At 37.7% G+C, this 144179-nt stretch overlaps 3 protein-coding genes and 1 long non-coding RNA gene across 13 annotated transcripts; all 4 read right to left on the reverse strand.

Moving 5' to 3' along the window:
• Positions 1-13931: 13931 nt before the first annotated feature.
• LOC142521183 (protein COFACTOR ASSEMBLY OF COMPLEX C SUBUNIT B CCB4, chloroplastic-like) lies at positions 13932-98436 on the reverse strand. 7 transcript variants are annotated; one of them, XR_012814092.1, is made up of 9 exons: positions 98263-98426; positions 98008-98177; positions 97199-97298; positions 97013-97086; positions 95725-95909; positions 95568-95638; positions 94963-95046; positions 94605-94754; positions 13932-14304 (listed from the first exon to the last, which is right to left on the reverse strand). XR_012814092.1 is itself a non-coding variant. In XM_075624411.1 (8 exons), the coding sequence occupies exons 1-8, from the start codon at positions 98362-98364 to the stop codon at positions 94665-94667; spliced, it is 840 nt and encodes a 279-aa protein (XP_075480526.1). In that variant the 5' UTR covers positions 98365-98426; the 3' UTR covers positions 94222-94664. The 7 variants fall into 7 exon arrangements, 3 of the variants coding, with proteins under 3 accessions (XP_075480526.1, XP_075480524.1, XP_075480525.1); XR_012814094.1 differs by having other exon boundaries at positions 14189-14292; XR_012814095.1 differs by lacking the exon at positions 13932-14304 and adding an exon at positions 94235-94493.
• On the reverse strand, positions 34531-39550 carry LOC142520315 (uncharacterized). The gene is made up of 6 exons (XM_075623317.1): positions 39492-39550; positions 38479-38677; positions 36535-36793; positions 36284-36447; positions 35833-36217; positions 34531-34751 (listed from the first exon to the last, which is right to left on the reverse strand). The coding sequence occupies exons 1-6, from the start codon at positions 39548-39550 to the stop codon at positions 34531-34533; spliced, it is 1287 nt and encodes a 428-aa protein (XP_075479432.1).
• A 2023-nt stretch (positions 98437-100459) lies between the features above and the next one.
• LOC142521349 (uncharacterized) lies at positions 100460-112638 on the reverse strand. 3 transcript variants are annotated; one of them, XR_012814136.1, is made up of 3 exons: positions 112463-112638; positions 112139-112296; positions 100460-100657 (listed from the first exon to the last, which is right to left on the reverse strand). It is a non-coding gene; the product is annotated as an uncharacterized LOC142521349 (long non-coding RNA). The 3 variants fall into 3 exon arrangements; XR_012814137.1 differs by lacking the exon at positions 100460-100657 and adding an exon at positions 108641-108948; XR_012814138.1 differs by lacking the exon at positions 100460-100657 and adding an exon at positions 111285-111620.
• An 18922-nt stretch (positions 112639-131560) lies between these two features.
• LOC142520051 (serine/threonine-protein phosphatase PP2A-2 catalytic subunit-like) lies at positions 131561-134736 on the reverse strand. 2 transcript variants are annotated; one of them, XM_075623006.1, is made up of 6 exons: positions 134095-134723; positions 133269-133383; positions 132660-132768; positions 132494-132571; positions 132029-132220; positions 131561-131938 (listed from the first exon to the last, which is right to left on the reverse strand). In XM_075623006.1, exons 1-6 carry the CDS (start codon positions 134345-134347, stop codon positions 131765-131767), a joined length of 921 nt encoding a protein of 306 aa, XP_075479121.1. In that variant the 5' UTR covers positions 134348-134723; the 3' UTR covers positions 131561-131764. The 2 variants fall into 2 exon arrangements, with proteins under 2 accessions (XP_075479121.1, XP_075479122.1); XM_075623007.1 differs by lacking the exons at positions 131561-131938; positions 132029-132220 and adding an exon at positions 132300-132377 and having other exon boundaries at positions 132473-132571; positions 134095-134736.
• Positions 134737-144179: the final 9443 nt, after the last annotated feature.

A 144179-nucleotide genomic window follows, 5' to 3' on the forward strand; every position in this document is an offset into this window, starting at 1 on the left:
CTCTCAGACGGCCATTGATAACTGTTAATGGTCATCTGTTCAAGCAAATCATATGCTTGATCAAGTGATTTGGCAAATATCGTGCCACCAGCTGCTGCATCCACAGTGCTTCTTGTTTGTCCATTCAAACCATTGTAAAACAATTCAATCTGTACCCAATCTTCAAAACCATGGTTTGGACACCTCCTCAACAACTTCTTATACCGTTCCCATGCCTCATATAATTGCTCAAAGTAAGTATGCCTAAAAGTACTTATCTCAATCTTCAACTGTACAGACTTCGCAGGTGGAAAATATTAACAAGGAACTTGGTTGCTAACTCCTGCCATGTAGTGATACTCCCCAAAGGAAGCGATTGGAGCCATCCTCTTGCTTGGTCGCTAAGAGAAAAAGGAAACAAGCGCAATCGAATTACATCATCAGAAACACCATTTATTTTTACCGTGTCAGTGATTTCAAGGAATGTTCTGAGATGTAGATGAGGATCTGCAGTATCGGCTTCCCCAAACTGGTTCTGTTGAACCATGTTTATCAATGCGGGCTTGAGCTCAAAGTTGTTTGCATTAATAGTCCCTCGTGCTATGCCCGAATAATGAGCATTTAGTACCGGCCTAAAATGATCTCTGATGGGTATTGCAGGGGGTCGATTTTCGTTATCTCTGTTGTCAGCCATTGCTTGAATCGCTTCTCTACTTGCCTTTCTCAATCTTCTTGTGGTTCTTTCGATCTCGGGATCAAAGATAAGCAAGTCAAAATTTTGCGATCTTCGCATGCACTATCAAACAAAGATAAGAAAAAAATCAATGTTTAATGTAATACAATAAAAGCAGCTCTACATTAAAATCTAAACTAATTGGTAACAATACTAATATAATTTTAAATTAAACATTCCCCGGCAACGGCGCCAAAAACTTGTTGCGTGTTTTCTTAATTGCTCGCAAGCGCACGACGTCAAGTTATATTAAAATGTATTTTTGAGTACAAGTGTCGATCCCACGAGGAGTATGTATATAAATGTATATTAGTGCTTGTGATTAAAATAGTGTCGACTTTATTTATAAAAATCAATTATAAGATTTGGTTGCAAGAATAACTAAATTGAAAATGGATTTAAATGTAACACCAAATTGTAACAAATAACAATGGAATAAAAGAACTAGAGGTCCGATTTCACGCAACTATCTACCATGTGTAATTTCTTGCAGCTATGTTATAAAAATCCTTCTTATTCATTAGCCAAGAATCCTATAATTATCTATTCCCTTTCCCGAGTGTTAAGTAGATATTAGTTATCTAAAAATGGATTACAACGTTCCCATCAACAGTCTACAAATAAATAACACATCAAGCACTAGATTCTCTATGGGCTTCGATTGCATTATAGGCCCTCCCGAACTCTATAAATACCATTGATTTATTTTTTCCATTTCTTGTTTATAATTTCCTCTTTCGAGTGATAAATTGTAAACATATAAATCATTCAAATTATGGCCAATAAATTGACAGCATTAAGATTAGAACAATACAAATGAACAATATGAAGAACTTAAATAGCTTAGTTCATAGATTCTAACACATGGTTTCTAGTTTTGTTCCATCTTTCCTCTTAAAATAAAAATTAGTTCATAATAACACAAGCAAAACAACAAAACATGGTTCTAAAACAAGACATAACAAATAAAAAATAAAAGAAAGAAGAACTTAGAACAAGAGTTTGAAGTGCTGATTCCGTCCCCGGAGTTGTGCAAAAGATTTCCCAAAAACTTGATGAACTTGATCTTCAATCTTCTAGCAGCAGCCTCCACTCTTCCCTTGGCTCCCCAATACCCCAGATAGTAAGTAAATGATGTATTTTATAGTCCCAGACAAGCCTCAATCCGCAGCACACCAAAATCTTGGACTTCCATGCGCAGCACACCAAAATACAGATTTTTCGGATTCTGTCGTGCAAGGACCGCGGGCGCGGTTAAGAAGTCATCGCGGGTGCCGTGCTTCTACTGGTGTGTGAGCGCGGGTGCGCTATGATTTCTAGCGCGGGTGCGGTGCTTTACCGCGGGTGCGGTGTATGTATAAGCGCGGGTGCACTGTAGCTTCTGTATTTTTGCATCTTTTGTACTTTCCAATTCATCATTTAATACTCCAAACTCTCATTAAAAGCTTCCAAACTACAACAATTAAAACAACAACAAATCGCATAAAACCTGCTCAAGAATCACAAAATTCCAAGTTAAATGCTTCAACCAAAATATTTTTACTCATTCAACTTGCATATATTTTAAAGGCTTTAAAAACGTTTAATCAGTTTCTACGAAGGATTATTTCGAGTGTCTTCCGTTTGGTTTGAAAACCAAACTCGATTTAATTCATCGGTTTTCAATATTTCAAGAACTGAGCTATTGTAGCTTAACGATGATCCCCCTAATCGATCATGTCATAATTTGATCTAGATATTTTCATGCTAAAAAACATAAATCATGCATAATACGATTTGTATAGTGCAAAAATGAAGCTTAGAAGCATGATTTTGTGTTTAGAACGCTCGAATAAATCATTGATTAGGTTGCAAAGTGGAACGAACGGGCGACGAACCATTTTTAGAAAATTTTCATCCTATTAAATCATTTTATCGAGCCTTAAAAATATTTAACGAAAAATATTTTGTAAGGTACAAAGTGCGATAATGTAATCCAACAGCAAACAAATCTAAGAAAATGAAAAATGACTAATTAAATCATATTAATTGAATGAATTAAATTTTATAGGCATGTTTACATATTTAAAATATGGTTTTCAACTAGAATGCATACAATTGTGTTTTTAAAGGTTATTTGAGACGCGATGAAGGAACAGAGACCGGAGACCGTAAAGGGCAAATATTTTATTAAATGATTATTTTTAATTATTTAATATATGGTATATTTTATATGAGAATTTCAAAAATAAGGCTTTTTTGATATGTTTTTACGCGTCGAGTCGTATTTTAAACCGGTGATCGATTTTTGATGAAAAAATATACTTTTTGGGAACTCGGAAACTATCCTAAATGAAATAATTTTCCACATTCTAATGGGTCCAATGGGCCTATCTATTATACCTAGGTTATTGGGCCTAGACTCCTACCCAATTGTTTATATCAAATTTGGATCTCCTAAACCCTATTTCTAGACCATATCTAATGCCTACAAGCTCCAAAGACTCCTAGGGTTTTTCCATCAGCATACACGGTCAATCACACACACAATTTTAAAGATCATTAACGTGAATTTCAAGAGAAACTTCAGCAAGGTCTTCTTCCCCGTCTCTCCACCAACGTCTTTCGCGTCAAGGATTGTTTTCCGTGCGTGAAACACGCAAAGGCATGCCTTAATCTTCATTCACTCATCGCTCATACCATATTATGTGTATTTAACATGACTGCATTAAAAATATGATATATGTTCTTATATTTTCGTTTTCATGGCTTATACATAGAAAAGCATGGTTTTTCTTGCACAAATCTTCATGTTAATGATGCACAAATGGGCTGACATGGTGGGGACATTAAAAGAGACATATTTCAGTAGGTTTAAAAGCTCCTAGGTGTCGGCTAAAGGTTGGAACAAGTGAGGATAAGGACTGCATGTTTATTTGGTTTTAAAAAAGCTAGGGTTTCGGTTTTGGGGTTATGGAAAGGTGCGGCTCATGTCCAAGGGTTCTAAGGGGGTCTAGTCATGGTCCTAGATTTGTTAAGGGCAGGCTGGTGCGAAGGCTAGGGCTGTGGATGCTAAGGGTGGTCTTGCGCATCTTGTAAGCTACGAGTTTGCGGTTGTGCTTGAATGGCTAGGTAGGGCTGGTCCATTATCTTGTTAAGGGATCGAGTATGGTCCTAGGAAGGCTACATAGGGTCTGGTTGGGTCAGTCAAGAGCTAGGGTCGAAGGGTTTGAATATGGCTTAGGGCTAGGGTTTTCGAACAACAGCAAGGAAAAATTTATTAGGTTGTCTACGATTTTCCGAGGGTTCTAAATGGCTTGATTTGTGTTTCATAGGGTAAATTTAGGTGTTATTAAGCTATGGTTAAAGTTTGGTAAAGTTTGATTAATTTTCGAATTGATTTGGGTTAAAACCGGGACATTGGTTCAAGTTTTAAAAAAAATTGAAAAATTAGTCGAAGAACTTAAGTTACGTCTAAGAAATGTTTATGGGTGTATTTTAAGGTGTTATGGCAAGTTTGGATGGATTTGGGTTGTCGTTTTAAGGTCCAAGGGTAAATTGGGAAAGCTATGGTTTCAGGGACAAAACGGTCATTTTACACCTGAAAACAGTTAGACGTCCTGGCACTGCCCTGAATACTGTAATGAATGTTAAAATATTATGAGATTTTATGATGAAAAACAATAATGCTAAAAGATGTGTTGCATGCTTGGTTTAAAGGAAAAATAATATATATGCATAAATTTTTATAAGTGATGAATATAATGAAAGGTTGAAGGAGGTGACCTGATTGTGACTAATACGAAAGGATATGATGATATGATTATATGTAAGGCCAAGGCTCAGTTGACGGTTGAGAGTGTCGCTGATGTCCCCGCCGCCTGGTACCATGGTTAAACGTAGATGGATCCATCGACCAAAAAATGAAACGAAAGTCACAATTAATGATCTGAATTCAATAAAAGAGACACATATACTGTAATAGCCACGCTTGGTGATCGGTACGGTTTAAGATTTCGTATGATTATTGACTATTTGGTTAAGTTTAAGTATAGTTTTGATGTTCAGAGTTGTGATTTATGGTTTATAGTATTGTTGGTTATACTTGATATGTGGTTTTATTGTAGCGTCGTTGTGGTTTAATTCATGGTAATTCGTATGTTGAGATGATCGGTATGAGGCCAATTGCAGTTGTTAGATAAGACATAGAGGTTCAACTTTCATGTTGAGAGTGTTGCCGAATTATGAGGTTAAGAGACGTTGCGATTCGATTTTAGATGCAAAGCTTGTTGTTGGCTTCAGGGAGACTGCACCCGCGGTGATTGGGCAGAGGCGGCACCGCACCCGCGGTAAGAACTCAGCGCACCTGCGGTCCATACTTCCGTATTTTTGGATGTTTTCCAATAAGCTGAGCGCACCCGCGGTCAGTTTTTTAGCGCACCTGCGGTCGACGATTTCAGATTTTCGGTGGTTGTCCAGTACGCTCAGCGCACCCGCGGTGATGAAGCTAGCGCACCCGCGGTGCATGTACAGTAAAAGCGTGTTTTCGGTTTTAAGTGGTTAAATACATGAGTTGGTTCACTTTTCTCTCATTTCTCTCCTCACTCTCGATTTCTTAGCTCTAGGGAAAGCTAGGGTTCCATTTCCTTTCATTTGGTGCCTTTGATTCAAGCTTTTTGTTGGGTTTTGAAGTTAGAACAAGGTTATTTTGGGTTCAAGAAGCTAAGGTAAGCTTGTTGTTTTGTTTATTCTTGGATTTTGGTGTTGGGGAAATCATGGGTTTGTTGATGGTGTTGGTTTTATGGATTTAATGGTATGGTTGTCTGATTATTGGGTTATTGATGGTGCAATAAATGGTTTATTGTTGTAGGTTTTGTACCAAGAGATTAGAATCAAGCTTCTTGTTGGTTGTAAGTGGAATTCACTTCTTTGTGCTCACATGATAATATATGTATGGTGTTTCAATGGTTTTAACATGTTATTCCCTTCCATTTGATTCTTGCTATGTATTAATAAACTTTGTTGTATATTAGAGGCATTTTATGTCTCAATTATGTCGAAGAGTATACAAAAGAAAAGAGTATGCAAAGTGTTTGGTTTAATGCCTAAAAGAGAGTTCAAATGATTTATTGGATTGATAGATACATAGTCAGAGATTGCATGCAATTAGTTGATCAACGACCATAGGCTTATATCCCAACAGAGTATCGATTTATATCGATGTGATATAGGTACAGAGACAGAGATACTATTTAGATATCAATCGATCAGAGAAAAGAGAAATATCATCGTTATTGTTATTCATGTTATGATATTTATGTTTCAGAGTTGATGGTATTTAATGGTTTCAAAGCCATGTTTTACAGAGTATGATATATATCCATTGTTATGTAAGAGTTCCACTTGCTGAGTTTTATACTCATTTCAGTTATTCATGTGATGCAGATAAGAGTGACGGGCCAGGACGTTGATTGGAGCCGAGGTCATATGCATAGAAGAGGGAAGGAAGAAGGCTATTTTGCTAGCATTTTGGACGTGATCACAAAAATGATATTTTGTATTTTGTTGCATCATTTTATTGATCATGTATATACTTTTGATTATATATTGAAATGTATTTTAAATCCTTCTTTCTTTTAAAAAAATTTTAAATTCCGCTGCTATTTTATTAAAACCGGTCAAGGGTGTTACATTTGGTGGTATCAGAGCCAGGTTCTTCGGACCAATGCATATGACTTCGTCTACTTTCAATAGTTCGGGTATGTCTTCTTCTTCATCTATTTGTTGTTATCAGTTGATATGTATTATGTGAGCACATTGTAGGATCTAATGCCTCCTAAGATGAAAGCTTCAGAGGGTGAGGATAGCTCCTCATCGAGAGTTTTCGACGAGTTCGGCAAGTTATTGAAAGAGCAAGCCAAGGTCCATAGTGAGCAGATCCAACAGTTGCTCCGTTTGCAAGGTACAGGTCAAGGTAGAGGCCAAGGGAGAGGCCAAGTGGCTCAAGCAGTTGGAACTGATGGGATATTTACTGCTTTCAAGAGGATGGATCCGCCTGAGTTTGCAGGAAGCACTGATCCATTGGTGGCCTTAGAGTGGATTAAAGCACTTGAGGCGATATTTGATCATCTTAACTATGAAGACAAGGATAGAATTGGTTGTGCAGTATTCATGTTAGTCAAAGCTGCACGTATTTGGTGGAATGCTACCAAGGTAGGTGTTGATGTTCCGGCATTGAAGTGGCAAGATTTCACGGATCTGTTCTACGACAAGTATTTCCCAGATGGACATAGAGCTCGGAAGGTGACTGAGTTTTTAGAGATTCGTCAAGGAGGTATGAATGTTGATGAGTACATTTTGAAGTTCGAGGAGGGCTGTCTGTTTGCCCCATATATTGCCACCAATGACAAAGACAAGGGTGCTCATTTCATTAGAGGACTTCGTGCAGAGATCAGAAGGGACATCAATTTGTTTAAAGCGATGACATTTAAAGAGATTGTGGCTAAAGCCTTGTTAGCTGAGCAAGATGAGAAAGATATTGCAAGAGAGAGACAGGCGAGGCAACAGGATATTGCTCAAAGAGGTCAAGGTTCGAGCCAAAGAGGGAAAGGCAGTTTCAAGGGGAAAGGCAAGCTAGAGCTGAGTTCTAAAGCACAGACAGTTCCATTTGATCCGGAGAAGCCGTTGTGTCCCAAGTGCAGTAGGCATCATAAGGGAGAGTGCATATTTGGTACTCATACTTGTTACCGATGTGGTACTGCAGGCCATATTGCCAAGGACTGTCCGAGAGGCTCGAGTAAAGAGAAGGTGCAGGGTCGCATCTTTACCATGACGAAGGAAGGTATAAACCATGATTCTTCTGTGATCTCTAGCACTATTTTAATTTCAGGCAGAGTAGCTACGACATTAATTGATACAGGTGCTACTCATTCTTTGATGTCTGAACTATTTTTGAGATCTTTGGGTTTAGTTCCTTCTGTTCTTCCCCTCCAGTTTAATGTTGTATTGCCTTTTGGGGATGTGTTGTGTCCGACATCTATTGTGTATGCGTGCTCTGTTCAAATTGATGGGCGGGTGGTTTTTGCCGATTTGATTGTTATTCCGATGGTTGCGTTTGATATTATACTTGGTATGGATTGGCTATCAACCTATCGTGCAGTGATTGATTGCGTTTCTAAGACGATGAAATTTGCAGATGATGGAAATAAGGAAGGTATGCTCGCCAGTGCAGGTACTTTGCTGGTCCTTCCTTTTATTTCGTGTCTTGAGGCTAAGAAGTTGTTGTTTAGAGGTTGTGATGGGTTTTTGGCTTCGATTGTTGATGTGGATAGAATGGTTAAGTTGAATATTGATGATATTGATGTTGTGAGAGAATTTCCTGAGGTATTTGAGGATGATGTGTCGGGTTTACCGCCGTACAGAGATGTAGAGTTTGTGATTGATCTAGTTCCGGGTACGGTTCCTATTTCTAAGGCTCCGTACAGAATGGCCCCGACAGAGATGAAAGAGTTGAAGACTCAGTTGCAGGATCTATTGGATAAAGGTTTTATTCGGCCGAGTTCTTCGCCTTGGGGAGCTCCGGTTCTTTTCATCAAGAAGAAAGATGGGTCTTTGCGGGTTTGCATTGATTACAGAGAAATCAACAAAGTGACGATTAAGAATAAATATCCATTGCCGCGAATAGACGATCTTTTTGACCAACTGCAGGGAGCTACAGTGTTTTCGAAGATTGATTTGCAATCTGGCTATTATCAGTTGAAAGTTAGGGAGTCTGATATCCCTAAGATGGCGTTCCGGACCAGGTACGGTCATTATGAATTTCTTGTTATGTCATTCGGCCTGTCTAATGCTCCTTCAGTCTTCATGGATCTTATGAACCGGGTGTTCAAACCGTATTTGGATAGCTTTGTCATTGTTTTTATCGATGACATTTTGATTTATTCCAAGACCAGAGAGTTTCATGCAGAGCACCTCAGAGTTGTTCTTCAGTTGTTGAGAGAGAAGAGGTTGTATGCTAAGTTGAAGAAATGTGAGTTCTGGTTGGAGCAGATTTCTTTCTTAGGCCATGTTGTCTCGAAGGATGGTATAGCTGTTGATCTAGTGAAAATCGAGGGATTCATAAATGGCCTATTCCTACCACTGTATCAGAGGTACGCAGTTTTCTTGGTTTGGCGGGTTATTATCGTCGTTTTATTGCAGAATTTTCCAAGATTGCCCTGCCGTTAACCAATTTGACGAGGAAGACTGTGAAGTTTGAGTGGACCAATGAATGCCAAAGTGGATTTCAAGAGTTGAAAGATAAGTTGACGTCAGCTCCTGTACTTGCATTGCCCAGTGGTTCAGAGGACTTTGTTGTTTATACCGATGCGTCGAAGAAGGGTCTCGGTGCAGTGCTGATTCAACGTGGAAAGGTTATAGCCTATGCTTCTCGTCAATTGAAAGACTATGAGAAGAATTATCCTATGCATGATCTGGAACTGGCAGCTGTGGTATTCGCCCTGAAAATCTGGAGACACTATTTATATGGCGAAAAGTGTGAAATTTTCACGGACCACAAGAGTTTGAAGTATTTGTTTTCTCAGAAAGAACTCAATATGCGTCAGAGACGGTGGTTAGAGCTTGTCAAAGACTATGATGTGACGATTAGTTATCACCAAGGGAAAGCGAATGTTGTAGCAGATGCATTGAGCCGTAAGTCGAGTTCTTCTTTGAGTGCTATGATTCAGCAGCCGTTGTTGTTAGACTTGCAACGAGAGGAGATAACTTTGGTAGTCCCAGGAACCATTGCTTGCTTTTCAGCGTTGGTCATTCGGGCTACATTGACGGACAGAATCCGTAGAGAGCAGGCCATTGATGTACAGTTGACAGAGATGAGAGCCAGAGCAGAGGAGATAGGTAATTAAGAGTTTGGGATGAATGGAGATGGTTTGATGACACTCAGAGGCCGTATATGTATTCCTGCTGGTGATGATATTCGGCGAGACGTCTTAACAGAGGCATATACCGAGCCATATTCGATACATCCAGGTAGTACCAAGATGTATCAGGATCTTCGTAGACTCTATTGGTGGCCAGGTATAAGAAGAATATTGCCATGTTTATTTCTCAGTGCCTAACTTGTCAGCAGGTGAAAATCGAACATCAGAAACCTGCTGGGACATTGCTATCATTGCCGATTCCTCAACGGAAATGGGAGCATATTACGATGGACTTCGTGACTGGCCTTCCCAGAACGCAGAAAGGTTTTAACTCTATTTGGGTTATTGTTGATCGGTTGACCAAGTCAGCGCATTTTCTTCCAGTCAAGACGACGTATTCCATGAACCAGTATGCCGAAGAGTATATAGCAGAGATTGTTAGACTTCATGGTGTTCCTGTGTCGATCGTGTCTGATCGTGACCCTAGATTTACTTCAGAGTTTTGGAAGAGTTTGCACAGATCCTTGGGTACACGGTTAGCCTTCAATACAGCATATCACCCCCAGAGTGACGATCAATCAGAGAGAGTTATTCAGATTTTAGAGGATATGCTCAGAGCTTGTACTATCGACTATTCTGGTAGCTGGGATTCCAAATTGCCTCTTGTTGAGTTCACGTACAATAATAGCTACCACGCGACGATTGGCATGGCACCGTATGAAGCACTTTATGGCAAAAAGTGTAGATCTCCCTTGTATTGGGATGAGATTGGTGAGAGAAAGATGTTGGGTCCAGAATTGGTCCAACAGACAGCTGATGTTGTTGCTGTTATTAGAGAGAGGATGAAGACAGCACAGTCAAGACAGAAGAGTTATGCTGATGTGAGACAAAGGCCGTTGCAGTTTGAGGTTGGTGATCACGTGTTTTTGAAGATTGCACCTCCTAAAGGTGTGATGTGGTTTGGTAAGAAGGGAAAGTTGAGTCCGAGATTTATAGGCCCATTTGAGATTTTGGACAGAGTTGGTGATCGAGCTTACAGGTTAGCCCTACCGCCAGATCTTGACAGAGTTCATAATGTTTTTCATGTCTCCATGCTCAGGAAGTATATTGCGAATCCTTTCCATGTTCTTCGTCACGAGCCATTGGATTGGACGCCGAATTTAACGTACCAAGAGATTCCAGTCCAGATTCTGGATCGCAAAGTTAAAGTGTTGAGGAACAAAGAGATCGGCATTGTTAAAGTCCTTTGGAGGAATCATTTGATTGAAGAAGCCACGTGGGAACCAGATGATGAAATGAAAGAGAAGTATCCTGAGTTGTTTGCACAGTGACGTCAATTTCGAGGACGAAATTCCTTTAAGGAGGGGAGATTGTAATAGCCAAGCTTGGTGATCGGTACGATTTAAGATTTCGTATGATTATTGACTATTTGGTTAAGTTTAAGTATAGTTTTGATGTTCAGAGTTGTGATTTATGGTTTATAGTATTGTTGGTTATACTTGATTGGGCAGAGGCGGCACCGCACCCGCGGTGATTGGGCAGAGGCGGCACCGCACCCACGGTAAGAACTCAGCGCACCTGCGGTCCATGCTTCCGGATTTTTGGATGTTTTCCAGTAAGCTGAGCGCACCCGCGGTCAGTTTTGTAACGCACCTGCGGTCGACAGTTTCAGATTTTCGGTGGTTGTCGAGTACGCTCAGCGCACCCGCGGTGATGAAGCTAGCGCACCCGCGGCGCATGTATAGTAAAAGCGTGTTTTCGGTTTTAAATGGTTAAATACATGAGTTGGTTCACTTTTCTCTCATTTCTCTCCTCACTCTCGATTTCTTAGCCCTAGGGAAAGCTAGGGTTCCATTTCCTTTCATTTGGTGCCTTTGATTCAAGCTTTTTGTTGGGTTTTGAAGTTAGAACAAGGTTATTTTTGGTTCAAGAAGCTAAGGTAAGCTTGTGATTTTGTTTATTCTTGGATTTTGGTGTTGGGGAAATCATGGGTTTGTTGATGGTGTTGGTTTTATGGATTTAATGGTATGGTTGTCTGATTATTGGGTTATTGATGGTGCAATACATGGTTTATTGTTGTAGGTTTTGTACCAAGAGATTAGAATCAAGCTTCTTGTTAGTTGTAAGTGGAATTCATTTCCTTGTGCTCACATGATAATATATGTATGGTTTTTCAATGGTCTTAACATGTTATTCCCTTCCATTTGATTCATGCTATGTATTAATACACTTTGTTGTATATTAGAGGCATTTTATGTCTGAATTATGTCAAAGGGAATACAAAAAAAAATAGTATGCAAAGTGTTTGGTTTAATGCCTAAAAGAGAGTTCAAATGATTTATTGGATTGATAGATACATAGTCAGAGATTGCATGCAATTAGTTGATCAACGACCATAGGCTTATATCCCAACAGAGTATCGATTTATATCGATGGGATATAGGTACAGAGACAGAGATACTATTTAGATATCAATCGATCAGAGAAAAGAGAAATACCATCGTTATTGTTATTCATGTTATGATATTTATGTTTCAGAGTTGATGGTATTTAATGGTTTCAAAGCCATGTTTTACAGAGTATGATATATATCCATTGTTATGTAAGAGTTCTACTTGCTGAGTTTTATACTCATTTCAGTTATTCATGTGATGCCGATAAGAGTGACGGGCCAGGACGTTGATTGGAGCCGAAGTCATATGCATAGAAGAGGGAAGGAAGAAGGCTATTTTGCTAGCATTTTGGACATGATCACAAAAATGATATTTTGTATTTTGTTGCTTCATTTTATTGATCATGTATATACTTTTGATTATATATTGAAATGTATTTTAAATCCTTCTTTCTTTTAAGAAAATTTTAAATTCCGCTGCTATTTTATTAAAACTGGTCAAGGTGTTACATATACGTATATGATGAAAGGAAAAATGTTATGATGAAAGGAAAAAAGTTTAAAGTTTATGCATATTCGTGAAAAGTTATTTTATTAAAAGAATCTTTCACTGTTGCTTGTGAATGTATATGTATTACTTGTTATCATGGTTAAGATTTGCTAAATCAATATATTCACTATGTGTGGATGATGCAGGTGAGCATGATTTTGTTGATGATGGAGGACTTAATAGTTGAACTAGCTAGTCTGATGTGCACATAACCCGAGGACCTTTGCTAGTTTTCCGCATTAGTATGGTTTTAAAGATTTTTTGACTATTATGCTTTTGAGTGATTTTTGAGAGAATTTAAGATATTTACGCTACATTTGAAAAATGTTAGCTTTAGATTTGATTTGAAGATTTTACGTTTTGCACTGGGTTCTTGTGAATTTTCAAATAATAGGTTGGTTGATTTATTTTAAATGGTGCAAAAATATATTTATATGCATAGTATAATTCGGCCGATGCTTGAAAGTATTTTAAAAAGATAAAAAAAATCTAGTATATTTTAAAGTAAAACGAGTAGTAGACGTTTCAATTTTCATATTCGTCGTCTCCGGTCTTCTTTTCCTGGACTAATATCGAATATCTGGACAGAATCCTTAATGTTACGAAATCGTGCAATTTAAGCATTTAATCATATAAAATAATTTAAGCATTTAAAATCAATTAAATAAAATAAATGAGAAATTTATTAAATAATTTGGATACATACGGTTTACATGGACTGAATTTTTGGACGTTACATAACCTTGGAAAGAAAACACAAACGGCTTATTCTGTGTCTTTATAAGTGCTACGGCAAAGTTCTTCCAGAACCACTATATTATTTTGAGCTTGATTTTTAAATTGACAGTGGTGCACACATATTCAATGTTTCGTGCTTCATTCCTTATGGGAGGAAAGTGAAGTTCTAGGTAGATAACCATCCACAGTATCGAAAGGAGTTCGATTGTATCGGAGTTGAAGACAAGTGGTGCTCGTCAAAATAAATCTTTTCAATTTGTTCATTATCAAGAAGTCATCAGAAAAAAGAGAGTTTTAATTTGATTAAGTCCTTGTATGATTGTAACATTTTATTTTTTCGATGAATTTGTTTGATATTTGGATATGGTCGTAGAAATAGGTCTTTTGATCGAACTACGTTAAAATCATAATGTTTTATTGTTCTTTATTTTATTGTAATAACCATTTATAAAGAACAAGTCAGTAATACTGCAAAATAATCATTTTCGTAATGAATAAAATGATAGCATGTTATATGTTGAAATTAATTTTAATCAACAGAAATACAATGAATACAAGTTGGTAAAAGAACTAAAAAAATACAAATTAGTGAACTAAGACGGTAAATAATCAACAACGAGATATGATAAAAAAATTATTCCTATTTATGTTCACTGCTTCAACCCCAGCATGAGGTGCATACTTTTTTCAATATATAAAAACTGCAAATTCACAAGGCACCATAAGGCCAAGATATTCCATTTTCTCGATCATTTCTCATCACGAGACATTAGTATTCAGGTAAATCTCATAGCTTTATATTTCAAACAAGAATGTTCGTTGGATATGCAACTCGGGTATTCACAGTTGCATCAACTAGAAAATCTAGAAGTTTTGTTGATTCATCGAACTAGAAAATCTAGAAGTTTTGTTGATTCATCGAGCCATTCTTGGTTATCGCCACACGTCCCTTATCGGGCAGAAATAACATCCTCGTCCAGACTGCTGAGCAGAGGCTGATAACCTGAAAATATTTCTAAAATTCCACATTTCCCATAACATTCCCTAGATTCACAGAGAATATGGAATGCTAAAACGTTATTGCTATATTATTTTATTGCAAACCTATAATCAAGATCCAACTGTAACCAGTAACCACAAACAGAGCACCATTGAAACAGCAGTGGACTAAATCTAAACCTACACACTAAGATGGGATGACTTGCTATATTGGACAATTAGTCGGCTACAATGCCACGCCCCGTGACTGAGGCGTCAGTGACATCGGGCATTGTTTAACAATATTCATGAAAAGAATAATTCTCGTAGCAAACAGCCAAAAACCAGTCTTTGTGATAATAAATATTGTCTTTACAACGACAACAGAATAAAATTACATCAATAATGCGAAAGAGAAATACAAAAGAACTTCAAAGTCTTGATCCTAGATTTCTTGATACAATCACCCGCCCCAGAATATTCCCTGCTCTTCATCATTCAATTGTTCCTCAGTCTTATCTGGGGAGAGATGTAAGGGATGAGTACTTCGAGAAACACCCAGCAAGTGGGGGACGATCGATTACCACAAAATACATATAATGATAATTTAAAAGCATATTTTAACAGATTTTCAAAACGTAGTATATTGACATTAGCATATCAGAACAGAATCATAATCGAAATCCCCACGAAAAACGCTTATTTTGAACTAAGATTATCAGACACTTCAGAATAGAACAAATCAAAACAAACGAAAACATTGTTATTCACCTCGTTATTCATGGTCAAATTCTCCCCTATATGTTAGTCCTCTATGTTGTGAGGCCAGAACACAGTTTTATACCCACTGATGGGGGCCAGACAGAACACAATTTTATACCCACTGATGGGGGCCAGAGAGAATTTACAATCTTCGTTTCATATCCAAATCGAATCATAAGAGTGTATTACAAAATCAGATTCATCAGACAATACTTATCAGAATTGAGAGAAGACTCAGCAGAATCAAAGAACATCGAAAACAGAGGAAACATATTGTACATCGATCGAGATTTTTATCAAAATGAATAGCAATTTTTAAAAGAGTTAGACACACAAACAAGCATGTCATAATATACTTACACAAATTTTAACTTACAAAGGAATGAATCGCAAAAACCCACTTACTGTAATTTTGAAGGGCTGGTTCGAAACTTGCTGATATTTAGGCGAATGGTAGCCGATCTTGAACAGGAACCTAACGACGACGTGGACAGAAAATCACAGCACTGAAGAGCCGGAACAACTCCTCTTTCTTCCTCCTAGGTTGCGTCGACCGAGAGGTAAATGGGAAGGGAGAGGACCGAATTTTTTGTAGGCTTTTTGGGTGTGTTTTTCTTCAGCATGTGATGTGCTATTTATAGATGGAAGAATGACCTTTCACTTGCCTCCTATGCAGCCGAAAATGTCCCTCGCATTGCCCAAGGTTGATTGTAGAGGGCCGTATTTCGTATTTGAAAATTTGCGGAATTATTTAAAATTTTCTCTTTAAATAAATAACATGCCTCATTCATAAAAATAAATGATAAAAAGATTTAACGTTAAAGTAACAGCGGAAGAAATTATCGTTTTCAAAACAACAACTTAAAATAATTCAACATGATGAAAATGAGTTTTGAGCATAAAAAGATAAATAAACTGAAGCATGAGGTCCTCGGGTTCCTACTACTGCTGACCCAAGCTAGCTCACTGGTCCCCGCCCTCCGTCCTGACCTCATCAGTACCTACAACAATCAAGTCTAGTGAGTCTAAAGACTCAGCATGCATATATCGTGAATAACAAGTAATATATCATAAAATTTCGTGTAAAGTAAAAATATCGTATCGTAAGGCGAAAGGGCGGGGGGGGAGGGGAAATCATGTCATGAGTAATTATAAATACGTGCATATCTGAAAATCATACGTAAAAGCTTTGCTCGATAGAGCTCTGTCATAACATATCATATCGTAATTTTCTGTAGAGATAATGTTTCTACGCAAGTGGCCCATAACATAACATAACATAACATGCACGTCTGATCAGATTAAACAACTGTATACTGGGCGGTAGAGATCATCACAGCCCTTGGACTGGATATCCGTACCCATACATAATCGTAAACCGGTCGTAAGTCACCGGGTGAAGCAATCTCATAAGCGTAAGGTGGCCACAAGACATATTGCATATATCTCAAAAATAAACATTTTATATTTTATGCACGTAATATAATTATAACCATGTTTTTACCGAATGAGTTGGATCGTTCCCAGGCTCGCTGCGACCTAATTCTAACATGAGTAACATGCAAATAATCTTAACTTGACCAACACTTCATAATCGAACTAAAACGAGACAATTACGCCCAACAAACTTAGTATTCAACCATGGCTTCGTACCAACCCGAACCAATATTGAACCATCGTTTAGCCATGATTAAAATACACCAAAAATACTGGAAAACATGACCCTAAGGCTGTAATACACGAAAAATGTGAATGGAGGCCAAAATCGTAAAACGCTCTTTCGAGAGTCACTTTGGCACATTGCACCGTAAATTCTCGTACGACTTCTAAACTTAACCAAATCACAAACGGCCAAAAACATGACCTTCCTAACTCATTGAGGTACTGTCCACTCCAAGGCCATAGGATAAAAGGCAAACAAGAACTCAAACACCACCTCTGAACCGAAGCCATGCTGCTGTCCAATGCGCGATGGCAGCAGCTGCGCTTGCTGTGTTCGTTTACGAGAATAAGGATCAATGGGGCTTGAACCACCGATCAGAGCCTCTTCCCAACATCCTAAGGTGTGGCTTGAACCATGGCTAAGGGCCATAGGCCAACCACAATCCAAGCAAACACCTAAGACAACCGAATCTTGAAACCAAGAACACCAAACAAAATTCTGTACAATGCGATGGTGTGGATTGCTTGCTGTCTTGTGTCGTTCCAGTGGCCATATGATCGACCATGGCTCGATCTAGACATCATGAGATATTGTATGAACCATGGCTAAGGGCTAAAAGCCAATCAAGATCCATCCAACACCCAAAATTCGAAACTCACTCACACAAAATCAGAAAAGAGAAACCGAGGGGCACTTGCATGTTTTGGTTTAAAAATCGATGGGACCATGAACCAAGCCTTGAAGGGCCACCTTGGTCATGCCCTAGACATGCTAAGGAAGGGTCCTAACCATGGTTAGAGGCCTTAGACCAACCATGATTCGAACCCTCGCCTTAGACAAACAAGAATCGAGAATCGAGACTCAAACTCGCAACTATGGAAGAAGCTGCTGTCAAGTCTCTATCCAGCGTGCATGGGGCTTGAACTGATGGACCAACATGATCCTAACACACCCTAGTACGTGCCTAGATGCAGCCTTGAGTGCCTGGAACCGAGCCAATCCCTGAAATCACAAAAACAAGACAACCCGTGAAGCATGAAGGAAGTGGCCGAAAAATCTGTGCAGGTTTTTCGAAGAAGTTGCTGTCCTATTTCGGTTTTGCCATAAAATCATGATCATGTAATGTTTTAAAATATTTATATGACTTGATTGAAGAGCAAAGAACAATATAAACATGCCTGAAAATTTTTTTTCGAAAGAAATAAATCAATATGACGAACACGGCGCGGCGGAGACGGGGTTTTCTTTTCTTGCTTTTCTCTCTTATTTTCTTGATGCAACTCACGATTTCTTGCTGGTATTCTCTCTGAAATTTCGAATGAGAAGGTGGGGGAGACAGCCAGGGAATGAAGGGGAAGGTTCCCAATTAAATGGGGAGGTAGAAAGGCAATTCAAATCTTCCTATCCTTGGTTCTATGGGAGATAAGAAAATGATATGATATAATGATGGATTGAGGGGTGATTTGGTGGGTGATGGCCGATTTTCTTCATCAAAATGAAGGCAAGAATATTGCTTAATTAATAATTATTGGTGATTTAAAAGTGAGGGATTATCATACCAAGAAAGGATAAGGAAGGGATCAAGAATGGAGAGTTGCCAAGCATGATTAAATCCTATAAGAGGTGGCCGAAATTTTACAAATAAATGGAGGTAAAAAATATTGCTTAATTATTTAATTTTAACTCCTTAAAGTTTTTAAACACTTATTATGTATTTTAGTGAATTAATAAATTAAGTTAGGATAGCAATTTTCTTGCATGCATGGCTAGGTCTTAAAATAACTTACATGTTAAGTTACAATTTCTTAGATAGAATAGGCCTACATTAATTTATCCACATTGGTTACACATTTTAATTTAGGCTTTTAAATTAATTATTGGACATAAAAGAACTTATTTACTACTTAACTCCAATTAAATTAATCCTTAAACATTCTTTTACCTTAAAATAAATTATTCCTTTGATTTAATTAAATTTAGGAATATTTTCTTATTATTAAATTTTATCTCAATACTCCAACTTCAGTCCGGCCTCGCGTAATTAACCGAAAAGATAAAACTACACTTCTGTGATTTAAAATAAATGATCATGACTTAACAAAGTCTAAAATAAATTAAACACTCATGCATGTATGAAAATCATTTTAATTTAAATAATAGTAATTATGCATGGCTTATGCGTAGTCTGATTTATCGGGTTCAACAACTCTCCCCCCTTAAAAGAAAATTTCGTCCTCGAAATTAAAACTCACCGAATAACTCCGGATACTGACTCCTCATTTCAGGCTCAGATTCCCACGTGGCTTCCTCCTCCGAATGATTAAGCCATTTGACCTTCACTAGCTTCGCCAGTTTGTTCCGAAGCTTCTTCTCCTTGCTGTCTAAGATTTGCACTGGTCTCTCTTCATAAGACAGGTTCGGAGTGAGCTGCAACGGTTCAAAGTTCAAGACATGCGAAGGATTCGCCATATACTTCCTCAGCATAGAGACGTGGAACACATTGTGTAATCCGGCCAGATTCGGCGGAAGAGCAACACGATAGGCTAACGTCCCAACCCTGTCGAGGATCTCAAACGGTCCGATGAATCTCGGACTAAGCTTTCCTTGCTTCCCGAACCGCATGACACCTTTCATAGGTGCTATCTTCACAAAAACATAGTCGCCAACGGCAAACTCTAGATCTCTCCTTCTCTGATCCGCATAAATCTTCTGTCGACTCTGAGCAGTCCTCAACCTATCACGGATCTTGACTACTACATCGGCAGTCTGCTGAATAATCTCCGGACCCAATTCTGCTCTTTCCCATTCTTCATTCCAGTGAATAGGCGATCTGCACTTACGACCGTACAGTGTTTCATAAGAAGCCATACCTATAGACGACTAAAAACTGTTGTTATAGGTGAACTCTACCAATGGCAACTTCGACTCCCAACTCCCTGAGAAATCGATGACACATGCACGGAGAAGATCCTCCAAAATCTGGATAACTCTCTCCGACTTCCCATCTGTCTGTGGGTGGAAAGCTGTGCTAAACAACAACTTCGTACCCATAGCCGAATGCAAATTCTTCCAAAATGAGGAAGTGAATCTAGGATCTCGGTCAGACACTATAGAAAGGGGAATACCATGAAGTCTGACTATCTCTCGGATATACAACTCTGCATACTGAATCATGGTGAAAGTCGTCTTAATAGGCAAGAAGTGCGCTGATTTGGTAAGACGATCAACAATCACCCAGATAGCATTTGATCCTCTGACTGACTTCGGCAAACCGACAACGAAGTCCTTGGTAACATTCTCCCACTTCCACTCGGGAATAGGAAGTGGCTTGAGCATACCTGCTGGTCTCTGATGCTCCGCTTTCACTAGCTGGCACGTCAAACACTCGGATACGAAACGTCTGATATCCTTCTTCATCCCGGGCCACCAATACAACAACTGCAGATCTTTGTACATCTTCGTACTCCCCGGATGAATAGAGTACGGCGACATGTGGGCCTTGGATAAAATATCTACTCGAATAGAATCACTGCCAGGAACCCACATTCTGTCTCGATATCTCACAATGCCGTCGCTAACTGTATACAAAATACTGTCCTTGGCCTCATCTCTCTGCTTCCACTTTGCCAACTGCTCATCTGCTGACTGTCCACTGCGAATACGGTCTAGAAAAGAAGACTGGATCGTCAGAGTAGATAGACGGGGAACTCTACCTCGAGGATATGTCTCTAGATCAAACCTCTGCATATCAAACTGAAGGGGTCTCGGAATCGTCATATGAGCCATCACTGCGAATTTCCTGCTCAGTGCATCCGCAACTACATTAGCTTTGCCCGGGTGGTAGCTAATGTCACAGTCATAGTCCTTCACTAGCTCCAACCAACGCCTCTGACGCATATTCAGCTCTTTCTGCGTAAAGAAGTACTTGAGGCTCTTATGGTCGGTAAAGATCTGGCACTTCTCTCCATACAAATAATGCCTCCAGATCTTCAAGGCAAATACTACGGCTGCCAACTCTAGATCGTGGGTAGGGTAATTCTTCTCATGGATTTTCAACTGACGAGAAGCATATGCTATCACCTTCCCATGCTGCATCAACACTGCGCCTAAATTGAGCTTCGAAGCATCGGTATACAAAACAAAGTCTCCGGGCCCTGACGACATGGCCATTACTAGTGCTGAGATAAGAGCTTGCTTCAAAGTATCGAAGCTCTTCTGACACTCATCGTTCCACACAAATTTCGTATTCCTCTTAGTCAACGATGAGAGTGGAACTGCGATATAGGAGAATCCATGAATAAACTTCCGATAATATCCTGCTAGCCCAAGGAAACTACGGATCTCTGATGCATTCTGCGGCACAACCCAATCTCTGACTGCTGCAACTTTCGCTGGGTCTACCTCAATACCGCTGCTAGAAACAATGTGGCCTAAGAACGCCACCTTCTGTAACCAGAACTCGCACTTACTGAACTTTGCGAATAACTTGTGCTTCTGTAAGGTCTGCAAAACTGCGGTCAGATGTCTGCTGTGCTCCAAGATCAAGCAAGGCTTTTTTTAACTTGAGTTCTTGATAAACATGATATGAAAGTAAATTCACATTAACTCCAAGATCAAGCAAGGCTTTTTTAATCATTTATTCTCCAATAATACATGAAATAGTAGGACAACCAGGGTCTTTGTATTTCAAAGTATTATTATTTTGAATGATTGCACTTACTTGTTGGGCTAAAAATGATTTCTTTTTCACATTCAATTTTCTTTTCACAGTGCACAAGTCTTTCAAAAATTTGGCATACGATGGTACCTGCTTTATTGCATCTAAAAAGAAATATTAACTTTTACTTGTTTAAAAATATCATATAGATCAGAATTCAAATTTGATTTTTTTGTATTTTTCAATGCATGAGGGAATGGTGGTGATACTTTCTGTTGAACCTCCTCTTCGCAAGTTATGGGTTACACTTTCTTGCCCTCTCTAGAGTTGATTTATCATCATCTTCATAAGGTTCCAGAATGGATTTTTCCACAACCTTACCACTTCGAAGGGTAATAACAGATTTTACATGATCCATCGATTGAGTTCCAGAAGTTCCAGTTTGTGAATGATGATCATTGGGATTAGCCTGTGGTTGTGAAGGAAATTTACCTTTTTCTAAAAATTAAGTGCAGATCCAAATTTAGCAAGAGTAACTTTCAAATCTGTCATGGTTTGAGCATTTTGAGTATTTATATACTCTTGATTCGCAATGAAAAAATAAAATGTTACATATCTTCCAAATTCCTTTTAGGTGGAGGAACATAAGGTGCATAATTTTGAAAATTTTGTTGATTTTGAAAATATGGTTGTGAAAATTGTGTAGCGTTATCATTCTTCCAACTAAAATTTGGATGATTTCGCCAACCTGGATTGTAACTTTGAGAAAATGGTTCAAAATTTGGTCTTTTGAAATTGTTCAAAACATTGGCTTGTTCATGCAGACATTCTTTAAAAGAGGGGCGTAGTGGGACAATCTTTTGTAGAATTATCACTTGTATCACAGATGTGACGCACAATTTCTTGAACAGATTTTAATTGACCATTCTTTTTAAATTCAAGTGCCTCAAATTTTCTTGCCAAAGAGGTAAATCTGTCTTGGAGATCATGTTCATCCTTGAGGGTGTACATACCTCCACCAGATGTGGGAGATTGAATCTTGTTTGATTGTTCAATTGTACCTATAGTGTCCCAATTTTGAGCATTTTCAGCTAATGAATCGAGATAATTGCATCGTTTGGATCTTTATCTTCAAATGTTCCATTACACATAAATTCAACCATTTGCCTATCTTTAGGTGATAAGCCTTTATAAAATTGAGAAACAACTCTCCAAATTTCAAAAACATGATGTGGACAAAGATTAAGCAATTCTTTACATCTATCCCGACACTGATAAAATGTTTCTCCTTGTTTTCGAGTGAAAGTGATGATTTGCCTTTTGAAAGAATTTGTTCTATGAGATGGAAAAAACTTTTTCAAAAATTGGTTTTGCAATTCATCTTAAGTTCGAATGGATCCCGATCTAAGATTATGTAGCCAATTTTTAGCTTTATCATTTAAAGAAAAAGGAAAAAGCTTAAGTCGAATAGTGTTCATGCTATAATTTAGATTACTGTATGTGTTGCACACTTCTTCAAGCTCTCGTAAATGCATGTATGGATTTTTAGAATCTAAGCCATGAAAGTTAGGTAAAAGTTGGATAATACAAGGCATAAAATTGAAATGAGATGCATCCGAGGGAATAACTAGACATGAAGGTGCACTAGTGCATGTAGGATTCATGTGATCTCTAAGTGTTCTTCATCTATCATGATCATGTTGAGATTGAATTTCATCTACATTTTCTTGGATGGGTTCTTTCGCCATGTTTTGTGAAAATAAAGGATTATTTCGAATGAGTCGATCCCTAAGTGTACATGACCAAGTGCTCGCGCAAATTCAAAAGAAAAAAGAAGAAAAGCACACAAAATCAATAAAAATTCAAAGAAAGAAAAATAAACTACAAACAAAAATAAATAGACTTGAAATTAAATTATACTTCCCCAGCAACGGCATCAAAAACTTGATGCGACTTTGATTTTTGCACTCCCATTATCCTTTTGTTTTGTGCTTTTTTCTTTTAATTGTTTTAATCTTTAATTGGTAATTTTTAATTGTTCGAATTTTAATTCAAGTAGTTGAGATTGGAAGATCCACTCTTTGGTATTTTAATAAAGTTAACATTAATCATCATTATTGAAATCCACTTAATAAAATGGTTCCAGTATATTAAATAATCATATTTATATTATGTTATATATTATTATTTTATAAATATATAATATATACCAAAACTTATAAATGTTTTCAATTATATATATACTTTTGTAAACACTAAATCAAGGTTTCCAATTTAAATGGTTGGTAAAACCAAACAAAAATTTAAATGGTACCAAGAAATTAATATTATGATATATTCATGTATAATAAATCAAGACATCCACTTTAAATGGTTGGTAATATCAAACTAACATTTAAATAATTTCAAGAATTTAGTGTAACATATATCAACTAAAAAATAAAACTCACTGATAAGTAGGGTATAATAACGCTTAAAAAAATAAATATAACATAAACAATAAATAATGATTAAATAATATAAAAGATAGATTATTACCTTTTAATAACTTTATTATCATACCAAGAGTTTCACCTTTTCATCTCAACTTTGGGAAGTTAGCTACTCATTATTCAAAGTGTAAAACTTTGAATATGAGATTAACATGCTAAATATATTTAAATGAAGAAATAAAGGAAAAACAAAGAGAGAAATATTATGAACTCAAAAGTTTGTTTATAAAATGAGGGATATCTCAATACATTACAATGCACTCCTATTTATAGCCAAATTTGGGGAGACAACCACAAATAAAATATTATTTTGTACACATAAGTCTTCATTGGTGTTTCAAGAAATTATGTCATCATATATATCATTTTTGAAAATCTTCCTATCCGAGTTTGCTTTTGCACATAAAAATTAAACATGTAGATAATTGAGTTGTTTGAAATGTGGTAATTTTTTTAACCATTTGACCAAGTAATTTTAGAGATATGGTCAAAATTCTAGAGTATGGTAAAATTGCCACTCCTTTGGTAACTTTATTCGTTGCTTAATTTGATCTCATTTTTAAGAATATTTTTATCTCATGCTTGCCACCAATATTTTTGATATTAAAACCAAATTTCTACAGGTCCAAGAATCATCTCAATCTCATTTGCAAAGCCAATGTTATTCTTGTTTTATCGAACCTGTAAAAATAGTAAAAACTTATAATTGCACAACAGATTATATTTTATACAATTTATTATAAAACATATAATATTTAAGCATTTAATAAAACAAAAACTATAAATTTATATTAAAAATATTTAATTAATGTACTATTTTTTTGTTTATCAGGCACTGTACCAATTTCTAAGCCACCCTATCGTCTAGCACCTGCCGAGATGAAAGAGCTAAAAGATCAAATTCAAGAGTTGTTGGACCAGGGTTTTATTCACCCTAGTTATTCTCTGTGGGGCGCATTGGTATTGTTTGTGAAGAAGAAAGATGGTAGTATGCGACTCTGTATAGATTATCGAGAGCTGAATAGAGTCACCATCAAGAATAAGTATCCCTTTCCGAGAATTGAAGACTTATTTGATCAATTACAAGGAGCATCAATATTCTAGAAGATACATCTTTGTTTGGGATACCACCAATTAAAAGTGAAAGAGTCTGATGTTCATAAGACAACATTTAGAACTCGATATGGGCATTATGAGTTCCTGGTCATGCCATTTGGGTTGACCAATGCGCCAGCGATTTTCATGGATCTCATGAATCGCGTATTTCAGCTGTATCTGAATCAATTTGTTATAGTCTTCATCGATGACATTTTGATCTATTCGAGTAAGGAAGATAGAATAGAAGCTGCATATTCCAGTAGGAACAAGCAGTCCAACTGAGGAGTTCAACCAAGCTACTGCTGTTGTTCCGCTGGACCAGTTGGAGTGGAATCAGTTTTGGAACCAACTGCTAAATACACAGTTCCTCAACCAATTTCTAAAGAAGCTCAACCTTCCTCATCCACTGCCATCATTGTTCTACCAGTTTATGAAAAAGAAGCTCCGATCACCACATACACAAATGAAGAACTATCTTTAGCCAGCATGGATGAGCTCCTGCAATCAGTTACTACGGATATTTAACAATAGTACGAGGAAGAGCAGGCCACCGAAGAACTTATTGTTGAACACGCTTTTGAGGCGGTAACGGAACCAGTGGCTGTAGCTGAGATTATCTCAGTAGAAGTTTAGTTGGGAACTGAACAAATAACTGCTGATGAAGGAGCTTTAATATTTTTTAACTTTTATCTTGAAATGTTTGTACGAACCTGTACTTACCTCTTTCAAAATTAATGAAAAGTTCATTCTTATTTATGTACAAATCTTTACATTTCAGAAGAATTATTTTATCTACACGTGAGTTCAGAAAATTTGTCAATTAATTCAGACAATCAATTTTTCAGATAATTAATTCAAAAAATCTTAACCAGATAAACATTTCATAACTCTAATTTTTTTCAATCATTGAAAAGGAGGAAATTTTGGAAATTATAAGTTTCAGAGTTTGACAAACCAAATCACTAACAGAACTGAAGACCCGAACTAAATAGCAACTGAACTGAAAGGACATAACAGATCTCAGAACTGAAGGACACTTATTGGACTGAAATGGACCAAGTAGAACTGAAGTAAATAAACTAAAGTTCTTAAAAGTATTAATAAGTCTCAAAACTGACGAATCGGAGATTGAAAAACAGAAAAACAGAAAACCAGAACTTAAAATATTATTCGCATAATTTATATAGCTAAACTGAAATGATAAAACAGAACTGATAGAAAAACGTTCAAATTGAAAAGATATAATTTAGAACTCATATAGACCAGCTGAACTGATCAGTCGACCAGTTTGACTCCTGATCAGTTAGTCATGTCATCAATTTCAATTTGAATCTCAGCAGACAAACTGACACTCTGTACCAAAGCAGAACATACGAAGCATAACAATATGATACTTCGTACATATGTCAGAAAAAAGATGTCTACATGGACTAAAGGAAAACTCAAAGGATACCATTAATTAATTCATTCAATGTGACCGTTGAAATCGAATACTGTAAATAACTGAGCAGTTCAATTGTGAAAAGGTTAACATTCTTACAAAAAACAATTACACGACTAATCAGTTATCAAGTCAGTTGCGATGCATTTTCAAGTTCATATTCGGTTTGCAAATCACAATCTCAAGCTCACAACTCGTTGATATATTTGTAGCATTCAGACTACTTATTTGAGCTATTCAGTTATCAACTGATAAGTGTAAGAAAAGCTAAGAGTTGCAGTTTGGCATCGTTTAAGTCCAAAACCGAAGTGGATTATTACATTCATTGTAATTAATCATAGTCTTTTAGTAAATACGTGCCCTTGAAATAGAAGGGGTGACATAGGAGCATTTGAAGTCTCTAAACATCCATAAAAATCTTTGTGTGCATTATTCTTGTTCATTCAGTTATCACAATACCCAAACCAAAATATTCAAATCTATCCTTCAGTTTATTTCCGTACATTTTAGTTAACTGATCAATATAGATATACAAGATTTCAGTATCAATTCCTCAAAAAACTGATTCATATTTGAAAAAAAGTTCTGAAATTTAAAATATTTTTTCAACCCCCCCTTCTAAGCACTTTATCTACATTAACTGATCCTAACGAAGTAAAATCTACTACTAATAGCAATATCACTTGTAAAATTATTAAAACACAATTTTTATTAAGAGAATGGACAAAACGTCCACAAGCATCCTCTTTGAAGCAAGCTTTTCCTATCGAAATAAATACATTAGATAAGATACGTTCTAACTTAAGGCCAAAAATTTTGAAAGCCCAATGTGTGCTCACTGATTGATCAAAATCTGCTACCCAAACACAAGATGTTAAAAATGATGAAGAAGACATAGACAAAACTGATGGAAAATTCGGAAAACTATGGGAGGAAACGTGAGTGATTGATCAACGCTACTCCTAAAGCTAAGTATGTAAAGGTAAGCGAACTACATGAGCTTTGATTCCTATACATCAAAAGATATAGTTATACTATATAATTATAACTACATAAGTTCTTTTTATATATATTTTTTGATGTATGTGATATACCTTGAAAACTTAAATACTGCCATAATAGTTCATGAAACAGTGCGTTTTGTGCTTTGGCCACCCCAGCATGCCCAACACTGCTTGGAAAACGCAAAGATGACAAAAAATAATTACATTTCCTTGTCAAAATCTTAGGCCGAATATATCGTCATTGGAAGTTCATGTACACAACTACTATGGATGAAGCAAATTCTTGAGGATTATGGTATTGTACAAGATGCTTTGATTGTATATTGTGACAACTACTATGGATGAAGCATTTATAACTCAGCATATAAATCTTAAAGCAGTAAAACTCACAGACTTGAGGTGTGAGTTCTCGAGCTTCTCGGAGTTAGCAGTAACACAACCCTTTGGGATCCTTGGCTTTGATACCAACTGAAACGTCCCTTACTTTTAACTTTAAAATTTAAATAAATACTAAGGTTTTTTTAATAAATATTTTATTCTAACTTCAAAACCATCCAACATAAGAACCGATGATTTAAAAACTCAAATGTATAAAATTCCATAAATCGTCAACAAAAAAATCGTACGTCAATTTTTTTAAAATAATCCAAAACTAAACTTTAAAATAAAGCATAAAATCTTTAAATAAACACTTCCCAAAATCTTTACTTAAAAAATTTAAATCTTGAGCTAATCTGGAAAATAAAAATCCCTCGGGAGTGTATAGTTGGACCCGATCCACTCAATTGTCGGCGCCTCCCTCAAACTAATCTTTGCCTGCGACCATCCAAACCTTGTAAGTTTAATGTCTCAGCATGTTTTAACCATACATAACAAATAATATATATACATGCACATTAAGCTATAAAATAAATCTTTTAATAAAATAAGCTGGCGTAAAAATTCGTAGTCATATGTCATATCATAAATTACTAAATTGTAAAGCTTTTCATCATCGTATATCATTTTTCGGTGAAGTTTGATCCTTGCAAGTGACTATCATATATCATATCATCATGGTCGACTAATTAGTCTAGCTATACCAAGTACCTGGGGACGGGGCGGCAGCAACTCTCGTCACTGGATCGTGGCCAAATAGGGAACTACTATCTTCGGGCTCTTTCTGGGGTCTTTTCTCGTAAATGGTCCCCCTCCGGGGTATTTTCCCTCATGATATCCCTATTATATCTTTGGTGTCACAGTCAATTCATATCCTTTAAAGTATTTTTATTTTCCTTTTATTTATAAAATATCGCGTCCTTCAAAAATAGCGAAAAATCATACAGCCTTTGTATATATCATAAAAAATTATATGTTCATCATAAGCATTTTAAAATATCATTTAACATGTATTATAATTCTTCGGGACACTGCCAGATCTTTCGAACTACCTGGGACGTAAAATGACCATTATACCCTTGGACCTTGAACTTCCCAATTTGGCCTTTTTCTTACTTTTTCTTGACTCGAACCTATCCCATAGCACAATATAATCTTATTTTTTACTTCTGATATTTTTCTTACACGTAAATCCGAGCCTTCCAATTTATTGACTTAATGGCTAAACCGTGAAGCGTTTTAAACACGAAATAATTCCAAATTTAATATTTTATTCTCATATTTTAAACATTAAATCTTCATCCCTAAAATACCCCTGTGAACCACGAATCAACCCCCGTGGATCACGGTTCGAGCCCATTATTTTTTCCAAGCCATTTTCTAACCCTAACCCTCTTCGTAAGCCACGGTTTCCCAATTACCCGAGCCACATTCGAGCCACCTTTATCCAGACCTTGACCAGACCCTAGCCTACCTTCCTGGATAACCCTGGACCCCTCTGCACCAGCCACCAGCCCCCCTCGCGCAGCTCGCATCCTAGCTCACCTGCACGCACTAGGGTGTCTAGCGTTTGCGGCGCGCACTTCGAACCCACGGGGCGAGCCACTCTCCTACACTTTCTAGCCCCTGGACGCAGCCCTTGCATGGTCATGACCGTGCCACCCTGAGCCGATCCACTATGACCCAAGAAAACACTAGTTTCATCCTCCCTTAGCCTTGCATTTCCAACCCTCGTTTCGTACCTAAAAGACTTCATTCCCATCCCTTAAGCATACTCTAATGGCAGCGTACCCTTTGGAATCTATAACATGACTTATATGATCTTAGAATCGTCATAACTTTGAAAAACATACATCTAATCGTTAAATAATTTGTTGGAACATTTCATATTTGCAATCTTTATTTTGATGTTAAAAAAACTTGTTATTGTGTTTCTAACATATTTACTCAAGTGTGAAGTTATTAAAACAAGAAGCAAGCTGAAACTGAATTCTGCACAAACTGAATTTCTGGCAAGCTTCGGTATTTTGATGATATCTCTCAATTGGATGATTCAAATGACAATCCGCCAACTAGAATTATCAGAAAACTCAATTTGAAACACGTCGTATTTCACGTCGGTTGGGAAAATTCGAATATTATCAAGGTCTAACTGATCGCTCAATTACCGAACGGATTGCACGAAAACAGCAATCAGTTAGGAATGAGCAGTTGTGGTATTTTGGTCATATCTCTCAGCTCGGATATTAGAATGAAGTGATTCAGTATGTGTTGGAAAGAGAAGACGATGATCTACAAATCATCTACAGAAGTCAAAGTCTGAATAGATGCTGATAAATGACGATGAAGCTACTGGTTCTGCACAAATTGAAATCAGCTAGGCTGGTTTAATCTGACCAACTAAACTGAAACTGAACCAGACCAACTGAAGACTAGCTGAACTGAACCAGCTAAACTGAACCAAACCAGTTGAACTGAACCAGACCAGCTGAAACTGAACCGAACCAATTGAACTGAACCAGACCAGTTGAACTGAACCAGACCTGAACTGAACTGAACTGAACCAGCAGCTGACCAACTGGACTGAACGACCAGCTGAGTTGACTGGAGTTGACCATTTGACCAGTTTAAGCCCAGCAAGACGAATTTGACCGTTGCAATTTCAGAAACAATAGAGAAACTTTCCAAACGGTCATATTCTTGTGTCTAACGTATATATCATTGTTGGGGCCTATAACTACAACATCTTGAAGATCAAACAAGAGCTTTTGAAGGAGATTCAAAGCATGGCAGTTAGCATGAATAAATCAGCTAGTTTAGAGCACAAGCCCTTGTGTGAGGATACATTTGAGATGTACACTATAAAGGATAAATTCCTCATACACAATCACTCACACATATAGAAGAGAGTTGAACTTCAAATATTAGTTGAGTGAGTCTTGCACAATGACAATAAACTTGTGTATGTCGTCTTTGCATATGAGACTGTGGCGTGTTTTCTTAATTGCTCGCAAGCGCCTGACGTCAAGTTATAGTAAAATATATTTTTGAGTACAAGTGTCGATCCCACGAGGAGTATGTATATAAATGTATATTAGTGCTTGTGATTAAAATATTCTCGACTTTAAAAATCAATTAAAAGATTTGGTTGCAAGAATAACTAAATTGAAAATGGATTTAAATGTAGCACCAAATTGTAAAAAATAACAATGGAATAAAAGATCTAGAGGTCCGATTTCACGGAACTGTCCACCATGTATAATTTCTTGTAGCTATGTTATAAAATTACTTCTTATTCATTAGCCAAGAATCCTATAATTATCTACTCCCTCTCCCGAGTGTTAAGTAGATATTAGTTATCTAAAAATTGATTGCAACGTTCCCATCAACAGTCTACAAATAAATAACACATCAAGAACTAAATTCTCTATGGGCTTCGATAGCATTATAGGCTTTCCCGAATTCTATAAATACCATTGATGTATTTTCCTCATTTCTTGTTTATAATTTCCTCTTCCGAGTGATAAATTGTAAACATATAAATCATTCAAATTATAGCCAATAAATTGAAATCATTAAGATTAGAACAATACAAATGAACAATATGAAGAACTTAAATAGCTTAGTTCATAGATTCTAACACATGGTTTCTAGTTTTGTTCCATCTTTTCTCTAGAAATAAAAATTAGTTCATAATAACACTAGAAATATAACAAAACTTGGTTCTCAAACAATACATATCAAATGAAAAATAAAAGAAAGAAGAACTTAGAACAAGAGTTTGAAGTGCTGATTCCGTCCCCGGAGTTGTGCAAAAGATTTCCCAAAAACTTGATGAACTTAAGTCTTCAATCTCCTAGCAGCAGCCTCCACTCTTCTCTTGGCTCCCCAATACCCCAGATAGTAAGTAAATGATGTATTTTATAGTCCCGGACAAGCCTCGATCCGCAGCACACCAAAATCTTGGACTTCCATGCGCAGCACACCAAAATATAGATTTTTCGGATTCTGTCGTGCAAGGACCGCGGGTGCGGTTAAGAAGTCATCGCGGGTGCCGTGCTTCTACTGGTGTGTGAGCGCGGGTGCGCTATGATTTCTAGCGCGGGTGTGGTGCATTAACGTGGGTGCGGTGTATGTATAAGCGCGGGTGCGCTGTAGCTTCTGTATTTTTGCATCTTTTGTACTTTCCAATTCAACATTTTAATACTCCAAACTCTCGTCAAAAGCTTCCAAACTACAACATCAAAAACAACAACAAATCGCATAAAACCTGCTAAAAATAACAAAATTCCAAGTTAAATACAAGTAATAAAAGTGCAATAAATTGCACTTATCAAACTCCCCCAAACTTAGGATTTTGCTAGTCCCAAGCAAAATAAAACAACACAAACAATTAAGTCATGAAATATTTTTAAAAGAACTTGGCCTCAAGATATTTTAACTAACTCTTCATGCATTCAGAAGTCAAATCAATCCAACCAATTTTTCATCCGGATATAATCATGCAATCGGTTAATTTTCTTAACTTCTAATATCTTCAACTCATGTTTCAAAACATTCTCAACCGATTTCAATTTTTACAAACACAAATCAAGAGGTCTTTTTCGGTAAAATTGGGTTCAAAGTAATATTCACTCAAGAAAGGAGTACCCAATAAATATTTGATGCAATGAGGTGTGTGTAAAGTTGATCAAGATTCGTACTCAATGGAAGTGTTTATCGATTGTCCATGGGCTTGATCCTCCCAATCCCTCTCCACTAGTATATTGGACAACTATGACTTGGTCAATAGGATTTGCAATATTTGTAATGTTAGGCCTTGGCTTATGGCTACAAATGAAGATTAGGAATTCAAATAAGGGAGTAAGTTGAATTTTTATCTCTTTTGCATACTCCACTTTTTCTTTTATCTCCAAATTTTTTTTCATCTCTTTTTCTCCCCTTTTTCTCCAACTTCTTCAATCAAATATCATTCATTTTTTTTCTTTTCTTTTGTAAGAGAATTTCAATTTCTTTAATCCTTTGAATTCTTACTCCCTTGAAAAGGTAGGAAATTAATGTATAAGATATTCAAAGGGGTGGTAAATGTCGAATGGGGGTCTTTTACACATATTCACGTGTGCCATTCGAATTCATATAAGCTACAAAGAGGTGACAAATGATAAATTATTTTTATTTAGTGGCTTGAAAGGCTCAATCGATCCAAAAAATCACCTAAATCATTCCTAAATCATAGTTTGTTCGTATTTCGCCTCGAGTGTTGTTTGGATAGTTCTAGACAAAATCTCAATTCACCAACACAAAGTAGAATCGAATCATCATGAAAAATGGTGTCTCAATGCATCAACCAAATACACATATATTCAAAAGAAAAGTGCTTGGCTTTCAAGAAATTTCAAGAACACAATTATTTTCTCATATAGGCTCATGAGGGCTTCAAATGAATATTTATGAACAATATAAATAGGCCCAAATAAAATCAAATATTGCCTCAATCATATATGTGTTTGCAAAAATTTATTTCAATGTCAAATGAAAATCACAGAGTTGTTTAGAAATTATAAGTCTCTAACTTACCAAATCTCATGACTTTTCTCTAAATTTTTCAAATTGATTGATGAACATGAATGAAATACATGACCTTTCTTCTCAATACACAAATTTTGTTCATCATTGGCCATTTCAAAAATTTTCATGACTATGACACTACAAACACACAAGCAAATAACTCAAAAATAAATAAAACACTCAAATAAAACTAAATTAATAATTGAACACACAAAATAAAATAAATAACATCTCTCCCAAACTAAAATATGTGCATCACCCTCGATGTAAATGATCATGAAAGTTAGATGAATACACATACCTCGGGCAACGACCGTCAGTGGTCATTGCCATCCTCATCATCTGCGCCTTCTTGTGGTGGGTAGTACTCCGGCGGATAGTATGCGGGTGGCAACTGTGGAGGTTGTGGAAATGGATTATCAGATGTGGAAGCTGATGGAAATTGTTAAGCCATGACGGACGTGAAATCTATCATATAGCCCATGAATGTATCGGTCCTAAACCGAAACTCGTCCATGTCTTGGCGTTGATGGCGCATCTCTTCTTCCAAATGGGTTAATCGATCTCGCACATTTCTTGGTTGTGTTTGTGTTTGTTGTTGTGGGGCCTGAGCACGGGCACATCTTTCTGCAGCTCTTCTATTGAATTCTCTCTGAGCTTGACGTGCATCATGTTGATCAGATGTCAGTGACCAATGGAATTTTTTGATTTTAACAATTCTTCATTTGCTACCCAAGTCACTCCCGCGTTCTGGCATAGGTCTGTGATAAGAGAAAGGTGGAGGAGTCCACTAGGAGAGTTACCTTTTGCATAATCTAACATCGAGCTCTGAAGCAATTGACCTAAATCAATTGTCTTTCCCGTTATGATGCAAAAAATCAGGATTGCCCTATCCTTGATGACGGTGGTAGTATGGTCAGTAGGCTTAATCCTAGCCGAAATGAAAGAATACCAATCTTTGGCAACATTTTTCATATCAGGTTTGGCTAGGCTTAAATGCACATCTTCTCTCATTCGCCACTCTACCATCTTTCCTCTCACCAAAACTTTCAATTGATCATGCTTAACCTTAAGGTTAGCATAAAATTCTCGTACCAACGAAAGGATCGCATCCTGTGGTGGCTTGCCAAACTCCTCCCAATGCCTAGCGGTAAGCATTAATCCGATCTCGGTTCGTAGGAAGCTCAGGTCAAATCCCCTCTATTTCACAACGCTCTTGTTCAGAATTTTATCATAATTTTCCTTCGCCTTCTCGTCCCAGAACTTGTGTGCATCATAATTCGTAGATGAGGATGCACCCTTGGATTGTTTTTTTCTTGGAGGCATTTTGTAAAACACTTTCAAAGCACCAACTTCCCCTTCAATCCAATTCACTAAACTTGATGATTCTTTCAGTCCCCCAAACTTATTAATCACAATAACTACACCTCAACAATATACACACCAATCCAATCAACAATGTCAAGAATGTACTCCACTAAAATTTAATTTTCTTGCATAGCCAATAGCACCAATAATTTCGAATTTCAAAGCAAATGTAGTATGGATTTGCTCACCTTGAGTGTTGAAATGTTTCTTGGAAGAACAAAATCGAAGCTCCAATCAATCCTTGGCGTAAAATTTTTGAGCCCCCTTTCAAACCCTAGGTTTGATGTTGATTTTGTGGAATGAAGATGGATATTGGATGGAATGAGTGAAGTTATGTAGGTGTGGAGTGGGAAATGTGTGCTTGGATGAACAAAATTTGTGTGTGGAATGTGTTTTGTAAGAAGGTATTTTGAATTGAAGGAGAATTTTTGAGAAGTGTTCTTCGTTGATGTTAAATTTCTGCCCCTTTCTGTTTTTAAAATCATCGACCGCGGGTGCGGTGTAGCTACTGAAAATTTTTGAATTTTCTACCTTCAGCTACCGTGGGTGCGGTAAATATTCTACCGCAGGTGCGGTGTTGGTTCTGGAAACATATCGCGGGTGCACTACAAACTAGACCGCGGGTGCGCTTTGCCTACTGGAAATTTTCAGTTTTCATTCAGCAAACACTGCGGGTGCACTCAATAAAATAATGCGGGTGCGGTATATTTCCAGCGCGGGTGCACTCTTTGCAATTATTTTCTCCTCTAATTTTTAGTCCTAAAAAACACAATTGGGAATCATAAGATTTGGGGGGAATACAAGAACATACTAAACCAAAAATACACAACCAAAAATAAGAATACAAGAGTAGAAGCAAAAGCGAAAACGAAATGCAATAAAGAAACAAAAATTTGGGTTGCCTCCCAATAAGCGTTTGGTTTAACGTCGTCATCTCGACTACCACCAGTCTACATCAAGTTGATCCGCCCAAAGAAATGTTGTCACGATGTCATACTTCAGTCCCATAATAATGCTTGATCTGTTGTCCATTTACTTTAAACGTTCTTCCATCATTGCACTTTAGCTCAATGGCTCCATATGGTTGGAGTGATTCTATTGTAAATGGACCCGACCATCTTGATTTTAGCTTACCAGGAAATAGTTTGAGGCGTGAATTGAACGACAGTACTTGTTGTCCGGGCTCGAAATTTCTGTGCAAGATATGGTTGTCGTGCCACTTCTTGGTCTTCTCCTTATAGATCTTTGCGTTCTCATAAGCCTCATTTCTGAACTCCTCCATCTCATTCAATTGCAATAGCCGCTGCTCACCAGATGCTTTCATATCAAAGTTGAGCTTTTTCACGGCCCAAAAAGCTCTGTGTTCCAATTCCAGTGGTAAGTGACAGGCCTTACCAAAGACCAACCTATAGGGTGACATCCCAATAGGTGTCTTGTATGCAGTTCTGTACGCCCATAAAGCATCATCCAACTTCAGTGCCCAATCGTTCCGGTTTGTCTTCACCGTTTTCTCCAATATCTGCTTAATCTCTCAATTGGATACTTCGGCTTGTCCATTTGTTTGTGGGTGGTATGATAGGGTCACCTTATGCTTCACATCATATTTAGCCAAAAGTGAGTTAAAGATTTTATTACAAAAATGTGTACTTTCATCACTAATTATGGCTCTTGGTGTCCCAAATCTTGTGAAGATGTTCCTGTGAACAAACTTAGCAACCACTCGAGCATCATTAGTATTGGTGGCAATTGCTTCCATCCATTTTGACACATAATCCACAGCAAGCAAAATATAAGATTGACCAAAAGAAGATGGGAATGGTCCCATGAAGTCAATACCCAAAACATCAAAAAGTTCAACTTCCAAAATATTGGTCAATGGGAACTCATGGCCTCTAGAAATATTGCCAACCCTTTGGCATCTGTCACATGACTTGGCTAAGGTATAACTATCTTTGAACAAAGTAGGCCAATAAAAACCAGACTGTAATACCTTTGCTGCTGTTCTTGATGCTCCAAAGTGGCCGCCATATGGTGAAGAGTGGCATTGTTCAAGAATAACTTTCGCTTCTTCCTCCGCTACGCATCTTCTAACCATCTGATCAGCACATATCTTGAAGACGTATGGATCATTCCATAGGTAAAACTTTGCATCGTGAAAGAATTTCTTCTTTTGGTAATAACTCAAATCTGGAGGGAGAGTACCACAAGGCAAGAAATTAGCTATATCAGCAAACCAAGGGAGTATAGAATTTACCTCAAACAGCTGTTCATCTGGGAATGCTTCTTTTATGGTTCCTTCATCTATTTTATCTTCAAGTTCGAGCCGTGACAAGTGGTCAGCCACTTGATTTTCACACCCCTTCCTATCCTTCACTTCAAAATCAAACTCTTTGAGCAATAAAATCCACCTTATCAAGCGTGGTTTTGCATCCTTCTTGGCAAATAGGTATCGAATAGCTGCATGGTCAGTGAAAACAATTACCTTTGTGCTGACCAAGTAGGGTCTAAACTTGTCAAATGCAAACACTACTGCAAGCATCTCCTTTTCAGTAGTTGTGTAATTTTGCTGTGCAGCATCCATGGTTCGACTTGCATTGTAGATTGATCTAGAAAATTTATCACGCCTTTGGCCCAACACCGCACATACTGCATAATCACTAGCATCGCACATAAACTCGAATGGCTCCTTCCAATCTGGTACTATCATGATTGGTGCTGTCACCAATGCCTTCTTGATCTTCTCAAATGGCTGCAGACAATCATCATCAAAAATAAAAGTGGATTCTTTTTCAAGAAAATTACACAAAGGTTTAGTAATCTTAGAAAAATCTTTGATAAATCTACGATAAAACCCGGCGTGTCCTAAGAAACTCCTTATCCCTTTGATGTTCTTTGATGGTGGAAGCTTTTCAATTGCTACCACTTTGGCTCTGTCTACCTCTAATCCTTTAGAAGACACTTTTGTCCAAGAACAATACCCTCTTGGACCATAAAATGACACTTCTCCCAATTAAGAACTAAGTTCTTTTCTTGACATCTCTGCAAAACGAGGGAAAGGTTATGTAAACAGTGATCAAATGAAGTGCCAAATACCGAGAAATCATCCATGAAGACTTCCATGATGTCTTCCACCATGTCTGCAAAAATGGACATCATACACCTCTGAAAAGTAGCAGGTGCATTGCATAGCCCAAAAGGCATCCTCCTAAAAGCAAATGTTCCATAAAGGCACGTGATTGTTGTCTTCTCTTGATCCTCTGGTGCTATAGCAATCTATTTATAACCTGAATAACCATCTAAAAAACAGTAGTGACAATAACCAGCAAGTCTATCAAGCATTTGATCAATAAAAGGTCATGGAAAATGATCTTTACGAGTGGCATTGTTCAATTTCCTATAATCAATACATACTCGCCATCCAGTCACAGTACGAGTAGATATTAGTTCATCATTTTCATTCTTTACCACAGTCATTCCACCCTTTTTGGGCACTACTTGCACAGGAGACACCCAACTTCTGTCAGAAATAGCATATATAACTCCAGCATTTAACAATTTCAACACTTCATTTTTCACTACCTCCTTCATGGCTGGATTTAGCCTTCTCTGATTATCCACATAAGGAGCATATGACTCATCCATTAAAATCATATGCATGCATATGGTGGGACTAATCCCCTTGATATCAGAAATCGACCACCCAAATGCAGTTTTAAATTTTCTCAATACTCTCAACAATTTCTCTTTTTCATCTAAAGTAAGAGAGGAAGAGATAATTACCGGATATGTCGACTTCTCATCCAAGAAAGCATAGCAAAGATGGTTTGGCAATTCCTTCAAAACAGGGGATGAATGTATTATCTTAGAACATTTTTCTTCTTCCAACTTTTCCTGTGCGGCTTCCTTCACCTTTGGTAACTCTTCAAGAGCTAAAAGTTGCTCTCTCAATTCCCAATCATCATCATCATCATCAACTCTACTGACAGTAATAGAAAGGCATTTTTCTAATGGATTTTATACTGTATGACCTATACCAATCTCAGCAACACAAGAGTCAATTGTATCAATGCTTTTACACGTACTCACCTCTTCGTTACCTTTAATAGCCTTATAGATGTTGAATATCACAGCTTCCCCACCAACTCTCAAGGTGAGTTCTCCTTTGTGTACATCTATCAATGCTTTTCCAGTTACTAAGAAGGGTCGCCCAAAAATCAATGGAGCATCTTGATCTTCCTCCATATCAAGTATTACAAAATCAGCAGGGAAGATAAACTTGTCAACTTTTACGAAAACATCTTCAACAATTCCACGAGGATAGGTGAGTGACCTATCTGCAAGTTGCAAAATTATAATGGTTGGTTTTACCTCCCCAAGCTCCAAGTCCGTATAAATAGAAATTGCATAAGATTAATACTCGCTCCAAGATCACATAAAGCTTTATTAACATGAGTACCACCAATAATACAAGGAATAGTAAAACTCCCTGGATCTTTTAGTTTTTGTGGTAACTTCTTTTGGAGAATGACGATGCACTCTTCGGTCAACTTCACTGTCTCGAACTCTTGCAAGTTCCTCTTCTTTGACATCACATCTTTGATGAACTTTGCATAGTTTGGCATTTGCTCTAAAGCATCAACAAATGGAATGTTGATGTGAATCTTCTTGAAAATCTCCAAAAATTTTGCAAATTGATCATCAATAATCTTCTTCCTAAATCTCTGTGGGTATGGAAGAGTCTATTTCAGTATAGGAATCCGTTCAACTTCAGTTTCAATCCGAGACTCCTCAACCTTTTTCTCCTTTCCATTTTCACACTCATCTTCTTCAACTCTCTTCTCATTTTCCTCATTCTCTTTGGATTTTTCAACCTCAAGTTCTCTTCCACTTCTTAAAGTTATATCTTTGCATTGCTCCTTTGGATTTACTTCAGTATTACTTGGGAATTGACCTCTATTCGATCTCTCAATGCATTAGCCAACTGTCCAATCTGTGTCTCCAATGATTTCATTGTGGCACCCATATTTCCCATGTGATTTTCCATGCCATCAAGACGAGATTCAGTCCTAGCCATCCTTTTACTAGATTCAGCAACAAATGTCCCAACTAGATCCTCAAGTGAGGGTTTTCCTTCCCCATTCGATGTATTGAACCCCGGTGGAGGATTCAACACATTTTTATTATTAGCATATGAAAAATTCTCATGATTTCTCAAACCAGGATGATAAGTGTTAGGGGGAGGGTTACCTTGATATCCTCCGTAGCCACCAAAATTCCTATTGTTGATATAATGCGCCTCATCAGGAATATGTGGTTCTTCAATAACAACCGATGCATTTTCAACCTCTGTTGTACTAGCTTTATTCATAGCTGCAATTTGAGTTGTTAAAGCTGAAACTTGTGCGGTGAGTGATGCAATAGGATCTACGGCATAAATTCCAGCTGGCTTCTTTACTCCAGACCTCTCAGACGGCCATTGATAACTGTTAATGGTCATCTGTTCAAGCAAATCATACGCTTGATCAGGTGATTTGGAAAATATCGTGCCACCAGCTTCTGCATCCACAGTGCTTCTTGTTTGTCCATTCAAACCATTGTAAAACAATTCAATCTGTACCCAATCTTCAAAACCATGGTTTGGACACCTCCTCAACAACTTCTTTTACCGTTCACATACCTCATATAATTGCTCAAAGTAAGTCTGCCTAAAAGTACTTATCTCAATCTTCAACTGTACAAACTTCGCAGGTGGAAAATATTTAGCAAGGAACTTGGTTGCTAACTCCTGCCATGTAGTGATACTCCCCAAAGGAAGCGATTGGAGCCATCCTCTTGCTTGGTCGCTAAGAGAAAAAGGAAACAAGCGCAATCGAATTACATCATCAGAAACACCATTTATTTTTACCGTGTCAGTGATATCAAGGAATGTTCTGAGATGTAGATGAGGATCTGCAGTAGCGGCTCCCCCAAACTGGTTCTGTTGAACCATGTTTATCAATGCGGGCTTGAGCTCAAAGTTGTTTGCATTAATAGTCCCTCGTGCTATGCCCGAATAATGAGCATTTAGTACCGGCCTAAAATGATCTCTGATGGGTATTGCAGGGGGTCGATTTTCGTTATCTCTGTTGTCAGCCATTGCTTGAATCGTTTCTCTTCTTGCCTTTCTCAATCTTCTTGTGGTTCTTTCGATCTCGGGATCAAAGATAAGCAAGTCAAAACTTTGCGATCTTCGCATGCACTATCAAACAAAGATAAAAAAAAATCAATGTTTAATGTAATACAATAAAAGCAGCTCTACATTAAAATCTAAACTAATTGGTAACAATACTAATATAATTTTAAATTAGACATTCCCCGGCAACGGCGCCAAAAACTTGTTGCGTGTTTTCTTAATTGCTCGCAAGCGCACGACGTCAAGTTATAGTAAAATGTATTTTTGAGTACAAGTGTCGATCCCACGAGGAGTATGTATATAAATGTATATTAGTGCTTGTGATTAAAATAGTGTCGACTTTATTTATAAAAATCAATTATAAGATTTGGTTGCAAGAATAACTAAATTGAAAATGGATTTAAATGTAACACCAAATTGTAACAAATAACAATGGAATAAAAGAACTAGAGGTCCGATTTCACGCAACTATCCACCATATGTAATTTCTTGCAGCTATGTTATAAAAATCCTTCTTATTCATTAGCCAAGAATCCTATAATTATCTATTCCCTTTCCCGAGTGTTAAGTAGATATTAGTTATCTAAAAATGGATTACAACGTTCCCATCAACAGTCTACAAATAAATAACACATCAAGCACTAGATTCTCTATGGGCTTCGATTGCATTATAGGCCCTCCCGAACTCTATAAATACCATTGATTTATTTTTTCCATTTCTTGTTTATAATTTCCTCTTTCGAGTGATAAATTGTAAACATATAAATCATTCAAATTATGGCCAATAAATTGACAGCATTAAGATTAGAACAATACAAATGAACAATATGAAGAACTTAAATAGCTTAGTTCATAGATTCTAACACATGGTTTCTAGTTTTGTTCCATCTTTCCTCTTAAAATAAAAATTAGTTCATAATAACACAAGCAAAACAACAAAACATGGTTCTAAAACAAGACATAACAAATAAAAAATAAAAGAAAGAAGAACTTAGAACAAGAGTTTGAAGTGCTGATTCCGTCCCCGGAGTTGTGCAAAATATTTCCCAAAAACTTGATGAACTTGAGTCTTCAATCTTCTAGCAGCAGCCTTCACTCTTCCCTTGGCTCTCCAATACCCTAGATGGTAATTAAATGATGTATTTTATAGTCCCAGACAAGCCTCAATCCGCAGCACACCAAAATCTTGGACTTCCATGCGCAGCACACCAAAGTACAGATTTTTCGGATTCTGTCATGCAAGGACCGCGGGTGCGGTTAAGAAGTCATCACGGGTGCCGTGCTTCTACTGGTGTGTGAGCGCGGGTACGCTATGCTTTCTAGCGCGGGTGCGGTGCTTTACCGCGGGTGCGGTGTATGTATAAGCACGGGTGCACTGTAGCTTCTGTATTTTTGCATCTTTTGTACTTTCCAATTCATCATTTAATACTCCAAACTCTCATTAAAAGCTTCCAAACTACAACAATAAAAACAACAACGAATCGCATAAAACCTGCTCAAGAATCACAAAATTCCAAGTTAAATGCTTCAACCAAAATATTTTTACTCATTCAACTTGCATATATTTTAAAGGCTTTAAAAACGTTTAATCAGTTTCTACGAAGGATTATTTCGAGTGTCTTCCGTTTGGTTTGAAAACCAAACTCGATTTAATTCATCGGTGTTCAATATTTCAAGAACTGAGCTATTGTAGCTTAACGATGATCCCCCTAATCGATCATGTCATAATTTGATCTAGATATTTTCATGCTAAAAAACATAAATCATGCATAATACGATTTGTATAGTGCAAAAATGAAGCTTAGAAGCATGATTTTGTGTTTAGAACGCTCGAATAAATCATTGATTAGGTTGCAAAGTGGAACAAACGGGCGACGAACCATTTTTAGAAAATTTTCATCCTATTAAATCATTTTATCGAGCCTTAAAAATAGTTAACGAAAAATATTTTGTAAGGTCCAAAGTGCGATAATGTAATCCAACAGCAAACAAATCTAAGAAAATGAAAAATGACTAATTAAATCATATTAATTGAATGAATTAAATTTTATAGGCTTGTTTACATATTTAAAATATGGTTTTCAACTAGAATGCATACAATTGTGTTTTTAAAGGTTATTTGAGACTCGATGAAGGAACAGAGACCGGAGACCGTAAAGGGCAAATATTTTATTAAATGATTATTTTTAATTATTTAATATATTGTATATTTTATATGAGAATTTCAAAAATAAGGCTTTTTTGATATGTTTTTACGCGTCGAGTCGTATTTTAAACCGGTGATCGATTTTTGATGAAAAAATATACTTTTTGGGAACTCGGAAACTATCCTAAATGAAATAATTTTCCACATTCTAATGGGTCCAATGGGCCTATCTATTATACCTAGGTTATTGGGCCTAGACTCCTACCCAATTTTTTATATCAAATTTGGATCTCCTAAACCCTATTTCTAGACCATATCTAATGCCTACAAGCTCCAAAGACTCCTAGGGTTTTTCCATCAGCATACACGGTCAATCACACACACAATTTTAAAGATCATTAACGTGAATTTCAAGAGAAACTTCAGCAAGGTCTTCTTCCCCGTCTCTCCACCAACGTCTTTCGCGTCAAGGATTGTTTTCCGTGCGTGAAACACGCAAAGGCATGCCTTAATCTTCATTCACTCATCGCTCATACCATATTATGTGTATTTAACATGACTGCATTAAAAATATGATATATGTTCTTATATTTTCGTTTTCATGGCTTATACATAGAAAAGCATGGTTTTTCTTGCACAAATCTTCATGTTAATGATGCACAAATGGGCTGACATGGTGGGGACATTAAATAAGGCATATTTCAGTAGGTTTAAAAGCTCCTAGGTGTCGGCTAAAGGTTGGAACAAGTGAGGATAAGGACTGCATGTTTATTTGGTTTTAAAAAAGCTAGGGTTTCGGTTTTGGGGTTATGGAAAGGTGCGGCTCATGTCCAAGGGTTCTAAGGGGGTCTAGTCATGGTCCTAGATTTGTTAAGGGCAGGCTGGTGCGAAGGCTAGGGCTGTGGATGCTAAGGGTGGTCTTGCGCATCTTGTAAGCTACGAGTTTGCGGTTGTGCTTGAATGGCTAGGTAGGGCTGGTCCATTATCTTGTTAAGGGATCGAGTATGGTCCTAGGAAGGCTACATAGGGTCTGGTTGGGTCAGTCAAGAGCTAGGGTCGAAGGGTTTGAATATGGCTTAGGGCTAGGGTTTTCGAACAACAGCAAGGAAAAATTTATTAGGTTGTCTACGATTTTCCGAGGGTTCTAAATGGCTTGATTTGTGTTTCATAGGGCATAGTTAGGTGTTATTAAGCTATGGTTAAAGTTTGGTAAAGTTTGATTAATTTTCGAATTGATTTGGGTTAAAACCGGGACATTGGTTCAAGTTTTAAAAAAAATTGAAAAATTAGTCGAAGAACTTAAGTTACGTCTAAGAAATGTTTATGGGTGTATTTTAAGGTGTTATGGCAAGTTTGGATGGATTTGGGTTGTCGTTTTAAGGTCCAAGGGTAAATTGGGAAAGCTATGGTTTCAGGGACAAAACGGTCATTTTACACCTGAAAACAGTTAGACGTCCTGGCACTGCCCTGAATACTGTAATGAATGTTAAAATATTATGAGATTTTATGATGAAAAACAATAATGCTAAAAGATGTGTTGCATGCTTGGTTTAAAGGAAAAATAATATATATGCATAAATTTTTATAAGTGATGAATATAATGAAAGGTTGAAGGAGGTGACCTGATTGTGACTAATACGAAAGGATATGATGATATGATTATATGTAAGGCCAAGGCTCAGTTGACGGTTGAGAGTGTCGCTGATGTCCCCGCCGCCTGGTACCATGGTTAAACGTAGATGGATCCATCGACCAAAAAATGAAACGAAAGTCACAATTAATGATCTGAATTCAATAAAAGAGACACATATACTGTAATAGCCACGCTTGGTGATCGGTACGGTTTAAGATTTCGTATGATTATTGACTATTTGGTTAAGTTTAAGTATAGTTTTGATGTTCAGAGTTGTGATTTATGGTTTATAGTATTGTTGGTTATACTTGATATGTGGTTTTATTGTAGCGTCGTTCTGGTTTAATTCATGGTAATTCGTATGTTGAGCCGATCGGTATGAGGCCAATTGCAGTTGTTAGATAAGACATAGAGGTTCAACTTTCATGTTGAGAGTGTTGCCGAATTATGAGGTTAAGAGACGTTGCGATTCGATTTTAGATGCAAAGCTTGTTGTTGGCTTCAGGGGAGACTGCACCCGCGGTGATTGGGCAGAGGCGGCACCGCACCCGCGTTAAGAACTCAGCGCACCTGCGGTCCATATTTCCGTATTTTTGGATGTTTTCCAATAAGCTGAGCGCACCCGCGGTCAGTTTTGTAGCGCACCTGCGGTCGACGATTTCAGATTTTCGGTGGTTGTCCAGTACGCTCAGCGCACCCGCGGTGATGAAGCTAGCGCACCCGCGGTGCATGTACAGTAAAAGCGTGTTTTCGGTTTTAAGTGGTTAAATACATGAGTTGGTTCACTTTTCTCTCATTTCTCTCCTCACTCTCGATTTCTTAGCTCTAGGGAAAGCTAGGGTTCCATTTTCTTTCATTTGGTGCCTTTGATTCAAGCTTTTTGTTGGGTTTTGAAGTTAGAACAAGGTTATTTTGGGTTCAAGAAGCTAAGGTAAGCTTGTGGTTTTGTTTATTCTTGGATTTTGGTGTTGGGGAAATCATGGGTTTGTTGATGGTGTTGGTTTTATGGATTTAATAGTATGGTTGTCTGATTATTGGGTTATTGATGGTGCAATACATGGTTTATTGTTGTAGGTTTTGTACCAAGAGATTAGAATCAAGCTTCTTGTTGGTTGTAAGTGGAATTCACTTCTTTGTGCTCACATGATAATATATGTATGGTGTTTCAATGGTTTTAACATGTTATTCCCTTCCATTTGATTCTTGCTATGTATTAATACACTTTGTTGTATATTAGAGGCATTTTATGTCTCAATTATGTCAAAGAGTATACAAAAGAAAAGAGTATGCAAAGTGTTTGGTTTAATGCCTAAAAGAGAGTTCAAATGATTTATTGGATTGATAGATACATAGTCAGAGATTGCATGCAATTAGTTGATCAACGACCATAGGCTTATATCCCAACAGAGTATCGATTTATATCGATATGATATAGGTACAGAGACAGAGATACTATTTAGATATCAATCGATCAGAGAAAAGAGAAATACCATCGTTATTGTTATTCATGTTATGATATTTATGTTTCAGAGTTGATGGTATTTAATGGTTTCAAAGCCATGTTTTACAGAGTATGATATATATCCATTGTTATGTAAGAGTTCCACTTGCTGAGTTTTATACTCATTTCAGTTATTCATGTGATGCAGATAAGAGTGACGGGCCAGGACGTTGATTGGAGCCGAGGTCATATGCATAGAAGAGGGAAGGAAGAAGGCTATTTTGCTAGCATTTTGGAGATGATCACAAAAATGATATTTTGTATTTTGTTGCATCATTTTATTGATCATTTATATACTTTTTATTATATATTGAAATGTATTTTAAATCCTTCTTTCTTTTAAGAAAATTTTAAATTCCGCTGCTATTTTATTAAAACTGGTCAAGGGTGTTACATTTGATGGTATCAGAGCCAGGTTCTTCGGACCAATGCATATGACTTCGTCTACTTTCAACACTTCGGGTATGTCTTCTTCTTCATCTATTTGTTGTTATCAGTTGATATGTATTATGTGAGCACATTGTAGGATCTAATGCCTCCTAAGATGAAAGCTTCAGAGGGTGAGGATAGCTCCTCATCGAGAGTTGTCGACGAGTTCGGCAAGTTATTGAAAGAGCAAGCCAAGGTCCATAGTGAGCAGATCCAACAGTTGCTCCGTTTGCAAGGTACAGGTCAAGGTAGAGGCCAAGGGAGAGGCCAAGTGGCTCAAGCAGTTGGAACTGATGGGATATTTACTGCTTTCAAGAGGATGGATCCGCCTGAGTTTGCAGGAAGCACTAATCCATTGGTGGCCGTAGAGTGGATTAAAGCACTTGAGGCGATATTTGATCATCTTAACTATGAAGACAAGGATAGAATTGGTTGTGCAGTATTCATGTTAGTCAAAGTTGCACGTATTTGGTGGAATGCTACAAAGGTAGGTGTTGATGTTCCGGCATTGAAGTGGCAAGATTTCACGGATTTGTTCTACGACAAGTATTTCCCAGATGCACATAGAGCTCGGAAGGTGACTGAGTTTTTAGAGATTCGTCAAGGAGGTATGAATGTTGACGAGTACATTTTGAAGTTCGAGGAGGGCTGTCTGTTTGCCCCATATATTGCCTCCAATGACAAAGACAAGGGTGCTCATTTCATTAGAGGACTTCGAGCAGAGATCAGAAGGGACATCAATTTGTCTAAAGCGGTGACATTTAAAGAGATTGTGGCTAAAGCCTTGTTAGCCGAGCAAGATGAGAAAGATATTGCAAGAAAGAGACAGGCGAGGCAACAGGATATTGCTCAAAGAGGTCAAGGTTCGAGCCAAAGAGGGAAAGGCAGTTTCAAGGGGAAAGGCAAGCTAGAGCTGAGTTCTAAAGCACCGACAGTTCCATTTGATCCGGAGAAGCCGTTGTGTCCCAAGTGCAGTAGGCATCATAAGGGAGAGTGCATATTTGGTACTCATACTTGTTACCGATGTGGTACTGCAGGCCATATTGCCAAGGACTGTCCGAGAGGCTCGAGTAAATAGAAGGTGCAGGGTCGCATCTTTACCATGACGAAGGAAGGTATAAACCATGATTCTTCTGTGATCTCTAGCACTATTTTAATTTCAGGCAGAGTAGCTACGACATTAATTGATACAGGTGCTACTCATTCTTTGATGTCTGAACTATTTTTGAGATCTTTGGGTTTAGTTCCTTCTGTTCTTCCCCTCCAGTTTAATGTTGTATTGCCTTTTGGGGATGTGTTGTGTCCGACATCTATTGTGTATGCGTGCTCTGTTCAAATTGATGGGCGAGTGGTTTTTGCCGATTTGATTGTTATTCCGATGGTTGCGTTTGATATTATACTTGGCATGGATTGGCTATCAACCTATCGTGCAGTGATTGATTGCGTTGCTAAGACGGTGAAATTTGCAGATGATGGAAATAAGGAAGGTATGCTCGCCAGTGCAGGTACTTCGCTGGTCCTTCCTTTTATTTCGTTTCTTGAGGCTAAGAAGTTGTTGGTTAGAGATTGTGATGGGTTTTTGGCTTCGATTGTTGATATGGATAGAATGGTTAAGTTGAATATTGATGATATTGATGTTGTGAGAGAATTTTCTGAGGTATTTGAGGATGATGTGTCGGGTTTACCGTCGGACAGAGATGTAGAGTTTGTGATTGATCTAGTTCCGGGTACGGTTCCTCTTTCTAAGGCTCCGTACAGAATGGCCCCGACAGAGATGAAAGAGTTGAAGACTCAGTTGCAGGATCTATTGGATAAAGGTTTTATTCGGCCGAGTTCTTCGCCTTGGGGAGCTCTTGTTCTTTTCGTCAAGAAGAAAGATGGGTCTTTGCGGCTTTGCATTGATTACAGAGAAATCAACAAAGTGACGATTAAGAATAAATATCCATTGCCGCGAATAGACGATCTTTTTGACCAACTGTAGGGAGCTACAGTGTTTTCGAAGATTGATTTGCAATCTGGCTATTATCAGTTGAAAGTTAGGGAGTCTGATATCCCTAAGACGGCGTTCCGGACCAGGTACGGTCATTATGAATTTCTTGTTATGTCATTCGGCCTGTCTAATGCTCCTTCAGTCTTCATGGATCTTATGAACCGGGTGTTCAAACCGTATTTGGATAGCTTTGTCGTTGTTTTTATCGATGACATTTTGATTTATTCCAAGACCAGAGATTTTCATGCAGAGCACCTCAGAGTTGTTCTTCAGTTGTTGAGAAAGAAGAGGTTGTATGCTAAGTTGAAGAAATGTGAGTTCTGGTTGGAGGAGATTTCTTTCTTAGGCCATGTTGTCTCGAAGGATGGTATAGCTGTTGATCTAGTGAAAATCGAGGCGATTCAGAAATGGCCTATTCCTACCACTGTATCAGAGGTACGCAGTTTTCTTGGTTTGGCAGGTTATTATCGTCGTTTTATTGCAGACTTTTCCAAGATTTCCCTGCCGTTAACCAATTTGACGAGGAAGACTGTGAAGTTTGAGTGGACCAATGAATGCCAAAGTGGATTTCAAGAGTTGAAAGATAAGTTGACGTCAGCTCCTGTACTTGCATTGCCCAGTGGTTCAGAGGACTTTGTTGTTTATACCGATGCGTTGAAGAAGGGTCTCGGTGCAGTGCTGATTCAACGTGGAAAGGTTATAGCCTATGCTTCTCGTCAATTGAAAGACTATGAGAAGAATTATCCTACGCATGATCTGGAACTGGCAGCTGTGGTATTCGCCCTGAAAATCCGGAGACACTATTTATATGGCGAAAAGTGTGAAATTTTCACGGACCACAAGAGTTTGAAGTATTTGTTTTCTCAGAAAGAACTCAATATGCGTCAGAGACGGTGGTTAGAGCTTGTCAAAGACTATGATGTGACGATTAGTTATCACCCAAGGAAAGCGAATGTTGTAGCAGATGCATTGAGCCGTAAGTCGAGTTCTTCTTTGAGTGCTATGATTCAGCAGCCGTTGTTGTTAGACTTGCAACGAGAGGAGATAGCTTTAATAGTCCCAGGAACCATTGCTCGCTTTTCAGCGTTGGTCATTCGGGCTACATTGACGGACAGAATCCGTAGAGAGCAGGCCATTGATGTACAGTTGACAGAGATGAGAGCCAGAGCAGAGGAGATAGGTAATTCAGAGTTTGGGATGAATGGAGATGGTTTGATGACACTCAGAGGCCGTATATGTATTCCTGCTGGTGATGATATTCGGCGAGACGTCTTAACAGAGGCATATACCGAGCCATATTCGATACATCCAGGTAGTACCAAGATGTATCAGGATCTTCGTAGACTCTATTGGTGGCCAGGTATGAAGAAGAATATTGCCATGTTTATTTCTCAGTGCCTAACTTGTCAGCAGGTGAAAATCGAACATCAGAAACCTGCTGGGACATTGCTATCATTGCCGATTCCTCAATGGAAATGGGAGCATATTACGATGGACTTCGTGACTGGCCTTCCCAGAACGCAGAAAGGTTTTAACTCTATTTGGGTTATTGTTGATCGGTTGACCAAGTCAGCGCATTTTCTTCCAGTCAAGATGACGTATTCCATGAACCAGTATGCCGAAGAGTATATAGCAGAGATTGTTAGGCTTCATGGTGTTCCTGTGTCGATCGTGTCTGATCGTGACCCTAGATTTACTTCAGATTTTTGGAAGAGTTTGCACAGATCCTTGGGTACACGGTTAGCCTTCAATACAGCATATCACCCCCAGAGTGACGGTCAATCAGAGAGAGTTATTCAGATTTTAGAGGATATGCTCAGAGCTTGTACTATCGACTATTCTGGTAGCTGAGATTCCAAATTGCCTCTTGTTGAGTTCACGTACAATAATAGCTACCACGCGACGATTGGCATGACACCGTATGAAGCACTTTATGGCAAAAAGTGTAGATCTCCCTTGTATTGGGATGAGATTGGTGAGAGAAAGATGTTGGGTCCAGAATTGGTCCAACAGACAGCTGATGTTGTTGCTGTTATTCGAGAGAGGATGAAGACAGCACAGTCAAGACAGAAGAGTTATGCTGATGTGAGACAAAGGCCGTTGCAGTTTGAGGTTGGTGATCACGTGTTTTTGAAGATTGCACCTCTTAAAGGTGTGATGCGGTTTGGTAAGAAGAGAAAGTTGAGTCCGAGATTTATAGGCCCATTTGAGATTTTGGACAGAGTTGGTGATCGAGCTTACAGGTTAGCCCTACCGCCAGATCTTGACAGAGTTCATAATGTTTTTCATGTCTCCATGCTCAAGAAGTATATTGCGAATCCTTCCCATGTTCTTCGTCACGAGCCATTGGATTGGACGCCGAATTTAACGTACCAAGAGATTTCAGTCCAGATTCTGGATCGCAAATTTAAAGTGTTGAGGAACAAAGAGATCGACATTGTTAAAGTCCTTTGGAGGAATCATTTGATTGAAGAAGCCACGTGGGAACCAGATGATGAAATGAAAGAGAAGTATCCTGAGTTGTTTGCACAGTGACGTCAATTTCGAGGACGAAATTCCTTTAAGGAGGGGAGATTGTAATAGCCAAGCTTAATGATCGGTACGATTTAAGATTTCGTATGATCATTGACTATTTAGTTAAGTTTAAGTATAGTTTTGATGTTCAGAGTTGTGATTTATGGTTTACAGTATTGTTGGTTATACTTGATATGTGGTTTTATTGTAGCGTCGTTGTGGTTTAATTCATGGTAATTCATATGTTGAGCCGATTGGTATGAGGCCAATTGCAGTGGTTAGATAAGACATAGAGGTTCAACTTTCATGTTGAGAGTGTTGCCGAATTATGAGGTTAAGCGACGTTGCGATTCGATTTTAGATGCAAAGCTTGTTGTTGGCTTCAGGGGAAACTGCACCCGCGCTGGAGAAGACACCGCACCCGCGGTGATTGGGCAGAGGCGGCACCACACCCGCGGTAAGAACTCAGCGCACCTGCGGTCCATGCTTCCGGATTTTTGGATGTTTTCCAGTAAGCTGAGCGCACCCGCGGTCAGTTTTGTAGCGCACCTGCGGTCGACATTTTCAGATTTTCGGTGGTTGTCCAGTACGCTTAGCGCACCCGCGGTGATGGAGCTAGCGCACCCGCGGTGCATGTACAGTAAAAGCGTGTTTTCGGTTTTAAGTGGTTAAATACAAGAGTTGAATCACTTTTCTCTCATTTCTCTCCTCACTCTCGATTTCTTAGCCCTAGGGAAAGCTAGGGTTCCATTTCCTTTCATTTGGTGCCTTTGATTCAAGCTTTTTGTTGGGTTTTGAAGTTAGAACAAGGTTATTTTGGGTTCAAGAAGCTAAGGTAAGCTTGTGGTTTTGTTTATTCTTGGATTTTGGTGTTGGGGAAATCATGGGTTTGTTGATGGTGTTGGTTTTATGGATTTAATGGTATGGTTGTCTGATTATTGGGTTATTGATGGTGCAATACATGGTTTATTGTTGTAGGTTTTGTACCAAGAGATTAGAATCAAGCTTCTTGTTAGTTGTAAGTGGAATTCATTTCCTTGTGCTCACATGATAATATATGTATGGTGTTTCAATGGTTTTAACATGTTATTCCCTTCCATTTGATTCATGCTATGTATTAATACACTTTGTTGTATATTAGAGGCATTTTATGTCTCAATTATGTCAAAGGGAATACAAAAGAAAAGAGTATGCATAGTGTTTGGTTTAATGCCTAAAAGAGAGTTCAAATGATTTATTGGATTGATAGATACATAGTCAGAGATTGCATGCAATTAGTTGATCAACGACCATATGCTTATATCCCAACAGAGTATCGATTTATATCGATGGGATATAGGTACAGAGACAGAGATACTATTTAGATATCAATCGATCAGAGAAAAGAGAAATACCATCGTTATTGTTATTCATGTTATGATATTTATGTTTCAGAGTTGATGGTATTTAATGGTTTCAAAGCCATGTTTTACAGAGTATGATATGTTTCCATTGTTATGTAAGAGTTCTACTTGCTGAGTTTTATACTCATTTCAGTTATTCATGTGATGCAGATAAGAGTGACGGGCCAGGACGTTGATTGGAGCCGAGGTCATATGCATAGAAGAGGGAAGGAAGAAGGCTATTTTGCTAGCATTTTGGACATGATCACAAAAATGATATTTTGTATTTTGTTGCATCATTTTATTGATCATGTATATACTTTTGATTATATATTGAAATGTATTTTAAATCCTTCTTTCTTTTAAGAAAATTTTAAATTCCGCTGCTATTTTATTAAAACTGGTCAAGGGTGTTACATATACGTATATGATGAAAGGAAAAAGGTTATGATGAAAGGAAAAAAGTTTAAAGTTTATGCATATTCGTGAAAAGTTATTTTATTAAAAGAATCTTTCACTGTTGCTTGTGAATGTATATGTATTACTTGTTATCATGGTTAAGATTTGCTAAATCAATATATTCACTATGTGTGGATGATGCAGGTGAGCATGATTTTGTTGATGATGGAGGACTTAATAGTTGAACTAGCTAGTCTGATGTGCACATAACCCGAAGACCTTTGCTAGTTTTCCGCATTAGTATGGTTTTAAAGATTTTATGACTATTATGCTTTTGAGTGATTTTTGAGAGAATTTAAGATATTTACGCTACATTTGAAAAATGTTAGCTTTAGATTTGATTTGAAGATTTTACGTTTTGCACTGGGTTCTTGTGAATTTTCAAATAATAGGTTGGTTGATTTATTTTAAATGGTGCAAAAATATATTTATATGCATAGTATAATTCGGCCGATGCTTGAAAGTATTTTAAAAAGATAAAAAAATTATAGTATATTTTAAAGTAAAACGAGCAGTAGACGTTTCAATTTTCATATTCGTCGTCTCCGGTCTTCTTTTCCCGACCTAATATCGAATATCTAGACAGAATCCTTAATGTTACGAAATCGTGCAATTTAAACATTTAATCATATAAAATAATTTAAGCATTTAAAATCAATTAAATAAAATAAATGAGAAATTTATTAAATAATTTGGATACATACGGTTTACATGGACTGAATTTTTGGACGTTACATAACCTTGGAAAGAAAACACAAACGGCTTATTCTGTGTCTTTATAAGTGCTACGGCAAAGTTCTTACAGAACCACTATATTATTTTGAGCTTGATTTTTAAATTGACAGTGGTGCACACAAATTCAATGTTTCGTGCTTCATTCCTCATGGGAGGAAAGTGAAGTTTTAGGTAGATAACCATCCACAGTATCGAAAGGAGTTCGATTGTATCGGAGTTGAAGACAAGTGGTGCTCGTCAAAATAAATCTTTTCAATTTGTTCATTATCAAGAAGTCATCAGAAAAAAAAGGAGTTTTAATTTGATTAAGTCCTTGTATGATTGTAACATTTTATCTTTTCGATGAATTTGTTTGATATTTGGATATGGTCGTAGAAATAGGCCTTTTGATCGAACTACGTTAAAATCATAATGTCTTATTGTTCTTTATTTTATTGTAATAACCATTTATAAACAACAAGTCAGTAATACTGCAAAATAATTCATTTTTGTAATGAATAAAATGATAGCATGTTATATGTTGCAATTAATTTTAATCAACAGAAATACAATGAATACAAGTTGGTAAAAGAACTAAAAAAATACAAATTAGTGAACTAAGACGGTAAATAATCAACAACGAGATATGATAAAAAAAATTATTCCTATTTATGTTCACTGCTTCAACCCCAGCATGAGGTGCATACTTTTTTCAATATATAAAAACTGCAAATTCACAAGGCACCATAAGGCCAAGATATTCCATTTTCTCGATCATTTCTCATCACGAGACATTAGTATTCAGGTAAATCTCATAGCTTTATATTTCAAACAAGAATGTTCGTTGGATATGCAACTCGGGTATTCATAGTTGCATCAACTAGAAAATCTAGAAGTTTTGTTGATTCATCGAGCCATTCTTGGTTATCGCCACGCGTCCCTTATCGAGCAGAAATAACATCCTCGTCCAAACAGCTGAGCAGAGACTGATAATGTGAGGCCCGGGGCCGAAGAGGGCGGGGGGTGATCGCCGGTGCCATCAGTAGTTGCACGGACAATGAGCGGCTCCTGGCAGGCTTCTAGGTGAAGGGAACATGAATGAACCGAACCCACACGGGAATGAGAGGGATTCCGAGACTGTTCAATGTAATGGACTGTACAGTTGAAGAGGGCTTAAAAGATTTGATTTGTACTACTCATATCACGAAGGTGCATCTTCTTTTCGGTAGCTCATCACATAAGAACTCCAAAGTTAAGCGTGCTTGACTTGGGGCAATTTTGGGATGGGTGACCTCTTGGAAGTTTCCCAGGGTGCGTGTGAGTGAGGACATAAGCACGCTGGAAAGACTCGTCTTGATACAGTGAGGACAGTCGTCGAATCTGGGGCGTTACAGATAACCTGAAAATATTTCTAAAATTCCACATTTCCCATCACATTCCCTAGATTCACAGAGAATACGGAATGCTAAAACGTTATTGCTATATTATTTTATTGCAAACCTATAATCAAGATCCAACTGTAACCAGTAACCACAAACAGAGCACCATTGAAACAGCAGTGGACTAAATCTAAACCTACACACTAAGATGGGATGACTTGCTATATTGGACAATTAGTCGGCTACAATGCCACGCCCCGTGACTGAGGCGTCAGTGACATCGGGCATTGTTTAACAATATTCATGAAAACAATAATTCTCGTAGCAAACAGCCAAAAACCAGTCTTTGTGATAATAAATATTGTCTTTACAACGACAACAGAATAAAATTACATCAATAATGCGAAAGCGAAATACAAAAGAACTGCAAAGTCTTGATCCTAGATTTCTTGATACAATCACCCGCCCCAGAATATTCCCTGCTCTTCATCATTCAATTGTTCCTCAGTCTTATCTGGGGAGAGATGTAAGGGATGAGTACTTCGAGAAACACTCAGCAAGTGGGGGACGATCGATTACCACAAAATACATATAATGATAATTTAAAAGCATATTTTAACAGATTTTCAAAACGTAGTATATTGACATTAGCATATCAGAACAGAATCATAATCGAAATCCCCACGAAAAACGCTTATTTTGAACAAAGATTATCAGACACTTCAGAATAGAACAAATCAGAACAAACGAAAACATTGTTATTCACCTCGTTATTCATGGTCAAATTCTCCCCTATATGTTAGTCCTCTATGTTGTGAGGCCAGAACACAGTTTTATACTCACTGATGGGGGCCAGACAGAACACAATTTTATACCCACTGACGGGGGCCAGAGAGAATTTACAATCTTCGTTTCATATCCAAATCGAATCATAAGAGTGTATTACAAAATCAGATTCATCAGACAATACTTATCAGAATTGAGAGAAGACTCAGCAGAATCAAAGTACATCGAAAACAGAGGAAACATATTGTACATCGATCGAGATTTTTATCAAAATGAATAGCAATTTTTAAAAGAGTTAGACACACAAACAAGCATGTCATAATATACTTACACAAATTTTAACTTACAAAGGAATGAATCGCAAAAACCCACTTACTGTAATTTTGAAGGGCTGGTTCGAAACTTGCTGATATTTAGGCGAATGGTAGCAGATCTTGAACAGGAACCTAACGACGACGTGGACAGCAAATCACAGCACTGAAGAGCCTGAACAACTCCTCTTTCTTCCTCCTAGGTTGCGTCGACCGAGAGGTAAATGGGAAGGGAGAGGACCGAATTTTTTGTAGGCTTTTTGGGTGTGTTTTTCTTCAGCATGTGATGTGCTATTTATAGATGGAAGAATGACCTTTCACTTGCCTCCTATGCAGCCGAAAATGTCCCTCGCATTGCCCAAGGTTGATTGTAGAGGCTCGTATTTCGTATTTGAAAATTTGCGGAATTATTTAAAATTTTCTCTTTAAATAAATAACATGCCTCATTCATAAAAAGATTTAACGTTAAAGTAACAGCGGAAGAAATTATCGTTTTCAAAACAACAACTTAAAATAATTCAACATGATGAAAATGATTTTTGAGCATAAAAAGATAAATAAACTGAAGCATGAGGTCCTCGGGTTCCTACTACTGCTGACCCAAGCTAGCTCACTGGTCCCCGCCCTCCGTCCCGACCTCATCAGTACCTACAACAATCAAGTCTAGTGAGTCTAAAGACTCAACATGCATATATCGTGAATAACAAGTAATATATCATAAAATTTTGTGTAAAGTAAAAATATCGTATCGTAAGGCGTAAGGGGGGGGAAATCATGTCATGAGTAATTATAAATACGTGCATATCTGAAAATCATACGTAAAAGCTTTGCTCGATAGAGATCTGTCATAACATATCATATCGTAATTTTCTGTAGAGATAATGTTTCTACGCAAGTGGCCCATAACATAACATAACATAACATGCACGTCTGATCAGATTAAACCACCGTATACTGGGCGGTAGAGATCATCACAGCCCTTGGACTAGATATCCGTACCCATACATAATCGAAAACCGGTCGTAAGTCACCGGGTGAAGCAATCTCATAAGCGTAAGGTGGCCACAAGACATATTGCATATATCTCAAAAATAAACATTTTATATTTTATGCACGTAATATAATTATAACCATGTTTTTACCGAATGAGTTAGATCGTTCCCAGGCTCGCTGCGCCCTAATTCTAACATGAGTAACATGCAAATAATCTTAACTTGACCAACACTTCATAATCGAACTAAAACGAGACAATTACGCCCAACAAACTTAGTATTCAACCATGGCTTCGTACCAACCCGAACCAATATTGAACCATCGTTTAGCCATGATTAAAATACACCAAAAATACTGGAAAACATGACCCTAGGGCTGTAATACACGAAAAATGTGAATGGAGGCCGAAATCGTAAAACGCTCTTTCGAGAGTCACTTTGGCACATTGCACCGTAAATTCTCGTACGACTTCTAAACTTAACCAAATCACAAACGGCCAAAAACATGACCTTCCTAACTCATTGAGGTACTGTCCAGTCCAAGGCCATAGGCTAAAATCCAACCAAGAACTCAAACACCACCTCTGAACCGAAGCCAAGCTGCTTTCCAATGCGCGATGGCAGCAGCTGCGCTTGCTGTGTTCGTTTACGAGACTAAGGATCAATGGGGCTTGAACCACCGATCAGAGCCTCTTCCCAACATCCTAAGGTGTGGATTGAACCATGGCTAAGGGCCATAGGCCAACCACAATCCAAGCAAACACCTAAGACAACCGAATCTTGAAACCCAGAACACCAAACAAAATTCTGTACGATGCGATGGTGTGGATTGCTTGCTGTCTTGTGTCGTTCCAGTGGCCATATGATCGACCATGGCTCGATCTAAACATCATGAGATATTGTATGAACCATGGCTAAGGGCTAAAAGCCAACCAAGATCCATCCAACACCCAAAATTCGAAACTCACTCACACAAAATCAGAAAAGAGAAACCGAGGGGCACTTGCATGTTTTGGTTTAAAAATCGATGGGACCATGAACCAAGCCTTGAAGGGCCACCTTGGTCACGCCCTAGACATGCTAAGGAAGGGTCCTAACCATGGTTAGAGGCCTTAGACCAACCATGATTCGAACCCTCGCCTTAGACAAACAAGAATCGAGAATCGAGACTCAAACTCGCAACTATGGAAGAAGTTGCTGTCAAGTCTCTATCTAGCGTGCATGGGGCTTTAACTAATGGACCAACATGATCCTAACACACCCTAGTACGTGCCTAGATGCAGCCTTGAGCGCCTGGAACCGAGCCAATCCCTGAAATCACAAAAACAAGACAACCCGTGAAGCATGAAGGAAGTGGCCGAAAAATCTGTGCAGGTTTTTCGAAGAAGTTGCTGTCCTATTTCGGTTTTGCCATAAAATCATGATCATGTAATGTTTTAAAATATTTAAATGACTTGATTGAAGAGCAAAGAACAATATAAACATGCCTGGAAATTTGTTTTCGAAAGAAATAAATCAATATGACGAACACGGCGCGGCGGAGACGGGGTTTTCTTTTCTTGCTTTTCTCTCTTATTTTCTTGATGCAACTCACGATTTCTTGCTGGTATTCTCTCTGAAATTTCGAATGAGAAGGTGGGGGAGACAGCCAAGGGAATGAAGGGGAAGGTTCCCAATTAAATTGGGAGGTAGAAAGGCAATTCAAATCTTCCTATCCTTGGTTCTATGGGAGATAAGAAAATGATATGATATAATGATGGATTGAGGGGTGATTTGGTGGGTGATGGCCGATTTTCCTCATCAAAATGAAGGCAAGAATATTGCTTAATTAATAATTATTGGTGATTTAAAAGTGAGGGATTATCATACCAAGAAAGGATAAGGAAGGGATCAAGAATGGAGAGTTGCCAAGCATGATTAAATCCTATAAGAGGTGGCCGAAATTTTACAAATCAATGGAGGTAAAAAATATTGCTTAATTATTTAATTTTAACTCCTTAAAGTTTTTAAACACTTAATGTACTTTAGTGAATTAATAAATTAAGTTAGGATAGCAATTTTCTTGCATGCATGGCTAGGTCTTAAAATAACTTACATGTTAAGTTACAATTTCTTAGATAGAATAGGCCTACTGTAAGGCCCGAGATTTTGTTACTGTAATCTGAGATAAATCTGAAATGATTTATTTATTTATCTAAAGATGATTATAGACGGAACGGATCAGATCGGGAGAGCCGAAAGAAGGAATCACATTAGGTGTGAAGAATATAATCGGCGCACATGCGCGGCTTGAATGCGCGCATATGCGCGGAACGTCCAGAGAGTTCGGCGCACATGCGCGGCGGAAGGTGCGCATATGCGCGAGAAGATTTATGCAACAGGCAGCCGGGCAGAACTACCGGCGCATATGCGCGGCTTTGTGCGCGCATATGCGCGCGGCATGCATCATGAAAAATCGCCACATGGTGTCTTGGAATGCAACGTATATATATATATATACCTTGCAATTATTCAGAACAAAAGGAACGAAGGGAGAAAGGGAAGCTTCAGAAAAAGAAAGAAAATCCTTACGCCTTTTGTGAGAAATCCGTCCATCTGTTTTTGAATCCGACTTCAGTACTGTGTTCCTATCGACGCAGGCTACAACTGGGCGTAAGTTTTGTTACGTTTTGATAAGTTTTGAAATTATGATGTTGTCAGAATTAAATGGAATTAATATATGATGTTCTTGACATGTTAGACATCATAGAATCGAAGTCAGATTAAAGAATAGACTGTTTATGAAATTGTTATGAATTTCAGAGTTGATTTAGTTGAGATCCTATATCAGAATTGTGTTATTATTCAGATTATGAGTTGTACTGATACTGGTTATGAATTATGGTATTATATCTGTGATATTGAGATAGACGGGGTTATCGTGACTGTATTGTTATGCCGTCAAAACATCAGTAGATTGATATTGATCAGATTCAGTATTGATTGAGATTGATCAGATTCAGTAATGATTTCGATTGTATCGTGATATCATTGATATGAATTAGATTGTACCTTGTTCCGATATGGATCAGATTATATACCGAGTTGAGTATTGATCAGAACAGGTCTTAAATTGAGTTATATACTGATATGGTATTTATATGATTGTCATTATCAGATTTGGATATGGACAGATTGGGATACGAGACTTCGTCTTCATCAGACCGAGAAGACAAAGGTATAAATTGATGTTTATTGGGAGATCGACTTGAGTTAGATTCTACTCGAGTTTCCCTAAACCACATACTTATATGGTATTGTTTTTATACCTTTATGTTTTACTGATTATGTTTACTCTATTGACATAGAAAGTAGAAAGCAGAGAGCTATTGAATAAGAGTCACTGACAGAGGGGCCAGACTATGACAGAGCCGTCACTGACCCATTGCACATTGTCAGAATAGGCATAGTCTTGGTAGATACTCCAAGACACCGGACATTTGGTCATATCGATGTGATTATGAGTAGAGCCGCTCTTATCATAGATATTCGATATAGCGAGGGCCAAGTCCGTAAATAGGAACGTAGCAATTACAACCACCGCGAACGTAAGAGATAGGTGGGAGATTTGTTACATTCCTATTCACCGGGATATCTAGATTAGAATGAGAGTTGAGTCGAGTCTTAGATATCGAGACTAGAACTTGATTTACAGATTTGTATTGATTTATGTTTCGTAGATTACGATTCATGTTTTATTTATAGACTGGTATTGATACATGTTGTTTGATTATGCTACATGTAATAAGATATAATTCATGCTTTTATGTTAATTCAGTTAACTGCATGTATACATTATTTATACTGGGATTTATTCTCACCGGAGTATCCGGCTGTTGTCTTGTTTGTATGTGTGCATGACAACAGGTGGGACAAGATCGGGGTCAAGAAGATGATGAGAGAAGACGAGTTTAGAGTGGTGACTCCGGATTTATTGTAGACTTGGTTTAATACTTGAAATTTAGTAGTTAAACCTTAGACTAGTTTGAACTAGAAGCATGTTGTACAAGATTTGTATTATTATACTGGTTTGTATAATAGATTGATTCCATTACCTTCCGCATTTAAAAAAAAAAATTTAGACCATGTTTATCTTAATTGATAATTAAATCCCAAAGATGATTAAGATGATGATTAGCGTCCGGGTCCCCACAACAGGTGGTATCAGAGCGATAGATCCTTTAGACTGAGATAGAAGAGACTGAGCGGGGTAGAGTGAGTTTTCTTTCCTTGCATGTGATTGCTAGAATGAGATTTATTTTAATGTTGACTTACATTGTGTGTGCTAGCATGACAGTATGCCTTACTGCTTTGAAATACATGGTTACCTGATTATCTGATTTGAATTGATAATATGTATTATTGAGTATGAATCAGATCTGATTCATGATCAGCAGTAAGATGATCAGAGAAAGATTGGAACAGATTTGTAGTATTTGAGTACTAATGTTTTGATAAGCAGATATACCTCCACGGAAAATTCCAGAAAGGGGTAGTACTTCGACTGAACAGATAGATGTATCAGGAACTCATATGGAAATACAGTTGGAAGAATTTCAGTTATTTCAGCCGCCGATTCTGAGTGGGGTCGAGACGTCTGAAGATTGTGAGAACTGGTTTGATGACATAGAAATACTGTTTGATTTACTTGATTATTCAGATGAGCAGAGAATTAAACTGATATTCCACCAGTTACGAGAGACTGCTAAAAGTTGGTGGATTACAAGTAAAAGAATGCTAGAATAGAGAGGTACAGTGATTTCGTGGGAAATATTCATAACTGAATTTTATCGAAGATTTTTCTCAGTTTCGTACCGGGAGGACAAGAAAGCAGAGTTTGAGAATTTGAGACAAGGTCAACTGAGTATTGAAGGATATGTTGCCAAATTCTCTACTCTACTGCGTTTTGCCCCTCATGTAGTTGGGAATGATGAAGCTGTAGCGGATCAGTTCATCAGAGGATTGAACTCGGAGATAGTTGCATTGATGAATATGCAGCGACCTTACCATTTTGTTGATGCCTGGAGTAGAGCGAAGAGAGCGGAGGCGAGTCTGATTAGACAACTAAAAAGGGTGTGTGCAATGCAACCCCAGGTACAACAATCCCCTCTTAGATTTGATAAAGGCAGTACGAGTGGAAAGCAAGATTTGCTGAAAGCTCGAAAGAAACATTCTAAGAAGTTAGGGAGCGGACTGGGTGGTTCGTCTAGCTCCAGTAGTTCCAGCCCGAGTCATACTGGAGTATATTGCAGAACTTGCGGAGGGAGACATTCCACAGAGCAATGCCAGGGAGTGACTGGTAGTTGCCATATTTGTAGACAGCCGGGACACCTTGCTAGAGTTTGTCCTCAGAGAAGTTCCCGAAGATTTTAGGGAGCAGAAGACCGAGGAACAGACACCAGACACACTTGATGATATAGTGGCAGGTACTGTTCTTTTATGATTATATTGCATAGGTATTGATATATACTAATGCATTCCTTACGATTATCTTTGACTGAGTTGCATTGATATATGTTGTACCTGTTGGGCCTGTAATTACTGTAGTATTGATTCCCTTATTTTTTGGGAAAGAAAGATTGATATTGGAGATTTCTGTAAAATACCGTATACTACAGTAAGATGAGAATAAGATTGAGTTAAATTATGATGTACTTGTGTTTTCTGATGTGATTGCATTATTGATATTAATATGCTGAACGAGTACAGAACTATTATATATTCCTTTCGGGAGAGTATAAGATTCAGACCAGATATGGTTGATGAGTAGAGATTTCATGGTAAGGATTCTAGATTTAGAATTCCTTTGATATCTGTGTGTTGTCAATGACTCGATCGATACAGAAAGGAACAGATGGTATCCTTATGTATTCAGTAGATGTACTGAAGTCGAGTCTAGCATTGGCAGATTTGCCAATGATGTACGAGTTGGCTGATGTTTGCCCAGATAAGATTTCAGATTTGCTTTATATCAGAAAGATAGATTTCAGAATTGAATTGAGACCAGGTACTAGTTATTGTTTTAGAATTCAGTACAGAATGATATTGAATGTCCAGAATGACACTGAATGAATTGAAAGAATTAAAAGATCAGTAGAAGAGTACCGACCAGGAGTTACATCTGATTTAGTGTTTCTCTTTGGCATATTTCAGTATGTTCAGAGATATCCTGATGATTTCATGCTCGGTGTATCTATGATATTTTGATATATTCGCAGCATTTGATTGATTGAATCGAATAACTGAAGATTGAATGGGATATTCTGAGAAATGTGATTATTGTATACAGAAATTTTTCAGATATGACTTCTGCTTGAAACAGATTGTATTCAGAGTATGCGATATCTGAAGTTAGTATACCGATTGTTCTTGACACAGTTAAAATTGTGATCAGTGACTGAGAACGATACCGATATCAGAAATATCAGAGAATTTATTTTGTCAGAGTGGGCAGATTATATTATCCGAGTATGTTTTGAACTGCTTGAGAATTGTTAGCTTCTAGATCAGTATAGATTATTGATATTCCGAATCTGATTTGATAGTACGGTTATTCTGAGTCAGTGTTTGATACAGATTATTCAAACCGAATCAGAACTGAATTCAAGAATTACGGCAGTTTAGAGATTTAACTAGAATGTCCAGAACTTAATTTCGATAATCAGAGCAGAGCACCGATCAGGGTGACAGATATGTGATTTTTACTGTATGAGAATGATTATCTTGTAATGTCAGATGTTTCAGAATTGTGCAACAGAATTTGATATCGATAATCAGAACCGAATACCAGGTAGGTATTTTTCTTTAATTTATATTATTAACTGATTGTTTATACCCAATAGTTTGAATTGGAAATGACATATAGGGTCAGAAGCGCACAGAAATGGATTCAGTAGTCGTTCAGGTAACAGAAAGTATATGATAATTCGAACAGATAGTTTTTATATAGACAGATTAAATCAGTTATGATAGAATTTATACTGAAATGTTGGCAGGAATTGTACTGAAATGTCTGAATTGCCAATAAATGAAGACAGAAAGATAGAAATCAAAAGATTTATTGCAGAATTTGTATATTTCTGACTAGACATGGGGAGTATACTTCGATGAATTTCGTAATGAGATCACTATAATACTTTCCAGATTGAGATGTAATATGATTGTGATTGACAGATTGTTCAATCTATATCTATTAGTTTGTATCAGATAACGTACAAACATGACCGAATGACACAGATCGATGTCAGAAAAGTGGTCAGAACAACTAGAATGCCGAAGTAGAGTATATCAGATTGTGATTTTGCATGATTTTGTGCTTTTGTCAGAATGTAATGCCGAAGTAGAGTATATCTATGGGTTATAGATTGACGGATAGTTGGAGTGAATTATCTAGATACTGGAAGATATCCAGGAACTGTAGTGCTGGATTTTAGCACTAGTAACTTGATGTCTTGTCACTTTATGAATTATTGTACAATAATAGCTATTAGATGAGTATCGAGATAGCTACAAACGAGACATTGTACAGTGAGTACTGTAGATTTCCTTTGAATGGGAATGATATTACGGTGATATCTGAGATTGAATTTGATAAAGGCAGAAATCTTATAAAGAAAATGAAACTGATTCAGAAAAGGATGAAAACCAGCTTCGAATGAACAGATTTGATGTGCCGACGTCGGATGGTGACGATTGGTATTTGAAGCCGAAGATTGAGTAAATCCTTGACTGGGATAAACAGATTTGATAACAGCTGATGATATGGATTTGGTATGAGCTGTTGATTGGTATATACGGATGTTGTATAGCCACTATTTGCAAGTAATTTTATCAGAATGATTTGATAGAATGAATTTTCTGAAGTAACCTCTAGTATACATTTCTTCTTTGTCTGATTTAATTGTATATGATTTCGAGGACGAAATCATATCTTAGAGGGGGAGAAATGTAAGGCCCGAGATTTTGTTCTTGTAATCTGAGATTAATCTGAAATGATTTATTTATTTATCTAAAGATGATTATAGACGGAACGGATCAGATCGGGAGAGCCGAAAGAAGGAATCACATTAGGTGTGAAGAATATAATCGGCGCACATGCGCGGCTTGAATGCGCGCATATGCGCGGAACGTCCAGAGAGTTCGGCGCACATGCGCGGCGGAAGGTGCGCATATGCGCGAGAAGATTTATGCAACAGGCAGCCGGGCAGAACTACCGGCGCATATGCGCGGCTTTGTGCGCGCATATGCGCGCGGCATGCATCATGAAAAATCGCCACATGGTGTCTTGGAATGCAACGTATATATATATATATATATACCTTGCAATTATTCAGAACAAAAGGAACGAAGGGAGAAAGGGAAGCTTCAGAAAAAGAAAGAAAATCCTTACGCCTTTTGTGAGAAATCCGTCCATCTGTTTTTGAATCCGACTTCAGTACTGTGTTCCTATCGACGCAGGCTACAACTGGGCGTAAGTTTTGTTACGTTTTGATAGGTTTTGAAATTATGATATTGTCAGAATTAAATGGAATTCATACATGATGTTCTTGACATGTTAGACATCATAGAATCGAAGTCAGATTAAAGAATAGACTGTTTATGAAATTTTTATGAATTTCAGAATTGATTTAGTTGAGATTCTATATCAGAATTGTGTTATTATTCAGATTATGGGTTGTACTGATACTGGTTATGAATTCTGGTATTATATCTGTGATATTGAGATAGACGGGGTTATCGTGACTGTATTGTTATGCCGTCAAAACATCAGTAGATTGATATTGATCAGATTCAGTATTGATTGAGATTGATCAGATTCAGTATTGATTGAGATTGATCAGATTCAGTAATGATTTCGATTGTATCGTGATATCATTGATATGAATTAGATTGTACCTTGTTCAGATATGGATCAGATTATATACCGATTTGAGTATTGATCAGAACAGGTCTTAAATTGAGTTATATACTGATATGGTATTTATATGATTGTCATTATCAGATTTGGATATGGACAGATTGGGATACGAGACTTCGTCTTCATCAGACCGAGAAGACAAAGGTATAAATTGATGTTTATTGGGAGATCGACTTGAGTTAGATTCTACTCGAGTTTCCCTAAACCACATACTTATATGGTATTGTTTTTATACCTTTATGTTTTACTGATTATGTTTACTCTATTGACATAGAAAGTAGAAAGCAGAGAGCTATTGAATAAGAGTCACTGACAGAGGGGCCAGACTATGACAGAGCCGTCACTGACCCATTGCACATTGTCAGAATAGGCATAGTCTTGGTAGATACTCCAAGACACCGGACATTTGGTCATATCGATGTGATTATGAGTAGAGCCGCTCTTATCATAGATATTCGATATAGCGAGGGCCAAGTCCGTAAATAGGAACGTAGCAATTACAACCACCGCGAACGTAAGAGATAGGTGGGAGATTTGTTACATTCCTATTCACCGGGATCCCTAGATTAGAATGAGAGATGAGTCGAGTCTTAGATATCGAGACTAGAACTTGATTTACAGATTTGTATTGATTTATGTTTCGTAGATTACGATTCATGTTTTATTTATAGACTGGTATTGATACATGTTGTTTGATTATGCTACATGTAATAAGATATAATTCATGCTTTTATGTTAATTCAGTTAACTGCATGTATACATTATTTATACTGGGATTTATTCTCACCGGAGTATCCGGCTGTTGTCTTGTTTGTATGTGTGCATGACAACAGGTGGGACAAGATCGGGGTCAAGAAGATGATGAGAGAAGACGAGTTTAGAGTGGTGACTCCGGATTTATTGTAGACTTGGTTTAATACTTGAAATTTAGTAGTTAAACCTTAGACTAGTTTGAACTAGAAGCATGTTGTACAAGATTTGTATTATTATACTGGTTTGTATAATAAATTGATTCCATTACCTTCCGCATTTTAAAAAAAAAAAAAATTTGACCCTGTTTATCTTAATTGATAATTAAATCTCAAAGATGATTAAGATGATGATTAGCGTCCGGGTCCCCACACCTACATTAATTTATCCCCATTGGTTACACATTTTAATTTAGGCTTTTAAATTAATTATTGGACATAAAAGAACTTATTTACTACTTAACTCCAATTAAATTAATCCTTAAACATTCTTTTACCTTAAAATAAATTATTCCTTTGCTTTAATTAAATTTAGGAATATTTTCTTATTATTAAATTTTGTCTCAATACTCCAACTCCAGTCCGGCCTCGCGCAATTAACCGAAAAGATAAAACTAAACTTCTGTGATTTGAAATAAATGATCATGACTTAACAAAGTCTAAAATAAATTAAACACTCATGCATGTATGAAAATCATTTTAATTTAAATAATAGTAATTATGCATGGCTTATGCGTAGTCTGATTTATCGGGTTCAACAACTCTCCCCCCTTAAAAGAAAATTTCGTCCTCGAAATTAAAACTTAACGAATAACTCGGGATACCGACTCCTCATTTCAGGCTCAGATTCCCACGTGGCTTCCTCCTCCGAATGATTAAGCCATTTGACCTTCACTAGCTTCGCCAGTTTGTTCCGAAGCTTCTTCTCCTTGCTGTCTAAGATTTGCACTGGTCTCTCTTCATAAGACAGGTTCGGAGTGAGCTGCAACGGTTCGAAGTTCAAGACATGCGAAGGATTCGCCATATACTTCCTCAGCATAGAGACGTGGAACACATTGTGTACTCCGGCCAGATTCGGCGGAAGAGAAACACGATAGGCTAACGTCCCAACCCTGTCGAGGATCTCAAACGGTCCGATGAATCTCGGACTAAGCTTTCCTTGCTTCCCGAACCTCATGACACCTTTCATAGGTGCTATCTTCACAAAAACATAGTCGCCAACGGCAAACTCTAGATCTCTCCTTCTCTGATCCGCATAAATCTTCTGTCGACTCTGAGCAGTCCTCAACCTATCACGAATCTTGACTACTACATCGGCAGTCTGCTGAATAATCTCCGGACCCAATTCTGCTCTTTCCCCTACTTCATTCCAGTGAATAGGCGATCTGCACTTACGACCGTACAGTGCTTCATACGGAGCCATACCTATAGACGACTAAAAACTGTTGTTATAGGTGAACTCTACCAATGGCAACTTCGACTCCCAACTCCCTGAGAAATCGATGACACATGCACGGAGAAGATCCTCCAAAATCTGGATAACCCTCTCCGACTGCCCATCTGTCTGTGGGTGGAAAGCTGTGCTAAACAACAACTTCGTACCCATAGCCGAATGCAAACTCTTCCAAAATGAGGAAGTGAATCTAGGATCTCGGTCAGACACTATAGAAAGGGGAATACCATGAAGTCTGACTATCTCTCGGATATACAACTCTGCATACTGAATCATGGTGAAAGTCGTCTTAATAGGCAAGAAGTGCGCTGATTTGGTAAGACGATCAACAATTACCCAGATAGCATTTGATCCTCTGACTGACTTCGGCAAACCGACAACGAAGTCCATGGTAACATTCTCTCACTTCCACTCGGGAATAGGAAGTGGCTTGAGCATGCCTTCTGGTCTCTGATGCTCCGCTTTCACTAGCTGGCACGTCAAACACTCGGATACGAAACGTCTGATATCTTTCTTCATCCCGGGCCACCAATACAACAACTGCAGATCTTTGTACATCTTCGTACTCCCCGGATGAATAGAGTACGGCGACATGTGAGCCTCGGATAAAATATCTGCTCGAATAGAATCACTGCCAGGAACCCACATTCTGTATCGATATCTCACAATGCCGTCGCTAACTGTATACAAAATACTGCCTTTGGCCTCATCTCTCTGCTTCCACTTTGCCAACTGCTCATCTGCTGACTGTCCACTACGAATACGGTCTAGAAAAGAAGACTGGATCGTCAGAGTAGATAGACGGGGAACTCTACCTCGAGGATATGTCTCTAGATCAAACCTCTGCATCTCAAACTGAAGGGTTCTCGGAATCGTCATATGAGCCATCACTGCGAATTTCCTGCTCAGTGCATCCGCAACTACATTAGCTTTGCCTGGGTGGTAGCTAATGTCACAGTCATAGTCCTTCACTAGCTCCAACCAACGCCTCTGACGCATATTCAGCTCTTTCTGCGTAAAGAAGTACTTGAGGCTCTTATGGTCGGTAAAGATCTGGCACTTCTCTCCGTACAAATAATGCCTCCAGATCTTCAAAGGCAAATACTACGGCTGCCAACTCTAGATCGTGGGTAGGGTAATTCTTCTCATGGATTTTCAACTGACGAGAAGCATATGCTATCACCTTCCCATGCTGCATCAACATTGCGCCTAAATTGAGCTTCGAAGCATCGGTATACAAAACAAAGTCTCCGGGCCCTGACGGCATAGCCATTACTGGTGCTGAGATAAGAGCTTGCTTCAAAGTATCGAAGCTCTTCTGACACTCATCGTTCCACACAAATTTCGTATTCCTCTTAGTCAACGATGTGAGTGGAACTGCGATATAGGAGAATCCATGAATAAACTTCCGATAATATCCTGCTAGCCCAAGGAAACTACGGATCTTTGATGCATTCTGCGGCACAACCCAATCTCTGACTGCTGCAACTTTCGCTGGGTCTACCTCAATACCGCTGCGAGAAACAATGTGGCCTAAGAACGCCACCTTCTCTAACCAGAACTCGCACTTACTGAACTTTGCGAATAACTTGTGCTTCTGTAAGGTCTGCAAAACTGCGGTCAGATGTCTGCTGTGCTCCTCATGATTCTTTGAGTAGACGAGGATGTCGTCTATGAATACTATCACAACTGGTCAAGATACGGCTGAAATACGCGATTCATGAGATCCATGAAGATCGCTGGTGCATTCTTCAAACCGAAAGGCATCACAAGGAACTCGAAGTGGCCATAACGAGTCCTAAAAGCAGTCTTGAGAACATCGGCATCTTTTACCCTCAACTGGTGATAACCAGAACGCAGATCAATCTTTGAGAATACTGAGGCTCCCTGCAACTGGTCAAATAAATCTTCAATCCTCGGAAGTGGGTATTTGTTCTTCACTGTCACTCTGTTCAACTCTCGATAATCAATACAGAGCCTCATCGAACCATCCTTCTTCTTCACAAATAAGACTGGCGCGCCCCATGGTGAAAAACTCGGGCGAATGAACTCCTTGTCGAGAAGTTCCTGAATCTGCTTCTTGAGTTCTGCCATCTCTGTCGGTGCTAATCGGTAAGGCGCTTTTGATATCGGTGCCGTACCTGGCATAAGCTCAATAGAAAACCCCACCTCTCGCACAGGTGGGATACCAGAGACGTCATCAGGAAAGATGTCTAGAAAGTCTCTAACAATTGGGACATCGGATTCTGACTGACTGGGTGTCTCGGGAACAGATAAAAAAGTCGCTAAAAACGCTCGACACCCTCTACGCATAAGCTTCCTAGCCTGGACACAAGGTATTATACGCGGTAAAGGAAAGTACATGTCTGGTTCGAATAAGAACTGTTCTCTCCCAAGAGGTCGGACTAGAACAGATCTCTGCAGGAAGTCAATCAAAACTCTGTTCCTTAATAGCCAGTCCATACCCAGAATGATGTCAAACTCTGGCATCGGCAATACGATAAGATCCACATAAACAAGGTTACCATGAAGCTCGAGGTCTATGTCTCGGATCACATTAGTAGCGGCTAGCTCCTCTCCAGAAGGCAACACTACTGAATACGCTACATCTAGCTCAATGGTCTTGATCTGGAGGAAATTCGCAAAGGTCTCCGAAATGAACGAATGAGTAGCCCCTGAATCTATCAAGGCATTCGTAGCTGAACCAGCTATAAAGATTCTCCCTGAAAGGTTGGAACATCAAGCTGAACCCAATAGTTACGAGAACTAACTTATAGACATGCGAAGGGCAAAGTTCTTCTAACCTAAATTCCCGAAAGTAACACTGATTAGAACATGCAATCCTATCATCAATTCTATGTTCAAAATCTTAACCCAAACCCTCGAAACAATAACTTTCAAATATAAACTTAAAGCTTTAAGATACCTGTCAAGAGCATAGTCTCCGGGTTCATCTCCGCTGCATGAAGGGAAAAAACTCTGTCTTGGGTAGGCAGACTCCCCTGAGGGCAATTCTTCAGTAGGTAGTCAGGACTACCACACTTGTAGCACTTCCCTGAGCCATACATACAAGCTCCAGCGTGACGGCGTGTGTACTTAGCACAGACTGGATAATCCGTGGCCCTCGGGACTACACGTCCCTTCTGCTGCTGTCCTCTGTTCCTGGATGGGCCGTGGAAAGGCCTCTTACTCTGATGTTGCTGATGGGGAGGGCGGTGCGGCACTTGGACCGGTCGTTTGCCCTGGAGGTCTCTCTCAATATCATTCAGATCCTGCTCTGCAGCTAGAGCTCTGGAGACAGCGACATCATAAGTAGTAGGGCCAGCCACCCTAACATCACGGCGCAATATCGGCCGCAGACCATCCATAAACTGCCTCAACTTGGCTCCAGCATCATTTGCAATCAGTGGTACGAAATGGCAACCCCTCTCAAACTTACGGATAAACTCCGTAACAGTCATGTCTCCGTGCCTCAGGGTCATAAACTCCCTGGTCAACCTGGAACGCACGTCGCCAGTAAAATATTTAGAGTAGAATACCTCTGTAAAGCGCGTCCAGCTCAGAGTAGCCAAGTTCAAGGCTACAGATGCTCCTTCCCACCACAAGCGAGCGTCTCCTCCAAACAGATAAGTCGCACAACGAACCCTATCCTCGTCTCCGAGCTCCATGAATTAGAAGATAACCTCAAGGGACTTAATCCAGCCCTCGGCAATCATAGGATCGGTCGTCCCTGAAAACTTCTTCGGCCTCATCTTCATGAACCGCTCGTAGGTAGCCTTAGGTCCAGTCTGCCTGGCTACCCCTGTATTGTTCCTCGCAAACTGTGCGAAGAACTGCGTCATTCCGGCTAACATCTGGGCGTTCATGTCCGGTGGAGGGGGTGGAGGTAAATCTCTCTCCTGCCTAGGATCCACACCGTCCTCATGACGATGCTCATCATCTCTCATGCGCTCAGGAATATGTCTAGGAGGCATACTGTTCCATACGTATAACCCATACGTAACCAACATGCATAATTCCATTATTTCTTTAAATTTAAATAAATGCTGCATAATCATAATCTTGACATAAAATATTTCATGAAAACATGCTGTAAAAATATTTCATGCTTTAAACGAAGTGCGTGAAAGTAAGACTTACAGACCAAAGACGTGACATCGTGAGCTTCTCGAGATCAGTAGTAGTACAACTCTTTACAAGAACATAGGCTCTGATACCAACTGTAGAGACCCGTATTTCGTATTTGAAAATTTGCGGAATTATTTAAAATTTTTCTCTTTAAATAAATAACATGCCTCATTCATAAAATGAACTGATAAAAAGATTTAACGTTAAAGTAACAGCGGAAGAAATTATCGTTTTCAAAACAACAACTTAAAATAATTCAACATGATGAAAATGAGTTTTGAGCATAAAAATATAAATAAACTGAAGCATGAGGTCCTCGGGTTCCTACTACTGCTGACCCAAGCTAGCTCATTGGTCCCCGCCCTCCGTCCCGACCTCATCAGTACCTACAACAGTCAAGTCTAGTGAGTTTAAAGACTCAGCATGTATATATCGTGAATAACAAGTAAATATATCATAAAATTTTGTGTAACGTAAAAATATCGTATCGTAAGGCGTAAGGGGGGAAAATCATGTCATGAGTAATTATAAATACGTGCAAGTCTGAAAATCATACGTAAAAGTTTTGCGCGATAGAGCTCTGTCATAACACATCATATTGTAATTTTCTGCAGAGATAATGTTTCTACGCAAGTGGCCCATAACATAACATAACATGCACGTCTGATCAGACTAAACCACAGTATACTGGACGGTAGAGATCATCACAGCCCTTGGACTGGATATCCGTACCCATACATAATCGTAAACCGGTCGTAAGTCACCGGGTGAAGCAATCCCAAAAGCGTAAGGTGGCCACAAGACATATCGCATATATCTCAAAAATAAACATTTTATATTTTATGCACGTAATATAATTATAACCATGTTTTTATCGAATGAGTTGGATCGTTCCCAGGCTCGCTGCGATCCAATTCTAACATGAGCAACATGCAAATAATCTTAACTTGACCAACACTTCATAATCGAACTAAAATGAGACAATTACGCCCAATAAACTTAGTATTAAACCATGGCTTCGTACCAACCCGAACCAACATTGAACCATCGTTTAGCCATGATTAAAATACACCGAAAATACTGAAAAACATGACCCTAGGGCTGTAATACACAAAAAATGTGAATGGAGGCCAAAATCGTAAAATGCTCTTTCGAGAGTCACTTTGGCACATTGCACCGTAAATTCTCGTACGACTTTTAAACTTAACCAAATCACGAACGGCCAAAAACATGACCTTCCTAACTCATTGAGGTACTGTCCAGTCCAAGGCCATAGGCTAAAAGCCAACCAAGAACTCAAACACCACCTCTGAACCGAAGCCATGCTGTTGTCCAATGCGCGATGGCAGCAGCTGCGCTTGCTGTGTTCGTTTACGAGACTAAGGATCATTGGGGCTTGAACCACCGACCAGAGCCTCTTCCCAACATCCTAAGGTGTGGCTTGAACCATGGCTAAGGGCCCTAGGCCAACCACAATCCAAGCAAACACCTAGGACAACCGAATCTTGAAACCGAGAACACCAAACAAAATTCTGTACGATGCGATGGTGTGGATCGCTTGCTGTCTTGTGTCGTTCCAGTGGCCATATGATCGAGGGGCACTTGCATGTTTTGTTTTAAAAATCGATGGGACCATGAACCAAGCCTTGAAGGGCCACCTTGGTCACGCCCTAGACATGCTAAGGAAGGGTCCTAACCATGGTTACAGGCCTTAGACCAACCATGATTCGAACCCTCGCCTTAGACAAACAAGAATCGAGACTCAAACTCGCAACTATGGAAGAAGTTGCTGTCAAGTCTCTATCCAGCGTGCATGGGGCTTGAACTAATGGACCAACATGATCCTAACACACCCTAGTACGTGCCTAGATGCAGCCTTGAGCGCCTGGAACCGAGCCAATCCCTGAAATCACAAAAACAAGACAACCCGTGAAGCATGAAGGAAGTGGCCGAAAAATCTGTGCAGGTTTTTCGAAGAAGTTGTTGTCATATTTCGGTTTTGCCATAAAATCATTATCATGTAATGTTTAAAATATTTATATGACTTGAATGAAGAGCAAAGAACAATATAAACATGCCTGAAAATTTGTTTTCGAAAGAAACAAATCAATATGACGAGCACGGCGCGGCGGAGACGGAGTTTTATTTTCTTACTTTTCTCTCTTATTTTCTTGATGCAACTCACGATTTCTTGCTGGTATTCTCTCTGAAATTTCGAATGAGAAGGTGGGGGAGAATGCCAAGGGAATGAAGGGGAAGGTTCCCAATTAAATGGGGAGGTAGAATGGCAATTCAAATCTTCCTATACTTTGTTCTAAGGGAGATAAGAAAATGATATGATATAATGATGGATTGAGGGGTGATTTGGTGGGTGATGGCCGATTTTCCTCATCAAAATGAAGGCAAGAAAAATATTGCTTAATTAATAATTATTAGTGATTTAAAAGTGAGGGATTATCATACCAAGAAAGGATAAGGAAGTGATCAAGAATGGAGAGTTGCCAAGCATGATTAAATCCTATAAAGGGTGGCCGAAATTTTCTAAATAAATGGAGGTAAAATATTAAACACTTATTATGTATTTTAGTGAATTAATAAATTAAGTTAGGATAGCAATTTTCTTGCATGCATGGCTAGGTCTTAAAATAACTTACCAACATGTTAAGTTACAATTTCTTAGATAGAATAGGCCTAGATTAATTTATCCCCATTGGTTACACATTTTAATTTAGACTTTTAAATTAATTATTGGACATAAAAGAACTTATTTACTATTTAACTCCAATTAAATTAATCCTTAAACATTCTTTTACCTTAAAATAAATTATTCATTGGCTTAAATTAAATTTAAGAATATTTTCTTATTATTAAATTTTATCTCAATACTCCAACTCCAGTCCGGCCTCGCGTAATTAACCGAAAAGATAAAACTAAACTTCCGTGATTTAAAATAAATGATCATGACTTAACAAATTTTAAAATGAATTAAACACTCATGCATGTATGAAAATCATTTTAATTTAAATAATAGTAATTATGCATGGCTTATACGTAGTCTGATTTATCGGGTTCTACATTGATGGTCCAAGTAGCCTCAAATTAGTCAAACTTTATCCAAACTCAAGGGTCATTTTGGCTAACTCAAGGGTTACTTCTTGCATATTAAATTTGTCTAGTATTTTAGCTCTTCTCCTAGCTTCATTTTTTGTTCTTTTAGGACAAGAATGGACGAGCTTCCTTGACTAAAATATTGGGTTCATGAGCTAGGAGTTTACTCCTCCGGTGACGACTCTTCGATTGTAGCGGCTTCTTATGGCATAGATCTGTTTTGAGTCAATCCTCGAGCTTTTGAGTTACTCCCTCGAGCCATGTAAACTGAAATTTTAAGTTATAGTTGAGTTTTATGGTTAAGTTTACAGTTTTGAGATTAATCTCTAGTTTTATTACTTACTTGATTTGCTGCGAAATTTCGAATTCTCACATCCCACCCTTCTTATTGGAAGTTTCGTCGTCAAAACTTGGATTAGCTAGATGTTTTAAAGAGATGATGGTATTGAGTCTGCATACTTTCTTCTAATTCCCAAGGTGCTTCTCGTTCCATATGGTTTGACCATTGTATCTTGACATATAGGATTGTTCGGTTTCTCAGCACTAAATCTTTGGTTTCCACTATTCGAATAGGGACCTTTTCATATTTCAACTCTTCGTTCAGGTGTCCTTCGATCATTAGCGGTGCAACTTTAAGAGTGTGACTTCGATCTGGGACATATTTCCTTATTTATTAGATGTGAAAGACGTTGTGAATTCTTGACATGTCTGGTGGTAAAGCCAGTCGGTAGGCTAGAGTTCCCACTTTTTCCAGTATCTCGAAGGGTCGGACATATCTTGGATTTAATTTTCCGGACTTGCTGAACCGAGCCACTCCTTTCATAGGTGAGACTTTAACATAAGCTTTTTCACCGATTTCAAATTCCAACGGTCTTCGTTTTAAATCAGTCCAGCTCTTTTGCCGATCTTGAGACACCTTGATTCTTTCCTTGATAATGGCTACCTTGTCAATTGTTACTTGAACAAGCTCAGGTCCAGTGATAGCAATTTTCTCCGACTTCATACCAATATAGAGGTAACCTACACTTTCAGCCATACAATGCTTCATACGGATCCATTTCGATACTACTGTGATAGCTGTTATTATAGGAAAATTCTATCAGAGTAACTGTTCGCTCTAATTCCCATGAAAATCCAGAGCACATGCTCTCAACATATCCTCGAAAGTGTTGAATTGTCCTTTTAGTTGGCCATCAGTCTAAGGATGATAGGGCGTGCTGAGAGTTACTTCGGTTCCCATGGCTTCTTGAAAACTTTCAAAAATCGTGATACAAATCTTGGGTCTCTGTCGGATAATATACTTGTCGGAACTCCGTGTAATCTCACTACGTTGTCCATGCACAAGGTGGCTAGTTTATCCAGGTTAAAATTCACTCGAACTGGTAAGAAATGTGTTGTTTTGGTTAATCTTTCAACAATTACCCAAATTCCATTGTGACTTTGTCTTGATTTTGGTAGTCCCACTACGAAGTCCATGGAGATGTGTTCTCACTTCCACTTTGATATTTCTAATGGTTGCAGGACTCTTCCAGGCCGTTGATGATTCGCTTTGACTTGTTGACATGTTAAGCAGTTAGGAACAAAGACAACTACATCTTTTTCATCCATTCCACCAGTAATTCTTTTTCAAATCTCGTTACATCTTGGTGCTTCCAGGGTGGACTGAAAATTTCGACTTATGTGCCTCGGACATTACTTTTTCCCGAATCCCATCGATGTCTGGTACACACAAACATTCTTTCATCCAGAGAACAGCATTCTCATCAGTCTGAAATTCTTGGGTTTTTCCTTCTTGAATTTGTTCTTTAATCTTCGTGATGGGGGATCTTGACTTTGTTTCAATTTGATTGCTTCTCGAAGGCATGGTTGTGCTGATAAAGAGGATAAGATCATCTTCCCAATGTTCCTTCGGCTCAAAGCATCTGCTATCTTATTTGCCTTACCCGGATGGTAATTGATCAATAAATCGTAATCTTTCAAAAGTTCAATCCACCTTCTTTGCCTCATGTTTAGTTCTTTTTGAGTGAATATGTATTTGAGGCTTTGGTGATCAGTAAATACTTCGCATTTGACCTCATAAAGGTAATGTCTCCAAATCTTTGGTGAAAATACAATTGCAGCTAACTCAAGATCATGAGTTGGGTAGTTTTTCTTATAAGGTTTTAATTGCTTTGATGCGTAGGCAATTACCTGATCTTTCTGCATAAGCACACACCATAATTCTCCCTTTGAAACGTCACTATATATTGTGAAGTTCTTGACATCCTAGGGAAGAACTAGTACTGGTGTAGATGCGAGCTTTGCTTTAAGGGTTTCAAAACTTTTCTCACATGCTTCATTCCAAATGAATTTTGAATTCTTCTGTGTGAGTTTGGTGAGAGGAATGGCTATTGAAGAAAATCATTCCACAAATTTTCTATAGTAGCCAGCTAAACTCAGAAAACTCCTTACTTCGGTTATTGTTTTAGGTTGTGGAAAGTCCCTGATCGCCTCTACTTTCTTAGAGTCCACTGACACCCCTAATTTAGAGATTATATGGCTTAAGAAAGCAACACTTTTTAGCCAAAATTCACATTTCTTGAATTTGGCATAAAGTTCCTTTTCACGCAGTGTCTGCAAGGTGAGACGCAGATATTCTTGATGGTCTTCCTCACTTGGTGAATAAACAAAGATATCATCTATGAAAACTACTACAAACTTATCGAGGTATGGCTTGAATATCCTGTTCATGAGGTCCATCATTGCTGCAGGAGCATTTGTTAGACCAAAAGCATCACCACAAACTCATAATGCCCATATCTTGTTCTAAAAGTTGTTTTAGGTATATCATCAGCTTTGACCTTCAACTGATGATAGTCTGATCTTAAATCGAGTTTTGAAAATATATTGAATCCTTTTAATTGATCGAAAAGTTCATCTATTCTTGGGAGCGGGTATGAGAAGGGCCTAAAACTCCTTTCTTGAAAATTTGCGGAAAATTAAAAATTTTCTTTTTAAAAGAACTTAAATGGCCTCATTCATAAAATCACTGGTGAATCAAGTTCAATATTTCAAAATATTGCAGCGGAAGAAAATTAAAGTTTTGCCAACAACAACGATTTAAAAATATCCAACGACTGATAAAATTGTTTGCGGAAAAAAATTAACAACTGCTGCTCTGAGGTCCTCGGGTGCCACTACTGCCGACCCAAGCTGGCTCACTGGTCCCCGCCCTCGGCCCTGGCCTCATCAGTACCTACAACAATCAAGTCTAGTGAGCCTAAAGACTCAGCATGCATATATCGCAGGTAACGAGTAAAAATCTGAATTTAAAATATGCATGAGTTAACATATCCTGTCCTGAGGCATACTGAAAATAATCTGTACTAAGCAATTATAATACGTGCATAACTGAACTGATAATCACAGTAAAAATGTTTTCTCCTTGGAGCCTGTACTGAAATAACTGATAAAATTTTCTGTCGAGATTATGTTTTACGCCTGTGGACACTGCACTAAGCTGAACTGATCGGTAACTGGCTACCGGGGAGGCTGAAACTGAACTGAGCTGGCCGGTCACTGGCGACCGGGTGGTACCATACTGAACTGATCGGTCACTGACGACCGTATAAAATAACACTCCCACATAGTGAATGAACCACAAGCCATATCGCATAAATCTCAAAAATAATCATTTTCTGTTTTCATGCACGTAACATAATTAACTGACGTAATGAAAAATCCTGTAATTTTACCAACTGGATTGGATTGGATCGTCCCCAGGCTCGCTGCAACCTAACTGTGCCATGAAAAATATGCAATAGCTTAAACATGACCAACTACGCAATTTACATTCAAAAGATGCGACTATGACGCCTAATGACTTCGCATTTAATCATGACTCCGAGCCAACTTGAACCGACACTGAACCGACGTATAGTCATGATTAAAATACGCTGAAAAATCATAAAATAATGCTCCTAAAATGATAGGGTCGAAATCTAGGTGAAATGGAGGCCAAAACACGAAACGCTCTTTCGAGAGTCAATTTGGCACATTGCACCGTAAATTCTCGTACGACCTCAAAAATGATCCAAATGACGAACGGTCGAAAACATGACCTTCCTAACTCAATGAGGCACTGTCCAGTCCAAGGTCATGGGCTAAAAGCCAACCAAGAACTCGAACGAGCCTCTGAACCGACACAGCAACTTGCTGTAATTTCCAGCAGCTGCGCAACTACAAGACTTGCGTTGGTTTCGAGACTATAGGCCATTAGGGGCGTGAACTACCGACCAGAGACTCTTACCAACATCCCAAGGAATGATTTGAACCATGGCTAAGGGCCCTAGGCCAGCCACAATCCGCATCACACCATAACTCAACCGAAGGGTCCAACCGAGAGCATCTTGAATGCGTGTGTAGTGTTTATGCTATGATCGATGTCTTGCGTCATTCCAATGGCCATTTGATTGACCATGGCACGATCTAGACATCTAGGAGCATGATATGAACCGTGGCTAAGGGCCATAGGCCAACCAAGATCCACACCAAGCAAACACAAACCGAAACCAAAAGCTGTCCAACCGAAGTAGCCGAAGGGGTATAGGGGCTGTTGTGATGTTTTTATTAAAAACCGATGAACCATGAACCAAGCCACCAAAAGGGCAACTTAGTCACGTCTTAGACTTGCTAGGGAAGTGTTCCAACCATGGCTATAGGCCCTTGGGGCAGCCAAGATCAGATCCTTCCTCCATGACAAGAAACTGAATTTTTCGAACAACATTTCTGCACCTATGGGGAGGTTGCTGTCATTCTGAATTTACAGCAAGCATGGGGCTGGTTTGAATGGACCAACATGGTCCTAATGCATCCTACTACATGTATATAAGCCGCCTTGGGAGCCTGGAGTCGATCCAATACCTGAAACTCACAAAACAAAAGAAACCGTGAAGCTTGCCAAGGAAATCGAAAATTCTGCATGTGTGGTTTCAAAATGTTTTGACATGGATCTCGATTTTTACTTGAATAAACATGATCATGTACTGAAAAATAAATGATAATATGACTTGATTGAGGTTTGAAAGAAATCTAGACATGCCTGGTTTCGTTTCGAAAGAAAACGAACGAAACAACGACGACGCGGCACGGAGGAGGTGGAGCGCTTCTCTTTTCTACCTTACCTTGCTCTCGATTTTTCTCTCTTCTTTTTGGCTAGGTACCTCACGATTTTTCTACTGAAAATGAGTGTGAATTCACTCTGAATTTTCGAAAAGGAGAGGGGGGAAAAATGGTTATGAGGGGTGAGGAGAAGGGTGCACAATATAAGGAAGAATCAAGACCAAGTCCACTCCCCTTTGAATTTTAAATTTTGAATTGATATCAAATGAGTTGGTGGATGCTTCTAGGAGGTAGTGGCCGAAATTTTGCTTATTTTCTAGTCTAGGATATGTCCACTAATTAATTAAATTGTGCTCCCAAAAATCCTAGAATTATCCTACTAATTACATGCAAAGAATTGGTCAAAGTTGATGAGTTGGAAAATGAATCTTCTAGCACTAAGGGTGGCCAAAAAATGCATGATAAAATAAAGGGAAATGTTGATTATCTAGTCAACTAATAATCCTTGAAAGCCTTACTAATCCTTTAAATAATTTTAGTGAGCTAACCCCTTAATTAAATAACTTAAATGAGTTCATTTCTTAATCACCTCAAATAATTAAATTAAATCCTCAAACCTCCCTTTCTAACTTAAATGAACTTGGTTGCTAGCTAAATTAACTTCTGGAAATATTTCTCGAATCTTAAATTCTATCTCAAAACTCCAACTCCGGTCCGGCCTCACTGAAATAACTGAAATGCTAAAGATCAAACTATTGAACTGAAATAATAAAATAATTAACTTCAAACAAATGCATTTAAAATAATCATGCAATGAAGTCAATTAAATTTAAAAATCTAGAATTATGCATGGCTTATACGTCTACTGATATACGGGTTCTACAATCCTTCCCCCCTTAAATAAATTTCGTCCTCGAAATTAGAACTCACCGAATAACTCAGGGTATCGACTTCTCATCTCCAGCTCAGACTCCCACGTAGCTTCCTCCTCTGAATGGTTGAGCCATTTGACTTTGACTCGCTTAACCAACTTGTTCCGAAGTTTCTTCTCCTGTCTGTCTAGGATCTGCACGGGTCTCTCCTCATAAGATAAGTTCGGAGTAAGCTGCAACGGCTCGAAATTCAGCACATGCGAAGGATTTGCCATATACTTCCTCAGCATGGAGACGTGAAAGACATTGTGTACTCCGGCCAGATTCGGCGGAAGAGCCACACGATACGCTAGCGTCCCAACTCTGTCGAGGATCTCAAACGGTCCAATGAATCTCGGACTGAGCTTCCTTTTCTTGCCAAATCTCATGACACCCTTCATAGGTGCCACTTTCACGAAGACATGATCGCCCACTGCAAACTCTAAGTCTCTCCTCCGCTGATCGGCATAACTCTTCTGTCGACTCTGAGCAGTCCTCATTCTATCACGAATCTTGACTGTTACATCTGCTGCCTGCTGAACAATCTCTGGACCCAACTCTGCTCTCTCTCCTACTTCATCCCAATGAACAGGAGATCTACACTTGCGGCCATACAGCGCCTCATACGGAGCCATACCTATAGACGACTGGAAACTGTTGTTATAGGTGAACTCTACCAATGGTAAGTTCGACTCCCAACTCCCAGAGAAATCAATGACGCAAGCGCGAAGAAGATCCTCCAAAACCTGAATAACTCGCTCCGACTGCCCATCCGTCTGCGGATGGAAAGCTGTGCTAAACAGCAACTTCGTACCCAAAGTCGAATGCAAACTCTTCCAAAACGAGGAAGTGAATCTGGGATCTCTGTCGGATACGATAGAAACTGGAATACCGTGGAGTCGGACTATCTCTCGGATATACAGCTCTGCATACTGAACCATGGTGAAAGTCGTCTTAATAGGCAAGAAGTGCGCTGATTTGGTAAGACGATCTACAATCACCCAGATAGCATTCGATCCTCTGGCTGACCTCGGCAATCCAGTCACAAAGTCCATGGTAACATTCTCCCACTTCCACTCGGGAATAGGGAGAGGCTTGAGCAAACCTGCTGGTCTCTGATGCTCGGCCTTCACTAACTGGCAAGTCAGGCACTCGGATACAAAACGCCTGATGTCCTTTATCATTCCTGGCCACCAATACAATAGCTGCAGATCTTTGTACATCTTCGTACTCCCAGGGTGAATGGAGTACGGGGACGTATGGGCCTTTGATAAGATGTCTGCTCGGATAGAATCACTGCTAGGAACCCATATCCTATCTCGATATCTCACAATACCGTCGCTGACTGAATACAAAACACTGCCCTTGGCTTCATCTCTCTTCTTCCACTGTGCCAACTGCTCATCTGCTGCCTGACCGCTGCGAATACGGTCAATAAGAGAGGACTGGATAGTCAAGGTAGATAAACGAGGAACTCTACCTCGCGGATAAGTCTCAAGATCAAACCTCTGCATCTCAATCTGAAGAGGTTTCTGCATCGTCAAATGAGCCATCACTGCGACTTTCCTGCTCAAAGCATCCGCAACTACATTAGCTTTACCCGGGTGGTAGCTAATGTCACAATCGTAGTCTTTCACAAGCTCCAACCAACGCCTCTGACGCATGTTCAGCTCCTTCTGCGTAAAGAAATACTTGAGGCTCTTATGGTCGGTAAAGATCTGACACTTCTCTCCATACAGATAGTGCCTCCAAATCTTCAAAGCAAAAACTACGGCCGCTAACTCCAGATCATGGGTAGGGTAATTCTTCTCGTGGATTTTCAGCTGTCGAGAAGCATACGCTATCACTCTCCCATGCTGCATCAAAACTGCACCTAAACCAAGCTTCGAAGCATCGGTATAAAGGACAAACTCACCAGATCCTGACGGTACAGCCAAAACGGGTGCTGAGATAAGAGCTTGCTTCAAAGTATCGAAGCTCTTCTGACACTCCTCGCTCCACACAAACTTCACATTTTTCTTTGTCAGTGCTGTGAGTGGAACGGCGATAGAGGAGAATCCCTGGATGAATTTTCTGTAATATCCTGCTAGCCCAAGGAAACTGCGGATCTCTGATGCATTTTAAGGCACAACCCAATCTCTGACTGCTGCAACTTTCGCCGGGTCTACCTCAATGCCACTGCTAGAAACAATGTGGCCCAAGAACGCCACCTTCTCTAACCAGAATTCGCACTTACTGAACTTTGCGAATAGTTTGTGCTTCTGCAATGTCTGCAACACTGTGGTCAGATGCCTGCTGTGCTCCTCCCGATTCTTGGAGTAGACGAGAATGTCATCTATGAACACTATCACAAACTGGTCGAGGTACGGCTGAAATACGCGATTCATGAGATCCATGAAGATCGCTGGCGCATTCGTCAGACCGAACGGCATCACAAGGAACTCGTAGTGACCATAACGAGTCCTGAAAGCTGTCTTCGAAACATCAGCACCTCTCACCCTCAACTGGTGATAACCCGAACGCAGATCTATCTTGGAGAAAATCGAAGCTCCCTGCAACTGGTCAAACAGATCCTCAATCCTCGGCAGTGGGTATTTATTCTTCACTGTAACCCTGTTCAACTCCCGGTAGTCAATGCAAAGCCTCATCGTGCCATCCTTCTTTTACACAAATAAGACTGGCGCGCCCCATGGAGAAAAGCTCGGGCGAATGAACTCCTTGTCGAGAAGTTCCTGGATCTGCTTCTTAAGCTCTGCCATCTCTGTCGGTGCTAGACGGTACGGCGCTTTGGATATCGGAGCCGTACCTGGCATAAGCTCAATGGAAAACTCCACCTCTCTCTCTGGTGGCATACCAGAGACGTCTTCGGGAAAAACGTCTAAGAAATCTCTGACAACCGGAACATCTGAGGCTGACTGGCTGGGTTCCTCGGGGACAGATAAAAAGGTTGCTAGAAATGCCTGACACCCTCTATGCATGAGCTTCCTAGCCTGAACATAAGGAATAATGCGCGGTAAAGGAAAGTACCTGTCCGGCTCAAATAAGAACTGCTCCATTCCAGGCGGTCGGACAAGAACGGATCTCCGCTGGAAGTCTATCAACACTCTGTTCCTCAATAGCCAGTCCATCCCTAGGATGATGTCAAATTCCGGCATCGGTAGCATAATCAGATCCGCATAAACAAGATTACCGTGCAGCTCAAGGTCTATATCTCGGATAACATTGGTAGCTGCCATCTCCTCGCCTGACGGCAACACTACTGAAAAGGCTGTATCTAGCCCAATGGTCTGGATCTTGAGAAAGTTTGCAAAGACCTCCGAAATAAATGAGTGAGTGGCCCCTGAATCTATCAAGGCCTTGGTAGCGGAACCAGATATAAAAATTCTCCCTGAAAGAGCGGAGTTCTAAGTTGAATCCCACTACAAGATCTAAACTTATAGACATGCAAAGGTCAAGGTTCCTCTAGCTTAATTTCCTCTGAAATAAATCTGAGTAGAGCATGCAATCCTATAACAGTTCTAAGTTCAAAATCTAAATCCCGATTCCCAAAACAAGGAAATTCAAATAATAGCTTAAAGTTTAAAGGTACCTGTCAACAACATAGTCTCCGGGTTGGTTTCCGCGGCATGGAGAGCAAAAACCCTGTCTTGGGTAGGCAGATTCCTTTGAGGACACTGCAGCAACATGTGGTCTGGACTGCCACACTTAAAACACTTTCCTGAGCCAGCCATACATGCTCCAGGATGGCGACGTGAGCACCTGGGACAAACTGGGTGCTCTTGAGTCCTCGGGGCTGGGCGTCCCCGCTGCTCCTGCTGCTGCTGCTGGCCTCGGTTCCTGGGCGGTCCATGAAAAGGCCTCTTATTCTGCTGCTGATGCTGATGAGGAGGAGGGCGGTGCGGTGCCTGGACTGGGCGCTTGTCCTGGCGATCCCTCTCGATATCCCGCAGATCCTGCTCTGCAGCTAAGGCCTTGGAGACGGCAACCTCATAAGTAGCAGGGTCAGATACCCTAACATCCCGGCGCAAGATCGGCCGTAAACCCACCAGGAAGTGCATCAGCTCTGCTCTGGCATCATTTGCTATCAGGGACACAAAGTGACAGCCCCTCTCGAACTTACGGATAAACTCCGTAACCGACATATCCCCCTGTCTCAGACTCATGAACTCGGTGGTCAGCCTGGTGCGAACCTCCTCAGCAAAATACTTGGAGTAGAAAACCTCCGTAAAGCGGGTCCAAGAAAGTGTAGCCAATGTCAGGGCTACCGAAGCTCCTTCCCACCATAAGCGGGCGTCTCCAGTGAACAAGTAGGTGGCACATCGGACTCGGTCTGCGTCTCCCAGCTCCATGAACTCGAAGATAACCTCGAGGGATTTGATCCATCCCTCGGCAACCATGGGGTCAGATGCCCCAGAGAATTCCTTCGGGCGCATCTTCATGAATCGCTCATACACTGCCTCGGGCCCTGTCGGCCTGGCTGCGGCTGCGGCATTGCCCCCCGCAAACTGTGCGAAGAACTGTGCCATCCCAGCTAACATCTGGGCACTCATGTCCGGTGGGGGCGGTGGAGGAGGTGGTAGGTCTCCCTCCGGTCTATGCTCCTCTCTGTCCTCTCGGCGAGGCTCCACCTCTCTGTTGCGCTCTAAAATGCGTCTAGGGGGCATACTGTTCCAACATAACCCATACGTAACTAACATGCATAATTCCATAATTTATTTTAAATGAACTCTGAAATACTGAAAATCTGGAAGCATGCTGACAAACTAATTCATGCTTTAACTAAAATGCTGAACAAAATGCTGAACTGAAAAACTTACAGACCAAAGGCGTGGCTTCGTGAGCTTCTCGCGGTCAGTAGTAGTGAAACCCTATACAGAACCATCGCTCTGATACCAACTGAGAAGGGCCTAAAACTCCTTTCTTGAAAATTTGCGGAAAATTAAAAATTTTCTTTTTAAAAGAACTTAAATGGCCTCATTCATAAAATCACTAGTGAATCAAGTTCAATATTTCAAAATATTGCAGCGGAAGAAAATTAAAGTTTTGCCAACAACAACGATTTAAAAATATCCAACGACTGATAAAATTGTTTGCGGAAAAAAATTAACAACTGCTGCTCTGAGGTCCTCGGGTGCCACTACTGCCGACCCAAGCTGGCTCACTGGTCCCCGCCCTCGGCCCTGGCCTCATCAGTACCTACAACAATCAAGTCTAGTGAGCCTAAAGACTCAGCATGCATATATCGCAGGTAACGAGTAAAAATCTGAATTAAAAATATGCATGAGTTAACATATCCTGTCCTGAGGCATACTGAAAATAATCTGTACTAAGCAATTATAATACGTGCATAACTGAACTGATAATCACAGTAAAAATGTTTGCTCCTTGGAGCCTGTACTGAAATAACTGATAAAATTTTCTGTCGAGATTATGTTTTACGCCTGTGGCCACTGCACTAAGCTGAACTGATCGGTAACTGGCTACCGGGGAGGCTGAAACTGAACTGAGCTGGCCGGTCACTGGCGACCGGGTGGTACCATACTGAACTGATCGGTCACTGACGACCGTATAAAATAACACTCCCACATAGTGAATGAACCACAAGCCATATCGCATAAATCTCAAAAATAATCATTTTCTGTTTTCATGCACGTAACATAATTAACTGACGTAATGAAAAATCCTGTAATTTTACCAACTGGATTGGATTGGATCGTCCCCAGGCTCGCTGCAACCTAACTGTGCCATGAAAAATATGCAATAGCTTAAACATGACCAACTACGCAATTTACATTCAAAAGATGCGACTATGACGCCTAATGACTTCGCATTTAATCATGACTCCGAGCCAACTTGAACCGACACTGAACCGACGTATAGTCATGATTAAAATACGCTGAAAAATCATAAAATAATGCTCCTAAAATGATAGGGTCGAAATCTAGGTGAAATGGAGGCCAAAACACGAAACGCTCTTTCGAGAGTCAATTTGGCACATTGCACCGTAAATTCTCGTACGACCTCAAAAATGATCCAAATGACGAACGGTCGAAAACATGACCTTCTTAACTCAATGAGGCACTGTCCAGTCCAAGGCCATGGGCTAAAAGCCAACCAAGAACTCGAACGAGCCTCTGAACCGACACAGCAACTTGCTGTAATTTCCAGCAGCTGCGCAACTACAAGACTTGCGTTGGTTTCGAGACTATAGGCCATTAGGGGCGTGAACTACTGACCAGAGACTCTTACCAACATCCCAAGGAATGATTTGAACCATGGCTAAGGGCCCTAGGCCAGCCACAATCCGCATCACACCATAACTCAACCGAAGGGTCCAACCGAGAGCATCTTGAATGCGTGTGTAGTGTTTATGCTATGATCGATGTCTTGCGTCATTCCAATGGCCATTTGATTGACCATGGCACGATCTAGACATCTAGGAGCATGATATGAACCGTGGCTAAGGGCCATAGGCCAACCAAGATCCACACCAAGCAAACACAAACCGAAACCAAAAGCTGTCCAACCGAAGTAGCCGAAGGGGTATAGGGGCTGTTGTAATGTTTTTATTAAAAACCGATGAACCATGGACCAAGCCACCAAAAGGGCAACTTAGTCACGTCTTAGACTTGCTAGGGAAGTGTTCCAACCATGGCTATAGGCCCTTGGGGCAGCCAAGATCAGATCCTTCCTCCATGACAAGAAACTGAATTTTTCGAACAACATTTCTGCACCTATGGGGAGGTTGCTGTCATTCTGAATTTCCAGCAAGCATGGGGCTGGTTTGAATGGACCGACATGGTCCTAATGCATCCTACTACATGTATATAAGCCGCCTTGGGAGCCTGGAGTCGATCCAATACCTGAAACTCACAAAACAAAAGAAACCGTGAAGCTTGCCAAGGAAATCGAAAATTCTGCATGTGTGGTTTCAAAATGTTTTGACATGGATCTCGATTTTTACTTGAATAAACATGATCATGTACTGAAAAATAAATGATAATATGACTTGATTGAGGTTTGAAAGAAATCTAGACATGCCTGGTTTCGTTTCGAAAGAAAACGAACGAAACAACGACGACGCGGCACGGAGGAGGTGGAGCGCTTCTCTTTTCTACCTTACCTTGCTCTCGATTTTTCTCTCTTCTTTTTGGCTAGGTACCTCACGATTTTTCTACTGAAAATGAGTGTGAATTCACTCTGAATTTTCGAAAAGGAGAGGGGGGAAAAATGGTTATGAGGGGTGAGGAGAAGGGTGCACAATATAAGGAAGAATCAAGACCAAGTCCACTCCCCTTTGAATTTTAAATTTTGAATTGATATCAAATGAGTTGGTGGATGCTTCTAGGAGGTAGTGGCCGAAATTTTGCTTATTTTCTAGTCTAGGATATGTCCATTAATTAATTAAATTGTGCTCCCAAAAATCCTAGAATTATCCTACTAATTACATGCAAAGAATTGGTCAAAGTTGATGAGTTGGAAAATGAATCTTCTAGCACTAAGGGTGGCCGAAAAATGCATGATAAAATAAAGGGAAATGTTGATTATCTAGTCAACTAATAATCCTTGAAAGCCTTACTAATCCTTTAAATAATTTTAGTGAGCTAACCCCTTAATTAAATAACTTAAATGAGTTCATTTCTTAATCACCTCAAATAATTAAATTAAATCCTCAAACCTCCCTTTCTAACTTAAATGAACTTGGTTGCTAGCTAAATTAACTTCTGGAAATATTTCTCGAATCTTAAATTCTATCTCAAAACTCCAACTCCGGTCCGGCCTCACTGAAATAACTGAAATGCTAAAGATCAAACTACTGAACTGAAATAATAAAATAATTAACTTCAAACAAATGCATTTAAAATAATCATGCAATGAAGTCAATTAAATTTAAAAATCTAGAATTATGCATGGCTTATACGTCTACTGATATACGGGTTCTACAGGGTACTTATTTTTTATCTGATCTTGTTTAACTCTCTATAGTCAATGCATAGTCTCATGCTTCCATCTTTTTTCTTTACGAACAGTGCTGGGGCTCCCCACGGGGATGCGCTGAGTCAGATTTTTTTCTTATCCAATAACTCCTGAATTTGCTCCTTTAACTCCTTTAATTCAGCTGGAGCTATTCGGTATGGTGCCTTTGAAATTGGTACAGCACCAGGGACCAAATTAATTTCAAATTCCACTTCTTTATCGGGTATCGCAGCCGGTAATTCCTTGGGAAAAACATCTGGAAATTCTTGAACGACTGGAATATCCTCCAGTTTTGGGGCAGCTTCTTCTCTGACTTCGCTTATCATTGCCAGGTAAATTTTTTCACCACATTTTATGGTATTCCAGGTTTGTGACGTAGATAGAAGAGATTTTTGTTCATTGGTCTTTCCAAGATATGTGATTTCCTTTTGATTTGGAGTCCGAAGTTTGACATTTTTCTTTTGACAGTCTACCATGGCATGGTGTTTAGCTAACCATTCCATGCCTAGAATGATGTCGAACTCAATCATATTGAGTTGAATCAATTCTGCTTCAAAGATCTGATTATTGATGTGAATTTTACAGTTCCGGCATATTTTATGGGTTTCAATTGTTTTGATAGCAGGTGTTGCAACTCTTAACGGTTTATTAAGAGTTTCATGCTCAAGTTTTATCTTTTTAGCAAATCGTCTAGACACGAATGAGTGAGTAGCACCACAATCAAACAAGGCATAAGCAGGCATTTCATTTAGTATAATCCTACCTTCCACCACATCATTGGTGTTATCCGCTTTATCTTGAGTTATAGCATACACTCGAGCGTTAGTCTTGTTTTCATTTAGTTTGTTTGGTCCATTCCCTTTATCTTTGTTCTCAGGACACTCTTTAATCCGATGTCCCACTTTTCCACATTTTAAACAAGCTCACGTCTTTCTATAACATTCTCCGTTATGATTCTACCGACAAGTATAACACCACTTCCCTTCCTTGTTAACAGCATTGGTAAAGGTTCCCTTTGAGGGGCCACTTGAATGGTTTGGTATCTTGAATTTGGGGCCATTCTGGGCAGACTGACTGATGAAGGGCCTCTTGTTTTTGCTCTCCTCTTCATGGCGCTTGATGTCTGTTTCTGCGCTTAAGTCGGCAAAATTTTTTGGTCCGAATACCAAAGCAGACTGAATTTGGCTGTTCAGCCCTTTTTTAAAACGGTGCATTTTCAAGGTTTCACCTGACATGATGGTTGGAACATAGGTTCCAAGATCATTGAACTTTGAGGTGTACTCCATCACTGTCATGTCTGATGTTTGCTTAAAACCTTCAAACTCACTTAACTTTTGCAGACGAAATTCTGCCGGGTAGTATTGCTTCAAAAATTCCCTTATGAAGATTTGCCATGTGATCTGCTCAATCTCAGCCAAGGATGGTGATACCGTTTCCCACCACTTGTGTGCCCGATCTTCAAGAAACGGTGTCACTACTTCAACTCTAAGCTCTTCAGGTATTTCCAGCAAGTGGAGATGGGTTTCAACATTCTTAAGCCAGTTATGACTTACTTCTAGATCAAGATTCCCATCAAAGGTTGGGACCCGGTTCCTTCGGAGGGATTTGTAGTGATACTTAATGCCATGAGATTGTTGTTCTAGTGGTGGCTGAATGGCGTTAGCGTTTGGGTATACAATTCCTTGTAGTGTTGCAGCTACTATAGTAGCTATTGCCATCATATCCTCTTGGCTAAGATTTACCCTCAGTGGTGATTGTGGATTTTCATTTTGATTGACGCCGCGTGGGTTACGGTTGTTTCTGGGTGGTCTTCCCGCCATTTCCTATAAACATATATTTTATTTGAGTTGTTTGTAATAATGCATAATAAAAAAAAATTATTAATTTTTAAAATGCATACAATCAGTCTTTTAGGAACAAAAGCGATTAGCCTAATTGACCTAAATACAATAAATGCTTATCCTAGGGATCATCTTACTCGTCCAGTACTTAACCATCCCCTACAACTTCGTCGATTTCTTCTTCCATAGGGTATCCTCCTTGGTTTTCTTCGAGTTCACCCATGAGGTCATTACCCATGCATACATTATTTTCATCTAGTTGATAGTTATCTCTCTCGAGCTTGTCATTTCTTGCCTTCAATGTTTCAATTTCTACTTCTTTTGCATGGAGTTGTTTTTGGAGTTTGGTTATAATGATTCAGAGGTCCCTATTTGATTTCCTATAAAGGTTAAAAGAAAACTAATTTAATTAATAGGTTTTATAAAATACTCATATGTAAATGCGATAATTTAAGGATAATAACAGAGTTTTTAGAAATAAGTTATTACACTTATTGCTTTTCAAATCATAATTTTATTACAATCATAATATTAGTCTAGCCTAGTCTATCATGTCTCCATCGTCACTATCATCGTCGACCAATTCCATAGGTGCTTCATCCTCCTCTTCCATGTTCTCCACCACGAGATGCAAATAATTATTCTGATCTTGGAGCCTATCCATAGTACTATGAAGCTTAGAAATGCATCGTTCTTGCTTGTTAGTGATTTTTTCGTGATGATGACGAGCACGAGTAGCACGATCTCTCTCAGTCTCAACTCTCGCTAGTGACTCTCGGTTCAAGGTAGCTAGGCGATCGATACGGACTAAATTGGTAGGGACCAAAAGAAGTTGGCTTTCGGCAAAGTCTAGGTGATGGGTGAGTCACTGCACTTCAGTCTGGAGTAGGTTCTTGATTTCTATAATTTCATATTTTTCTTGTTTTTCTCTAGCAAGTTGAGCCTTCAGAGTCGCAATTTCCCTAACTTGATTGCCAATTGTGAGCTGTCGCGTGCGAAGGACAGCTTGAGCACGAGTTCGTGGAGCAGCCATTTCCTAGAACAAATCGAGGTAAAATTTCAGAATAATATACAAAAATTTGGATGGCAACAAAGTTTTCGTGGAATTTTCAATACTAGGAATTTGCAGAACGATTGAAGGAGATAGAATTTGAATAACTCAAAGAAAATTATGGAAAGTATGGCATATGAATTTTATGTAAGATTGTTTCAAATAAGGAATACACTATGCTTTTATCAAAATTTGACGAAATTTGAGTTTCTCGAATAAAATTATGGAAAGGATTAAAGTTTGTTTCAGGTAAAAATACACTAGGCTTTTGCCATTGTCTATATGAACCTGACAGCTCTGATACCACTTAAATGTCACGTCCCGTGATCGAGGCGTCGGTGACATCCGGCATTGTTTAACAATATTCATGAAAACAATAAGATTCGTAGCAAACAGCCAAAAACCTGCCTTTTTCATAATAAATATTGTATTTACAACGACAACAGAATAAAATTACATCAATAATGCGGAAGCGAAATACAAAAGAACTTCAAAGTCTTGATCCTAGATTTCTTGATACGATCACCAGCCCCAAAATGTTTCCTGCTCTTCATCATTCAATTGTTCCTCAGTCTTATCTTGGGAGAGATATAAGGGATGAGTGCTTCGAGAAACACTCAACAAGTGGGGGCAAGATCGATTACCGCGAAATACATATAATGATAATTTAAAAGCATCTTTTAACAGATTTTCAAAACGTAGTATATTGACATTAGCATATCAGAACAAAATCATAATCGAAATGTGGAAAACAGATTATCAGACAATTCAGAACAGAAAAATCAGAACAAACGAAAACACTGTTATTCATATCGTCATTCATGGTCAAACCATATGTTAGTCCTCTAAGAGGTGAGGCCAAAACATAGTTTTATATCCACTGATGAGGGACAGACAGAACATAGTTTTATACCCACTGATGGGGGCCAGACAAAATTTAAAATCGTCGTCTCATATCCAACTCGAATCATAACAATGTATTACAAAATCAGATTCATCAGACAATACTTATCAGAATTGAGAGAGGACTCAGTAGAATCAAAGAACATCGAAAACAGAGGAAACATATTGTACATCGATCAAGATTTTTATCAAAATGAATAGCATTTTTCAAAAAGGGTTAGACACACAAACAAGCATGTCATAATATACTTACAAAAATTTTAATTTACGAAGGAATACATAGCAAAAACCCAATTAATGTAGTTTCGAAGGGGTGGCTCGAAACTTGCTGATATTTAGGCGAATGGTAGCCGATCTTGAACAGGAACCTAACGACGACGTGGACAGCAAATCACAGCACTGAAGAGCCGGAACAACTCCTCTTTCTTCCTCCTAGGTTGCGTCGGCCGAGAGGTAAATGAGAAGGGAGAGGACCGAATTTTCTGTAGGCTTTTTGGGTGTGCTTTTCTTCGGCATGTAATGTGCTATTTATAGATGGAAGAATGACCATTCCCTTGACTCCAATGCAGCCGAAAATGTCCCTCCAATTGCCAAGGTTGGTGGTCTAAGTAGCCTCAAATTGGTCAAACTTTATCCAAGCTCAAGGGTCATTTTGGCTAACTCAAAGGTTACTTCTTGCATATTAAATTTGTCAGTCTTTTATCTCTTCTCCTAGCTCCATTTTTGGTTCTTTTAGGACAAGAAGAGATGAGCTTCCTTGAGCTAAAATATTGGGTTCATGAGCTGGGGGTTTACTCCTCCGGTGACGACTCTGCTATTGTAGCGGTTTTTTATGGCGTAGATCCGTTTGAGTCAATCCTCGAGCTTTTAAATTACTCCCTCGAGCCGTGTTAACTGAAATTTTAAGTCTATAGTTAAGTTTTATGATTCAGTTTACAGTTTTGAGATTAATCTCGAGTTTTATTACTTACTTGATTTGTTGCGAAATTCCGAATCCTCATATACAACAAACGATTAATTTGTAATTACTCTTGCAATTGTAGAATTGTAAAAATGTCAGGGATACAAACAAAAGTGTACAACTACTAGTGGTCACATTTAAGGGAAAATATCGAAGTGTGTGATATGGTTCCATCTATCCTTCTCTCGGCCTTCTTCCCCTCTTCTCCTGCTATGCTTTTCCTTCTAAATTCTTTTCTTCTCTCTATTTCTGTTCCATTCTTTAAAATATTGTAGCTTTAGAAGAGTGTGATTATGATCTGATATCGTGAATCCTACAATTGTGGCACAAGTTTGAATTATAACTGATGGAATAAAGTACCTTGAATGTGAGTTTCAGGCATCATATGCAGACTTGGAATCAGGTGCTGTGGTGATTGTTTCAACTTTTTTGTTGTACTGTCAACGGTGTCTCGCATGACACTTTTGCAAGTGTAGCATCTAATTTCTCTCCAATTAAAGTGATCCATGCCTGAAATTCATCAAGGATGAGACATAAAATGCCATCAGTTCACAGATTAAAACTAATGGAAGAAAACAAAGGCAAGTTGTATGAATCAAAGCAAAAAATTCCTGAGGAAGAGATGCATTCAAAATATACAAAAAATTTGGAAGGAAATATAGATTAAATACTTAATCTGGCAATCAACAAAAATAGACGTTTATTACAAGAAAGAAACCTGGTCTGATGTAGTGAATCCCCGGATTGTGTCACCTCCAACTACTGCAAGTCCTCTGTCTCCGAGAGGTTGCAAGATAACCGCCTAACAGCATAACAATTTTTCAAGACATTATTTCCGTAAAACTGGATCTTACACAGGAAAGAATATTGTGCACATCCACGAACTAATGTAATGAATTACATAATAATGATGCATTCTGAAAAGAAAACCTTGCGAACAGTGGGAAAAAAACTTGGGGATGGTTTACAGAAGATGGGAGACTGGTCAAGGGAGAGGAGGGGTGGTCGGCCCCTTCATGCACAATCTTTCAACAATATATAACATCCCATGTTAAAAATCCTGGTCCCCTCTCTATGATGACTAGAAAATTAATGGTTTCTTGGATAAAACATACACACAAGCCTCGATACAAAATTGATAGGGCACAGAAATGGGTTGTGTCTTTACTGCTGAATAATCATTTTATAAAGGTTGATTATTTGCTAAAACCATATAAAGAGTTGATTATTTGTTAAGACCATATTAAAAGTTGATACTAAATAACACATACTTATTGACTTTATAGAAGGGCTGATGGGTTTCTACTTAAAAAACATAGGCACCTGCGTGTTTGAAGGTAGAAACGGAAGCTCAGATTTCCCAGGATATAGAGATAAGTTGGCCAAGTAACTTTCTGAAATGTACAATAAATGTGTCATTTCAAAACTAAATCAACCAAAACCTATAGCAAGCTAAGGTGTTAAAATGTAAAGATCTCACGTGTTCCAGATCTCACAGCACCACTATAAAGTGATCCTTGCATCAATATCTCCGCATCTACAACTATGGATTCACTTCCATTTGCGTAATTTCTTTCAGCAAACCCTATTTGCAAAATGAAGATGCCATCATATATGACAACTAATGACCTGCAGCATGTAACATCTGATAGAGACTCCCACGCCCTGATAACGATGTAAGAAGCTATCACATCAATCTTATTTTCTGAAAATGGCAAACAATAATTATTTCAGCTCTAAGGTAAACGTAACTGTTTATGATTAGATTCTATTTTACATCTATGAAAGATGAAATATATCATCTCTATGTCTTAATAGTAATCTAATTTTCAATGTTCCATAGGTTCTTAGTTAACTGAGGCAAACATATTTTCCTATCAAAGAATGTAAACATAAAGAAGATAATTCTCACAATTTATGTACAATAAAAAATACAAATGTTTCATATAGCAATATAAGATGTAAATCATCAGAAAACTTTAGAAAAAATCAAGAAAACAAATTGTGATGACAGAGAATAAGGCTTTTGACGTGTAAATTGTAAAGTTCAAAAGTAGCACACTGATTATCAACTTCAAAATTTGGTCCTCCAAGAAAACCAACTATGTTAATATAGTTAATAGCCAAGAATCAGATCAGCAGCGCAAAACTTATGTAGTCTATCTCCAATCTAGTTCAGCAACAAAACATCACTTTGCTGGCATGTTTTTAATGAATTGATAGAGTAAAGTAGAAAACTACTAAGTACAATTTTAAAAATTAATAATAATAATAAAGTACTAACCTCAGAATAATAGAAGACGTAGTTTTTGAGGAAAAAATTCTTTTAAGAGCAAAATGAGGAATGAGGTTTCAAAGAGGGCACGGAATGGCGAATAATGTTTGAAATACTTTTTTGTTTTTCTTTTTTATAAATCACAATATTTTCATATCCAATCATCTTTAAAAGAAAGGATTCCAACGAGTTAAATGAAATCCCATCCAATTCAAATTCAAATTCCATTTTGCCAAACTAATATAATGGTAATTTGTTCCAGATTTCCTCAAGTCCCACCAAATCCTAGGTTGCCAAACAAAGGATAAGTATTTTAATTGTTTATCAAATAAATATCAATTAAAGTGCTCTTACGTATCCAAACAGATAGATCACCAAGTATCTGTGAAAAATTAGTCAAGCAAAACTTTCATTAAACATTTACTTAAAAAAGCTGAAAGTTAGTACGGAACATATCCTTGTGGAAGTTTACTAGTTGCTTAAAGATCAATACCAGAGTAACTCAGAAACAACAGAATCAGGAAGGTGATTCGACATTCTTCGGCACTCTACCCCATCAGGATTTACCTAAAATCGAAATATCATGACAGAAATGTGATTCATTCATTCAAAATTAAAACTAAAAGACAAATCCTGATAAAAGCGTATAAACAACATCATGCATAAAATGTTTCCGTACCACAGCTATATATTTTGGACGAATTGAGAGCCATACGAGACCATTCAAAATACTGGTCACGGCCAAACCTAGTGCCACAAGATCTGCTCTAGATTGTGAACTGCAAGGTACAGAAAAAGCGGCTACAAGCCATATCTACAACATTCATACTTAATCTGTAATAGATGATTCAGAGATGTAGGTGTCAAACGCTGTAATGTATGTCAAATTTTACATTACTGCAGGTACTTGAGAGGAAAATTCGCCACCATCTATTTCTTTACAACCTTGGTTCTTCCATATAATTATCTTTTTTTTAATATTCATTTTGCATATACTTGTTTCTGCAATTTAAGTTGAAAATATGTCAGCATTTAGTAAAATCCCATGCACATTTTCCTGAAACATGCATGCCATGCAGATATTAACATAAATTTTCGGAAATATTTCATATAATATTTCTGGGGTGGCTGGACTTGCTCTCCCCAAATGATGACGAGTTCATGCCTTCAAAGTCTAACTTAATTGATGTACAAAAATATTCCCCAAGTACACCAAATTTTGGCCGCAAATCCTACTCTAATCCTATTGCCATTAACAAGTTGGTGAATCTCATCCTCGACCTCAACCATACCAATTTACCAACATCTCATGATGCTCAATCTTATTCATCTTAAAATATCACTAATCAAATCCCAGAACTGCGCCAATTCCCAACAAAACTAAGAAGTCAGAAACACTAACTACCTTCCCACTACACTTCTTAGAAAGAAAATAAGAAATAATAGCCGAAAGCTAAGTATACTGAATATGATGAGTTAATGTACTACCTGCTGGCATCAGCAACAGGAGCAATGTCAGATACAGTTCGATTAAAAAGAACGGCCAATATAGATACGCCACCAACGTATATCGGCAAGCTCCGCACAAGGTCGTCGTTTTTTGACACCCAGTCGGCCACCCATTCCCTCTTTGGCTTCGGCCCTCTATACCCACCCTGCTGTTTTACAAAAGAATTGCGATAAAATTTCAAAAATTCATTCTATTAGCTAAAATTTGGAAACAATGAATAGCGGAAATGGTACCTGTGGACTGAGGGAAGCCATGGTTGAGCGGCGGCGAGCTGTGAAACGGCGTCGTAGTAGGTTCGCCGGAGTAACCAAACGGAAGAGAATTCCAGCTTCCATTAGAGAGATTATATCTACGCATAATTGTATTTCTTTGGCGAATGGTTTTTATAGCCTTTAGGTCGAGTTGGTAAAAAGCTAAATTAGCCTAAAATTCGTATTCATACTCACTTTGTAAATCAGACTGTGTCTAAATTTTTTTATTTATAGTTCCAATTACATTTGAATATATACAGAGTAGTGTTTTTGTGAGATGGTCTCACGAATCTTTATCTGTGGTACGAGTCAATCATATCGATATTCAAAATAAAAAGTAATACTCTAAACATAAAAAGTAATATATTTTCATTATTGACCCAAATAAGATATCCGTCTCATAAAATACGACATGTGAGACCGTCTCACACAAGTTTTAGTCCTCCGTTATATTGTGTTTTATCTGTATAATAAAACTTAATTATCATTACCTAATAAATGACATTAAAAACGACAGTCCCAATTTCTCTTCAAATAAATTCCGATGTGGAGCAAATGAAGAAGAGCAAGAGAAAGATTTGGATCGCCGACCTGTGAAAGATGAAAGTTGTCATCGATGGTTGTAGGCCTACGGCAAATGCATTATTCTCTTCTCCGAGAGTAATTTTTTGGTTATTTAAGATCAATTATGTGTATATTTGAGATTCGTTTTTTCATTTTTTAAGCTTGTTTGAGCGTAGTTTTGCATAATAGATTTTTGTGTTGTCAGATTAGCTATAATACAAAAATGAGAAAGAAAAATTTGCCAGGTTTAGATAATTTTCGATTTTTTTTTAAGGTTGACTTTTGAGGATTTGAGAGTGGTGTGCATTTTGTGTGTCATCTTGATCTAGAAATTTTCAAAAATTCTGATTGTTTTTCGAATTTTAGCTCATTATTTATGTTTGTGCGAGGGTTGATTTGTCTTTCAATTAGTTAAGTTTGTATAGTACTCGAAGTCTTTATTTTTCTTTCCTTCCCACCTCACGTCTTGGTCAGGATAGATGATGTCAGGATAACAACTAATTTTCTAGTTAAATGTCATATGTTTGAGCTTGATTGTGTGATTTTGCTTTTAAAAACGTATGATTTTGCTTTAAAATGTATGGATTTGAAGGTATTGAAGAAGTACAACATACATGGATTCGAGAACTAGTTCGTCAAGTGAATGGATCATTGGTAGCTGTCGGTACAATGGAGAGTTATACATGATATCGACAAATGGCATAGTTTAGTAGAGTTATTTTTGGGGCTGTCGACAAAATCTAAAGAGATTAAGCCGAAGAAGGTGTTTTTTGCAATACGTTTGAAAGATGATGATGATGTTGTCTCGAACATGATTTAAATGTACATATGTTTCAAACTGACGATAAATTGTATACGTTGATGTAGTGATATAGTAGTTTGGTGTTGGTGATGTTTACAGTTTAATATCCCCTACATATTCCAAACATACATACGTAACATCATGGTCTTGATTTGTTCAAATATATTTAGTATCAGTTGCATTGTCACATAGTACTATTGCATAAAAATGTGATACAATAAGACATATTTTAATTATCAATATAGTTAAAATTTGGTATTGTCTACATGTATGGGTAACATCATGGTCCGGTCACGTAAGTTCGATATCAGTTGCATTGTACGAAGTACTGTTGTGACAAAATGTGGTACAATTAGGCTTATTTGCAGTACCAATATAGTTTATATACATAGAAACTCGTCATCAACCATAATATCATATCAATTCAACCAAATATATTAACAATTCAACCAAAAATATAATATTAATTCCACTAATATAAATCATCTATTCAACAAAAATATAGTAGAAATTCCACCAATTCCACCTAAACCAGCCTCATATCAGAATTGTAATTTCTCCAAATCCATTTTCAATAACCCATATTCGTCACTTAGAATGGTTGCAGAATGTGTGCCTTCATACTGTTTATTTTTCAATAATTCTGATAGTTTCTGAAACGTCTACTCATTCAAAAGTGCGGAAATATTTTTTTTTAAAACTCACATTTTCGAAATAATACTTAAATGATTTGTATGCATGCACTCTACTGAAAAATATAACATTTAAAAATGAACTTAAATATCTGACAACAAAAAACTGTGCAATTTAAAATAACAAAACTCATCCCAAAATTTTATGCAAACATAAACGAAGAAAAATTATTAAAATCGTCAATGTATAAAAGTGTTCATATCCTCTCATATCTCATAAATCATAATACGGAAAACATGCGGTCCTCGGGTCGTGTCACCGCACCAGGTCTGCCTACTCAGAGTTCGGCACCTCTAGTCTCCTCATCATTAAGCTCACCTGCATCATACACGCCTAGTGAGTCTAAAGACTCAACACACCTGTACAAGAAATAACAAGTACATATACATGGCACGCAGCAGTGAAAAATAACATACTCAACATATCTTTCATGAACTTAAAAGCATAACATAAACGTGTCGTGTAAAATCATCTCGTGTCAAACATGTCATCTCGTGCCATCGTATACGTATACATTTTTTTTAATTGAATTCAGTTCATTAGTTGTGACTTTCGTATCAGCTATATCGTATCAGCTATATCGATTGATCCATCTACGTATAACCACAGTACCGGGCGGCGGGGGACATCAGCGACAGCATTACCCGTCCACTGAGATCGAGCCTCAGCTCATCATATCTCATGTCATCGTATACATATATATCATCAGTCACAACCAATTCACATCCTTCAAAAACATCATCATATTCACCACTTAATAAAAACATGCATATACGTAACTTTTTTCCTTAAAACCAAGTATGCACCGTATTTATCATAATTTTCATTAAATCATAAACGTGATGCATAACATTAAAATATCATAAATTTGTGCTCAGGGCGCTGACATGGCCAAAATCTCACCCGGGTGCAAAATGCCAATTTTGCCCATAGAAACCTGAAAATTATCGTTTCACTCCAGGACCTCTAAAATTGACCCGAAGCTTACCGAACTCTTTAATATGTCCCAAAACATTCTTAAAAGCATTTCTAGACGTAAACTCGAGCCAAATACACAACCTAACCGATTCGTTTTAAAATTTAGACCGAGATCCCGGTTTTAACCCGAATCGACTCGAAATTTAACCAAAATTTTCCCAACTTTTTACCACACCTACTAAACACTTAAAAGGCTCTAAAACCTCAAGACTAGACAACTAAGTTCTTCGAACAACCCTTGGAAAGTTGCTGGATTTTTTTCACAACTTAAGAACAAACCCTCACTCCTTCAACTTGAGACTTCTCGCCCCTAGCTCTCACCCAAGAGACTCAGCCCCAAACCAGCTCACCCAGGACCGAGACTATACTCTACTGAACTCACCAGGACCACGGCTACAGCCCCATGCCCATCGGGTGGCACCCAAGCTCGCAAGACACTCCCCCAACACACACGCGGCCAACCCCAAACTCCCAACTCCAAGTGGTTCCGAGGGCAAACCAGCAGATGGTGGACCTTCCCTAGCTTCGGTTGGACCCTCTTGGATTGAACCTCGGCGTGGTTCAGTCCCTGCTCAACCGATCTCACCCTCACCCTCCCCAAAATCCACTCGACAGCCTAGCCCCTCGCATGACACCCACAATTTATCATTAAGAGCCGAGCACTCCCTAGGTTCCCATCATTATACCACCTTAACCACAGCATGAACGCCCCTTGACCAGCAGACCCGTAGCCCTTGCACGACAACGAAATAAAAACATGAGAGGTGCAATTTACGCATAAAACATGTCAACCGAAGCATGAACTGAAAACCCTGTATGGACCGAAACTAAACACACAAAGTAAACAAAAAGAAACTGTATATGACGTGAATGATGCATAAACGGAGGTACACGGCGTGCTAAAGATTCTTTTGTGAACAAATGCTAGAAGGGAACACGACCGAGGCACGGGGAAATCTTGAGCTCAAAGGAAATGGAGAAACCAACTTCCTGGTTGCTGCAGCTCACGGGGAGGTTTGTGAGTGGAAGGGAGTGGAGCTGTCGGCTGATTGGAGTTTAGGTTTAGGTTAAGTGGGTGTTTAAGTGTAGAACCCGTAAGTCAGTAGACGTATAAGCCATGCATAATTCTAGATTTTTAAATTTAATTGACTTCATTGCATGATTATTTTAAATGCATTTATTTGAAGTTAATTATTCATTATTTCAGTTCAGTAGTTTGATTTTTAGCATTTCAGTTATTTCAGTGAGGCCGGACTGGAGTTGGAGTTTTGAGATAGAATTTAAGATTTGAGAAATATTTCCAGAAGTTAATTTAGCTAGCAAGTAAGTTCATTTAAGTTAAAAAAAAAAAAGAAGTTTAAGGAATTATTTAAGTTAGTTGAGGATTTTAATTTAAATTATTGGAGGTGATTAAGAAATGAGCTCATTTAAGTTACTTAATTAAGGGGTTAGTTCACTAAATTAATTAAAGGATTAGTAAGGCTTTCAAGGATTATTAGTTGACTAGATAATCAACATTTCCCTTTATTTTATCATGCATTTTCGGCCACACCCCTAGAAGAACAAACTAGGGCTTGCCAACTCACCTTTGACCCATTCTTGGTTGATTAGCATGCTAATTCTTTTAGCTATTTTTCCACCTTAATTAATTAATACTAGACCACTATCCTAACCCTTGTTTGGCATGATAAAATCGGCCACTATAGTCTAGAATCACCCAAGAGATCATTTGATAGCAATTCAAAATTCAAAATTCAAATGCATGAAGACTTGGTCTTGATATGATCCTATTTTTGTGCACCCTTCTCCTCACCTTCATAACCATCACTCCCCCTCCACCTCCACCGAAAATAAGACCCCTTTTCAGTAGAAAAAAACGTGAATAACAGCTAGGGAGAAAGGGAGAAAAATCGAGAGCCAAGAAAGGTAGAGAAGCAAGCCACTCCGTCTCCTCCGCGCCGTCTCGTCTCTTCTTTTCGTTTTCTTTCGAAACGAAACCAGGCATGTCTAGATTTCTTTCAAACCTCAATCAAGTCATATTATCATTTATTTTTCAGTACATGATCATGTTTTAGCAAGCAAAAACCGAGATACATGTCAAAATATTTTGGAACACACATGCAGAATTTCGGCTCTTCATGGCAAGCTTCACGATTTCTTTTGGTTTGTGAGTTTCAGGTATTGGATCGACTCCAGGCTCCCAAGGCGGCTTGTATACATGTAGTAGGATGCATTAGGACCATGTTAGTCCATCCAAACCAGCCCCATGCTTGCTGGAAAACCGAAATGACAGCAAGTTCCCCATAGGTGCAGAAATGTGATTCGAAAAATTCAGTTTGGATGTCGAGGAGGAAGGATCTGATCTTGGCTGCCCCAAGGGCCTATAGCCATGGTTGGATCACTTCCCTAGCATGTCTAAGACGTGACTAAGTTGCCCTTTTGGTGGCTTGGTCCATGGCCCCTCGGTTTTTAATCAAAACGTGAAAACAGCCCCTTTCCCCATTCGGCTTCTTCATTTGTTCAGCTTTTGATTTCGTTCTTTTGTTGCTTGGTATGGATCTTGGTTGGCCTATGGCCCTTAGCCACGGTTCATATCATGCTCCTAGATGTCTAGATCGTGCCATGGTCAATCAAATGGCCACTGGAACGACGCAAGACATCGATCATAGCATAAACACTACACACGCATGCACGTTGCTCTCGGTTGGACCCTTCGGTTAAGATTTGGTGTGATGCGGATTGTGGCTGGCCTAGGGCCCTTAGCCATGGTTCAAATCATTCTTTGGGATGTTGGTAAGAGTCCCTGGTCGGTGGTTCACGCCCCTAATGGCCGATAGTCTCGAAACCAATGCAAGTCTTGTAGTGCGCAGCTGCTGTATTTTTTTGACAGCAAGTATGCTGCTGTTCAGAAGCGTCGTTTGAGTTCTTGGTTGGCTTTTAGCCCATGGCCTTGGACTGGACAGTGCCTCATTGAGTTAGGAAGGTCATGTTTTCGACCGTTCGTCATTTGGATCATTTTTGAGGTCGTACGAGAATTTACGGTGCAATGTGCCAAATTGACTCTCGAAAGAGCGTTTCGTGTTTTGGCCTCCATTTCACCTAGATTTCGACCCTATCATTTTAGGAACATTATTTTATGATTTTTTCAGCGTATTTTAATCATGACTATACGTCAGTTCAGTGTCGGTTCAGGTTGGCTCTGAGTCATGATTAAATGCGAAGTCATTAGGCGTCATAGTCGCATCTTTTGAACGTAAATTGCATAGTTGGTCATGTTTAAACTATTGCATATTTTTCATGGCACAGTTAGGTTGCAGCGAGCCTGGGAACGATCCAATCCAATCAAGTTGGTAAAATTACAGGAATTTTCATTACGCCAGTTAATTATTTTACGTGCATTAAACAGAAAATGATTATTTTTGAGATTTATGCGATATGGCTTGTGGTTCATTCACTATGTGGGAGTGTTATTTTATACGGTCGCCAGTGACCGATCAGTTCAGTATGGTACCACCCGGTCGCCAGTGACCGGCCAGCTCAGTTCAGTTTCAGCCTCCCCGGTAGCCAGTTACCGATCAGTTCAGCTTAGTGCAGTGGCCACAGGCGTAAAACATAATCTCACAGAAAATTTTACCAGATATTTCAGTACAGGCTCCAAGGAGCAAATATTTTTATAGTGATTTCCAGTTCAGTTATGCACGTATTATAATTGCTCAGTAGAGATTATTTTCAGTATGCCTCAGGACAGGATATTTTATCCCATGCATATTTTTAATTCAGATTTTTTTACTCGTTAGATGCGATATATGCATGCTGAGTCTTTAGGCTCACTAGACTTGATTGTTGTAGGTACTGATGAGGCCAGGGCCGAGGGCGGGGACCAGTGAGCCAGCTTGGGTCGGCAGTAGTGGCACCCGAGGACCTCAGTGCAGCAGTTGTTATTTTATTCCGCAAACAATTTTTATCAGTTGTTGGATATTTTTAAATTGTGATTTTTGGCAAACTTAATTTTCTTCCGCTGCAATATTTTGAAACATTGAACTTGATTCCCCAGTGATTTTATGAATGAGGCCATTTAAGTTCTTTTAAAAAGAAAATTTTTAATTTTCCGCAAATTTTCAAGAAAGGAGTTTTAGGCCATTCACATTAAGTGTTAATTAAATAATAAAAAATAACTTTAATAGGCCAACAATTAACATTTAAAAGCTTAAAAAGAGTTTTAAGCCCAATAATCTTAAAGGTATACTCATTATCTCCAAACACACTCCCGAAAAATATTTTGTGTTGGAAAGATTTTTAAAATATTAGCCGAACCCTTAAAAGTCCCATGATTCGATAAAAATTTCGTACCGTTAAAAATAAAATTTTACGGATAAAAATACCAATAAAATTCCATTTTTGAAAAATACACTTAAAAACACTTCATATTAATTTATAAAAATAAATCATGTAATTAAAATAATTTTCCTGAAAATTCTCCGGTATTCGTTCCTCGTTCTTGCGTGAAATTCACCTAGAAACCCTAATGCATGCACTTTTAAAATTTCATGAATTAAATTCTATCATGCATGAATTATGCATTTAATACATTAAAACAATTTAATAAAAATATAAAAAAGAAATTTAATAAATTGCATGCATGTGGTACATGTGGACCTTCAAATTTTTGGGACGTTACAATCTTCCCCCCTTAAATTAAATTCCGTCCCCGAAATTCGCTTATCCTTAATAATCAAAAAGTTTAGACTCTTACTTCTAGTATCCTAATAACTCACGCTTTCGCGGTGCTACACTGACAAAATAATAAATCTTAAGGTGTCTTTATGTATCTTCGGTCCCGATTAACTCTACCTTCTAAATCCTCATTTGCGAAATTCAACTTATAAGACTCATGGTGACCTAGTTCCATTTTTTTCTATAACCTCGAATTTCAACTTTTCTCAAAATTCCCAATATTAGAAATGGCAGTCCGAATTTTATTGCGTCTTACTTTCTTATACTATATCCGTAAGGTTCATCGACCGATTACATTAGCATTTAAGTAGTTCAACTTAAGAAACCTTATCACCAATCTTTACTGATCGACTTTTAGCATCGGTAATACACTTAAAAATTAAACCTTATCTCAATCCCATAATAATATTAGCCTAAGATCCTTGAATCGAATCTTTATCTTACCGTACCAAACTTACATAACTTAACTATTTACGAGTACATCTCACTATAACATTGTTGCAAATCTTAAATTCGAGTAGTGTTAATCCATAAAACCAAAAATATCCAATATCGATATTCTACCTATATAATAAGGCCCTGGTATCCTCAATTACATGCTTAAACTATTATATTCTAAATTACAATAAAGTTGAGGCCTAAGACCCTTGGACATTCCTCCTTGAAACAAATGTCGCATTCTTACGTATTATTAATGCTTAATTAGTTCTAGCATATAAAATTTAATAAGTTATCACATGGTAATGTTGGACTAACTCTAATAAATAAGCTTTACTTATAACTCATAGATTTCTAGAATTCCCATATCAAGATTTTAGATTTCTTACTCAATAAAAATCTTAACATTCGTTCATTGGCAAACTATGTTGAACACAATTAATTCCCTTTTTGTCTTTATTTCAACCAAAACTTTCGTATGAACACCTATTTTATAAACTGAAAATTCAAGCTTACGTAACTCAAATAGTCTTAGATAATATAATTCCAACACACATAACCACTTATTCTCAAGTTTCTTAATGACTCTTCCAGAAATTCCTCAAGACAAGGTGTCTACCTCAATTCTTACATGCGTCTTTCGAGTAATCCTAACCATCAATCATACCCAACTTTCTAAAAAAAAAATCAAATTCCAACAAAGGTGTAGTCCTAACTGTTAAGATTATGACTAAAACTTATGTCACATCAAAACTTAAAATTCCCAAAAATTTGCTAACTCAAGGCCTACTCTTATAACTTAGCTAACCGATTAACTTCACCCTAAAGTGTCATCACTCTAAATTCTTAATTCTTCACAACATTGTTCCATTAACACTTAGATTTCAAGCCCAATATTAATTCATCCTACAATGCCCTCGATTATCAATCTCTATAACATTATAACCCAGATATTTCAAAGTTTTAAATATCTCTTCAAACCTAAATCATAAAAATTTCTATCATTTAAACAATTCAATTCTCTCTTATTGCTAAGCATGTCCCCAAATTTCTTAAAAATTGCAAAATAAATTCTTTATTTCCTCGAAAATTATCCAATTTATCCTTAATCTCGAAAATTCCACAATTACCCATAAGTTCTTGGCGCTCCTAGTTCCATTTTATAAGTTTCTCGTAACATGAAGTTCTATAACCTTAAGCTTATTAAACCCAAAATCAATTCTCATAACTTCGAAAAATTATTGATTTAACCTAAGTGTTCCTCGAAGTTCGAATTAAATCCTCAAAATTTTTGGAATTTGCAATTTGGCCCTTAAAGTTCTCGAAAATTTCATTTTTGGCCTTACAACTCTTCGAAATTTGCATTTTTGTCCTCATAAAATTTTCGACTTAGCCTCATTAAACCTTAAAATTCTCGAAATTCAAAATTTAATCCCAAAGTTTGGTAAATTCGAAAATAGTCCTTAGAATTTTATTTTTGCACTTAGGTCCTCAAATTATTGGTTATTACAAATAGGTCCTTAAAATTCTCAATTCGTGCAATTGAATCCTTAAATCCAACTAGGTAGAACATGCATCCTAAATAAATTATACGTTTTTATACTTCCAAAGATAGTCGTAGTCTTCAAATCATTATTCCTTAAATGAAATCCTCAAAAATTAACTCAACTGGTAACCACGAACTATTAATAATTTCTTAGAAAATCTACATGTCCCAAAAGCATTCATAATTTTCACGATTAACTTATGACTCAAAAAATAAAACATCAGTTCTACTAACCACAAATCAATTTAGTCAAATCATTTTCAATCACTTCTTAACGTTCATTAGCCAAATTCTTAATCATGTCCAATTCCACCACAAAGTCAGCATGCATGAAAACCATATAATTTCTTATTTCATGTCGTAATATGCAGAAAAATTTTAGAACATATAATCTCAAAACATAAGGAAAGATAAATAATTCTCGTAAAACGTATATCATGTAAACATGCAGTTGATGACATTTAAAACCTTTAAACTTACAGATTTGAGGCTTGAAGACTGAGCTGCAGAAGCTGGCGGTGGCACAACCCTATATAGGACCCTTGCTCTGATACCAACTAAAACGTCTACTCATTTAAAAGTGCGGAAATATTTTTTTTAAAAAGCTCACATTTTCGAGATAATACTTAAATGATTTGCATGCATGCACTCTACTGAAAAATATAACATTTAAAAATGAACTTAAATATCTGACAATAAAAAATTGTGCAGTTTAAAATAATCAAAATCATCCCAAAATTTTACGCAAACATAAACGAAGAAAAATTCTTAAAATCATCAACGTATAAAAGTGTTCATATCCTCTCATATCTCATAAATCACAATGCGGAAAACATGCGGTCCTCGGGTCGTGTCACCGCACCAGGTCTGCCTACTCAGAGTTCGGCACCTCCAGTCTCATCATTAAGCTCACCTGCATCACGCACGCCTAGTGAGTCTAAAGACTCAAAATACCTGTACCAGAAATAACAAGTACATATACATGGCACGCAGCAGTGAAAAATACCATACTCAGCATATCTTTCATGAACTTAAAAGCGTAACATAAACGTGTCGTGTAAAATCATCTCGTGTCAAACATGTCATCTCGTGTCATCGTATATGTATATATTTTCTTTTAATTGAATTCAGTTCATTAGTTGTGACTTTCGTATCAGCTCTATCGTATCAGCTCTATCGATGAATCCATCTACGTATAAGCACAGTACAGGGCGGCGGGGGACATCAGCAACGGCATTGCCCGTCCACTGAGCCCGAGCCTCATCTCATCATATCTCATGTCATCGTATACATATATATCATCAGTCACAACTAATTCACATCCTTCAAAAACATCATCATATTCACCACTTAATAAAAACATGCATATACGTAACTTTTTTCTTAAAACCAAGCATGCACCGTATTTATCGTAATTTTCATAAAAATCATAAACGTGATGCATAACATAAAAATATCATAAATTTGTGCTCAGGACGCTGCCACGACCAAAATCTCACCTCGGTTGCAAAATGACAATTTTGCCCCTGGAAATCTGAAAATTATCGTTTCACCCCTGGACCTCTAAAATTGACCCGAAGCTTACCGAACTCTTTAATATGTCCCAAAAAATTTTTTAAAAGCATTCCTAGACGTAAACTCGAGCCAAATACACAACCCAACCGATTCATTTTAAAATTTGGACCGGGATCCCGGTTTTAACCCGAATCGACTCGAAATTTAACCAAAATTTTCCCAACTTTTTACCACACCTACTAAACACTTAAAAGGCTCTAAAACCTCAAGACCAGACCACTATGTTCTTCGAACAACCCTTGGAAAGTTGCTGGATTTTTTTCACAACTTAAGAACAAACCCTCACTCCTTTAACTTGAGACTTCTCGCCCCTAGCTCTCACCCAAGAGACTCAGCCCCAAACCAGCTCACCCAGGACCGAGACTATACTCTACTGAACTCACCAGGACCACGGCTACAGCCCCATGCCCATCGGGTGGCACCCAAGCACGCAAGACACTCCCCCAACACACACGCGGCCAACCCAAAGTTACAGACTCTAAGTGGTTCCGAGGGCAAACCAGCAGATGGTGGACCTTCCCTAGCTCGGTTGGACCCTCTTGGATTGAACCTCAGCGTGGTTCAGTCCCTTCTCAACCGATCTCGCCCTCACCCTCCCCAAAATCCACTCGACAGCCTAGCCCCTCGCATGACACTCACGATTTATCGTTAAGAGCCGAGCACTCCCTGGGTTCCCATCATTATACCACCTTAACCACAGCATGAACGCCCCTTGACCACCAGACCCGCAGCCCTTGCACGACAACGAAATAAAACATGAGAGGTGCAATTTATGCATAAAACATGTCAATCGAACCATGAACTGAAAACCCTGTATGGAACGAAACTAAACACACAAAGTAAAGTACACGGCGTGCCTGAAGATTCTTTTTTGAACAAATGCTAGAAGGGAACACGACCGAGGCACGGGGAAAGCTTGAGCTCAAAGGAAATGGAGAAACTGACTCCCTGGTTGCTGCAGCTCACGGGGAGGTTTGTGAGTGGAAGGGAGTGGAGGTGTCGGCTGATTGGAGTTTAGGTTTAGGTTAAGTGGGTGTTTAAGTGTTAATTAAATAATAAAAAATAACTTTAATGGGCCAACAATTAACATTTAAAAGCTTAAAAAGAGTTTTAAGTCCAGTAAGTTTAAAGGTATTCCCATTAAGTCTAAACACACTACCGAATAATATTTCGTGTTGGAAAGATTTTTAAAATATTAGCCGAACCCTTAAAAAGTCCCCTAATTTGATAAAAATTTTGTACCATTAAAAATAAAATCATGCGGGTAAAAATACCCAATAAATTCCCATTTTTGAAAAATACACTTAAAAACACTTCATATTAATTTACAAAAATAAATCATTTAATTAAAATAATTTTCCTGAAAATTCTTTGGTCTTCGTTCCTCGTTCGAGCGTGAAATTCACCTAGAAACCCTAATGCATGCACTTTTAAAATTACATGAATTAAATTCTATCATGCATGAATTATGGATTTAATACATTAAAAAAATTAATAAAAATACAAAAGAAATTTAATAAATTGCATGCATGTGGTACACGTGGACATTCAATTTTCGGGACGTTACAGTTTCATTTAAAAGGGTTGTCACGGAAGGGCCACAAGAAGTTAGTCTCAGCACTTTAGAAGACGAAATCCTCCGTTAGAAATGAGAGATATCTCCAAAGTCTTTTAAACTTGTCGGACCTATGATATAATTCTTCTACTGTCGATGGTAAAAGAGATTCGTCGGAGTTGCATGCCAAAAGAGAGCGTAGGACCGAGTGTTTGTCGCTTTTCTAAAAACTATAGTTGTTGAAAACAGTTCAACTCAAATTTTTTTAAATGATACAATAGCTCAAGTACCACGTTTCGATTACTCTACCCAACAGAAATAATTAATGCACCCAACAATCACTCTCTTAATAACTGCACTTCTTCGAATCAATGAAAATCGAACCCGTGACTTTATCTCTGATACCAATTGTAGGACCAAGTGTTTATCGCTTATCGCTTTACCAAGAGCTTTATCTGACAGTAACAGTTCAATTAAATCATTTTAAACCGTACAAAAACTCAAATATCATATTTTAATTGTTCTATTCAGTAAGGACAATCATTGCACTCAACAAAAAGAATCGACGGAGAAGAGAACATAGACGTTGATGGTGAGGGTGGAAGGAAAACGATGATTCTGGATGGTTAATTAGTGCAACATTGTTAATAAAAAAAATAAAAACTTAAGAGCTTAATGCATCGTTTAACCTCGACGAACCAGCTCTCGAATCTATCTAAATTGACTCGGGATTGATTCAAAAATATTTGATCAATATTTTGGCTTATGACTGTTTGTTGTAGCAGATATTTGATGTTATTTTGTAAAAAATAAATTCATTGAAAAAAAATATTCTATCAATATTCATCATACTATTCAAAAATCAAAAAATATCTCAAACATATCCATCTAAAGAAAAAATTTCTCAGTCATGCATTGTAAAGTTCAAATATGCACACAATTGAACTTAAAATAACCAAAAAATTTAAATTACCTCGGAAAGAGAAATGAGACTTAATCGAGGAGAATGCCTTCGTCTTCAGTACCATGTAGTCGATCCAAGACTTTCTCCTACACAGGTCGTTGATCGGAGATTTTCTCATGTTCTTCTCTTTAATTTGTCGTTCACAAATCCAAAACGAAGCTCCCGATCTGCTTTTTTTTAAAATTAATGAGATTAAATTAGTTAATGGTAAGATAATGAATTTAATTATTCATTAGACAGATTTAGAAGTTTGCTTAGCCGATCTAGGAACGGCCGTCGGAAATTTGTCTCACCGATTTTCAAGAAAAACTTGTAGTTGGAAGGAGAAATTACTTGATGCAAAGATGAAGCCCACAATTGGAAACGAGAGATATCTCCAAAATGTCTTAATGATCTCGTCGGTGGAGGAAAGTCACTGCCGAAGTGAAGAGCTTGCCAGAAGAATCGATGGAGGGAGAAAAGATTTGGGAAAAAAATTGTCTGGTCTCATGTCGTATTTTGTGAGACAGATTTTTTATTTGGGTATCTATGAAAATGTATTATTTTTTATGCTAAAAGTATTATTTTTTATTGTTAATATCGGTAGTATTAACTCATCTCATAGATAAAGATTCGTGATATCATTTTATGATATATCTACTCATAACTTTGATGCTGAGGGTGACAGGAAAAAACGGAAAGAGTTCTTGATTAAAATTTTAATGCTAAAAAAATTAGAAAAAATCTGAATGAACAATTTAACTGCAATGGAGAGTTAGAAATAAAAAAATTTGACATGGTAATATGGCCGAAGATTTTAAATTAATTTATCTTAGGTTAAACAATTCAATATAATTTTTTTTTTAAATTTGTCAATCATATTTGTTTAATTTATGTTTTCTTTAAAAAAATAATCTAAAATAATCATCATAATCAAATAAAATGAAGACTACTTATAGGCTCGTAATAGTTAGTATTTTTATTTTCATATTTCCCATTATTCCAACCTCCGATATGTTTAATTGGTACATTTTGTGTAATTTTATTGTAGGAGGAATTTTTACTGTCTTGGAGCAAATTTGAGCTAAAAAGATGATGTTTATCACATTTGAAGTTTTCAAAATAGATTTTTGAAAGAGAATGACCAAACCAGAAGAGATCCTGTCACAAGGCGTGGCCTTGTGATTATGTTTCAGCTGCCAAAAAATTGCAAGAAGGAAAAAATCTGATTTTGTGAAGATTTTGCAAGATTTGATAGTATTAATTATGGTGTATGGTTTAGTGAAATTTCTTGGAAGAAAATTCTAGATAAGATATTATCTATTATTTTATATTTAAGATTTAGGATTAATTAGAGTTAGTGTGCTTTTAGCAAAAATTTAGACCCAAAAAAAAAACCACCCCAACAAAAGAAGACAGCTGCCAGGAAGATTTCAAGAATCAATTGGAAGATATCTCTCCAACCATTGTTTTTTCCATCCTCACGCACGAAGAGCAAGGGCGCAAGACCTCCAAAATTTTCCCAACAAAAAAATAGTTTGATTTTCTTTATGTTTTCTTATTTATTTTTCATGGATATTGTAAGGCCCAAGGATTTGATTACCGTAATCTGAGATTAATCTGGGATGATTTCTTGATTAATCAAGGTAATTATAGACGAAAAGTATTAGACCGAAAAAGGTGAGAAAAGACGCGAAATATATGTGTAAGAAGGTGTGCTCGCGCACATGCGCGAGCCATGCGCGGAGTGGACAGAAGACCCCGGCGCATATGCGCGACGTGAACGGCGCATATGCGCGAGCAGGGCAGAATGGTTGGCGCACATGCGCGGCAGAAGGCGCGCATATGCGCGAGTAAGGGGAGGCATTCTGCCGCGCATATGCGCGAGTAAGGGGAGGCACGAGACAGTAGGTCTCGCGCATATGCGCAACTTATGTGCGCGCATATGAGCGAGTAGTCCAGTAGCTGGATAAGGCTTCTGGCGCATATGCGCGGACTTTGAGCGCGCATATGCGCGAGTCATGCAGAACAAGAACATGCCACGTTTCTATCATGCACGAGTTATGTATATATATACATACAAACGTTAATAAGGAAAAATCGAGAATTGAGGGGAAGTTTTACTTCTTGATTTTAGAATTCGATTTACGAGAAATCCGTTCGTCTAATTTTGAATCCAAGGACAGTAACGTGTTCCTAGCGACGACAGCTACAACTGGACGTAAGTTTTGTTACGTTTAGATATCGTTTGAAATTATGATGTTGTCAGAATTGAATACGAATCATATATGGTGTTTCTGATACAGTAGGCATCGTATATCTGAAGTCAGATTAAAGAACGGACTGTTTATGGAATTGTAATGATTTTTGGATTCAATTTGACTGAGATTTTATATCAGATGTGTATTGTTATTGAGAGTATGAGTTGTACTGATACTGATTACGAAATCTGGTATTATATTTGTAATGTTTCGACTGACGGGGTTATCGTGACTATATTGTTATGCCGTCGAAACATCCGTAAATTGATATGGACCAGATTCGGTATTGGTTGAGATTGTATTGTGGTACCATATGTCGATTGGCATTGAGCAGATTATGTTGTGATTTGTGTATTGACTAGAACAGGTATTGAATTGAGTTAGATATTGATATTGTGCCTGTTTGATATTGTCATTGCCAGATTGGAAATGGACAGAATTGACTTCGGAACTTCATCTTCGTCAGAGCGAGAAGATAAAGGTATAAATTAATGTTGAGTTGGGATTGCACAACTCGAGTGAGGTTTGGCTCAAGTTTCCCTAAATCACATACTGTACCTTATTGTATTGATTTGATTGATGTACTTGTTCTCTTGATTTATAGACAGCAGGTATTAGACGAGTAATCTTGTGACAGAAGTGCCTGATAGTGGTGGGATCGCCACGGGCACATTGCACGATGTCAAGAGATAGTGTGTTGGCGATTGTGCCAAAGTCTGTCACCGGATGTTTGGCTATCGATGTGGATAGAATTATAACTTCTTCTATTACTGATGATCGATATTATATCGATGTGGATAGAATCGGAGCTTCTTCTATTACTGGTGATCGGTACCGTATCGATGTGGATAGAATCATAACTTCTTCTATTACTGATGGTCGATATCATATCGATGTGGATAGAATTGGAGTTCTTTCTATTACTGGTGATCGATACTATACCGATGTGGATAGAATACGAGCTTCTTCTATTATTGGTGATCGATACCATATCGATGTGGATAGAATTGATATTTCTTCTATTACTGGTGATCGATACCCTATCGACGTGGATAGAACTGGAGTCTTTTCTATTACTGTTGGTCGATATGGGAATGCCGACTTCTGGAAACCGAGATCCCTAGACTAGGATTGAGTCTAGTCTTAAATGTGGAGTCATGAGTCTAATTGACAGTTTATTTTGAGTTACGTTGATTATGTTCCTGAATATGGTACATATCGATTTATGTTCTTGATGATGATACATGTTTAGAATAGGATTTATTCTTGATATGAATTTATATTCTGATTTGAATACATGTTAGACAGATGTGTTATATGTTTTTATATTGTTTTTATGATTGCATGTATACATAATTTATACTGAGAATATAATTCTCACCGGAGTTATCCGGCTGTTGTCTTGTTTGTATGTGTGCATGGCAACAGGTGGGATAGGATCAGGGTCAAGAAGAGAAAGAGGCTGGATTAGATAGCGTGGAGATCCGGGCTTCGAAGCAACTTAGGATTCAGCACTGAGATATAGTTGAACCTAGTTGAATTCTTGTTGATAATACAAGATTGGTATATTTATGTTTAATATGTAATTTGAATTGAATTACATTACGTTTCCGCTTTGTATTTAAAAAAAAAAATTTAGACCCTGTTTATTATAATTGTTTGAATTATTTCTAAAGACGATTAAGGAATGAATTAGCGTCCGGGTCCCCACAGATATTGTAGATCAAATTATGCTAGGCTAATTTTCTAGTCTGATTCAAGGGATAGTCTACTATTTTAATTTTATCACTGTGAGGTTTTGCACTTTAATTTATTATTTTTGTTTGCCCAAGTATTCGTTGATTTATGATTTAATTATATGAATGTTATACGTCAATTAATCTGACAATTTAATTTGATGTATGATTTTCTAATGCTAACCATGAATTCACTGATCCGTAATTGTCATGAACGATTGGTACGTGTGTAGCAATAGGTTAGATGTGATGTGCTATCATAACATGTGTAATCTAAATAAATCGGTGAAACTCGATCTATCAATTGCAGATATCTCGGTTGTTAGATTTTAAGATTAACTGTTTTCACGAAACTAAAATGCTATCTTTAATTAATATGGAACGCTATTGTGCCCAGTTGATTATTGGTAAGTTTTGACTGGATGCTGGGTTTGGTCAATTAATTTAGGAAAACACAAGAATTTTAGCGGCTATCCCAATTATTCTAAAGTTAATTTCTTGGAATAACATGAATAAATGATTGGTTAACCGATGAACAGTGAGATAATTAAATAGTAGAATCCCCTTGAATCAGTATTTTCTCATAATAAATTCTTCATTTTATTCTCGTAAATTAATTTTCAATTTTAGATTCAGTATTCTTTCTTGCTTGGTAATTTTAGTTTATATTATTTTATTTAGTAATTATCAAAACAAATCCCCCCTTTTATTTGCACTTCTACTCGAAAGAAATCAACCCTCGTTCCATGTGGATTCGACCATGTTCACCATTACACTAATTTTATTTAGAGAGTAGGAATTTAAGTTTGGTGGCACAACGACAGCACACCAAATTTTGGCGCCGTTGCCGGGAAACGGTGCAAGGTTAGTTTTTTTCGAGTTTTGCTATTATTTTTTTTTATGTCTCATTCTTCTTGTACAGATAATTCATCAAAAAAAGAAGAATTTGAGAACTTTTTGTTGTGAAATACTTCGAGATGTTTCATCGACAAGTATTCACAACTTTTTCCCAACAAAACGGAGAGCCATTCTACGCAGCATGGGAGAGATTCAATAATTTAGCAACAACATTCAGGAATCATGATTTTTCTAACTATGTTCTTCTTCGACTTTTCCTTAAAGGTTTGAATGCAGTTACACGAAGATTGGTATTTAATGGAGCACTAACAACTGGTAGCCCACTATTTAGTCGAGATGAAGATAGTGTGATATATTTGCTAAATGATATGGCTGACTTTGACTACCATCAGTATTGGGATCCTTCACTGCAGAGTTGGAGCCACCAATACACTCCACAAATTAGCTAATCTGATTTTACATATCAACCATTCGAGCATCAAGAAGATGAGGGATATAGTCTTGAAATAATCATAAGTCGATTGAATGACATGGTAAACAAGGGCGTGACATTGAATGAGGAAAATGTTGAGCCTCAGTCTGAAGAAGTTTTGGAAGAAATATCACACGAAGATGAGGCACCAATGAAGTTGAGAGATGAACAAGCTCCTGAGACTATCGATTTGAGCTCGTCGATAATATCATCATATATACATCTAGGAGATCCTTGCCTTTCTCCATTGCCGATTTCAAAATATTTTGTTCTTCAAGAGCCAACGATGATACTTTTATCTCATGCCGATTACTTAAAGTCACGTTTTGTTGAGGAGACGAGCTTACATTGTATATATCAAGCCAAACTTGAGGGCACATGGAACCAAGACCCATTTATGGTGTCATATGACACTTACTTTGGGCGTCAGCCGCTCTTTGAATGATTGCTTTTGAGGGTCAAGTTGACGACTAAAAATCAAGCTCTTTTGGGAGGCAACCCAAATTTTTTGTTTATATTTTTAATTTTTTCAATTAGTACAATTTTTGTTACCTTTTTGTGCAGAAGATGTTTTCTAACAAGGCGTGATCACGCCTTATAAGAATATCACTTCTGCACCAAAATTTTTTTTTTTTTGGCCCTAAACACAGTAGATGTCTTTTGACAAGGAGTGGTCACGCCCTGTCCGAAAACATCTTTTGAAAAAAAAAATTTACTTTTCTTTTATCTAACACTATTTGTTCTCACCCTTTTCACATCTTCTCTCAACAGCTTCATCATCGATCCACCATTTCCCCCACCGCAGCAGTAGGTGATGCTTCTTTACGATGCTCAACATTTTTCAGGGGAGTTCTCTAACTTTTCCTACTATTTTATCGTTTTAGTTGAACATCTATTTTTTGTCATTGAGGACAATGTCAAGTTTAGGTGTGGGAGTTTTTGATGTGCTGGTGAGAAGTTTGACTTGACTTTGGGATTTTTGATTTTTTTATTCGATTTTTAGTATTTTGATTTAATTTTTCTGCATTTTAATTTTTTTTTTTAAAAAATAGTGACGTTGTTAGTTCCAAGCACCTAGTTCATTTGTTATCTCTTTCTTTTGAATCCTGATTGCCTCCGATGCGAATAAAAAAAATGATGTTTTCTTTGCGTGCAAATGCTTTTGCATTCTGACTTTTGCATTATGAATAAGTTGCTCTTGATGATAGTTAGAGAGGACAAGTGTGTGGGATTTAACACAATTGCTATATTTTTTTCTTTGGTGAGCTTTGAGCCTGTGAGCAATCATGATATCATGCTCCATTTTCTTTGATTGTGTGTTGTCATTTCATTGTTAATTTTTCTAGAACTTGCATTGTTATACATGTCTTTGTCAACACTTTGTGGTGGATTAGGTGCATAGACAAAACGATATGGGCATTAGGTTCAAACCATTTTCATTCGCATCATCTGAGCCGTTCTTTGAGCCTACCCTGATTCATAGACCCTAGTGAACTAATCTTGAGCCTCAGCCTTTTTCTTTGAATAAAAATAACCACATTACAAGCCGTGATAAATCCTTTTTGCTGGTTATCCCCCTTTTTGAACCTTGAATTGGAGAATCATGTAAATTTTTCACAAATAGCATCACTCAATCCAAAATAGTGTGAATTGTTGGGATTTAGTCAATCTCGAATCCTTATAGTCCTCGTCTACAAAAAAAAACAAAAAACAAAAAAAAAAAAAGAGAAAGAAGAGAAGTAGACGAAAAAAAAAAGAAGAGCAATAAAGAAAAAAAAATGTTCTTGATTGTTATAATGAGATATAAGAGTTTTTGGATGTATTTTATTTTTGTAAGAAAAGTTTGTTATGGTTTCTCCAATTTCATAGCACATTGTTTCCTTTTATCCTACCTTACCCCTAACCACGTTACAACCCATTTATAGCCCTTTTTGTTTATGTATTTTAATTCATTTCATTTAGTGTAAGATGTGATATATTTGCAAGCCTATGGTAAAAATTTTCGATGCATGTGATATGAGAGTTTGTTGATATATATATCCTAGACACTAATGAGCGAAATGAGCGAATCTTGTGAGAAGTTGTTAAATCCCATGCATTTTAATTTCTACACATTCTGATTGCAGTGATTGTTCATGATATTATTTTGTGAGATGCTAAGAAATTAAAATGTCTTGTTGCATGAAAAATGTTTTGGATAAGTAAAGGAAGCGGAAGGAGGACGAAAAATGGAGATATTGAGTTGATCTATTTTATGTTTGAGGACAAGCATCGTTTAGGTGTGGGAGATTTTGATAGGCTCGTAATAGTTAGTATTTTTATTTTCATATTTCCCATTATTCCAACCTCCGATATGTTTAATTGGTACATTTTTTGTGTAATTTTATTGTAGGAGGAACTTTTACTGTCTTGAAGCAAATTTGAGCTAAAAATGTGATGTTTATCACATTTGAAGTTTCCAAAATAGATTTTTGAAAGAGAATGGCCAAACCAGAAGAGGTCCTGTCACAAGGCGTGGCCTTGTGATTATGTTTCAGCTGCCAAAAAATTGCAAGAAGGAAAAAATCTGATTTTGTGAAGATTTTGCAAGATTTGATAGTATTAATTATGGTGTATGGTTTAGTGAAAATTCTTGGAAGAAAATTCTAGATAAGATATTATCTATTATTTTATATTTAAGATTTAGGGTTAATTAGAGTTAGTGGGCTTTTAGCAAAAATTTAGACCAAAAAAAAAAAACCACCATAACAAAAGAAGACAGCCGCCAGGAAGATTTCAAGAATCAATTGGAAGATATCTCTCCAACCATTGTTTTTTCCATCCTCACGCACAAAGAGCAAGGGCGCAAGACCTCCAGAATTTTCCCAACAAAAAAATAGTTTGATTTTCTTTATGTTTTCTTATTTATTTTTCATAGATATTGTAAATCAAATTATACTAGGCTAATTTTCTAGTCTGATACAAGGGATAGTCTACAATTTAAATTTTATCACTGTGAGGTTTTTGCACTTTAATTTGTTATTTTTGTTTGCCCATGTATTCGTTGATTTATGATTTAATTATATGAATGTTATGCGTTAATTAATCTGACAATTTAATTTGATGTATGATTTTCTAATGCTAACCATGAATTCAGTTATCCGTAATTGTCATGAACGATTGGTACGTGTGTAGCAATAGGTTAGATGTGATGTGCTATCATAACATGTGTAATCTAAATAAATCGGTGAAACTCGATCTATCAATTGCAGCTATCTCGGTTGTTAGATTTTAGGATTAACTGTTTTCACGAAACTAAAATGCTATCTTTAATTAATATGGAACGCTATAGTGCCCAGTTGATTATTGGTAAGTTTTGATTGGATGCTGGGTTTGGTAAATTAATTTAGGAAAACACAAGAATTTTAGCGGCTATCCCAATTATTCTAAGGTTAATTGCTTGGAATAACATGAATAAATTATTGGTTAACCGATGAACAGTGAGATAATTAAATAGTAGAATCTCCTTGAATCAGTATTTTCTCATATTAAATTCTTCACTTTATTCTCGTAAATTAATTTTCAATTCTAGATTCAGTATTCTTTCTTGCTTGGTAATTTTAGTTTAGATTATTTTATTTAGTAATTATCAAAACAAATCCCCCCTTTTATTTGCAATTTTACTCGAAAGAAATCACCCCCCGTTCCCTGTGGATTCGATCCTGCTCACCATTACACTAATTTTATTTAGAGAGTAGGAATTTAAGTTTGGTGGCACAACGACAAAATACCAACTACATAAAATTTTAAAATTGTGAATAGTATGTCGAATATTGATCGAATATTTTTTTCCCATGAATTTATTTTTTACAAAATATCTTCAAATATCTGCTACAACAAACAATCATAAGCCAAAATATCGATCAAATATTTTTCAATCAATCCCGAGTCCACTAACCATCAAATTTTGAAGGCAAAAACTTGTGTGAGACGGTCTCACGGGTCGTATTTTATGAGACAGATATCTTATTTAGGTCATCCATGAAAAATTATTACTTTTTATGATAAGATTATTACTTTTTATTGTGAATATCGGTAGAGTTGACTCATCTCACAGATAAAAATTCGTGAGAATACCTCACAAAAGACCTACTCAATTTTGAAAACCCCATACTCATACTTAAACATATACTCTGTGGAGCCCTTAACTCCTAATCGATATAACAATGTAATTTGATTAGGGTTAATTAATTACAGCGAAAAACGAGTTTAAATTTTCTTACAATGAGCCCGAAACGTGTTATTTGAATACTAAAAATAGTATTTCATCTCATATCATAAAACATGCCCACACGTAATCAAAGCCAACCACATACAAACAAACAATCATATCCTCGGGACATGCCCCGGTATATAGATACATATACATATATACTGAGGTAGGCACTATACCTCAAACAAAACTGTGACTCCCTCCAGAAGAACCATATCCGGCCTCCTGATATCCTGGAGTACCTGTCATTGTCAACATACAAAGACAACAACAGCCCCCTCTGGGTGAGCAAAACTCAGTCTGAAGCAACCACAATATATACCACAGATATCTAAACAATGATATATGATATGCAATGCATGTATGTCGTGGAGGTATCAGGTCAAATACCCATCCACTGAGCACATGTCAGAATCAAACCAATCGCTATCAAATCAATGCTCGAGCTGGCACACCGGCCTCAATCAGAGATACTCGTATGATAGCGTTAACAAAGCGCCATCAAATCCCAAATCTCAATCAATCATCGGGGCCACTAATGACTATGTTTTAAGGGCCATATAATGCCAAACATAGCATCATGTTCACAAACCCCAGAATCAAATTCGATCATATCAAGGTATCCAAGGATCATAGCTTCACGTGTATGTCATGTATGCCACATAAACTCAACAAATAAGGCATATAGACATATATTCTCATTCCAATCAATCAAATCAATCCAGCATATATCATATGATACAGATACCTGTCGTATGTTACTCGGTCGCAACATACCTCAATTCTTCGTTCCAGTCGATGTAGCTTGAAGATATCAGTATAATAATCTGTCTACATCAATAACATACTCATTTCAATCAATAACATCATTCAAAATCAACGATATAAGTTTCAAATAACTTTCGAAACTTCAAAAATTCATATCAAATCAAAATCATAACATAATTCAATTCCGACTCCAAAACTTAGTTTCTTGTCGGTTTTTCTACCACATATATAATCAGAAGTAATAACAACTGACAAATAATTCTTCAATCTCAATCCAACGATTAAAATTCTCTAATTATAATAAATTGAGAATAATTCAAAATAACATCACTATAATCATCTCTTCTTCGTTAAAATCATACACTAATCAACAATCTTCAGTTTCTGTATGATTTAACAATTTATCGGATTTATTCCAAAAATCGACGAATTTCAAATATCACCAAAAATATAAAATTTATACCTTAAATCGAAGATCTCGTGTCAACGATCCCAAAAATGAAGTCGGTTCGTCGATTGGATAAACCGATAAATAGCAAGATCGAAAAGAAAACAAAAAATCCTTATTTCTTCTCTTTTTCTCATGTTTCTTTCTTCTCTACTTTCTACTGTAGCTTTCTAATTTCATTCGTACGTTTCAAATTTATCCTTAATATGATATAATATGATATAATATATAATATTTAACATTTTAACATCGATATATATCTTTGAAACAATCAAATGATCAAATTTTCCAAAACTCAAAACATGAAACTTCTATATCTTTAAGTTTTCTACGTTATATCCAAATTTCAAATCATTTGAACTTCATATGACAAAGATATATCACTAATTATCATTTTGTCCTTAAAATTAATTCATTATTTTTCAACTTATTTACGAAAATGACATCAAAATAAATTGAATATTTTTCAACTTATTTACAAAAATACAATCAATACTATTTTATTTTCGGGGTCTCACATTTCTCTCCAACTTAAAAGATTTCGTCCTCGAAATCTCAAAATCTCTATATACATAACATTAGCAAACATTTAATATGTCACAAGTTATAGTACATATCAAAACTAAAATCAGTAAATGGGTTACTATACATTGAATACAATGGAACAGGTGGAATAGAATCAAACAATTGCGGATATGATTCTCGCATCTTGCTTTCCGATTCCTACGTTGACTCCTCCACACCATGTCGTGTCCATTGCACTCGAACTAGTGGAATCGATTTATTACGCAATACTTTCTCCTTCCGATCCATAATGCAAACAGGTTGTTCAACATAGGAAAGAGAAGGATCAAATTCAACCTCATCAGGTGCAAGTACATGTGATGGATCTGGTTCACACTTTCTCAACATAGAAATATGAAATACATCATGAATGACAGATAAAGCTGGTGGCAATGCCAATCGATAAGCAAGATCCCCAACCCGATCAAGAATCTCATATGGACCAATATATCGAGGTGATAACTTCGCTCGCATGCCAAATCGAACAGTGCCTCTAAAGGGAGATATTTTCAAAAATACTTTATCACCTTTCTGGAATTCTAAGGGTCGTCTTCGTTTATTCGCATAACTCGTTAGACGATCCTGGGCAGCTTTCATCCGCTGTCGAATCAACTGAACCTTACCATTCATTTCTTGTATCATTTCAGGTCCAGTCAATTGTCTTTCACCAATTTCATCCCAGAATAACGGTGACCTACATCGTCTCCCATATAAGGTTTCAAACGGTGTCATACCAATGGTCGTTTGAAAACTATTATTATAAGAAAATTCCACCAATGGTAAGGCATCTTGTCATCCCATTCTGAAATCCATCACAATCGCACGTAACAAATCCTCTAACGTTTGAATTGTACGCTCTGTCTGGCCATCAGTTTGAGGATGATAAGCAATACTCATAGCCAAACGCGTACCCATAGCTTCTTAGAAACTACCCCAGAATTTAGAAGCAAACCTGGGATCACGATCAGATACAATTGAGACTAAAACACCGTGCAGTCTCACAATATTCTCGATGTATAAACGGGCCATTCTCTTATAAGGATAAGTCCGCTCATACGGAATGAAATGTGCAGATTTCGAAAGCCGATCAATAATAACCCAAATAGCATCACAGCCCTTGGGCGAACGAGGTAAATGAGTCACAAAGTCCATAGCAATATGTTCTCAATTCCATTTCGGGATTTCAAGACTATGAAGTAATCCTCCCGGTTTCATTCTCTCGGCTTTCACTTGCTGGCAGACAAGAAATTTTGAAACAAATTCAGCAATGTCCTTCTTCATACGTCTCCACCAGAATTGAGGTCTCAATGTCAAATACATCTTTCGGCCTCCAGGGTGAATACTGTATTTGCTACAATGTGCTTCTCGAAGAAGGGCAGCTTTCAAATCAGAATTATCAGGAACTACCAGCCGACCATTAAGTCATAAAGAACCATCAGAAGAAATTTGAAATCAAGACTGATGTCCTGCAGATACAAGTTCTTTCGACTTTTGGATATGAGCATCGCTTCGTTGGGCCTTTCGTATTTTCAATATCAAATTCGGCTCAATTTGCAATGCTGAGACAGTGACAAAATTCTAATTTGAGTGAAAAGTCCAACCAGACCGCAGTAACATTCATCGATCTAGGGTGATACTGAATCTCACAATCAAAATCCTTAAGAAGATCCATCCACCTGCGTTGCCTCATATTCAAATCAGATTGAGAAAAGAGATATTTCAGACTTTTATGATCTGAATAGATAACAAACTTTTCTCCGTATAAGTAAAGGCGCCAAATCTTCAAAGCAAACACAATGGCGGCCAATTCAAGATCATGAACAGGATAACGTGTTTCATGAGATTTCAATTGACGAGACGCATAAGCAACCACTTTGCCATGTTGCATCAGCACAGAGCCCAAACCTTTACCAGACGCATCTGTACACACTACAAATCCTCCGGTACCTGAGGGAATAGTAAGCACAGGTGTTGTGGTCAATCTCGTCTTCAATTCAAGAAAACTAGCTTCACATTCATCTGACCAAATAAATCTCTGATTCTTCTGGGTCAGTTGAGTAATAGGTTTAGCTATTTTCGAAAATCCTTCAATAAAACGACGATAATATCCAGCTAAACCCATGAAGCTACGGATCTCGGGAACATTCGCAGGTCTTGGCCAATTCAATACGGCTTCAACCTTTGCAGGATTCACAGATATGCCATGTCTCGAAATGACGTGGCCTAAAAATACCACTTTGTCCATCCAGAATTCACATTTGGACAATTTAGCATATAAATGAGTAGTACGAAAAGTTTGAAGTACCAGTCTCAAATGTTCAGCATGCTCCTTTTTCGATTTCAAATATACAAGAATATCATCGATAAAAACAATAACGAATCGGTCTAGAAAATCTCGAAAGACACGATTCATTAGATCCATAAAGACAGCAGGAGCATTCGTGAGACCGAAAAGCATAACCAAAAATTCATAGTGGACATACCTGGTACGAAAAACAGTTTTAGACACATCTTCTTCTCGAACTCGTACTTGATGATACCCAGAACGAAGATCAATCTTAGAGTAAACAGAAGTACCCTGAAGCTGATCAAATAAGTCATCAATACGAGGAAGTGGATACTTTTTTTTCACAGTAGCCCGATTCAGTTGCCTATAATCGATACACATTTGCATCGTACCATCTTTCTTTCGAACAAATAAAACTGGAGCTCCCCAAGGTGATACACTCGGTCGAATATATCCCTTATCGAGAAGATCATGTAATTGTTCTTTCAGTTCTTTCAATTCTAATGGTGCCATGGGATAAGGAGCTTTAGATATAGGTGCAGTCTCCGGCATAAGATCAATACTAAATTCAACTTCTCGATGAGGAGGAAACTCAGTTTAATCTTATCGGGAAATACATCCGGGAATTCTTTCGCAACAGGAATATCAGATAAATAAGGCTCTTTCTTAGAAACATCAACAGCGTAGATAAGATAACCCTCATCTTCGCTAGTCAAAAGTCGAAACATTTCCAACGAAGATATCAATGGAATTTTGGCTTGGGAACTCTTGCCATAAAAATTTCACTTGGGTCCATCAATAGGTCGAAATCGAACCACTCCATGAAAACAATCAACAGTAGCTCGATTTGTTGTCAGGACATTCATGCCCACAATACAATCAAAGTCATGCCTTGAGAGGACAATCAAATTCAGAAACATCACATTATCCTCGTATATCAAGACACAATTATGCACAACTTTCTCAGATAGAATAATCTTTCCTGCTGGCGTGGCTATCGCTAAAGTATCATACAACGGATTACACATAATATCACGTGATGCAACAAATGCATGAGATATGAATGAGTGGGATGCTCCTGTATCAAATAAAACACGTGCAGGATAATCGCAAAGCATGCAAATACCTGCAATCACACCACTAGAAGCTTTCTTCGCCTGATCCTCGGTCATGGCATACACTCGAACTGGAGGAGTAACTTGGGCAATCTGACCACCAGGTCCTCGATATCGTGGAACATTCGACTGCTGGAAAGAGGGAACAAGAACAGCAAGTCTCATCATACTAGGGCCACCTCTAAATCTTGGCTGGGGTTGGGTAGAAGTCGTACCCCTATTCGGACATACACGAGAGAAATGGCCTTCCTGTCCACACTGATAACAAGTGCCAAACATACCTCGACACTGCTCGATAGTATGTTTACCCCCAGAGTGACTACAATAAGGAGCAATCACGGGACTCCCTCTCTGGGATCCACTGGAACTCGAAGAAGATGAAGAAACAGTGGAACCAGTCTTCTTAAACTTCTTACCTCTTGGTCGCAAGGTAGGCTGCTGAGCTGTCATTGGAGGTGGAGGAGTATACTGTGGACCTCCTCGCCTTAATCCAGCTTCGGCGGCCTTAGCTCGTTCAACTGCCTCTGCGTAGCTCGTAGGAATACCAGAAACAACAAAAGTCTATATAGCAGGATGCAGTCCATTCACAAACCTGTTATATTTCGTTTTTGCATTCGCAGCTACGTGAGGTGCATATTTCAACAACGTAGAAAACTTCGAAGCATATTCTGCAACAGTCATCGTTCCCTGCTGCAGACTATTGAATTCATTCTCCTGAACAGTATAATAAGAAGGAGGGGAATACTGCTCCAAAAACTGGGCCTTGAAGACATCCCATGTGACTTCAATCCCTACCTCTTTCAATCCAATCTCAGCGGCTTTCCACCAAGATTTTGCTCGGTCTTTCAACTGATAAAGAGCAAGTTTCATTCGCCGAGCCTTAGAGTATTCAACAATATTAAACAAGTGCTCAATATCCTTCAACCAGGCCTCTGCTCTTTCAGCACTCTCAGTTCTAAAGAACCTCGGTGGTTCCAAATCCTGGAATCGAGCCATCACTAAATCCATGGACAATCCTTCAAATTGTCCAACTATCCTCTCAGTACTGCTACTCGCAGTTTCATTCGTATGATCCATCTACAAATCAAAGGATGAATATCACGAATCAATATCAATTTCACATCATCATCATCTCATATCATCAATCTCATCAATAACTTAATCAAACTAAATCAAGTAAGAGCAAGTAATAAAAATAAATCAAACACATACGCACAATTCATTTGTGCCTATTCACGTGCACACAAGACTCAATCGAGCATTCCCAGCTATGCTCTGATACCACTCTGTGTAGGGCCCTTAACTCCTAATTGTTATTACAATGTAATTTGATTAGGGTTAATTGATTACAGCGAAAAACGAGTTTAAATTTTCTTTACAATGAGCCCAAAACGTGTTATTTGAATACTAAAAATAGTATTTCATCTCATATCATAAAACATGCACACACGTAATCAAAGCCAACCACATACAAACAAACAATCATATCCTCGGGACATGCCCCGGTATATAGATACATATACATATATACTGGGATAGACACTAAATCTCAAACCAAACTGTGACTCCCTTCAGAAGCACCCTCTCTGGTCTCCTGATATCCTGGAGTACCTGTCATTGTCAACATACAAAGACAACAACAGCCCCCTCTGGGTGAGCAAAACTCAGTCTGAAGCAACCACAATATATACCACATATATCTAAACAATGATATATGATATGTAATGCATGTATGTCGTGGAGGTATCATGTCAAATGCCCATCCACTGAGCACATGTCAGAATCAAACGAATCGTTATTAAATCAATGCTCGAGCTGGCACACCGGCCTCAATCAGGGATACTCGTATGATAGCGTCGACAAAGCGCCATCAAATCCCAAATCTCAATCAATCATCGGGGCCACTAATGACTATGTTTTAAGGGCCACATAATGACAAACATAGCATCATGTTCACAAACCCCAGAATCAAATTCAATCATATCAAGGTATCCAAGGATCATAGCTTCACGTGTATGTCATGTATGCCACATAAACTCAACAAATAAGGCATATAGACATATATTCTTATTCCAATCAATCAAATCAATCCAACATATATCATATGATACAGATACCTGTCGTATGTTACTCGGTCGCAACATACCTCAATTCTTCGTTCCAGTCGATGTAGCTTGAAGATATCAGTATAATAATCTGTCTACATCAATAACATACTCATTTCAATCAATAACATCATTCAAAATCAACGATATAAGTTTCAAATAACTTTCGAAACTTCAAAAATTCATATCAAATCAAAATCATAACATAATTCAATTCCGACTCCAAAACTTAGTTTCTTGTCGGTTTTTCTACCGCATATATAATCAGAAGTAATAACTGAAAAATAATTCTTCAATCTCAGTGCAACGATTAAAATTTTTTAATTATAATAAATTGGGAATAATTCAAAATAACATCACTATAATCATCTCTTCTTCGTTAAAATCATACAATATTCAACAATCTTCAATTTCTGTATGAATTAACAATTTATCAGATTTATTCCAAAAATCGACGAATTTCAAACATCACCAAAAATATAAAATTTATACCTTAAATCGAAGACATCGTGTCAACGATCCCAAAACTGAAGTCGGTTCGTCGATTGGATAAACCGATAAATCGCAAGATCGAAAAGAAAACAAAAAATCCCTATTTTTTCTCTCTTTATCGCGTTTTTTTCTTCTCTACTTTCTAATGTGGCTTTCTGATTTCATTCGTACGTTTCGAATTTATCTTTCTTTTTTTTTTTAATTTTATATTATATTATATTATTATATTTTATTAATAATATAATATAATATAATATATAATATTTAACATTTTAACATCGGTATATCTCTTTGGAACAGTCAAATGATTAAATTTTTCAAAACTCAAAACATGAAACTTCTATATCTTTGAGTTTTTTATGTTATATCCAAAATTCAAATCATTTGGACTTCATATGACAAAGATATATCACTAATTACCATTTGCTCTTAAAATTAATTCATTAATTTTCAATTTATTTACGAAAATGCCATCAAAATAAATTGAATATTTTTCAACTCATTTACAAAAATGTCATCAATACTATTTTATTTTCGGGGTCTCACATACTCAATCCGAATCATACCCAAAATTTAATAGATCAACATATATCTCTATTTTTTAAACAATGCATTTATAACAAAAATTAAACAAAAAATTCAATTAAAATATCCAAACCAAAAAGATCAGAACCTTTTATATCTGATCCGTAGTTAAGAATGTAAATGAATCAAACCGTTTGCGAGCTATTCGAAGTCCGGCTCGATAAAAAGCTCGTTTGAGTTTATTTGTCAATCATATCAAACCAAGCTCAAGCTCGATTTCGAGCTCGAAAATTTAATCAAACCAAGCTCAAGTCTAAGGATATCCGGCTCGTGAGTTCACAAACATGTTCGATAATAGGCTCGCAAACATGTTCGATAATAGGCTCTCGAGCTCGGCTTGTTTAGGTTGCTCGTAAGCTCAAGCTCGACTCGTAAGCTCGAACTTGACTCATTTGTTGAGTTGACAAATAAAAATATTAGTACTAATGTCAATTGAATGAATTGGACACAAATCATAATTGAAAAAAAAGATGAATTTACACCACATAGTCACAATTATATATTTTTTAATCTTCATATCATTATACTAACATGTTCTTTAAAACATAATAAATTAACAGAAATACACCAACTTATTTTTTTTCTCCAAAAAAATTACATCACCAACTCATATACACATTGAGTAACTTTACAAATTATTATCCTAAAATATTATATTAAATTGAATATAATGAATTTATATTGATTAAAAAAAATTTATTTGGAACACATCGAATGAAGTATTAAAAGAGTTAAGTTATTGCAATGTTATTTATATGGTGACATCAGTGTATGACAAATATTTGTTATCTGGATGTTAGATGTATTATTTTGAGATGTTCAATAATATAATAAGTTTATGTTTTTTTAGTTGTTATTTTTATCGTTTTGGTTATTTATGAATGAATTTATATTTTTATGTATGATTTAAAATTAATTCATAGATATATTTAATTTTTAACAAGCTCGAATCAAACTCAAACTCGAGCTCAATTCTGTGCTTTACGAGCTCGAAAACGAGCCGAGTTCAAGTAAGGCTCGTTAAACATGATAAATGAGCTATTAATGAATCAAGCTCGAGCCAGGCTTGATTAACATGATAAACGAGCTTTTGACGAGCCGAGCTCGAGCTTTTCTCGAGCTTAGTAATTTCAATACAAACCGAGCTCGAGCCTGATAATAGAAGCTCGAATCGAACTCGAGCCTCAAACAATATTAAACAAACCAAACTCAAGCCTACTACTGTTTGATTTGATTTGAATCGTTTACATCTCTATCCGTAGTCATTCCTAATGAAAATAAATAATTGTCAAACCAATGAGAATGAAATAAGTCAGGCAAACTAATTAGTGCAATCAGTTCAATGATGAAGAAGGAGAAGGCAAGCCCAAGGGCACAGCACAGTTCAGTTCAATGAAATTATGATCAGTTGTCAGGATAAAATTGGAAACTACTTCCTCCATCCTTTAAAAATTACACACACACACACAAAATATTATCAAGTCATTTTTTGCATCTATTTTCCTGTGGGGGGGGTGGGCGCGGAAAGAAATATACAACCCAAGAAATCCCCTGCCGCCAATACTTCGATCTATGGAGTACTTATGTGAACTCCCAACAGAAGAATGATGAAGAAAATCACTCCCCGACAAACAAATACTAGTCTCTTAACACACATCAACATTGACATAACTGCAAATGAGTGTTACAAACGGCTGAAAAGAGGTCTCAGTTTCACAAAAAATAATCTGGAGTTTTGCGAGTCATATCAGGTTCAATCTGCCGAGGAGCTGGGTCAAACTGGAGGAAATTCTGATCCATGTTCTCCCCAATTTCGAGTATGGCAGCCATATTTCCACAACGATAACAATAGTTTGGAGCGCTAAAGACTGTTACTACGTTCTTCTCCTACAAATACATGAAAGGGATAAACGCGTGATGAAACTGTTGTTAGAAATGAAGGTTGATGTGATTGTGTGATTCAGATTATTAGCATACCTGGCACCAATTGAAGCCCTCCATGACAAGCTGGTGAGCTCTTGAAATTAGGGAGAGGCCATTGGTGTGGTTGAATTGAGCCGCGATATCTTGACCAAAAGTGTATCCAGCGCCACGCGGCGATATGCCCCAACCACATCGGTCATCCGGATCAGACCATAAGAGATCACACATCGGTCCTTCGTGAGGAACCTATAAACCAATCAACAAGCATGTAGATCAAGAACATGTTTTGGAAAATTACTCACAACACACATGAGCATAAATATGTCATGGAGGCAATCTCTTAGCTTTGGACAAAAATAGCAGTATAGCTCAGGAGAAGGGACAGTGACCCACAAAATATCAACTCCAAACCAAAATCCATCCACCTCGTACAACCAGGGACAAAATATAATAAAAACAGGATATACTATACATTACCAAAACGATAAAAAAGCGAACGAAAATAAAAACTCCCCGTACCTCCTGTATACGGTCCAAAGCTCGGATATTGTCTAGTGTATCGAGAGATGGTGAAAGACCTCCATGCAAACAAAATATCTAGAAGGAAGCATTGCAAGACATCAGACATAAAGTTATTCCATCGACAAAATCAAAACGGAGAAGTGTGGCAACTTATAATCCACACCTGACTCTCAATTAGTGCAGTCAAGGGTAGATAGTCAAAAAGATCCGTGAAATACTTCCAGACGTTGGCATTGCCATACTTTCTCAAGCATTCATCATAGAACCCATATCTAGCAAAGAAAAAAAGGTGAATTAGTAAACCTGGAAATTATCAAATTAAGAAGAATATAGTCTACAAAATTTGGAAATGCTCAAGAACATATCTAAACTTTAATTTTCCATCAAAAACATTCAGTGAGCAGATCTGATATCAAGGAACAAGTTCATTCCATGTAAGATATGATCTCTAAAATAGTAAAATGATGCCCATTTCCTCCGTCAATTTTGGGTTATAGTGTAAATTGCGCAGCTTTTCATTAGGTTTATGCATTTATACCAATTTAACCATTAACTTATTTTGCTAACCATATAGATAGTACTTGGCAGTCTTTTAAAAATACAGAAAGGATGAACAATGTGCTTCATACAACACTAGTGTGTCAGTAACAACATATTTTATCCAGTAGAAACAAAAGACAATGCAGCAAACTGGTTTGCAGATGAGGATAATTTATGCCATTTCAAAGGATATCTACCAGTAAGAGCATATGGAAGAAAGTAGAGGTCTTACACTTGAGTGATTTGTCGACTTTCATGATTCCCTCGAAGAATAGTAATTCTATCTCTATAACGAACTTTTAAAGCAACTAAAATTGTAACGGTCTCCACTGAGTAGTACCCACGGTCTGCGTTACACAAAACATATTATTAGAGAACTGCTAAGATGCCCTTTCTGACAGGCCAGCTAAATAATAGAACTCTATTATCTAAAGAAACCATAAATATTGCTCATCACCAAGGATCATTCAGATGCAAGAGATACCCCAAGGATACACAAGAAAAAATTCATTATTAGTGAAGCATGATTCAATAATCGTGACCAAACTCAAACACCTAACAAAGGAAATGTTGGAAGGATAGGTGTTAAAAGCTTCCCTTAATGTGAAAGAAAACACAGGTGCGAAAACTCCAAAATTGCATGTCTATAGTCATTCCTGTAGTAAAGCCATGTAAAATTCCATAAAATGTGATAAGGAATCAGCTCTAATTCACACCTCATTGATTTTTCTTCCAGGATATATATATCTCTGTAACAATCTGGGCATCAAAATTTAATGCTCATATTTCAATTCACTTCCCACAAGCAAATACATCGATTATCCAATTTATTTTTCTGCCCTAGACTAGAAACCTCTATAAAGTAAAAAATTACTTATCTTCCGAAAATACCAACGATGGACACTTACAAACAAGAAGAAAACCCATCTACGATTTATCCAAGTTTAAAAAATTAGCTAAAACTTCCTACAGATCCAGTTCATATGCATCACACAAATAACACAAACCAAGATATGCTTCTCTTCCATAAAATTACCCAAAATCCATGTAAAGCTCACCAACATAGTCTCCCATAAAGAGGTAATTAGTATCGGGAGCGTTTCCACCTATTCGAAAAAGCTCAATCAGATCGTAAAACTGTCCGTGAATATCGCCGCACACTGTCACGGGGCATTTCACCGGCTGCACATTCCATTCCTCCACTAAAATTGCTCGCGCTTGCTCGCACAGAGACCTCACATCCGCCTCCGATAGCGGCTTGCACTCCATCAACTGATCTATTTGCCTATCCAAATCCCCATGACCAGGCATTTTCTGTATAATTATTATAAAAAAATACACAACCCCCCCTTTCCGTTGCTCAAATTTCAAACCCTTAGATCTGAGAATTGGGTTTGAACCCAAATTCAAATTTACGAAAATATAAACACAAAAAAGGGACACCAAATCACCGCAGATCTAGATTTATGACAAAATTTGGCGTAAACTTCATCATCGGGTCTCGGTGATCGAGATTCGTCTCTACCACGGGAGAATCAATGCTCCATAATCTACAGAATTGTTGATGGTTTTCGAGATTTTCCGCCGATATCACGTGTGGTAAAATTTGGCGGAGGGAAGAACAAGAAAAAGAAGAAATGGTAAAATGCCAAATGAAACTCAAATTGAGATGCAAAAGAAGACAAAGTCGGATTTCTCTAGCTATTTTACTTCTCAGTTTGTGTTTTGTGTTTGTATTTAAGTTCGAGGGAAAACAATTGAGTCATTAAGTTGGACAAATTTGGGGTATAATATTTGTTGTGAACGAATAATCAAGAAATGTGGTTTGAATTTGGTGAATATATTGTTTTTAAATATGTGAAAAATAAAATTTTTCTATCTAATTAAATCCACAACTCTTATATTTTAAACTCAATAAAAATATATACACCATTTTCGAAAATTTCAAACAAATAAACCTAAAATTCTAAATTTAAAAAATATAACCAATTCAAATTCTGAATATTTTGAGGCGTAAAAAAAATTATCCGCGTCGACATCCATAAAATATTTTAAAAACATCCAAAGAAATAATTTTTTCCCAATCAAAATAAAATAAATTAGAGTATTAAATAATTTTTAACATGCATAAAGCTCATAAATTGCAAGGTAATCGAGTATGCAGTGCCTACGGTCCGAGCCTGCTAACTGGTAATCACCTCCAGTCTCCTCAACAACGTCATCTGCATCAATCAAGTCTAATGAGTCTAATGACTCATTATGCATAAACTGTGAATAACGAATACTAAATAATAAAAATTCATGCAATTTAAACATACTTTATATGTAAGTTATCTAGGCATAAATAAATATGACGCGACTTTCCTGCATAAACATTTTCATAAAATATGTTTCGCTTCACATAACAAATTTAAACATTTTGCGTAGAGCTGCTAATTGAAATGTGGCACCATAACATAATTTGTTTGATCAAACTATGATGGATCGGTTCGGGCACATGTGAGGGTTCTTGAAACACAATATTCTCAATGAGCTGCAATAGATTTTGTTCTAAGAATGTATACACCGATTATAAGATCTAGTTTGGTTTCAAACCAAGCGGAAAGCACTCGAAGTAATCTTTCGTTAAGAAAAACTGAATTTTTTTTAAAATTAATAACTTGTGTAAACTGATCGACTGAAATACGGGGAATCGGTTCTGGCTTCTATCAGTTCAGCTATGGACAGAATTGAACTGATATCAGCTGAACTGATCAAGTCAGTTTAAAACACAGTTAAGCAATTAATACACAAGATATATTTATGGATGTTCGGAGACTTCAACTGCTCCTACGTCAGCCTTTCTACCACCTCGGGTAGGATTCACTAGAAAAATTTGATTTATACAATACCTTGTACAAACCCACCTAGCTTAGGACTTACCCACTGCATAATTGAACTTCTAGTCTAGACTGAAGGCATCACCTTCCAACCAAAACTTGTTTAACATCTGTGTGTCAAAGACATCATACACAAGTTTTACGTCTTTGTGCAAGACGGTATTTGAGTTGTTATGTGTGTGTGAGAAATAATATCTGAAAACAAACCAAAAGGTGTTCTCACACACTGAGGGAAAAGATGATATGCAATAAGCGTGTCCTTTCTTTTCTCTCTTGTTTTTTCCACCTCTGTCTTTGTTGATGGTCTTGGTCTGTATTTATAGCAGTAATGTGACCGTACATCAAGACTCATCACATGTGAACGTTGCAGTTTGAATTCGTTCCTCGAAATGTGTGTACTTTCTTACATTCATTCTGGAACGTTTTGGCTTTAAGCACTGCTACAACGTCTATTATTGTCCTTTGACTGGACAAAAGCTTTTCCTCAGTGCGCACAGCTGGATTCCATTGAATAAGCTTGTCGTGTTCTGTAAACTGATTGATTCGTAACTGATGTTCTGAACTGGTCAGTTGAACTGATCTTGAACTAGTTTGGTGAAATCAGTTGGCTCGTCAGCTGAACTAATTCTGCTGCTTCAGTTGAACTGGTCAGCTGGACTCTTCATCAGTTGAGCTCTTCATCAGCTGGCCGGGCTTCTGAAAGTCTTCTGCTGAACTGCCTATTAACTAGACAATCAGTTGAACTGGTTCAGTTTACGAAATTAGTTGGCGCTTTCAGTTTGTGTCTCGATAGCTTTAGTTTTGGCTCGATAACTGATCAGTTCGAATCTTGACCAATTTCAGTTTCTGCGCACTTAGGTAAATCATTAGTAACAAAATAACAAGTTTTATTAACATCAAAATCAAGAATACGAACATGAAATGTTCCAACAAACTAACACCACAATGCTTGGCCGGTAAGGATCATCACAGCCTTTGGAATGGATATCTAATACCAATAATAAGATAAGTTGGAAAAGTCCCCGGATACGTTCTCCGGTTTCCAGATCGTAAATGCGTAATTTGGCCACAAGACAACTTACATACCTCAAAATAAATATTTTTGCATGTTATATTTATTTAAGAACATCGTGTACCTCGTTGGATCTATCCCATACCTACTGCCACCAGTTAAAACTTACAATTTAAAGCATCTCATAAATTTGCATCTTACCCATACGACTTCCGAATAAAATAAAACGAATTGCGACTTACCCCCACGACTTGTGACTCGACTCAACCTTAACCTTAACCAACAACCTAACACATTGTCCATAGCCTTAGAATCACCTCTGAAACATCCCCAAACTATCCCAAAACAAGACAAGAAACTCTAGGCTCTATTCAGCCCTTTTTCGACACGTTTGGGTTCTATACGTCTCCAAACTTACCACGGCTTGAATCAGGTTTTAACCAAGCCCTAGACCATTACCTTAGACCCTAAAAAGCCACTGATTTGGTCCTTACAAACTCAGGTCGCACGTGGACTTCGTGGAGCAACCGGTTGTGACATGCCTTTGCGCGCGCGACCTTTTTGTCTCAAACAACTTTCCTACCCGACCAGCCCATAAACAATCAAGACCAGATCCACCTTATCACCCTAATACACGGTCCATACCCTATCCACAAGCCCTAGCCCAGCCCGAACTTGCCCCAACAAGCCGAACACCGAAAATATCCCCCACGCGCACATGGCGGAGCTCTTTTCTTTCGTGCGACTAGACCATTTCTGACCCTTCAAGGATTGATAAATAATATCTATAAACATCCTAATACATCTCCATACACATCAGCAACAGCCCGGACGATTCACACGAAGCCTACGCATTACAAACTCATGAAAACTTGAAGGATCCTGCGCATAAAAATTTCAGCATGCAAATTCATGTTTTGATTCAGATATTTCATTTATAAAAACTTTATTCATGTATAAATATCATCAAACTACAGTATATAACAAGATTGATGCGTCAAGAAAGCTTTAGAACATGTCTTTGCGTTTAAACGCTCGAATAAACGAATACCGACGCGAGGGAACATAGAGGATAAACCGAGCACGCTTGCTAGATATTTTCCTTGTCAAAAACTTATGAAAATTCACCAAAATATTGTAGTTAGATATGGAGAAGCGGAAGAGACTATTTGGAGACCAAACCCTAGCTTTTCACGTTTTTGTGTGTTTGATTGTGTCTTTACGTATGTGTGTTTGTGTGTGTTTTTATTCTTTTTTAAAAAAAATTTTGAAATTTAATTAAAATTAAATAACAAATTTATTAAGTCTTAAAATAATTTGATAAAATATTAAACATCATGCTCAAGAATAAAATCTCCTATTTATGAAAATTTGCTAATATCATGCTTAAAAATATTTTAATTCATCTAATAATTTAATTTGACTTTAAAATGCTAAAATTCGTAAATTATTTAAATAAATAATTCTTGGCTTAAAATAAAAAATACAATATTTAATTTTTGCACCTTAATTGTCTCTGGTCTCTTATCTCCAGCCAAACATCGAATATTCGCCTGAAATCTTAGACTCAAGAAATACAATTAAATCTCAAGAAAATAAACATATAAATATTTAAACTAAATTAAACATGTTGAATGCATCACTTAATCCATTTAAATCATTTGAATTAATTAACCCAATAATTATGCATGTGGTCTACGTAAACTTGTTTTTGGGCACTACAATTCGTCCCCTTCTTAATAAAATTTTGTTCTCGAAATTACCACTTACCTAACAAGTCTGGGTAGCGACTCCTCATCTCGTCTTAAGTTTCCCAAGTAGCTTCCTTATCGGAATGATTCAACCACTTAATATTAACCATCTTGATGACTTTGTTTCGTAACCTCATGTCCACTTAATTTTAACAACAGTTCTATGAAACAATTGTCTTTGAACGTTTATGACAACTGTTCTATTGTTGTCTATTAGCGTGTTTTTTTGACAATCGACAACGGTTTAACGTGTTTTTTGGACAAAAAACAACGATTTGTGTATGCTGTTCAAAACCGTCGCTAAATTTAGCGACGGTTCTACAGAAACTGTCGCTATTTCAAAATTGCGACGGTTTAAAATAGAACCGTCGTATGTATTAACTTAGTGATGGTTTTACTTAGCGACGATTTTGGCTACACCGTCGCTAAATATAGCGACGGTTAAACCCAAACCGTCGCAAATTTTAAAATTTGAAAAAACTCGCCATAATTAGCGACGGTTATACTTATAACAGTCGCTAACGGTTTTACCAATAACCGTCGCAAAATTTCTTTAAATACCACATTTCCGACCAATTTTCTTCTACACACTTCACAACACTTCAAATTTTTCTCTCTTACACGATTTTACCACTTTACAACACTTAAAATTTTCTTCTTACACGATTTTAGTTTCGATTTAGGGTCAATTTTTTCGCTTTAATTTTTGGTAATATTTTAAGTGTTAGTTAATATCATGAATATTGTTAGCCTATTCAAATTATAATTTTTCTTAGATTTATTAAATTATTAAAAGTAAATTTTTTTTATTTTACTGAAAATATTAGCGACAGAAATCTTGATCCAACCGTATCATGAACAAATTGTCGCTAATTTTAGCGATGGTTTCTTAATTCCGTCGCTAAAGTTGCAGGCGACGGTTTTTTAATCCGTCGCTAATTTTGTAGTAGGCGGTTTTTCAAAAACCGTCGCAAGTTGTAGCTACAACAATGGAAAAAAACCGTTGTCTTTGAGCGCACCTTTTAACCATAGGGGCTTTAACAATAGTTTTAAAAGACCTACGACAACGGTTTTTCAATGTTGTCGTAGGCCTTTTTTATTGTAGTGGTCGTGTCTGTCTAGAATCTAAATAGGTCTCTCCTCGTGTGACAGGTTCAGTGAAAGCTGCAACGGTTCAAATTTCAGTACATGTAAAGGATTCACTATATACCTTCTGTTGGAATATTATAGGTTTTAGAGTTTGACAAATTAATCTTAAAGGAACTGAAGAATCTAACTGATTGAACATATACAATTGATGACTTCGTTTTGTGCTGAATTAAAAAACTTTTCCAATTGAAGTTTTCGTAACTGATAGGATATCAGTTACAACTGATAATGATTGATAATGCCTAGTTGAACTGATCGGCTTATCAGTCGACTTCTAATCAGTTGACATCGACATCAGTTAAAAGATAGCAGGCATTCTGACAGATCGTACCGAAGCAGAACAGCTGTATCAGAACAGAACAATCTGAAAACATCGTACTACTGTTAGATAAAGCTACTACATGACGATTCAACGAATATTTGTCATTAAATGGACATTAAATGCATTCGATGTGACCGTTGAGTTCGAAGACTATATATAGCTGATCGAATCAGTTGAAAATGGTTGGTGACTTAGAACAAGCAAACATACGAAGCAATAAAACCAATAAATTGCGATACACCTCACGAGCATATTCTCAAGATCAAAGATCGCATATGTATTGCCCAAAAATGAGTACATGTAAACCGCATGCATAATTTAATATGTTAATTAATTTAGTTGATTTAAAATAATTAAATGATGAATTCAACACATTTAATTTATTTTAAATATTTATATGTTTATTTTTATGAGATTTAAATGCATTTCTTGAGTTTGAGTTTTTCAGGCGAATATTCGATGATTTGCCGGGGATAGGAGACCGGAGACGATTAAGGCGATTGATACGAATCTGACCGAGCGTGGCGAGCAAATGATTGGAAGGAGATTTAGAGAGTGTCGTTGTTTCGGACCTTCAAGCTCAATAATGATGAATCAAGCATACCCAAGCAAGTGGTGGAGTTCAACAAATAATATAATGAAGGAATCCCGAACAACTAAGCATATGAGTGAAAAATGGCCCAAGAGAAGTAGCGCAGCAGCACGCGCTAGCGCATATGTGCAGAAGCAGCAGCACGCGCTAGCGCAGATGTCCAGAAGCAGTGCAGCAGCGCGCTAGCGCAGAGCAGAACTGCGCGCGCGGCAGCGCCACTTCCGACGCGGGCGCGAGCCCCGGGCTGGTGAAATGCAGAATCTCGCGCGCCACCGCGCGAGATCCCGCGCAGCCGCGCGACCTTCCGTGTAGAATTTGTTTACAACTTCCTTTATGACTTTTTACACTACTTTTTCATGTTTTATTGATTATAAAATGATTGTAAAGGACCATGAACGAACCAATTCAGACATATATCAAATATCTTGAGGATGTCTCTCAAATTTGCAAGGCATTTTGCTTTGTTTTTCACAAAATCCAACTTATCAAAGATTACATCTTTGTGGCGTTAGTCAATTGTTTTCGCACGGATTGTCAAAACAAGTTCTTTGAAGGTTCGTATGAAATATTTTTTGCTTCTCATTCGTACGAGGATTCATATCATTATGATATGAATCTGACCGAGCGTGGCAAGCAAATGATTGGAAGAAGATTTAGAGATTGTCGTTGTTTCGGACCTTCAAGCTCAATAATGATGAATCAAACATACCCAAGCAAGTGGTGGAGCTCAACAAATAATATAATGAAGGAATCCCGAACAACTAAGCATATGAGTGAAAAATGGCCCAAGAGAAGTAGCGCAGCAGCGCGCGCTAGCGCAGATGTCCAGAAGCAGTGCAGCAGCGCGCTAGCGCAGATGTGCAGAAGCAGTAGCACGCGCTAGCGCAGATGTGCAGAAGCAGCAGCACGCGCTAGCGCAGATGTCCAGAAGCAGTGCAGCAGCGCGCTAGCGCAGAGCAGAACTGCACGCGCGGCAGCGCCAGAAGCAGCGCGCACGCCCGCGTGCGCGGCAGCACAACTTCTGGCGTTGGCGCGTGCCCCGGGCTGGTGAAATGCAGAATCTCGCGCGCCACCGCGCAAGATCCCGCGCAGCCGCGCGACCTTCCGTGTAGAATTTGTTTACAACTTCCTTTATGACTTTTTACACTACTTTTTCATGTTTTATTGATTATAAAATGATTGTAGAGGACCATGAACGAACCAATTCAGACATATATCAAATATCTTGAGGATTTCTCTCAAATTTGCAAGGCATTTTGCTTTGTTTTTCGCAAAATCCAACTTATCAAAGATTGCATCTTTGTGGCGTTAGTCTATTGTTTTCGCACGGATTGTCAAAACAAGTTCTTTGAAGGTTCGTATGAAATTCGATTGTTATTATCGTTGATATTTTTTGCTAAGTGTTAATCGCTTAGAGGTGAATATCAAAAATCGTTGCTTGTTTCAAAAGATCGGGACAACCTAATCGATCCTTGTTCGTTATTGAATTGAGGGCGCGATTCTAATTAATCATGTTTGCTTATCATTCGTACGAGGATTCGTATCATTTGGTATCAGAGCATTTGGTTCTCTTTGATTCAAGTAAGTTATCGTTGCTATTTTCAGATCTGTTTAAAATTTCGTTCTGTTCCCTGATCTGTCTTATTCTTTCGTTGCTATTTTCAGATCTGTCTAAAAATTAAAAAAAAAATCAGTTCTGTTATCAGATCTGTGTTATCCTTTCGTTTTTATTTTCAGATCTTTCTAAAATTTTGTTCTGTTTTCAGATCTGTGTTAGACTTTCATTTTGGTTTTCAGAACCGTGTTATCCTTTGTATTGTTGTAAGATCTGCGTTATTCTAGCGTTCTTTGTTTTGCGCAGTCCAAGTGAGACAGTTGCGAGTGTCCACGAGTTGAATCTTGTTAGTTTGATATACAGGTACAAAGCTTGAGCACATCTTAAAGAGAACTATCAAATTCGAGTGAAAACACTTGAGTGCGAGCGTTATTTCTTTGGAGTGACCGGTGAGTATTTTGTAGTGAAAAAAAAAGAGAAAAAAAAAAGGATAGTCGAGTGAATTTTCATTGGAGTGACCAGTGAGGATTCGTGGTGAGAAAATTTATTCTTTATTATTTTCTTCTAATTTTTTCTTGCAGGTATAATGATTGACGAACGTCAATTTAAAACAATGTTAGGTGGGTTGGATAGAATATGGGAGAAGGAGTTTAAGCATCTACAAAAAAAATATAGGAGGTGCGAAGAAGATGAAATACATGATAGGCAATATGATGAGGATAGGCGACGTAGAAGATTTGGAGGGAATAGATCGTTGTATTTGCATCGTGATGATGATAGGGGATGTGGGGAGAGTAGTGGGTATAGCAACCGGGGAGAGAAAATCATTGTTAGTCCAATGGAGCAGTCGAGATGTGAAGCTAGCAAATATGAATATCAATGTACATTTAAAAACTCAAATTCTAGTACTTGTGATATTATATGTTGTTGGTGTTTAGCAATTGGGCGTGAAATCAGCCAATGTCCACGTGAGGAGGTGATCGTAGTAAAATCACCAGTTGAGCTTAATTCTCAAATGGAGGTTGATGTTGTGGGTGAGCTTGAATCCCGAGTGGAGGATGAGGTGGTTGTTGAGTCTGAACTTGGAGAAGAGGTTGTAGTGGAACCTGAATATGAATATGAATTTGAATTTGATGTTATGAAACTTGTTGATGATGGTATTCCACTAGTTGATGAGTCGAATGATGTTAAACAATGTATAGTAGAAACTGAATCATTAGATGGAGGAGAAGTGCTTAAATTGTCTAATATAGATATGGGGAGTAGGCAAGGAGCAATTATTGTACATCCATTTCTTGAGGGACAAAATGTTTCTCTTGTTCAATGAATCCAAAAGGAGTCCTTGAGGTTCAATTGATACTTCATGAATTGAGTGAAAATGAATTTAAAATGGTCAAAAGAAAGAGTGAACAAAAGAGTGAGATGACCATAGAAATAAAAAGAGAAGAAAAGAATGAGATAAAAGAAAAAGAACAAGAAAAAGAGGCCAAAGAAAATAAAAAGAAAAAGAACTTTATGGCCCAAAAGAGTGAGATGGAGAGATGTTTATTTTTGCATAAACCCTTTCATGTATATTTGTACAAAGTGGTTTATTGTTATGGTGATGATATAGCCGGTTCAATCCCGAGCATTGCTATTTCTTATTTGCAGGTTCTTGGGGTTTTCATGCCAAGGAGACAAGTGAGTCTTACTAAAGGGAGAACCCAAGGGTCCGAGCCTCGAGAATACAAGTACCATCGCGATGAGGTAAGGTTAGTTGCCAACACAAAAACCATGAGGTATGACTTTCGTCCTTATCTTAATTCTTTGATGTATCATTTTCCAAAGGTTGGAGAATGTGTTGCAAATGTGGTGGTTAAGGGGTCGGATGTAAATTTATCCTT

This window comes from Primulina tabacum, chromosome 12, assembly GCF_025594145.1.
Source record: "Primulina tabacum isolate GXHZ01 chromosome 12, ASM2559414v2, whole genome shotgun sequence".
Taxonomy (NCBI): domain Eukaryota; kingdom Viridiplantae; phylum Streptophyta; class Magnoliopsida; order Lamiales; family Gesneriaceae; genus Primulina; species Primulina tabacum.

What these genes read in the sequence shown, in the direction of transcription:
- LOC142520051 (XM_075623006.1), bottom strand. Translation starts at nt 134,347, where the DNA reads ATGCCTGGTCATGGGGATTTGGATAGGCAAATAGATCAGTTGATGGAG. An exon ending in CTTTATGGGAGACTATGTTG is followed by an intron (nt 133,384 to 134,094) that starts GTGAGCTTTACA and finishes TGTGTAACGCAG; the next exon opens with ACCGTGGGTACTACTCAGTG. An exon ending in CTGCACTAATTGAGAGTCAG is followed by an intron (nt 132,572 to 132,659) that starts GTGTGGATTATA and finishes GCTTCCTTCTAG; the next exon opens with ATATTTTGTTTGCATGGAGG.
- LOC142521183 (XM_075624409.1), bottom strand. Translation starts at nt 98,364, where the DNA reads ATGGAAGCTGGAATTCTCTTCCGTTTGGTTACTCCGGCGAACCTACTA. An exon ending in GTCCAAAATATATAGCTGTG is followed by an intron (nt 97,087 to 97,198) that starts GTACGGAAACAT and finishes TTTCGATTTTAG; the next exon opens with GTAAATCCTGATGGGGTAGA. An exon ending in TTCTACCTTCAAACACGCAG is followed by an intron (nt 95,047 to 95,567) that starts GTGCCTATGTTT and finishes TTATGCTGTTAG; the next exon opens with GCGGTTATCTTGCAACCTCT.
- LOC142520315 (XM_075623317.1), bottom strand. Translation starts at nt 39,550, where the DNA reads ATGAGGAAAATGAGAAGAGAGTTGAAGAAGATGAGTGTGAAAATGGAA. An exon ending in TGAACTTTTTGATGTTTTGG is followed by an intron (nt 36,448 to 36,534) that starts GTATTGACTTCA and finishes AATGGATGGAAG; the next exon opens with CAATTGCCACCAATACTAAT. An exon ending in ACGCCTCAAACTATTTCCTG is followed by an intron (nt 34,752 to 35,832) that starts GTAAGCTAAAAT and finishes GTTGAGGTGTAG; the next exon opens with TTATTGTGATTAATAAGTTT.